General features: G+C 39.4%; 2 protein-coding genes across 2 annotated transcripts; both read left to right on the forward strand.

Annotated features, from left to right (window-relative positions):
• The first annotated feature begins 5699 nt into the window (after window positions 1-5699).
• LOC149248388 (uncharacterized) lies at window positions 5700-6545 on the forward strand. Its single transcript, XM_089449598.1, has one exon. The coding sequence runs from the start codon at window positions 5700-5702 to the stop codon at window positions 6543-6545; it is 846 nt and encodes a 281-aa protein (XP_089305724.1).
• A 4442-nt stretch (window positions 6546-10987) lies between these two features.
• On the forward strand, window positions 10988-112117 carry LOC149248389 (uncharacterized). Its single transcript, XM_089458418.1, has 3 exons — window positions 10988-11756; window positions 29051-29218; window positions 111657-112117. The coding sequence occupies exons 1-3, from the start codon at window positions 11304-11306 to the stop codon at window positions 111858-111860; spliced, it is 825 nt and encodes a 274-aa protein (XP_089314544.1). The 5' UTR covers window positions 10988-11303; the 3' UTR covers window positions 111861-112117.
• Window positions 112118-144179: the final 32062 nt, after the last annotated feature.

The following is a 144179-nucleotide window of genomic DNA, read 5'->3' on the forward strand; positions in this document are numbered from 1 at the left end:
ACTGTACATTTAAAGCCATATAAAAAGCATATAATGGGCCAAAATATCCATGTGCACTAGCAAAAACAGAGAATTCACAAGGCCAACCACCTTTGTAATGGGCCAGAATATCCATGTACACCCAGCAAAAACAAAGAATCGGCAACGCTAACCACCGATCGGACCTGCAAGTCATACCATGGGATAGGTGGATATCTCTAATAATAAAGGAAATAATTGCATGCAGAGATTAAAACAGTAAAACCCAAGGCAAATTTTCAATTAAGTGTTATTAGAGAATATAATTGATCTCCTATTCCATTTACCTTTTTTCTTGCTAGGGTGATGGTTAAAATATTATATAAAAAATAGAAAACTGCGAACATAAAGATGAAGATGTGGAGTTGATGCATACCGCTTTGAGAAACCAAAAGATACTTAACTTGAATACAAAGGAGCACAACTAGTAGATAAAATCAAGACGGTTTAATTTCAAGATCATCTAAATCACCTTGATCTCAATAGGAAAATCAAACTTAGATAAAGAAACCATGAGCATTGAGACTAAGAATAGAGTGCGGCCTTTACATGTGTGGAGCTGCAATATCTACTACCCTCATATGCAGCTAAGACGTGCCTCCATACGGATTTGAAGAAACAACCAACTTTGAAAGAATTCGACATATCCATCAAAATCAAGGCATAGAGGCGAGCATCGCCTTGCGTGTAACTTCTTGCTTCATTCACGACAGAAAACACTTCATTCACGACATAAAACACACTGCCTGCGATTCCAATGAAGGCTACTTTGTAAGAAATAGGTTTTCCAATAGCTCCCCTGGATGGCCAAGAGGATGAGTTATAGCTTGATGAGTTCGTTAACCATGGTAATGGCACAATAAGATGCATGCCCAACATGTACACCAACACCCACACCATTATGTCAAGTTCAGGAAAGACGACAAGGATTTGGCATCTTAAATCATTTTTGGCATGTTAAATCAATTGGGCGAAAGACGACCCGGTTAAATCAACCACGGGAGACATTCCAATCGTTAACAATTTATTTGACGGAGGGGAGATAGGAAGGCAGGGAGGGGAGTTTATCTAAGAGGGGAAGCTTTACAGCGTAATAAACATAATAATGAATATACATGTTTGGTTAGTTTTAATTATTTCATTTTAATGAATAGTTGATATTACAACACCATATGAAGGAGTTGTAAAAATTCTTCACTGTATTTTTAGCCATAAATAAAATATTTCAATATCATATGAAGTAACACAATTTTATAACAAATTAAAAAAATATAAAGTAATTAAACATAAAATAAGAATCTTGTTCAATTTTCATATTTAAAATTATTTCAATGCAAAACTTAAATAAATGATTTAAACATCCATACTAATTAATTTAATTAATATCAATTTAATATATATATATATATATATATATATGTTGACCCTAATAAAATATTTCAATCCCATAAAATAAAAAGTGATTAAAAGTAAAAAAATAATTATTTTTCCATGAGAATAATAATAAAGAGATGTATATTTCATTAATTTTTTTAATATAAATAGATTTGATGCTTTTTCCTGGTAGTTAAAACAAATCTAAACTAGTTTAATTATCAATTATAGTCATAAGTATTTATTTCATTTCAATTTTTTTTTTTTTGCTAAATATGATTAATCTATTATTTACAAAAAGAGAGAATTGTTACATCATTTGAACACAGAGAGCCATCATGCCTGAGAGTTAGGCCGTTTGAGCATGACTGAAACAGAAACTGGGAGTTTGAACATGATATCCCGCGCAGGGGAAACAGAGAGATACAAACAACAGACACTAGACAATAGTCCCGACACAACAGAAACTAGACAATAGACCCGATACAAGAACATAGAGAAAGTTTGACAAACAGAGCCAGAGAGAACCTTTCCTCCTTTCCACTGGGCTTCAAAAAACTGGTGGACAGCTGACACATAAGATTATTCGTCGGGTGGCTCCTCCACTATCCTGCACCATCCCTCTTCCGGTTCCTGCCTGTCCGGCTGAGCGTGAGCAACTGGCACAATGTTGATGGCGCTGGCTGGCTGAGGTGTCCCGTGTTGCATATCAGTAGAAGGCTTCGGAGAGCTGGGATTTTGGATTTCCTCAGTGTGAGGCATAGGGGCACTAGGCTCGCCCTCGTCTTGGGCTTCTTCTAAGAAGAGAACAGAGACATGAGCCGTAATTCGAGGGCGAGTGAGAGAACAGTTGAACGAGAAAATAGCTGAGCCAAAGGACGGCGAATTGGCAGAGTCTGGAGAGTTTGGGTCCAGGTATTGACTTGGACTCAGAATGCTCTCTGTTCCCAGAGGAGGAGGAGCTTGCCCCATGGAGCCAGACCCAGCAGAAGGGCGCAAAGGGTTGCCTCGGCCGGATCCTCTGCGACTAAGCATGCGCTGGCGGGGTCTCGGCATAGCAGATGGAAGAACATGAACAACAGTGATGAAATCTCCTTCAGTGGAAATTCCTCGACCCGTAATGAAAATGCCACGAACACCACAGGGGATGCCGCTAACAGTTGAGGGGAAATTACGCACCTTGAGCTCTGCCTCAGGCGCTATCCGAAGACAGCATCTGGCGCCAGACCCTCCCCAAGCCCAATCTTTCTCAAAACTCCGAATCATTCCAAGCAGAATGAAACACAGTAGCATGTTGCTGGAGCTGAAGCTATTAAATACACAGGTGCCATTCCCTCGATCCTCACCCGCCATTACTATGGCAATCAAGTTCGTTGCAGGTAGAAATCCTCCCGAGCAGGCGTAACTGGATAGCATTTTAATGCCAAGACCGAACAGACGAACACCCATAATGTTAATCACCTGCGCATTGATATCCTCCCACCTGATATTCTGTCCGGCGAGCATGCTGGACAGGTGCCAACCATGCTCCGCCTTCCTCCGTCCCATCATGGTAAATGCATTACAGATCACCCGCATCCGGGGTTCATTTCATTTATTTATATTTTTATATAATTTGATGGAATCAAAAGATTTTAATTAATCATTATAATTATATTATATTATTTTATTAATTTAATTAATTTTTTTGTTTTGTTTTGTTTTGTTGTTGTGTAATTTGATTTTACATAATATAACATGACATGGCATCTTTCTCTTCCATGAACTGTATAGCCTCTCTTGTAGTAATAATGAATCAATTGTAAAATTTTTTCATTAGCTTAAATTAAGTTTTATTATCATGTTAAAACAATATCCGTTTTTAACATTACAAAAATTTATTAACACCATCAATTATGTTATGTATTTACTCTTTCCAAAATTTATGCAATATTCATATTTAACCCCAATCTTTATTACATGCATTGAGATATATGTGTGAATACACACACGCAAGCTACATGGTGAGAGTCAAGTTTTAATGAGAATTATTTGCACTATCAATTTGGTTGATTATCTATTCTGCAAAAACATTACAATGAATTATTAACACAGTCAATTATGTTATGTATTTACTCTTCCCAAAAGTTATGCAATATTCATATTTAACCCCAATCCTTATTACATGTATTGGCATATATGCCTTAATACACACATGATACATGGTGAGAGTCAAATTATAGTGAGAATTATTTGCACTATCAATTTGGCTGATTATCTATTTTGCAAAAACATTCCAAGGAATTATTAACACCATCAATTATGTTATGTATTTACTCTTCCCAAAAGTTACGCAATATTCATATTTAACCCCAATCCTTATTACATGCATTGACATATACGTGTGAATACACACATGCTACATAGTGAGAGTCTAATTATAATGAGAATTATTTGCACTAGCAAAAACATTACAAGGAATTATTAACACCATCAATTATGTTATGTATTTACTCTTTCCAAAAGTTATGTAATATTCATATTTAACCCCAATCCTTATTACATGCATTGACATTATCGATTTGTGAATTCACACATGCTATATGGCGAGAGTCGAATGATAATGAAAATTATTTGGGCTATCAATTTAGTTGATTATCTATTATGTAAAAATTACCTCCTAACAATTATAATATTCATTCACTTTTTAGTAAGACTGTACAAGTTTTTTCTAGATTCTATATTAAAATCATGAATATCTAAAAGTACTAATATGGAAATATAATTCCCCCGACAATGAATATTAATTAATATAATATTATTAACATATTCATTAACAATTATAATATTTAATGAGCTTTACAACCTGAGAAGCCCGCAACCTGCGGGAGCTGAGACTGCGTGCGCAGCCGCTCCCCCCACACCCTGAGACTACGTAGGTGCCCCCGGGTAGATCTGCCTGGAACCTGCGTGGATTCTCACAGAGGTTTCTTTCTGCACCTGCGGGGATCCGCCGAGAGTACTTCTCCAGGCTGCGGCCACCCTCGCTGGTGTTTTTTCTCCATGGAGGAGCCTTCTCCTCCTCCCCCTTCTGCAGCGGAAGCCTTCAAAGCCCTCCTAGCCTCTCTGCCCAAGAAGAAATGCTCGGAAGCCGCGAAATTTGTGAAAAGGTTGGAAGATATCCCGGAGATCGCCCTCTCGCCGGAAGGGCCGATCCAAGTAGCTCTCTCCCTGGCAGATCGGGCACTGGTAGGACAGTTTACAGGACTCTGGCCATCCCCGAAGACGACCGAGAACTGGGTTGCCAGAAACTGGGCACCTCTGATCCAAAACAAGGTAACCTCTTACTTCCTCGGGAGAGGCTACTTCTTGTTTGAATTCTCTGCAAAAGAAGACAAAGACCTAATTTTCAGGAATGGCCCCTACTTCATGGGCCCCCAAGGGCTGTACTTAAATAAATGGACTCCGGACTTCGATCCGGCGGTGGACGTGCCAACAACAGTCCCGGTTTGGGTAAGGCTTCCCAACCTACCAGTTCACTGTTGGAACTGGGATTCGTTGAAGCACATTGGAAATACCCTGGGAAAATTCATAGACAAGGCCAACAACAAGGATCAATACGACTGCACCAGAATCTGTGTAGAGGTAGATCTGGAAGTTGGACTACTGGAAGCCGTCAAAATAGTGGTTGGTCCCTGGATGCATGTACAGAAACTGGATTACAAACAACTACCATTCAAGTGCCGGAAGTGCCACGTCTACGGGCATTTCGCAAGGGACTGCCCGTCCAAAGGAGGGGAAGAAAAAGGAAAGGAAGAGGGATGGAACCAGGCAAAGAGATCCAAAACCTCTCACAGGAAAAACACAAATGGCAGTGCCAAGAACCCGCAAGAGGGTATTGCTCAAAAATCAGCCAGGGAAAACCAAGGTAACAAATTTGAAATCCTTGGATCTGAAGTCATGACCACACAGGAAATAGAAGTGCCAAAGGAGATCTCTGCCTCAAAAGCTTCCCCCTCCATCAAAAGTATACCAGAGGAGAAGGCCTCTGAAGAAGAAGGGGAAACCCAAGAGTCCGAAGATTCAGAGGAAGAAGGGGAAATTGGGGAATCCCAATCCTCTCCCAGAAGATCTACATGAGGGCGCAAGACGGCAAAAGAAAAAAGAGAACAAGAAACTTACAAGGATAAACTCCAGGGTAGCCAACCAACGCTAGAGAAGCTCCTTTCAAAAACCCCGAAGGTGACTAGGATTCAATCACAGGGCTCTGAGGGAGCCCACCAAGGCATAAATAAATAATGAAGTTTGTCTCCTGGAATTGTAGGGGGATGGGCACCTCAGCAAAGGAAGAAGCGATGAGCAGCTTAATAAGACTGGAATCCCCAGATATCCTCCTCATCCAGGAGACCAAGTTGGAGGAATCAGCCTTCCTCCAAGCAAGCAAGAAATGGTGGAAAAAGAATGGAGCGCATGCAGTATCGGCCCGGGGAGCGTCGGGAGGACTTGGGATGCTCTGGAACTCAAACAAGTTTTTACTAATCTCTGAATCCCTAAATACCCATTGGATCTTTTTAAAATTACAGCATCTAGAAACAAAGGAGATTATTTGTATTTTCAATGTGTATGCTCCTAACAATGTAGGTGAGAAAAAGAACTGTTGGGATTCCATCAAAAACCTAGCAGATCTAGAAAATTTGGGAAATATTATCATTGCCGGAGATCTAAATCTCACACTCCGAGCCTCAGAAAAAAGAGGAGGCAGCATAGTCAGGGATCCGGCAAGAGAATGGGCCGAAGATCTCATGCAAGAATGGGATTTGCTAGACATAAAACCAGTCACAGGCACGTTCACCTGGTCAAACAAGAGAGTGGGGCCGGGATACATAGCAGCGCGACTGGATCGTTTTCTGGTCCAAAGCTCCTTCCTTCTCTTGGGGCTGGAGGCTAAAATGTGCATTCTCCAAAGCAGTGTCTCGGATCATAAGCCCATCTGTCTAGAACTGATTCCTTCTAAGGATCTAGGGCCTATACCGTTCAGGTTTAGTTCCCTATGGACCAAAGAGGTAGATTTCATGCAAAAGATTAGAGAATGCTGGAGGGATACGGTCAAGGGATCTCCATTCTTTGTTTGGGAAGAAAAGCTACGCAGGGTAAAAAAGATGCTAAAGGGCTAGATAAAAACCTTACCTAACCCTGCAATGGAAAGGAAAAAAATTCAAAAAGAGCTGGAAACTCAACACCTTCATCTGGAAGTTGCCGACATCACCAAAGAAGAGCTAGACAAGGAATATCAGTTGCAGCAAAAATTCCATAGGGCATGCCTGGCAGAAGAGGAATTTTGGAGGCTCAAGTCAAGGAGCCTATGGCTCAAGGCTGGAGATCGTAATTCCTCCTTTTTCCACAAGCAGGCCCAAGCTAGAAAATGTCGTAACAATATTTCAGAAATAAAAAATGAGGAGAACACCTTAAAAGACTTCGTCAGCGTCAAGAAGGCTGCATCAAAACACTTTGAAAAAATGTATTTTGAAGTTGAGGAGATCACCCAAAACGACAATCTGTTAGACAATGTCCCCAAGCTCATCAACGCAAAGATGAACCAGATGCTAGAAGATAAAATTTCGACAATGGAAGTCAAAGAAGCGCTGTTTGCTATGGAACCCGACAAAGCTCCAGGTCCTGATGGATTTACTCCCAGGTTTCTACAAGTATGCTGGCAGATAGTGGAGAAGGATTTTATGAAAATGATAAATAAATCCCAAGAATGCAAGAAAATTGGGGGCTGTACAAACTCAGCCTTCCTCGCCCTTATACCCAAAGAAAAAGGTGCTAACACCTTCAATAGATTCCGTCCAATATCCCTATGCAATGTTGGATACAAAGTGATCACTAAAGTTATAGCTAACAGATTGAAGAAAATTCTCCCAAAAGTCATCCCGGAGAATCAAGGAGGCTTTATTCAAGGCAGACAGTTGGTAGACAATTTTATCTTGGTCCAAGAGGCGATCCACTCGAGTCAGCGCCGCAAAGAACAAGGTATGGTTATTAAATTCGATCTAGCTAATGCATTTGATCGTGTGAGGCATAAATTTCTGTTTGATGTTATGTGCACATTGGGTTTTGGACAAAATTTCATTAAATGGATCAAAGCTTGTATCTCCGAACCCTGGATTGCCCCTCTTGTGAATGGCAGGGCTGTTGATTTCTTTAAAGCATCTAGAGGGCTGAGGCAGGGGTGCCCCCTGTCACCTCTCCTCTTCGTGCTACAAGCCTCTGCCCTTAGTTTCCACTTAAACGGAAAACAACAAGACCAAGAGATAGCTGGGCTATGCATAGCAAGAGGGACAAAAAGTATCAATCATGCCCTCTTTCATGATGATACGCTGCTCCTGGGGGCTGCTTCTCAACGGGTGGCAAAGAAATTCAAGGATGTTCTGGAAGACTACTGCCAAGCTTTAGGCAGTGAATTAAACAGGGGTAAGTGTCATACTTATTGTTGGAACGTCCCAGCAGTTGTTTTCTAGTGACATAGCCAGATGCCTGGGATTTGCTGCTTCAGCCTCTTGGAATTCTTTCAAATACCTCGGGCTCCCTATCTTTCACAGGAGAGCTACAAGCAAGGACTGGCTCCCTCAAATTGAAAAAATCAGAGCCAAAATGCAGGCATGGGGGTCAACATGGCTCAATTTGGCTGGGAAATCAGTGCTAATTAAATCAGTGTTGAGCAGTTTGCCTCTCTTTCAGTTCTCTGTTCTGTTGGCACCAATGGGCATCATAAAAAGTATAGAGGAGCTAATTAGAAAATTCCTCTGGAAAGGAGGAAAGAATAATGAGAAAAGGCTCTCTTTAGTTAACTGGGAAACAGTCTCAAGGCCGTTACAAGAAGGAGGACTAAATTTTAAGGATCGAAACACTCAAAATTTAGCAATGGGAGCCAAACTAATCTGGAAGATTATAGAGCCAAAGCCTGGTTGGGTTCAGTTGGTGCTGTGGAAGAAATACTTCAGAGGCCAGAGACTAAGGTGTTTAGAACAACAAAAAGAGCACTTCAGAACTCCTCTCAGCAACCTAATCTCCAAAGTCGGGCCTCTTATAAGAGAGAACGCCTATTGGATTCCCAGGAATGGTAAGCACATCAAAATTTGGGAGGATAACATCATGAATAGACCTCCTCTATCAAACTCAAGCCTAAGCAGAGAGCTGAAAACATGGATGGACGAGGCCAACATTAAAACGCTATGGGATATTTCGATCTGGCATGGTGATAGTTGGGCAGGCTGGAAATCAGATGTCCCAGCTACGTGGATGCCAGATTATGCCACGCTGCTTCAGCTACTTCATGGAGCAGCCCCCACGCATGCAAAAAAGAAGGATACGAGAGGATGGGGAGAAAAACAGTTTGGTTATTCGGTTTCGCAAGGCTACATCAAAATCAGGGAGAGACCCCACGTTCCACCAAATCCAACACCTTGGAACAGCATTTGGAATTTCCCCACTATACCAAAGATTGACTTCTTCTGTTGGCTGCTATGCCACCAAAAAATATTAACAGAAGATAGATTACAGAAAAGGGGCTTCCATGGCCCATCAAGATGCGTCCTATGCAAAGAAAATTCCGAAACTGCTGGTCATATTTCTCTGAATTGCAAATTCACAGTCCAAGTCTGGCAGGAGCTCCTCGGATCGTGGAATTCGATGCTCATCCTTCCCCTAGCTGTCCCGAATTTGTTCGAAGGATGGTTGGCAAGATTCCCAGGCTCAAGTCCAAAAAACAAGATTGTCAAACTTGCTTGGACTGCCTTGCCTAAATTTATTAGTTGGCATACCTGGTTGGAGAGGAACAGAAGGATCTTCAGAGGTAAGGATCAGAACTTCAAAGTAGTAGCAAATACAGTTAAGGGGCAGTTAAATGAATGGCTGAGTGATAAAAAGGATGATACAAATCTAAGCCAAGATGACAGAGAATTCGGAGCAGCTCTCAATCTTAGCTTCCAAAAGTCAATGACTCCTCTCAGATGCCTTAAAGACTGGCAAATAAGGAAAAACGGGACAGAGTTTCAAGCTTGGTTATCCAATAAAGACCTTCCCTCTCTGTTCTTTGATGAGGCAGCTAAGGGGAATCCAGGAAGAGCCAGAGCTGGAGGCATAATTATAAACCCAAAAGATTCTTCCACTCACAGATTTGCATGGGGTCTAGGCCACACCACTAGTATCCAAGCGGAAGTCATGGCGCTATTCCAAGGGATCAAAATGCTTAAGGCCCTGGGACACACGGAAGCAATTGTATTGGGAGATTCACAAGTCATTATCAATGCTATGTTGACCAAAACAAATCTGGTAGATCTCCGGCTGGCTAGGTCAATCTCAAGAATTAAAGGTATGATCAAATCCCTAAAGCTGGAATTTTTCCATGTCCTGAGAAACAACAATAAAGAAGCAGATGAAGAAGCAAATTAAGCAGCCCAGTTAGATGCTGGAACCATTCTCAGAGACAGTGAAGTCTCTTGGGACCCAATCCCTTAAAAATCACTATGTTCTATCGCCTTTTGATGAAGCAGTTCGTTTGTATACATAAGCTTGGGAAATCAGCTGGAAAAGATCAAGAAAAAAATTGTAAAAAAATGAGATTCATAAATGAGTGTGCCATGTTCAGCTGGTTGGAGACAATTCAAGAAACCAGTCTTAGCTATTGTAACCGAATCTATGGCATTTGGCCAACTAGTTAATGAAAGACTCATACCCGTTTCTGTTAAAAAAAAACAATTATAATATTTAATATTAATTAATATAATATTATTAACATATTCATTAACCATTATAATATGTTTTGAATTCAAATTTCTGTGATCTATAATGAATTAAGAAAAGTCTTTTTATAGAAATCACATAAGAGAGTTTTTTGACCAATACTTTTGGAACCAACAATTGTGATTCATTACCAAAAACAAATAAACTACACTAATTAGTTTGGTCAACCAAAAATTTATTTTATATAATTTTTACTAATTTTTTTTCCTTATCTATAATATTCATTAACATAAATCCACTAAATAAATTGACACACAAACATATTACCTATTGAAAATGGCTCAGATATCGAAGAAAATTATATAGCATATGGTCTCTGAACACTTCCCTCAATCATCCACATTCATTATTGTTTAAAGAATTTAAGGTGATAAAATGTCATAGAATATTCCCATTCAAATGGCTTGGAGCTCTTTCAATGTCGAATTAATTGATATGTAGCATACTCGATAAGCAAAGATGAGTAAACGGGCGAGGGGAGTAGAAAAAGAATAGACTAACCAACGTCATTTTTGTTTGGAAAATAGTGATGCAGGACTTTTTGGAAATTTAGGTTACAAGTATTAAATTTTAAGAATTAAAAAGAAATAGTGAAATGGAAGAAGTTTTTGGAAAACTAAATATTAAATTTTAAGATTTTTTATATTTAGTTTATGATATTCTTGAATTTGTTTCGATTGTCAAAAAAAATATCCAAATACTTCCACCATAAAATTTATTAAAAATTTTATCGCCCAATTTAACAAAAAAACCAACCAAAAAACTGTTACACAGGCGAAATTGTGACTGCGGTAGACAACGCCTTTGCTTATTGGTCAAAAGCGGGTCTCTTCGCGTACCGTGCGATTTGAATATCAGGTGGTGTCTCTCACGTGGAAACCCGAGAGGATCTGCTTTGACGTTTCGACGAGTTCATTTGTGGATAAAAAAGAATGTCCGGAATCTGAGGGTCCTGAATCACGTCCCGGATAGCACCGGGCGCAATTTTGCCCAATCATCAACAATTCGTCCTCCATCCCCAACACAGCACAAGGAGGTACAAAAACAAGCCCCCTCCCGTACATGGCCAAGGACTTGGCAGTCCCTCCACGATTACAGAAGCTCCAGGTCATGCAAGTAATAATTCCATGGACTGCTCCACTTACATGTTGAAAGTCCGATCCCCATTACAATTCTCGCTATCAAAATCACCCCATCTCATGATCCCCATTTCCCATGCCAATTTGATACACTTCCAAGCATTTCAAGTACCCAAGGGACTCCAGTTTCTGCCCAACAAATTTATCCATGGAAGAAAACCAATCACAGTGTGCAGGGCAGTTGAAAATATCACAGTTGATGCTGATGATAACAGTGAAGAGAGCGAGGAAGAGAATGGCATTGTGGAGGATATCCTTGATTTGAGAATTGAGAAATCTGGGAAGAATTCGAGGAGAATAACTGCAAAAATTGAGGTGGAAGCTCCTCTTGATGCAGTTTGGAATGTGTTGACAGACTATGAGAGATTGGCTGACTTCATACCAGGGTTGGCTGTCTGCCAGTTGCTGGAACGACGAGAGAACGGTGCCAGGCTTCTGCAGGTACATTCATATCTCTTGGTTGCTGAATAGTTTTGTGCCTTTGCAATGACCCCAATTAGAAATTTGCAGTTCAGAGGCAACGTTTGTGGGATGTAAAATTAGGGTTATACTCAGCAATGGAACAGAACATAAGCTCAGAACTGTCAGAGAGAGATGAAGGTGGGTTTGATTACAAAAACTCAGCACAAGAAAATGAAACACAAACACTCAACAATCTACACACATGTTTGTGTTTACTTTTGAACGTCCTTTGAGACCCACCTTGTCTATAGGACTTCTTCTTTTATAACCAAAATTGAAAGATGGATTTCATCAGAGATTTGATCAAGGGTGACTTTTCTCGTAGAATAAAAATGAAATATGAATTTAATCAAAGATTTGATTAAGGGTGTTAGGGTTTTAACTTTTAAGGCCTTGTTGCTGTAGAAAATCCATGAAATTCTGTTCTGCTAATTTGAACCATCCGAAATATAATTTCTTTTCATATAAACACAGAATTTCTCCACTAAACTTTGTAGCGGAATAGGAGCAGAAATAACAGAGTCACACAATATAAAAAACACTATTTTTCTAGGGAACCCAACTGGGAAAACCCTCTCCTTGCTTGAGAATTTTATTGATGAAATTTGAACAATAGATCTCTTACAAATACTACTTATTTCAATCTAAAACAACCTTGTTTTCCTGCTTTGAACCAGGCTTGAAACGCTTGCAAGATTGCTGATCTTTGCCTTCTAAATTTATATGCACAAGCTTCTTTTGGCACACCTTTCTCTCACAAGTTCCATGCATAAACCTGTGCAACCTTCTCACAAACATGTGAGCTCTATTGCCTTGTCTCACCAACTCGTGCTCACAAGACAATGATCAAATCTATGCCTTCGTTCCTCCTCTTAAAGGCAATTCAAATGGCTAAAATTAGCAAGTTGTTATTTCTGGAAACTCAAACTGGTGATTGAGTGGGTTAAGTGAGTCTAACTGACTTATGTAACTCGATCTGCCCAAATTTAGACTTGGAACTCACGCGTGCTGGCTTCCAAAACTAACTTGCACTAGAAAACACTAAACTGAGCCTTCCACTTCAGCCTATTAGTTAACTGCTTCATAACTCGTCCTAACTTTTAGGAACAAATCCTAAATTTTAGGAACTCATCCTAATTTGTAAGGACTCATCCTAAATCTTAGGAATTTATCCTAACTTATAGGAATTGGCTCCTAACTTATAGGAAACTCGAGCATGCTAAGGAGAAACTTGTTGTGGCTCCTTAAATTAAGGCACAAATCAAGGAACCCTTTCTCGCTACTATTTTCAACACTCTCTTTTAGCATGGAAGGTGTTCTTGGAAGAATCTCATCCACCTGGATCTGTCTCCAACACTACCAAGTTCACTGCTATTGCAACTGCTCCCTCTAAACTAGAAGACTTCTCTGCTTTCTTCTGTGGAACCTGCTTTGAAGACCTGTTCTTTCCCACCATGCTCGGTGAGTCCACCACTTCAGTCATAAATGCCATGTACCCTGTGTACCTTTGTGGGTGCTTCTTGATGTTGGGAGACTCAATTCTCTTCTGATCTCCATTAACCAAATCCTCTGCCCACTTGGCTCAAACTCTCCCTATACTCAAAGTCTCTGACTGAGTGGCTGCCTCCACTCGCCTTGGGCTATGCTCCTCACCATCCTGTTGGTCATCCCTGTGAAAATTTCAAATCTGAAATCCTATTGCAACGACTAGAAATTATTCTTCTAATTTTTAATTAGTTTAATAATTTATTTGCTACGACAAATACTGAATAAATCACACTGCAACCTTCACAAACAAAACAATGGAAAATAATAGCGTTGGAAACTGAGAAATGCTAGCACATGCACATAAAATTTGACACAATTATTTTTGGACAAAAGTCCTCGGAAAAACCCAACTTGGGAAAACCGGTGCAACAATTGAGGGCTTTTATTATTAAGCAGTAGTGAAATAATATAAGTACAATTTGGATACTGAACACTCGCAATCCTCTAGAGAAAAATACTGGCAAAAATATGTTGAGGGAAATTACCCTCACTCCGAGAAATCTTGACGCTTGTCTGCCATTGAAAATCAAGCCGTCCACTCACCATGGCACAAGTCTGCTACACGCTCAGCCTGCACTCCCGCTGCCCGCACTTGCTCGGAACAACTAAAAATCAAGCCGTCCTGCCTGCTACTAACTGGGAAAATGCTTCTCTGACCCTCTGGAACCTCTGCCCAACCTTTGGCACTGAAAATGTCTTTTTCCTTTAGCAAATTGAACTGCCCTCTAAAGCTTCTGCGTTACCTCTGCGCAGCTTCCTGGAGAAATTTTGGCCTCTATACAAATGTACTCGCCGAATATAGAAAATCTTCCTCCGACTTCACTGTCCTTGCCCCTCTGACACCTGCGACCCTTTTGGCTCAAACTCTTCTTCCTTGCTCGATCTCTACAACTAGATAGCTTGATCTGCCAAGGAACTTGCACTACTGGTGTGTTTTCCATCTACCAATCGACCTCCTTATAATCTTCTGTTGGACCTCCAACGACTAAGATTAAAACTTAAGCAAGGGCCAAGATCATATCAGAGTCGATCCATGTGAGTTTCTATATGATTCACACCTTATCTTAATTAATTATGATTAATTAACCCCTTTTCCTAAGTTTAGACTTAGGAAATATTTAAAAATAGGCTAATAATCTAATTGAGACACTTCCAAGTGGAATTTCCAGAAACGATTTCTAGGTTATGGAGAACTCCTGTGTTTTAGCCTCTCCACAAGGTCTTGAGACTAGAACACCTCCGATGCTACAAAAACTAACACTCCCTCTTAGCGAGAACAATGTTCTAGTGCTGCACCACTATTGCTACAACACCCTGTCTCTATATCACCCCTCTATCACACTGCTGATGTTTGGCCACCGCGGCTGACTGCCATTGCCCACCAACCACTACGCAACTCTGATGCTGCTGCTGAAACTGTTATAGTGCTGCCAACTCTGCATCTACATTGCAACTCCCTCTCATCTGTTGCTGTTGCAACTGCAACAACTGCAACTAAGAAGCATCCAAAAAACTGAATCAACTGTGTCTGCTGCATCTGTCTCCTGAGTTCTGACTGCTACTCAATGTTTTACAAAACGCCCGAGTCAACCCGGAAACGGCCGGGTCAATCCGGGTCAATCCAAAAAAATGCAACCCGGCCCTATGACTCGGCTCGGTGACCGGGTCAGCAATGACCCGGCCGAGTCAGCCAATGACTCGGCCGGGTCATTGCTGACCCGGTCAACCCGGCCGGGTCACGTAAAAAAACGGCCGTACCGTTTATAAATCCGTGGGCAGCGTTTTAACTTGGAAAATTATAACTTTTTGCTGATTTTTTGCTGATTTGGTTAGGGTTTGTGGACTTGAAAAGGTTTATGTGATTAGTTAAATGCATTTGGGGTCCATTTCCCCCTCCCAAACTCTATTTAAGACAGCCAAATGCTCTCATTTCACTCACAGCAGTCTTATGCATTTGAGTGAGAGTCTTCTTTGAGAGTTAGTGAGCATTTCTTGAGCTTGTTTTGGAGCAGCAGTGAGGAGTCTTGGAGGAGCATTGTAGCTGGAGTGAGGAGCTTCTTGGGCAGCCATTTGGAGCAGCATTGAGGAGCTGATTTTTGGAGCAAGTTTGAGGAGGCAGTTTGTGCCTGGAGGTATTTTTTTCCACCTCTATAAATCTGTTTTTACTTATTAAATTTTAGGTGCATATAAAGATAGCTTAGAGAGTGTTTTTAGTCAAATAAATGAACATTGAATCAATTTTTATTTTATTTTTTCATTTTCAGATTGTTTTCCTAGTCAAAAAATGGCACCTAGAGCAAAAGATGCTGCTTGGGCATATGTTGAAATGGTTGATAATGAGATGTGTTGCAAGTTTTGCCATAGGAAAATTAAGTCAGGTCCTGGGGGGATTCATAGGCTGAAACAACACTTGGCAGGGATTAGAGGCAATATTACTGCATGTCAATCTAAGGAAATTGGGGAGATTAGAAAGACTTTGTTGGAAAGCTTTGAAAAATTTCAAGAACAAAAGACTAGGCAAAAAGAGATACAGGATGAAATTGGGAGAAAGAGGGAGATACAAAGAATGATGGCTGCCAACCCCCACTATGAGTTTGAGGGTTCTTCCTCTATCCCTCAAACTGATGCATCAAACCCTTTCCGTTATGTTCCTCCCTCTTATGCTTCTGGTCAAGATAAGGGAAAGGGTAGAATGAAGGGTGATGGGACTATCAAAAGTTTTTTCACTCACTCAGCCTCCTCTCCATCAGATGCACATGGTCCTGAAGTTAGTAAAGGTCTTTCTCAGCCCACTTTAGATGACCATTGGAAGAAAGAATTGAGGGAGACTGCTTGTGACTACATAGCTAGATGGTGGTATGATGCTGATATCCCCTTTAATGCTGCTCGTTCACCATATTATGAGCCTATGTTAGAGGCCATACATGCTGCTGGAAAAGGCTTCAAAGGCCCTACTATGCAAGAGCTAAGGGGGGTTCGTTTGCAGAAAGAAATTTCATCAATTAATGAGTATTTGCAAGATTTCAAGGAATCATGGGCAAGAACAGGGTGTACCATCATGTCAGATGGATGGACTGATCAAAGAAACCGTACCATCATAAACTTTCTTGCCTTCTGCCCACAGGGAACCATGTTTTTAAAATCAGTTGATGCATCTGATAAGGTAAAAGATGGCCAATTGTTGTTTCAGCTATTGGATGAGGTTATTCAGGAAGTGGGGGTGGCTAATGTTGTTCAAATCATCACAGACAATGCCTCTAACTATGTTCTTGCTGGTAGACTGTTAGAGGAAAAACACAAGACCATCTTTTGGACCCCATGCGCTGCACATTGCATAGACCTCATGCTTGAGGATATTGGGAAATTAGATTGGGTCAGAAACACTGTAGATAATGCCAAAAGCATAACCAAATTTATCTACAATCATACACTGGTTTTGAGTCTCATGAGGAAACACACTGGAGGCAAGGATATTATTAGGCCTGCCATCACTAGATTTGCTACACATTTTTTGACATTGCAATCTATGCTTTCCCAACATAGAAACTTGCAAAAGATGTTTTCCAGTGATGATTGGAATAATAGCAGTTGGTCTAACAAACCAGAAGGCAGAGAATTGAGAAGGAAAGTCCATGATGAAACTTTTTGGAGAAAGGCAACAGAGATTGTGAAGGTTGCTGAGCCACTAGTTAAGGTGTTGCGGTTGGTGGATGGGGAAAGGTTGGCTATGGGCTTCATTTATGAGGCTATGGATCAAGCAAAGGAGCAAATAAAGGCAGCATACAAGGATAGAGTGGCAAAGTATGGGCCCATTTGGGCAATCATTGATGAAAGATGGAACAATCAACTCCATCGCCCTATACATGCAGCTGGGTATTTTTTGAACCCACGGTATCACTATAAAGCTAAGGAGTCAGGAGCTTTGAGGGGGGAGGTCAGAGATGGACTGGTTGATTGCATTGAGCGCATGGTCCTATCGGAGTCTGATCAGCTACTGATACATCAGCAGGTCACATCCTTCACCAATGCAACAGGTACCTTTGGGAAGAACCTAGCAAAGATTGCAAGAGAAGCAGATGAGCCAGGTAAACAAAAATTTCAATTTTCAATTTCTCAATTTCAAGTTAGATATAATTTGTAATTTTTTTGAGCTTCAGCCTTCATCTAACTCATAATTCATTACACTCCTATGTTTTTTGCAGCACAATGGTGGGAGGCCTTTGGTGGCCACTGCCCTGAATTGCAAAGGTTTGCAATTCGTATTTTGAGTCAAACTTGCAGTGCATCTGGGTGTGAGCGCAATTGGTCTGTCTTTGAGAGGATTCACACAAAGAAGAGAAACCGTTTGGAGCAAAAACGGTTGAATGATCTAGTTTTTGTCCAATACAACCTTCGGCTCAGACGGAACCAATTGCTGAACAAAAGACCTGATTCAGATCCCATTGTGTTGGAAGACATTGATCCAACATCAGATTGGGTAGTGGAGAGTCGTCTACCAGAGTTTGATCCTGATGAGGATCTTGATGAAATTGATGTTGGAGATCCACTGCAGCGTGTTCAGTTGAATGCAGATCCCAATCCACCAGCCTCAGTCTCACAGCCAGCTAGTAGGACTAGGACTCCAGTTGTAGGTGCTTCGCCTTCCTCTGCTCAGCCACGACAGAAGCGCAGCCGCATTTGTACTCTATCTCAGCTTGCATCTGCTTCACAGCCTAGTGGTACTGGTACTGGCACCACTTCTACAGTTGCAGTTGGAGACGATGATGATGAGGAGGAGTCATGGGGCCCCTTGTCTGGCTCTGCCTCTGATGATGATGATCCAGAGATTGGTCGAGATGATCTTGGCTCCTCTGGCAGTAGCCAGTAGCTACTAGCCTCCTTGGTTATTTGTATTTTGTTTTGACTCTTGAGTCTTTGATCATGTATGACAGACAGAGACTACAGTTGACTATGTATTTACTATTGCCATTGGGTACACCGTACCATTTTGATATAATGGATTGGTTCATGAGCCTACTTTGATCATATGTTGTCTTCCATGTATATTATAATGTTGTGTGTTTGGAAACTTGAATGAAAATATTTAAAATTATGTTTAAACTATTTAAAATTATGTTTTTTTATAAAAAAAATAAATATTTAATGTATTTTTTACAACGACCGAGTCATTGAAATCGAGCCGGCCGAGTCATTGCCGTTTCCGTTTCCGTTTCCGAGTCGATCCTCGGCCGAGTCCGAATCCGTTTCCGTTTTGTAAAACATTGCTGCTACTAGCTACTGCACTATCACTGAAGAATCTGCGTTGTTGCTGACTTTGCATTGTGCCGCTTTGCATTGCTGCCAACTCTGCGCTGCGCCCGTCAGCACTTGACTGCTACTAGTCTGCAACTGTCACTCGGGAATCTGACTGCATTACTGACACTGATCCATCCTTCTACCGAACACTGTGGGCCCCCGTAGCTAGGTAATGGTCCACAAGGAAGCCTCCTCAATGGACACTGCCCATCTGGCACACTGGAGTATCAATCTCCTCCTCCACCTGGATCTGGCGCACAACTATCTCCTTTCAAGCCTAGTCCTTGGTTGGGACCCTTTTTTTTGCAACTTGCACTGGATAACTCATACTTCCTCCAACACCTATCTTTGACAACTGGAAGTCGATTTGCTGCCGAGATTTGCATTCTGGCTAACTCGCATGGCCTCCTCTGACAGTCTCATATGGCCATCTCTGCAAAGTTGCAAAACTGTGAAACTCAAAAACTAGAAAAAAAGAAATCAGAATCTCCTCATGTTTTCCTACTCGGCTACCTGTTCTAAAACTCGCACTCTCTCTTGGAATGTGCAGAACTACTTTGTCTGCCTTGATTTGCCTTAAGCTGCTTTTTGGGACTACTTTCTCAACCTTTCTTAATGTCCTCCAGAAAACTGGCACACGAACTATAACCCCAACCTCGAACTAGCTGTTTCTAGCAAATTTGCACTGCCTTCTGCAACTAGAAAATTATGGATTTCCTCCAGAAAACTGGAACTGGAAACCCTCTAGGAAAATCTGGAAATTCCTCCCTTTGTGTGTTCTTTTCTCTTCCACCCAACACAAATTCTGCTCTAGCGGACTGTTGCAACACCCTTTGTGCCTAGACAAGAAATATGCTCTGCGAAAATATTGAGCTTGCACTCGCTTTGCCTGCTAGAATCACTGAGTTTGGCAAGCCGAACTTTTCTGCCAACCTGCACTAAAAAAATCAATCTGCCCAGCAATTTGATCTGCCTAGCTTAGGCTTTGCGTAGCCTCCAGAAATTCGTCCCGTTGCTCCCCCTGAACAACAAAATTTTCGCTTTTTCCTTTGAGCTTCCCCGTTTGATCAACCTCCCTCTGATAACATGTGAAAATTTCAAGTCTGAAATCCTATTGCGGCAACTGGAAATTATTCTTCTAGTTGTTAATCAATTTAACAATTGATTTGCTATGGCAAATACTGAATAAATCACACTGTGCAACCTTCACAAACAAAATTGCGGAAAATAATAGTGTTGGAAACTAGGAAATGCTAGCACACACACATAAAATTTGACACAATTATTTTTGGACAAAAGTCCCCGGAAAAACTCGACTTGGGAAAAATGGTGCATCAGCTTAGGGTTTTTATTATTAAGCAGCAGTGAAATAATCTAAGTACAATCTGGATGTCGGATACTGGCAATCTTGCAGAAAAAGATATTGGCAAAAATATCTTGAGGGAAATTACCCTCACTCCGAGCAATCCCGACACTTGACTACCACTGAAAATCAAGTTGTCCACCTAGCCCTGCGCAACCTTTGCGTGACCGTGGCGCAGTCTGCTACACGCTCAACCCGCACTCGCGGTGCCTGCACTTGCTTGGAACAACTGAAAATCAAGCTGTTTTCCCTGCTATTGATTGGGAAAATGCTTTTCCTATCCTCTGGAATCTCTGCCCAACCTCTGGAACTGAAAATGTCTTCTTCTTTCAGCAAATCGAACTGCACTCTGAAGCTTCTGCTGCCTCTGCGCAACTTCGTGGAGAAATTTTGGCCTCTCTACAAATGTACTCACAGGATCTGGAAGGATGCTCCTAAATCAATATATCATATACTGCTACCTGCTAAGCTTGCCATGCAGGCAATCAATGAAAAATCTTTCTCGAATTGGGTAGAAAATGGATCTACCTCCGTTGATGTAGCTACATGATCCTTACTGGACTCCTTCTTCTAATTAGGACACTTAGAAGCATAGTGCCCCAAACTCATGGCAATGGAAGCGCTTGACCTTACTTAGATCCTTCTTCTTGCCCTTCTCACTAGACTTGGCCTCTCCTTTGCACTTCTTGCCCTTGGCCTTACCTGCAAGAGCAAAATTCTCCTCTTCCTTCAACCTTCGACCTCTTGCCACTGCTGATCTCGACAAGACTAAGTCTGAGCTCCTCCTGAGTTAAATCACCCCACAGGCATTCCCAATTTGGCAATTTATCTCGTCTAGTAATCCCATGAATGAAAGTAACCCACTCCTTGGTAACCCTATTTATAGCAACTCACACCAGTTCATTGTCATCTGGTTTCTCTCCTACAACTGCTAGCTCATCACAAACGTTTGAACTCTGGTGAGATAGGAAGTTACGTTCTCACCCTTTTGCATCTTGGTGACCCTCAACTTCTCCCTAAGAATCATTTTACGATTCTTAGATGAATTCTGATATAGCTTCACAACGACACCCCATATTGCCTTCGCGGTATCCTTACCGGAAACATGCGAAACCATATGATTCTAGACTCCATCTAGGATCATCCTCTTGGCTTTAGCCATGTCCCTTTGGAACTGCCGTAACTGGTTTGGATCTGAAGGTTCTGCAACGCCTTTCTCTGCATAATCCTTCAGTCCAAACTCGTCTGACAAGAATGACATCCGGACTTTCCAAACGCTAAAGTTTGAGGCGCCATCAAGTCTATCGTGATCTCTCAACCTTGCTATGGCCATCTCTCAAATCTGAAATCTATGTGCTGGTCGATTCTGTTCACAACTCTGATACCTTGTATAAAATCCATGAAATTTTGATATGCTAATATAAACAATCTGAAATATAATTTCTTTTCATATAAACACAAAATTTCTCTACTAAACTTTGCAGCGAAATCTGAGTAGAAATAACACAGTCACACAATATCAAAAACAATTTTTCTAGGGAACCCAACTGGGAAAAACTCTCTGCTTGCTTGAGAATTTTATTGAAGAAATTTGAGCAATAGATCTCTTACAAATACAACTTGTTTCAATCTGAAAACAACCTTGTTTTCCTGCCTTGAACCAGGATTGAAACCCTTGCAAGATTGTTGATCCTTGCCTCCTAAATTTATGTGCACAAGCTACTCTTGGCACACCTTTCTCTCACAAGATCCACATGTAAACTTGTTCAACCTTCTCACAAACCTGTGAGCTCTATTGCCTTGTCTCACCAACTCGTGCTCACAAGACAATGATCAAATCTATGCCTTCGTTCCTCCTTTCAAAGGCAATTCAAATGGCTGAAATTAGCAAGTTGTTATTCTGGAAAGTCAAACTGGTGATTGAGTAAGTTAAGTGAGTTTAACTGACTCATGTCACTCGATCTGCCCAGATTTAGACTTGGAACTGACGCATGTTGGCTTCCATAGCTAACTCGCACTAGAAAACACTAAAGTGAGCCTTCCACTTCAACCTATTAGTTAACCGCCTCATAACTCGTCCTAACTTCTAGGAACAAATCCTAAATTTTAGGAACTCGTCTTAATTTGTAGGGACTCATCCTAAATCTGAGGAATTCGTCCTAACTTATAGGAATTAGCTCCTACTTATAGGAAACTCGAGCATGCTAAGGAGAAACTTGTGGCTCTTTGAATTAAGGCACAAATCAAGGAACCCTTTCTCGCTACTATTTTCAATAGTTGCTGTGGTTGAACAACTCAGTTCCTAGTTCATTTTGGTTATGTATGCATGTCTGTATATTGTATGTGTGTTTTAAAACAACTTAAGGAAAACAAAACCAAAAAATCGGAGAAAAAGGAAATCCAAGAAACCTGAGTGTTTATAAGAACCAATATAATTTGATACGAAGTTTATAAGAAGGGGTCAATCAGTTAGGTGCCAACTAATGCATAATCACGAAAACATTTAGATAGCGTAGCTACATGTGGACAATTGTTTGTTCTACTGATCAGGTGCTTGATCACATCTAACATCATGTAGGCCGCCATGTCCCCATGCTGGAATCGGATATAAATGGCACGATCTTCTTCAACATAGAAATGACTCTTAGTACTGTAGCTTATCATTTGCAAGGTTGGACACAATATTTCAATAATTGTTCATTTATTTATTTAGTGAAAATTCTTCACAATCGTTTTCTACCAAAAACCATAAAGTCAATGATGCGGTCATACACTATTGGCCTCATGGCAGATCAAAATCCATCATAGGTGGAACAATACATAACTATACATATGTATTGTGCATGTGTGAATGTATGTACTATGAATGTGTGGGCAATTTGAGTGGGCTTAATGGTTAAGAGCATGTGTTTCCTCTTAGCAGGTTACATGTTTAAATCTAGAGGGGGTAGGATATGTAGACTGTTAGGTTTTGTAGCATCGGATGTTTTCTAGCCACGAAATTTGGTGGAGGCTAGAATGCATGAGACCTCCAAAACCCAGAAATCATTTCTGGAAATTCCGCCTAGAAATGACTTAATTAGATTATTAACCAATTTTTAAATATTTCCTGTCTAAACTTAGGGAATATGGTTAATTAATCAGTATTAATTAAGGCAAGGTGAGAGTCATCTAGAAACTCTCATGGACCGATCCACATATGATCCTAGCCATCGATTATGTTTTAATCTTGGCCGCTGGTTCTCCAACAGAGGATTATAAGAGAAGGTCAATGTGGTGATGGAGAGGACACTTGAGCGGTTCGATTTCTTGGCAGATCAATTTCCAGAGTAGTAGCAGTCAATTGTCGGAGAGAGCTAGAGAGCAAAGCAGTAAGTGAGGGGCAGAGACAGTGAGGCTGAAGGAAGTATTTCGAATCCAGTGAGTGCATTTGCAGAGAGGCAGAAGAGCCATAGAGACACTGACGCAGGGGCAGCACAACAACTGCTAGAGGCAAGTCCGATTTGCTGAGAGGGAAAGACGTCTATAATTCCAGAGGCCGGGAAGGAGTCCCAGAGTGTCGGAGAAGCACCTTTCCAGCCAACAAAAGGCAGGACGACTTCATCAGAGACCAGTGATGTGCTTGACATCCAACAGGCTGTGCAAAGGGTTAGAGGGCTGAGTTTCTGAAGGCAAGTTGTGCCGAGAGTTTGCCTGTGGGGTGAGGAAAATTCCTCACTAGATTTCTGCCAGTATTTTTCTCTGTAGGATTTCTAGATTTCGGTGTCCAGTTGTACTCAGAATTTCTCACTGCTGCATAATAATAAAAACCCTCACTGTTGCACCAGTTTTCCCAAGTTGGGTTTTTCCGGGGACATTTGTCCAAAAATAATTGTCTCATATTTTATGTGTGCTAGCATTTCTCAATTTCCAACACATTATTTTTCTGTAGTATTTTATTTGTGAAGGTTGCAGTGTATTTATTTCGATATTTGCCGTAGCAGATAAATTGTTAATTAATTAACAATTAGGAGAAATAATATCAGTTGCTACAATAGGATTCCAGTGTAGGAATTTTCACATGGTATCAGAGCGTAAGTGATTAGCCAGGAAGCGCAGTAGTGAAGAAGAGAATTTCGCTGCTCAGAGGGAGCAGCAGGTCGAAATTCTTGAGGCAGCGCAGTTCCTTGACAGGCAGGTCGAGTTGCTAGGGCAGTAGTTCGATTTTCAGTTGCAGGGTTGCAGAAAAATTGAGTTGCCCGGGTTAGTGATTCCAGCACTTAGAGGGAGCAGGTGTAGCTCAGATTTTCGCTGAGCAGATTTCTGGTTGGCTGTAGAGGGGTTTGCAGTTGCAGAGTTCGCGTCGGGTGGAAAGAGAAAAGCACACACAAGTAGAGGGAAAATTTCTCTCAAGGGATCTCAAGTTTTAGAGATCTAAATTTTTCCAATTGCAGATTGATAGTTGTTGTGAGTAGATTTTCTAACTGCAGAAGAGAGTGCGAGTAGCAGATTCAACAACCAAGTAGAGGGAAAGAGGGAGATTTTCGAGGTTTATTTCTCCAGTTTTGAGTTTCCAGATTTTGCAACTCTGTAGGGATGGCCGTCGAGATTGCTAGAGGAGGGCATGTAAGTTAACCAAAATGCAGATATGGGCAACAAGGAGATCAGTAAGATTAGTTCCATATTGTTGCAGTAGGAACATCACCTTTGCTACAAGAGTCCATAGTATTGTAGTAGCAGATTGCGTGTCAGCAGGAGTTGTCAATCATTTAGATGGCAGTTGCAGATCTAGTTGCAGTCAGTGCCTAGGAGACAGTTGCAGAGCTAGATGTAGTGACACAGGCAGTGGGAATTGCTCAGTTGCAGTATGCAAGTGCAGTTCTAGCTAGGAGATTCCCAACACAGAACTACACAGTCCAGTTTCCAATGTAGGAGGATAATGCGAGTTGCCAGGAGGGAGCAGAGAGATTTCCCATAGGGAAACTAAGACTCGGAGGGAGTGTAGCTTCAGAGGAAGCAACCCTATGGAAGCTAGCACTTTAAGATCCGGGGAGATTAGAATCATTATTGCAGGAGTTCCAGCAGTAGTGCGGAAGCATTAGCAAAGTAGTAGCAATAACAGTATGAGTAGATCAAATATACCTCTAGGAGTGGGGTGGGGTGACTTGGTGCTGTAGCCCTAGAGAGCTACAAAGATTGGGTAGGGTCCTTGAGGAGTCCACCTCATGGGTAATGCCTGGCTACGGGGGCGCACAATATTCAGTAGCAGGATGGATCAATGGCAGTTGATGTAGTTAGTACTAGAGTGACAATTGCAGACTACTAGTAGTCAGATGCTGGGGAGTGCAGTGCAGTGTTGACAATAAAGTAGGTGGCTCAGTGCAGTGTTGACAGCAACGCAGATTCTTTAGTGACGGTGCAGATGCTAGTAGTAGTCAGAGACTCGGAAGCAGATGCATCACGCTGAACACAGTTGATTCAATATTTTGGATGCTTTTTAGTTGCAGATGTTGCAGTTGCAACAACAATAGATGAGAGGGAGTTGCAGTGTTGGCAACAATATGGTAGCGTCAGCAACAACACAGATGCAGTGTATATCAGAGTTGCGCTGTGGTTGGTGGGCAACATGGTCATACATCAACAATGTGATAGGAGATGATGCAGAGACAAGGTGTTGTGGCAAGGAGTGCAGCACTAGAACACATTCCTCGCTAAGAGGGAGTATTAGTTTTTGTAGCATCGGATGTGTTCTAGCCACGAAATTTGGTGGAGAGGCTAGAATACATGAGATCTCCAAAACCCAGAAATCATTTCTGGAAATTCTACCTACAAATGACTTAATTAGATTATTAACCAGTTTTTAAATATTCCTAAGTCTAAACTTAGGGAATATGGTTAACTAATTAGTATTAATTAAGTCAAGGCGAGAATCATCTAGAAACTCCCACAGATCGATCCAAAGATGGTCCTAGCCATCAATTATGTTTTAATCTTGGCCGTTGGTGCTCCAACAGAGGATTATAAGAGAAGGTTGATGTGGTGATGGAGAGGACACTTGAGCAATTCGATTTCTTGGCAGATCGATTTCCAAAGTAGCAGCAGTCAGTTGCCAGAGAGAGCTAGAGATCGAAGCAATAAGTGAGGCGCAGAGACAGTGACGCTGGAGGAATTATTCCAGATCCAGTGAGTGCATTTGCAGAGAGGTAGAAGAGCCATAGAGACGCTAACACAGGGGCAGCACAACAACTTCTAGAGGCAAGTCCGATTTGTTGAGAGGGAAAGATGTCTTTAGTTCCAGAGGCCGGGAAGGAGTCCCAGAGTGCCGGAGAAGCATATTTCTAGCTAGCAAAAGGCAGAACAACTTCATCAGAGACTAGTCAGAGGCTTCACGTCCAGCAGGGAGGCTGACGTAGAGGGTTAGAGGGCCGAGTTTCTGAAGGCAAGTTGTGCCAAGAGTTTGCCTGTGGTGTGAGGAAAATTCCGCACTATATTTCTACCAATATTTTTCTCTGTAGGATTGCTAGATTTCGACATCCAGTTGTACTTAGAATTCCTCACTGCTGCACCGGTTTTCCCAAGTTGTGTTTTTCCGGGGACATTTGTCCAAAAATAATTGTTTCATATTTTATGTGTGTGTGCTAGCATTTCTCAGTTTCCAGCGCATTATTTTTCCACAGTATTTCATTTGTGAAGGTTGCAGTGTATTTCTTTCAATATTTGCCGTAGCAGATAAATTGTTAATTAATTAACAATTAGGAGAAATAATATCATTTGCGCCAATAGGATTCTAGTGTAGGAATTTTCACATAGACCTCTGTAGATTTAGCAATCAAATCACTGTGCAGAGGAGTCCCTTGTTCCACAAACAAGGTCTCATATGCCAATTTGGTGTCTGTCTTGTCTGTGACATTAAATTTTTGTGGAACGAGGGACGCCTTCGCATAGTGATTTGACTGCTAAAATCTGCAGAAGTCTACATACCCTACTCCCTCTAGATTTAAACCTAGAGGTTACAGGCTACATGTTTAAATATAGAGGGGGTAGGGTATATAGACTTGTGCCGATTTTAACAGTCAAATCATTGTGCGAAGGGGTCCTTTTTTCCACAAACAAGGAGGTCTCATATGGCGATTTGGTGTCTGACTTGTCTGTGACATTAAACTTTGATTATATATATATATATATGTGAGACCCCCTTGTTCACGGGACAAGGGACCCCTCCACACTGATTTGACTGCTAAAGATCCTAAGCTAAAGTGACAATTAGGAGGCCTACACATACGCTGCCACAAATCCATTGTTCTGTTAAAGCAAGGCAAGATTAGCACCTGCAACCAGAATCTATTCTTCCATTATTTTTAAGAATAATGAAGAAAGCTATCATATTGAAATTTTTTGGTCCCTCTTGGGACAAAGGACCCCTTCACACAGTGATTTGACTGCTAAAGATCCTAAGCTAAAATTATAATGACAATTAGGAAGCCTAAACATGTGCTGCCACAAATCCATTGTTCTGGTAAAGAAAGGGCAAGGTTAGCACCTGCAACCAGAATCAACTCTTCCATTATTTTTAAAAATCCTGAGGAAAGCTATCATATTGAAACTTTTTGTTACTTTCACAAGCTTCATTCAAAGGAATCAATCTTAATGTTTTAGAAAACTAAATTGTCCTACACAAAATTAAGGCATCAATATGTGTGATGCTCCATCAATTGATGGATCTGTTTGAGCCTTCTGAGCTTGATATACCTGGTTACCTTATATGAGAAGAAAATCAATGATATTTTACGGAACAAGAAATCCATATTGAAGTTTCTTAGTCCGGTAGAGTTTGCCTTGGAGTTGGAGCCTAAAGAGTAATGTGTTGAATGAAGTCACCCTACAACGATTGAATATGTGAATTAAAATTCGAGATTTGAGTACTAAGGAGTTATTCTTGTTAGCCACGAGGAAAAACTATTTTTCCCCGATAATGTTTGCAATAGCTTTAACTATTGGAATTATGGAGGACAACACAAGATGCGAAACTTGACAGTTACAACTATCAGTATACCAGTGTGGAAAAAGTCTGGAAAAAATCCCGAGTTAATCCTAAAAACGCGATTTTTTGAACTAAACGATTTAATCCCCCGACTTTTTGGCGACTTTTTCACAAAGGAAAAAATCCCGATTTTTTCCTTATACTCCCGATTTATTCGGGAGTTGACCCAAAAAGTCTGCCTCCCTTCCCAGGCCGTGGATAAAGAGGCCACAAAGGTGAAAAAACTGTAAATTGAAGCTTCCATCCATGCATTTTCAAGTTATTGCATTGTATTGTTTGTCATACTTCTTGCGAGCATAGCAGTCTCATTTGTAATTTGTTAGTTTTGAGGTTAAGATATGTTTTTGTTTTCCAAGGAAAAACAAATCTTTATACTTCATATTTCTAGTTAGAAAGCAAAGTATACATTGGCTAAGCCTCCAGGCTTTTAGTGAACCAGACTCTAACAGCCACTGCCCCTTCAAAAGATTACAAAAGTACCAAAAGGACAGGCATACAACAGTCTTCCCCGATATCTATTGTCATCTATATCCTTATATAAGGCATATTGGATACTTATGAAAAAGATGGAGCTAGCGTTGTAATTAAATGAAGGGTAACTTATCCGAAAATTAAAGCATGTGAGTCTGAAGAGAATATGCATGTTTGTGAAACAAAACTGTAAGGTAACATTGAATGTGATCATAAAGGAGGAGGACGATGGTGTTTCAAGCTAGGTTTTGAACTTTTGTTATAACTATAGACTGAAGCACACGGCTAATACAAGCATATCTGACTTTTGCAGGGAAAGTCAAATAGTGCTTTATGTTTACCGGTTTAAATGGTTAAAGAAACTTTTGATATTTTGTGATATTTTTTCATATGATAATAAAAATATAAACATTTTAAAACATGTTTTCCACCGAACTGAATTACATATGCCTTGTAAAAATAAGCTGGAGCTAATTGTATCTCTCAATCTCATTGATGTTGCTTCATAATTATTCCCGCTTTTCCTTCCGGTACAGTCTCTTTCATAACATGATGTTTTGTGTCTTTTTTAAGCAGATTGGTGAGCAAAACCTGGCATTTGGTTTAAAATTCAAAGCCAAAGGCATTGTGGATGTCGTTGAGAATGAGCTTGAGATTCTTCCAATTGGGACCCGACGTGATATTGATTTCAAGATGGTCGAAGGTGATTTTGAAGTCTTTGAAGGAAAATGGGGCATAGAACAAGTGAGATTCTTCTTTTCTGGAAAATTTACATTGCTTGTGTTCATCAACTTCTGGAATCTGGAGGGAACTTTTGATTTGTGTTTAATAATTCCTTTGAACTTGTATTTCTGCCTATAATCGGATCCCTGCCAGAAACATCAAATCTGATCCCCTTGACAAAGTTCTTACCTGGGCCTTATGTTCCCATTTCTGCAATGTTGCCGTTTTCTTGGTAGGAAAAACAAAATATTACTGCAGGAACAAAATGAGCTCGAGATTCTTTCAATTGGGATCCAATGTGATATTGATTTCAAGATGGTCAAAGGTGATTTTCAAGTCTTCTAAGGGAAATGGGCATAGAACAAGCGAGACTCTTCTTTTCTAGAAAATGTTACTTGCCTGTGTTCATCAACTTCTGGAATTGGAGGGAACTTTTTATTCATGTTTAAACTTTATATTTCCTTTGAACTTGTATTTCTGCCCATTATCAGTTCTCCACTAGAAACATCAAATTAGATACCCTTGACAAAGTTCTTACTTGGGCCTTTTGTTCCTTTTTCTCAAAATTTTTTTAGGCAATGCAGTCCACCAGGAAATACAATTCATCCCCATTTTTAGCCTGTAAGCGAGGATGAGAGTGCTGGTACCTTTCCATCTCACACTAATATCTGCAAATAACAGCTTTCTCTCATGCACATTACCCTACCCCCCTCTGGAATTGAACACTCGGTTTCTGAGGAGAAAGTCCATGTTCTTAACCATTAGGCCCACTTAGGGTGTGCAATGGGAGTTTTGTTACTATTTCTGAAATGTTGCTATTTTCTTGTTAGGAAAAACAAAATATAACTGTGGGCCATTGTCCAGGAAATTCACACAATTTAAGACTGGTATAGGACTGATCCTTCTTTCCAAATATAAAGTGGACCAGTGTAGTCAAAAGTGAGGAATAGAGCTACATTGAGAGTGCTCTTTTGCTAATTTCATTAGAATATATCCAGTTATGTGCTCTTTTGCTACTTTCATTACATTGTAAAGGATATTGCTCTTATATCCTTTACAGCATAGGGTTCTCCTCAACATAAATTTTATAGTCCTTGAGTTTTATATTTAGCTGTTATGTCTAAAAAGCTGTATCTCATGCATGCATGACTTAGACTATGAATAAACTAAAAAATAGATTGGGGTTTTGGTCTCAGCTAAAATTATAAAGACAACTCAAGATAGAGATTTCACCTACATACACTAGAAGAATTGATCAGGTTCAGAAATTGAGAGAGAGAGAGAGAGAGATCAGGGATTTGGGCAGAGGTGAATCTGGGCAGAAGGCAGTTCCATACAGGTTGTTGTACAATTCTGTATAGCTGTACATAATAGCTCTGCATAGTCATACAGATAAGGCCATACATTCCACATAACAGGCTGTACTCTCAACAGGTCTGTACAGCTCAATTTGAGATGGTTTCCTAGCCATGTAGCTAATGTTTTTTTGGCAGCTTGCGGAGGTTTCCTTGTAAGTTTTTCAAAGGAATGGAAAGTTGATTTTGGAGGAGTAATTAGATGTATGTGTGGAATTGCTTTTATGTTTCCAATATTTAATTTCCAACTATTGTATGATTGATGCTATGGTCTGAATTTAATTTCTGCATTAATTAAATTCAATAATTTACTTGTTTAATTGAGATCATAAGGACGGCAGTCATCTAGGTTTGAAATTTCTACATGGTATGAAAACTAACTTCTTGGATTGAGATTCTCAAGGATTTGCAGTAGTAAATCAATGGTGGAAATAAAGACCAACAATTTGAAGGTTTCAAAGTTTTATTTTTACATTTGGGAGTTTGTGTGGTAGATCTTAGATATGGGATTGAATAATTTTGTATTTGAGGATAGATTGGATGGTGCATTGAATTCTTATCATGGAAGGTGAGGATTATACTTTTACGTAAAGAGAATGATCTCTGGGATATTGTTAAGGACACTATGCGTCCACTTACAGATTCACATCAGTTGGCATCTCACAAGAAGAGAGAAATAAAGGTTAAAAGGATGATCTTGGATGCCATAAAGGATTATTTGATCCTTCATATATCCAAGATGAAAACAATGAAGGAGTTGTTCCATGCCCTGGTTAGTCTATATTAGAGTGAGAACGTAAACAGGAAGATGATATTGTGGTTCAAACTTAGATCTATAGAGATGACTAGATTATACATAGTCACCGGTTACCTTATGAAGGTCACATAGATTCATGATCAACTTGCAGCACTGGGGAGAAGGTTGTAGATGCAGAGTTAGTGAACATGGCATTGAATGGATTTCCAACTTCATGGGAACCATTTATCAAATTGTGCTTGGGAGAACCTTAATAACTTTGAGAGGCTTGGGATGATTGTGTTCAGGAGGAGACCTGGATGGAGTCAAAAGCTAGCAAGAAGGGTGGTGATGAGAACCTAGCTATATTTTGTTAGTTTATAAGCGTGGAGTTGAAGGACCCAACATTGGTAAGGGAAAGGGTGATAGTCAACCTCACAGCCAAGAAAGAAGAGCTTGAGTAAAATCAAGAGCTTCACTTGTCATAAACATAGTCGTTATGCATCATAGGCTCTAAAGAACAAGAAGGTTAAAACACGGTAGTGGCAGAAGTAGGTAGCAGCCTTTGTAGAAACTCAGATGAACGAGTTTGTTGCCAAGTTTGAGAAGGATTTTTCAATGATATCTTGCCTTTCTACCAACATAGTTCCAAGGAATGCATGGTATGTGGACAGTGGGGCATTTTAACATATGGCATCATCTCGACAACTGATTTCTAGTTTGAAGAAGCAGGATTCAAGAGTATAGGTTGAGCTTGGTGATGATGCCAAGTACTCAGTAGCAGGAGTTGGGCACTAATCCCTTCTAGCTCTAGTTAGGTAATTCTTTAGATTTTGACAATGTCTTGTTTGTACTAGGTCTCAGGAAGAACTTGCTTTCAGTTTTGGTTATGGAGGATAAGGGCTTTGTAGTGGAGTTCAAGAACTAGCAAGTCCTCAGCAGACTAGAGGAATCTAGCCCATATACAACTTAGGTAATAGGGGTTAAGGTAATTTGTACAGGTTGTAGAGTGAACTTGTTTGAGCCTCAGTGCATAACAATGATAACTTGTGTGAGTTGTGGCACATGCATCATAGGGAATTGCCTATCCTAAGGGATATAGTCACAACCTACATGTTTTCCAAAGTTTAGTATTGAGTAGCATGGTGTATGTGGAGGGTTCATGTTTGGAAATCATGCGAAGGATGCTTTCTCAAGTAATGAAAATAGGTCAAAAGGGATTCTAGAACTAGTACATTTGGATGTTCGTGGATTGATGTTAGTAGCATCAATTACAGGAAGCATATACTATGTTTGCTTTATTGATGATTTCTCTCACAAGACTTGGATCTACTACTTAAAGACCAAGGATGAGGTCTTTTGCAGGGTTTAGGAATTCAAAGCTCTAGTTGAAAACCATAAAATAAATAAGGTTGAAGTCTTGAGTTTGGATAATGGGGGAGAATATACCTCCAAGGAGTTTGAGGGTTTCTACAAGGAGGCCGAATTCGGCAGGGTACTAATGTTGAAGAATCTAGGGCAATGGGGTATAGTAGGATTCTTCTAGACTTGATAACAATTTGTGAAGCTCTTTTACAATTTATCTTGTTAGCTTAATCTTCTTCTTCTTCTTATTAATGCATGTGTGTTTGCTTCATCAAACTGCTACGAAAACATAAAAACAAGAACACAAGATGTTGGCTCTCTACTAGGGAAAAACCTCTCTCTCTTAGGGAGGAAAACCCTTTCGTAAATTTCTCTTATTGAAGCTTCTTATTGATCAATACCAAACCCTATATCCTTGACAAGAATATTCTCTAAGCACAAATCAAGTCCTTCCTTCTTCTAATTCTTTGTTTCTTGACACTTCGTCCTCCTTCTTCCTTCGACAATTGGTGATAGACCTTGTTTATGCTAGCTCTAGAAGAGATATTTCTCCTTGATCCTTAGTGGATTCTTTCACATATGAGGAGACCTTTCTCTCTTGCCCAACCAAGCTCTTTCTTGAGATATAGTTACAGATTTGTTGTGACAGCAATGCAACCTTATTTCTTTGCACGTGTGAGGGGATTCTTTGTGAGATTGACCTCTTCCTCCTTCGCTTGAGAGAGATCCTTCTTCGCTTGAGTGAGAGGCCTTATAGGCCTAATTATCTAGCCCAACCAACGAGATTATATGACTGTGATAGTAGTGTTGTAATGACCGCAGGAAGAGGCTCCTTTCTTCGCACGTGTGACTGTAATAGGCTTTAAGACAACCCTATTACACTTCGGTCTTCTTCCTCCTTTCTTCGATGCCCTTGGAGACTCTTCTTTCGTCCTTCTATTACCTTCACTACCCTCTATCTTGCCTTCTACCTTCGCTGATTTCAGAGGTTTTTTTGCTTGTTGTTGGAGGAGTGGCCAACCTCTATATATAGAGGACTATCCCTCCTTTAGGCCGACTTGAGGCCGACTTGGCTTCCTTTGCATCATTTTTTCTCCTTTGATAATGTCGTTACATGGAGAAGACTTTGAATTTGCTTGGAGGGATATTCTTTGACTCTTATACAAACATATACATGGTGTAACACGCCCTTAAGGTCTTCAACATTTTCTTTTGACACTTTGACTCACCTATAGCACTTTAACATGTGCTAGACCTATTTCAATGAGCAAGAAACTCATTGATAAATATAACAAAAATAATATTTCTTTTCTTCAATAAATACAAATATCAAAAGTACATTTATGAAGACTGAACCTAGTTACACTTTCTTCAACAAATAATAGTTATGTACAACCCATAGCAAAATGGGGTTGCAAATCAGAATAATCAATCCATCATAGGGGTTGCTAAGGTCATGATACATGACTAGGACTTGCTGATGTTTCTTTTGGCAGAGGCATGGAACACAACAATCTACACCCGGAGTTGGTGTTATCACAAAATCTTGGAGAACAAGACATTAAAGGAGGCATTCAAAAAATCTTGGAGAACAAGACATTAAAGGAGGCATTCACTGTGTGAAGCCAAATATGACTCATTTTTGCATCTTTGGTTGCCTAGTTTATATTTATGTAATGGTAGAGAAGAGGACCAAGTTGAAACCCTCCAATAGGAAGGGTTTATTTGTGGGTTACAAAGAGTCTTCAAAGGCTTACAAGGTTTATAGTCTAGAGCATAGGAAGATAATAATGAGCAAAGGTTTAAGTTTGAGGAAGAATTTGCATGCAGGAAGTCTCATGAGTCTATTCTAGTGACAAAGGATGAGTAGGAAGCTCTAAACCAAAGGTTGACCCATGGTCACCAATGATTTCCATAGTAGTACAACAACTTTTAGGTGAAGGGGGGAAGACAATAGCCCCTTCCACTACTATTAGGAGAACTTGTGATCTAGGTGGATGTTGGTGGCCACCCACCTATCCCACTTGGATCCCCGCAACTGTCTCTTTCAGTTTTCTAGTTTCCTTATTTGTAGCACAATTTACTATTTTTGGCAGTTTTTTGGGACCTGAACTCCCGGAGCCGTTTTGAGGCCCTAAACGACATTTTCTGGGAAAACTGGGAGCAACATGTGTCCGTGGACCGATGTTTCTCATCCCAAAGTTGTAGTCCTCGGATAGATCTTTCTAACGAGGTATTGTGCGTGTCAAACTTAGATCGTATGCCAAAGTTACAACCCCGGAAAGTTGATGTACCAATTTACCCAAAACAGGGCCCATAGTTTGGCGCTTCATCTCCTAGGGTTAGGTTTTTGGATGTTGAAGGTTTTCCATTATTTCTTGACAATAAATAGGCCTTTGAGCCTCATTGTAAGAGAGTTCGGGGGCATGTAGCCACCACATCTCTCCTCAGAGATAAGCTACCATTGCTCGAGCTAGTTTATTTCCATTTTTGTTTATAAGCATATTTCAGTATTTTACATTAATGAAATGAAGTATTATTTCTGCTGCATATCTGTGTTTATGGTTATCTCTGTAATTTGTTGCATTCTTGTTTAAATCTGGATCAATGGTATCAGAGCGGTTTGCTCTTTCTATGTTTTTCTTTGCATGTCCCCAACGAGGTCGTGATATAAGGAGTTAGGGCTTGAACTGGTCGAACCTTTGCAAGACCAGCCTCACAAATCTCGAGACCTCCCATGGCGGATGAAAAGAAAGACGAGGGGGCAGGAGATCCTATCAAAATCTTGCTCGAAGAAGCCCTCGAGCAACAAAGGAACGCGATGATGGAAAACTTTGCCCAGATCCTTCAACGGCTACCCAGGGGCGATGCATCTGCTTTTAACAGCTACTCTAGAAACGCCACACCCTTTAAGTTACAAGTTAACTTTGAAATCCCCATATTCGAGGGTCAGATAGATGCAGATGCCGTAGATAAATGGTTAAATATGCTAGAAGGGTATTTTTTTGTTCATGATTTTTCTAGTCGGGAAAAGATTACTTTCACTCTTCTCAAAGCAGCCCCCCACGTCAAGGATTGGTGGGAAACCTACTGCGAGCAAAAGGATGAAAGTACGAACTCACTGTTTTCAGCCGCATCCACTTGGAATTCATTTCGGGATGCCATTAAGGAGAAGTACTACCCTGTCAAGAGCTATGAGGACAAATACATAAAGTGGACCATGTTGCGGTAGGGAAGGGACCAAGATTTGTTGGAGTTCACAAATATTTTTCATACCCTTCGCACAAAGTTTGGTATTAAGGATTTTGAGCTGCATTTGGTACTCAAATACCGCGGCTGCCTACACAAGTACATCCAGGATGAGATGGAGTTCCTGGACATCTCCTCGCTCGACACGACATACCGATACGCTGTCAAGATCGAGCAGAAGTTTAAACAAAAGAAGTGAGACTTTGGATCTGCGAATCCAAAGAACAAAGGACAAAGCCAAGGCGGGGTGACCCAAGACAACCCGTCGAAGCCGCAAGAAAAGAACAACACCATGAAGTCAAAGAAGGACACAAGAAAGTGGTGTGAGTTCCATAAGAGCCCCACTCACAACACAAGTGAGTGTCGGACCAAGCAGTCGTTGGTGGCCGAGTTGAAGGCTTCAGAATTAGATGCATGTTTTGACCCTGAGTCAGAACCCGACAAGGGGAATGACAAAGGGAAGCAAATCATTGATGCGGAGCCCAGTGCCACTGTTGCCACTGCCAAGGTCCAGAAGAATGAGCTCGAAGATCCAGAGGAGGGGGAGCGTCTTTTCCACTCATAGATGTGGGTGAAGGGTTCGCCACTGCAATTCATTATTGACAGTGGGAGCCAAAAGAACCTCATTTTAGCAGAGGTCGTGAAGTGGCTGGGCCTACCGACCACACCACACCCGCAACCGTACAGCATCAGGTGGCTTCACCAAGGACGAGATCTCCGAGTCCGCCAACAGTTCCGCCTTCCCTACAACATCAAGCCCTTCACAGATGAGGTATTGTGTGATGTTGCACCTCTTGATGTTTGTGATGTATTATTAGGCCAACCATACTTGTGGAGGCGACATGCTGTGTATGAGTCAAGGCCTCGCGTTGTTATTATTTCTTTGGGTAATTCATTATACAGGATACGGAGGTAGCCCCAGCTACCGCCACTTCTTTGATCTCAGCTAAGAAAGGTAGTAAAATCATCTCCCAGACTAGGAAATTTATTTTCTATCTGGTTCGCCCTCAAAGTAAGGGGAAGATTGCAGCCACATCCATGGCCCCCGGGAAGGGTTCCTCCACGCAGCAGAAGCAGGGGGATATGGTCATGAAAGAAGACATGAACATCTTCTCCTCACCCATAGGGGTACCGTTGCACTGTCAGGTCAAGCATTCATTCGATCTGACTCCTAGAGCACCTCTACCCAACGGGTCGATATATCGCCGCTCCATTCTGGAAAATGCCAAGTACAAGCAACGACATGATCAGCATCAGGTACCACACAAGTTACAAGTGGGCGACAAAGTCTAGTTGCATCCGCAGAAAGAACGCCTTACAAGAGCCCATCAGAAGCTCAAAACACTCCGATATGGTCCTTACACCATTACCAAGGCCGGGGGAAACAATGATTTGGAGCACAACATTCCCCCATTCCTTCTCTTGCACCGAGTGTTCAATGTGGACCGCCCTCGACCATGCTTCCCACCATTACTGGACACATCAGAGGTTGTAGAACAACTCACCAGGGACCAAGTTTAGCAGAAGTTTCCTCATCTCATGGAGGAATTCAACGCAAAGGGGACCATCGCTTCCTAAGGGGGGAGGAATGATCCAGGTGGATGTTGGTGGCCACCCACCTATCCCACTTGGACTCCCACAACTGTCTCTTTCAGTTTTTCAGTTTCCTTATTTGTAGCACAATTTACTATTTTTGGCAATTTTTCGGGACCTGAACTTTCGGAGTCGTTTTGAGGCCCTAAACGATGTTTTTTGGGAAAACTGGGAGCAACATGCGTCCATGGACCAATGTTTCTCATCCCAAAGTTGTAGTCCTCGGATAGATCTTTCTAACAAGGTATTGTGTGTCAAACGAAGATCATATGCCAAAGTTACGACCCCGGGAAGTTGATGTACCAATTTACGCAAAACGGGGCCCATAGTTTGGCACTTCATCTCCTAGGGTTAGGTTTTTGGATGTTGAAGGTTTTCCATTGTTTCTCGACAATAAATAAGCCTTTGAGCCTCATTGTAAGAGAGTTCGGGGGCATGTAGCCGCCACATCTCTCCTCAGAGATAAGCTACCATTGCCCGAGCTAATTTATTTCCATTTCTGTTTGTAAGCATATTTCAGTATTTTACATTAATGAAATGAAGTATTATTTCTGCTGCATCTCTGTATTTATGGTTATCTCTGTAATTTGTTGCGTTCCTATTTAAATCCGGATCACCTTGATGGTTCACTGAGAAATTGAGGGATGCTCAGGAGCATGTTGAGGATCCTAGGAGCACATTTAGAGGGAACATACCTCCAAAGAAGTTTCCAAATCATATGGCATTGATGAAAAACATTCTAGATTTGAAACCTTCCAACTTTCAGGAGGCAGTGGACTAGTAGGTATGGCAAGATGCCATGGTGGAGGAATACACCTCCACCATGAAAAATGATGTTTGGGACGTAGTGCCAAGACTAGAGGGGAAGTTAATCGTGAGTTCTAGGTGGCTCTACAAGATCAAGCATTTTGTAGTTGGAAACTTTGAGAAGTTCATAGCGAGGTTTGTGGTGAGAGGGTTTTCCCAGGCAAAGGGAGTAGACTACGAGAAGACATTTGCTTCAATTGCTAGGTACACTTTTATTAGAATTGTTATGTCCTTGGTTTCATTTATGGAATGGAGGATAAAAAAGATGGATATGAAGACAAATTTCCTTAATGGGATCATTGAGGAAGAAGTGTACATAGAGCAACCTCAAGGCTTTGAGGTAAATGGGAAAAAGTCCGAGGTTTGTTTTGTAGTGAACCACTTGAGTCAGTTCATGGTGGAGTTGAGGCAAGAGCATTTTGTAGCAACAAAACATGTGCTCATGTATTTGAGGGGCACAACGGTATGTGGTCTTGAAGGGCACAATAGAGTATGGTTTGTGATATATTGGAGATGGTGAAGTAAAGTTGTAAGGGTACTCATACTTAGATTGGGCAAGTAGTGCAGCAGATAGGAAGAGCACTTTAGGGTGTTGCTTTGGCTTGGGATCAACAATGGTATCATGATTTAGCAAGAAGATGACTTCTATGGGGACTTAACTCACCAGAGGAAACTATAGTCATTTACTGTGATAATTAGAGTTTTATCGAACTCTGAGAATCTAGTGTTCCATGACAGGTCCAAGCACATAGAGATTAAATATCATCTCATACAAGAAAAGGTTTATAAGGGAGTAATGAAGCTCCAATACATTCCTTTGGATTAGTAGGTAGTTGATATTTTGATCAAACCCCAGAAAAGAAGGAAAATTGTGTTAAAATTTGGTAGCTTAGGGCTGAATTTCTGCTAGAAGAAATCATATCTTTCAGTTCTGTTTGAACCACCTATAATAAAATTTCATTTCTAATAATTCTAATATGACTATCCAAAAATAGTAAGGGACATCTCAATTTGGAAGTGAATTTCCAAAAATAGAAAGTCATGTCTAAATGATCAAGGATGATCTCGACATATGGAATCCATTTTAAAATCAAATTAATCAGGATTATACAAGTCAATAATTAATATTTTTATCCTTACTAGTATTATTATACTATTATTTATAAATGTTAAAATTGGCAACTAGGGCCAAACTCCATGTGGGTCATCTTATTAATGGAAGCTGATATTTGTCTTGGATCTCTCTCATCGAGAGGTGTAGGATTGATCTAAAGATCATCCGATTCCGATAAGTATTCAAGGAGATATGAATTTATTTGTGTTATGGAACAATTCGTCAAGGTCGGCCAACAACCAAATAAACCCCACTTGTGCTCAATGTTTTAGTATAAATAGAGGTGGCCTTCAAGTCATTTTCAACACACTTGGGATCTCTTCCTCTCTACTTGTCTTTGGGTATTAGTAGGAGGAGAGATCCTAAGGGATAACGCTGCCCTAATCCAGAGGGTAGAAGCCGGAATTGCTAGGAATAGCCAAAATTGTCGGAATTGCTGGAACTGCTGTGAGCTGCTAGAACTGCGAGGAAAAGCTAGAACTGCCGGGAATAGCCGGAATTGTTGGAACTGTTAGAATTGCCAGAACTGCCGAAATTGCCGGAACTGCTGGAACTACCGAGAACAGCCGGAATTGCTGGAACTGTCAGGAACTGCGGGAATAGCCAGAGCATCTGTCTCCGAAGGAAAGCAGAATGCAAAGGGACAACAAGCATGCTAGGGACAACAAGCAAGCAATGTGCAACGAACACACAGGTCAGTATGGCAACATGGTGCAACAATGGCACATAATGTAGTACAGTGATGGGTACAGTCATGATTAATGAAGCGTGATGAGATGCAACATAGTGATGATGGGTGCAGCATGGTGCAGCGCGGTGAGGTGCATCATGATGACGAAACGCAACACAACGATAGGTGAAGGAGTCACCTTGGAGAATCAGTTGAATCAACATGTTTTCAACTGATCTCATATATCATCTTCTTAGAGATGATCTATGCTCTTATCTAGATAAGTCAAAGTGTTGACTTCTGTTGTAAACGTACTATCTCTCTCTCTCTCTGCTGAGCTATTGAAGAACATATAAGAAGAATTGATTAAGGGTTTCCCACATTGGGGTTTGTCCCTGGCTAGTGCCACATCTTGTGTCCTCTTGTCTTGGCTTGTCTTCTGCGATTTATGTTTATGTTCTACCTGCAGTTTACTTTAATGCTGATGTGATTGCTAATTTGGAAAAGATATTGAGCTAACTGTGAAAATTGAAATAAAGTGCTCTAAGCATAGAACATACCTAAAATTAACATGGTATTAGAGCTAAGGTGAAGACAATACCCAAGCAAGAGTGAAAGAGAAATCATCCGAGAGAGTTGAGAAAGGACAAAAGGATCAGTGGATTCCTCATCCCTCTTCAAATTCACCGAGGGTGAAGTCGAAGCAGAGAATATTATCAGAATAGCGCAACAGAAGTTTTTGATGGCCTACTTGAAGATCACTTCATTGGGAAGTCCGGATCTAAGGGTGGAAGGAAAGGCAGATGCCTTGGTTGCAATAAGTTCGACCATTATGCGAAGGAGTGTTCGGATGGCAAAGACACATCTCTTGATGAAGATAACAATCTTTCCAGGGACATCTTCAATGATCAAAGGAATGATAGGTATGCAGGTCATCAAGGAAATGGCCGACCCTTCAAAGAAAGCAAGGAACCCCACATATGAAGAATCAAATGTTGTTTTTGATAAGATAAAGAAGCGTTATCTTGTATTGGCCTTCAGATTCTTTCGGAATCTGGCTTATTGATTGTAGTGCTTCAAGGCACTTCATCGGATAGTAGGGTGCACTCTCTAATTTGGTAGAGATGGAAATAATCGTGGGATTATACTTGGAGTTGATGCCACCTATCCCGGAAAGGGTGTAGGGAATGTTACCCCTCAATTGAATGAGGGTAACTTTATTCATTTACAAGAATCTCTTTTATGTACCTAATTGCAATAAGAACTTGGTGTCCATGTCGGAAATGGAAGTCAAAGGTTTCAAGGTGGCATTCATCGATGGAAAGGTACGTGTTAGCAAGTAGAATTTTCAAAGATGCTTTTTCTCATGGGTTCAGGGTTGGCAATTTGTATCAAGTTGCAGGATGGTCCATTGGAGATCATGTCAATTGACATATCAAATCTCTAACACCAGAGGTCTACCTATGGGGCCCTACCTGAAGTGGGTCAGATGGTGATAAGGATGCCTGAATTCAAGAAGAGCATGAAGGTACATGTCTGAGATGTACCGAAGGAAAATCTTATAAGGGGACCATTCCCCTCATGCAGCAGGTCCACAGGTTTGGAACAATCCGAGGAGTTTGAGATTCATGATCGGGAATCTCATGTATACAGGTGGAAGAAAGCCCTCTATGGCTTGAAGCAAAACACCCCGGGCGTAGTATGAGAGGATTGATAGCTGTCTGATGAAGTTGAGATTCACTAGGAGTGAAACCGATCCAAACCATTACCCGAAGGTTGTGGATGATAGACCTCTCATACTGGCACCTTATGAGGACGACCTATTTCTGACAGGTGCAGACCCTTTCATTTGCAGAAGTAAGAGGGAGTTGGATTCCGGATGTGGAATGATAAACTACAAGCCTATGACTACCTCGAGGATCTTAACTTTCAGAAGTTATATGGTAGTGATGTCGGACTAGATTTGGGAAATGCCTCTAAGTTTCATAAAATCATTCGTGTTGATGTTCTTGTTGAACTTCCATCTGGACATATGTTTTGCAGTTAGCATGGTGAGCTCATATTTGGTTGATCCTCACTGGATTGGTGCCAAGAATCTTCTGAGATATCTTCGGGGCACAATCTCTCATGGATTGAGATACATTGCCGGAAATATGAAACTGCATGATTATTTAAATGTTGACTGGGCAGGCAGTGTGGAGGATCATTAGAGCACTTCTCAGTGTTGGTTCTCTTTGGATTCTGCTTCGATATCATGGATGAGTAGGAAGCAGAAGTCGGTTGCTATCAACACTGTCGAGACTGAATACATAGCTACGTGTATGATCTTGTGTGAAGCTGCATGGTTGCAGAAGCTCTTAAGTGAGCTGTTTGTACACATGATGAATACCACTGAGATTCTCTGTGACAACCAGAGGGGGGATTTGATTATTGAGGAATCCTGTATTCAATGATTTCTCCAGCAGATAGACATCAGATACTGCCTTATCTGGATATGGTAAGTCGATGAGCGAGGAGGCTCCATCACATTGAGACTGATGTACTGCTTGTAAACATTTTGTCAAAGCCCGGGGAAAGGTCAAATCTGTGACTTTCTCGAACGAGTTGGAGTCATTGAGAGACCTTCTTATAAGGGTCCTGCATGTTGCATGCATTGAGCTTTGGGAGCTCTGGGGGGCTTGGGGTACTTACTGGAGCAACATACGACCACAGGGCAACTCACCCTCCCTTGGTGGTGCACTGTGTACAGGATGACAGGTTCAAACTTCCCTTGTGTTCTCTCGTGGCAACTGTGAAACATGATGATTAGTTCTCTTGTGGGCTGGGATGATTAGTTCTCCCGTGGCAACTGTGAAACAGGATGATTAGTTCTCCTGTGGGCTGGGATGATTAGTTCTCTCGGGGCAACTGTGAAACAGGATGATTAGTTCTCCTGTGGGCCGGGATGATTAGTTCTCCTGTGGGCCGGGATGATTAGTTCTCCTATGGCAACTATGGAACAGGATGATTAGTTCTCCTGTGGGCTGGGATGATTAGTTCTCCTGTGGCAACTGTGAAACAGGATGATTAGTTCTCCTATGGGCCGGGATGATTAGTTCTCCCGTGGCAACTGTGGAACAGGATGATTAGTTCTCCTGTGGGCCGGGATGATTAGTTCTCCCGTGGCAATTGTGAAACAGGATGATTAGTTCCCCTGTGGGCCAGGATGATTAGTTCTCCCGTGGCGACTGTGAAATAGGATGATTAGTTCTCTTGTGGGCCGGGATGATTAGTTCTCCCATGGTGACTATGAAACAGGATGATTAGTTCTCCCGTGGCGACTGTGAAACAAGATGATTAGTTCTCCCGTGGTAATTGTGGAACAGGATGATTAGTTCTCCTGTGGGCCGGCATGATTAGTTCTCCCATGGCAACTGTGAAACAGGATGATTAGTTCTCCTGTGGGCCAGGATGATTAGTTCTCCCGTGGCAACTGTGAAACAGGATGATTAGTTCTCCTGTGGGCCGGGATGATTAGTTCTCCCGTGGCGACTGTGGGGCAGGATGATTCGTTCTCCTGTGGACAGGATGATTAGTTCTCCTGTTGAGGCATCCTACCCATGCAGTCTGGGACTCATGGGAAGTACCTCTCATCTGATCAATGAGCAGGGAAATGGGGTTAGGGACCATAGTAGTACTATCAATGGACGCATCGTTGTATCTACCGTACTCCCTATGCTAGGATGACCTCCATTGATCTGGGATCAATGAAACTAATCTGGGATCAGTATGAGTGGTTTGAGACACTCTCTTGTGATATTGATCTGGGATCAATAAAACTGACTTCGGGTCAGTAAGAGTTATATGACACACTATCTTCAGATGAAACTGACTTTGGGTCAGTAGAGAATGATATGAGACATTCTTGATCAATTCTTCTTCTTCATGGTTCAACAGAGTAGAGCAGAGCTTAGCAGAGCAGAGCAGTGCAGGGCACTGATGGCAGAGATAGTACAGTCGGACATATGGATCAGCGGATGGAGTTCTCCCTAGTTGAGAGGGAGTGTTAAAATTGGCAACTAGGGCCAAACTCCATGTGGGTCATCTTATTAATGGAAGCTGATATTTTTCTTGGATCCCTCTCATCGAGAGGTGTAGGATTGATCTAAAGATCATCCGATTCCGATAAGTATTCATGGAGATATGAATTTATTTGTGTTATGGGACAATTCGTCAAGGTTGGCCAGCAACCAAATAAACCCCACTTGTGCTCAACGTTTTAGTATAAATAGAGGTGGCCTTCAAGTCATTTTCAACACACTTGGGATCTCTTCCTCTCTACTTGTCTTTGGGTTTTAGTAGGAGGAGAGATCCTAAGGGATAACACTGCCCTAATCCAGAGGGTAGAAGCCGAAACTGCCGGGAATAGCCGGAATTGCCAGAATTGCTGGAATTGCCGGAACTGCCGGGAATAGCCGGAATTGCCAGAACTGCAGGAACTGCGGGGAAAAGCTGGAATTGTCGGAACTACTGGGAATAGCTGGAATTGCCGGAACTGCGGGGAAAAGCCGAAACTGTTGGGAATAGCCAGAACTGCCAGAACTGCCGGGAATAGTAGGAATTGCCGGAACTGCCGGGAACAGTCGGAATTGCTGAAACTGCCGGAACTGTCAGAACTACTGGGAACTGTCAGAATAGCCGGGAACAATCGGAATTGCCGGAACTGCCAGAACTGCAGGGAAAAGCTGGAACTGTTGAGAATAGCCGGAACTGTCGGGAATAGCTAGAACTGCCGGAACAACAAGAGCATCTGTCTCTGAAGGAGAGCAGCATGCAAAGGGACAACAAGCATGCTAGGGACAACAAGCAAGAAATGTGCACCCAACATATAGGTCAGTATGGCAACATGGTGCAACAATGGCACACAATGCAGTACAGTGATGGGTATAGTCATGATTAATGAAGCGTGATGAGATGCAGCATAGTGATGATGGGTACAACATGGTGCAGCGCGGTGAGGTGCAACATGATGACGAAATGCAGCACAACGATAGGTGAAGGAGTCACCTTGGAGAATCAGTTGAAGAAACACGTCTTCAACTGATCTCATGTATCATCTTCTTAGAGATGATCTATGCTCTTATCTAGATAAGTCAAAGTGTTGACTTCTGTTGTAAACGTACTCTCTCTCTACTGAACTAATGAAGAACATATAAGAAGAATTGATCAAGGGTTCTCCACATTGGAGTTTGTCTCTGGCTAGCGCCACATCTTGTGTCCTCTTGTCTTGGCTTGTCTTCTGCGATTTATGTTTATGTTCTATCTGCAGTTTACTTTAATGCTGATGTGATTGCTAATTTGGAAAAGATATTGAGTTAATTGTGAAAATTGAAATAAATTGCTCTAAGCATAGAACATACCTAAAATTAACAATAAAATAGTATAAAGTCATTCACCTTTAATGGATTAATAAAAATGAATTCTCTCATGAAATAAGTAAATTAAATTGAGAATCTCTTACTTGGCAAATTGAACCTCTCTCTTGGAATAAAATAGTAACTCCACACTTAAGATAATGTAACTCTCCCTCACTAATTCAATGTATGACAAAAGTTTTACTCCTCATTAAATGCATTTGTAAACCCCTCATTCAATTCGATTTGTAACTCTCACCAAATACTCTCTCATGGCTAAGTGTAACTCTCTCTCTCCATAATTCAAATTGTAACTCCTCAAGACAAATGTATATCTCTCTCTATTCTTGGGATGAGTTACACTTCTCCTCAAGTAACTCCTTCCTCATGGAATTCAATTCTCCTATTATTGGCCCAAGACATGAATTCATTTTGTAACTTTTCCTTTCTTATATATTTAAGTAAGAGCAAGTGAGAGTTGAGAGAAACATATTCATTGTGAAGAAGGAGAGCTCGTGTTGAGTGTGTGCAAGAGAAGTGTGAGAGCAAGTGAAGAGTAAGAGCACGGGTAGAGCTAGAGCAAATGTGAAAGACAAGATTAGATCAAGAGAAGGGGATCTTCAAGCAAAGAGAAAGAACACTTCAACTGCAAGTTGATCAGACATTGGTGACTTTATTCATTGTCATTCTCTCTCTCTCATTGTACTTTGCTGAACAATTGAATAAATCTAATAGAAGAAGAACCATTTGGGTTTTCCCCTTGTGGGTTTTGCCCTAGTCGTTGGACCTAACTCTCAGTATCTTATATTTGTGCTTGACTATCTTCATATGATTCTTAAGTTTATGTTCTATCTACAATTGTTGATCTGAAAACTTTAAAAGAAGAAATCTGCATTCTAAATAATTGCAACAACATAGAACATTTAATTTTCTGCAAAGTACCTTCAGTTTTCTGCAAAGTACATTCAACTTTCTGCAAAGTACATTAAGCTCCATTCAATTTTCTGCAAAGTACATTATGTTTTCTGCAAAATATATTCAACTTTCTGCAAAGTACATCCAGTTTTCTGCATAGAACTTTCAAGTTTCTACATTTTTTTTAAAATTTATGCATAGAACTTTCAGATTTTAACATGGTATTAGAGCCTTGGTGAAGACAAGTCCAAGAAGAATAGAGATCCCTTGAAGAAATCCCACTTGCTGCCAAAGTTTTCTGATCAAGATGACTTTGTCTTACTTCAAGGTAGAGGAGAAGCTAAATGATGCTTTAAACTTTGGTCCGTGGAAAGCAATGCTAGATATCACTCTTGAAGAACACGAAGTTCTGAAATATGTTGAAAGGACAATAGCTGATCCACTAGATAATTCAAGTGCTGCTGTCAAATCCAAACATGAAAAGGGTGAAATCAAAGCTGGGAAAATATTCTTGATTCTCTTAGTGATCATCTCATTACTTATGTTTCTGGTTTGAAGAAAGCTAAAGAAATGTATGACAAACTAATTGGCATGTTTGCAATTAGTAACTTGAACCAGATTATTGCCTTGAAGAATCAGTTGAAGGACATCAAGATGAACAAATGAGAGATGGTTCAAGCATACTTCTTAAGAATGACCAAAATCAGGAATCAACTGTCAACAATTGGTGAAGTTGTACCTGACAAAGAAATGGTGTTGATTGCGCTTGGAGGCCTTTCTCATGTTTGGGAGACTTTTATCACCACCATCAGCAATATCAACACTATTCCCACATTTGATGAGCTCTTGGGAAAGTGTATCCAAGAGGAGGCCAAAATGATCTCTAGAGGGAGAATTTCAAATCATGAAGAAGGAGAACCTATGCATTTTTAGCCTATGACAAGAGAAAAAAATGTAATAAAAATAAAGTTGCTTTCAAATCAAATAAAGAGAATCTAGACATGTCAAAAGTTATATGCTTTAACTATCAAAAGCATGGTCACTTCGTTCGTGATTGTAAACAAAGAAGAAGAGCACCTAGATTCAAAAACAAATCTGATTATAGAAAATATTCTTTTGAAAATCTAAGAAAGGGACATCTTAAGAAAACAAGAAATCCAAGATATAGAAATAATGCAACAAAAACTCAATCAAAATATTTTCTTATTTATGCTATTTCCAGTTCTTCTTTTGCGGATTTATTTGATAGCTGGTTAGTTGATAGTGGTGCTTCCAAACATTTTACTGGTTACAAAGAGGTACTCTCTAATCTAGTTGAGAGGGAGACTAATTTAAATGTTATCCTTGGAGATAATTCTACTCACCAAGTTAAAGGTTATGGTTTAGTTTCATTTCAGTTAAATGCTAACAAATCTATTTTTTTGCAAGAAGTTTTGTATGTGCCTAGTTTGAAAAAGAATCTTATAACCATATTTTCTCTAGAAGATAAATGAATATATATTTTTTCAATTAATAGGAAAGTTTTAATCTGGCCTTTGAACTCAAGTATGAGAAAAGCCTTCACTCTTGGATCAAGATGTGAAGGGATTTACAAAGTCAATGGTAAACCCATTCATGCACTGGTTCATGATACCGATCTTCAGTGTGAGTTATGGCACAAAAGATTTGCTCACCTACACTACAAAGCCTTACCTCATGTAAGAAAGATGGTTTCTGGAATGCTTGAGATCAGAATTGATCATGAAGGAGTTTGCCCAGGTTGTGCAAGTGGAAAACATATAAAGGGACCATTCCCTTCAAGGAGAACAAAATCTAGTCAGGTACTTAAGCTCATACATTCTGATTTATGTGGACCTATGCCTATTACTTCTCTTGGTGGCTACTTGTATTTCATGATTTTTGTTGATGATTTTTCTTGTAAGATATGGATATTCTTTTAGAAAAAGAAAGGGGAAGCATTTGACATGTTCAGAGATTTCAAAGCTCTAATTGAAAATCAAATTGGAAAGATGATCAAAGCTTTTAGATTTGATAATGGGGGAGAGTTCACCTCCAATTATTTTAATGATGTTTGCAAAGATGTTGAAATAAAGAAAGAAACCACTATGCTGTACAATCCACAACAAAATGGTGTGGTTGAGAGGAAGAATAGAACCATTATGGAAGTAGTTAGAGCCATGCTGCATGATCAAAAGCTACCGATGTTTTTGTGGGGAGAAGCTACAAATACCGTTGTTTATGTGCAAAACAGAACTCCTCATCAGGACTTAAATAATAAGGCTCCTAAAGAAGTCTTCACTGGTAAAAGGCTTGAGGTGAGTCATTTGAGAACATTTGGCTGTCTTATATACTTCCATGTGACAAAAGAGAAAAGGAACAAGCTGGAAGCTTCAGGTAAAAAATGTACGTTTGTTGGTTATTGTGATAATTCAAAATATTATAGGTTTTATGTACCTGGTCAATGAACTATAGACTTTAGTAGAGAGGTAACATTTGATGAAGATGCAACTGTTAGAAAAGCAAGAGACTCTCCTCCTCCCACCATTGCTGAAAGACAAGTTGTTAATGAAAAAAATGCTGCATTTGAGTCTGAACCGGATCCTGAGAATGAGCTTGCTGATAATCCAATGGGTTCCATGGATCCTCTAGATCCTCCACCACATGATCCTCCTTCTAGAAAGAGACCACTATGGTTGCGATATATCTTGCAAGATACTGAACAATGTGTTGCCCCAAGAGGAATGTTCAGAGAAAGTAAAAAGCCAAGTCGGTTTCAAGGGTATGTTGCTGCCATGAGCAACATCATTAAGGCATAACCATGCACCTTTGAAGAAGCTGCAAAAGAACAAGTCTGGAAAGATGCCATGACTGAAGAATACGAGTCCATCATCTAGAATGATGTCTAAGAAGTGGTTCCTAGAGCTCAAGGTAAATCTGTTGTCACTTCCAAATGGTTGTTTAAGATTATATATGGTGTAGATGGTAATATTGAAAATATAAGGCTAGATATGTGGCTAGAGGTTTCTCTCAGAAAGAGGGAAAGATTTCAATGAGATTTTTGCACCTGTAGCTCGATATACTGATATTCGATCTGTTGTTGCCTTAACTGCTAGCCAGGGATGGACTCTTTACCAAATGGACGTGAAAACTGCTTTCTTGCATGGCTTTCTCAAGGAAGAGCTATTTGTGGAACAACCACAAGGATTTGAAGAGCCTGACAAGGAAACTCATGTATGCAGACTAAAGAAAGCCTTATATGGGCTGAAGCAAGCTCCAAGAGCTTGGTATGGTCGCATTGATAGCTACTTGATAAATCTTGGTTTCACAAGAAGTAATGCAGACCAAAACCTCTACTTCAAGACAATCCAAGGTATACCTTTGATTTTGGTATTGTATGTTGATGATTTATTTTTAACAGGAGGAGAACCTCTTATCCTCTAGTGTAAGAGGGAGTTAGCTTCTGAATTTGAAATGAAAAACCTTGGTTTGATTCATTACTTTATGGGTCTATAGGTATGGCAAAGACCTAGTGAAATTTATCTTTCTCAAGGAAAATATGTTGTTAAGCTTCTTGAAAGATTTGCTATGGTAGAATGTAAGTCCATGCATACTCCTATGGAAATGAACTTTAAGAAATTATGTGGCAAAGTTGCAGGACCTAGTCTGGCAAATCCCACAGAGTATAGACAACTCATTGGTGCTTTGATGTTTTTGGTAAACACTAGGCCTGACATATGCTTTGTTGTAAACACTTTAAAATAATATATGATTGATCCTTTTCATGCCCACTAGATTGCTGCAAAACATGTAGTCCGATACTTGCATGGAACTATCAATCTAGGATTGAAATACATTGTTAAAAATGTAAGACTTAATGGATACTGATGCTGATTGGGTTGGTAACTTTGCCGATAGAAAGAGCACTTCTGGGTGTTGCTTTAGCTTGGGATCTGCCATGATCTCTTAGATGAGTAGAAAGTAGAAATTTGTTGCACTGAGTATAGCTGAAGCTGAGTACATTGCTGCTAACATGGCTAGCTCTGAAGTAGTTTGGCTGAGAAAGATTTTCGGGGGACTATTTGAGCAAGTTCCAGACATAACAATTATATATTGTGACAAAACTGAGTATAGCTGAAGCTGAGTACATTGCTGCTAACATGGCTAGTTGTGAGGTAGTTTGGTTGAGAAAGCTTTTCGGGAAACTATTTGAGCAAGTTCCAGACATAACAGTTATATATTGTGACAATAAGAGAGGGATTCATCTTGCAGAAAATTGTGTGTTTCATGATAAGTCCAAGCATATTGAGATCAAGTATCACTATATCTGGGATATGGTGCAGAGAGGAGTAGTTGGGTTCCATCACATCTCCCCTGATGAACATATAGCTGACATTTTTACCAAGCCTTTACCGAAAGGAGAGTTCTTGGTTTTTAGAGAGCATCTTGGACTTATGGACGTGACCCTTCCGGGAAGTGGTCACAATTGATTGAGAACACTAAGCTGCCTTTCTCCCTTGTCAGAGCTCACAGGATTAGGGAATGATGTCGGAAAGCTCCTGAGGATGAGGGACCTCTTGTGTAGTATGTGCCACAAGAGTAGGCCTCAGTATGCATCTGACCCATAGTTTGGGACGTGGGAAAAGCCACTTATCTGGCCTGTAGGTGTAGTGAGACTTGTCTAGGATGTAGGTGTTCCACCACTTGACACTTGGTTGTGTTTTATTCTTGTCTATGTGACTTGTTTGAGTCTTGTCTATGTGATGCTTGTGTTCTATCACCTAATTTTTGAGATGAAAATTGGTTGAGTGTAATCCTTGTCTATGTGACATGTGATGATCTTTTCCTTTCCAAATTTGTGTCAAGTGGATGATTCTTCTTTAGATTGTGACTTCATTGTTACAGATGTTATAGAGCAGAGTTGAGCTGAGATGAATGAAAGAGATTAGAGGAAGCAAAGATCTTTGATGCAGAAAGAAATTCCTCCCTAGCTGAGAGGGAGTGTTAAAATTTGGCAGCTTAGGGATGAATTTCTCTTAGAAGAAATCATATCTTTTAGTTCTGTTTGAACCACCTATAATAAAATTTCATTTCTAATAATTCTAATATGACTTTCCAAAAATAGTAAGTCACATCTCAATTTGGAAGTGACTTTCCAAAAATAGAAAGTCATGTCTAAATGATCAAGGATGATCTCGACATATGGAATCCACTTTAAAATCAAATCAATCATGATTATACAAGTCAAGAGTTAATATTTTTATCCCGACTAGTATTATTATTTATAAAATAGTATAAAGTCATTCATTTTTAGTGGATCAATAAAAACGAATTCTCTCATCAATTAAGTAAATTAAATTGAGAATCTTTTACTTGGCAAATTGAACCTCTCTCTTGGAATAAAATAGTAACTCTACATTTAAGAGAATGTAACCCTTCCTCACTAATGTATGACAAAAGTGTAACTCCTTATTAAATGCACTTGTAACTCCCTCATTCAATTCAATTTGTAACTCTCACCAAATATTCTCTCATGTCTAAATGTAACTCTCTCTCTCTCTATAATTTGAATTGTAACTCCTCAAGACAAGTGTATCTCTCTCTCTATTCTTGGGATGAGTTACACTTCTCCTCAAGTAACTCCTCCCTCATGGAATTCAATTCTCCTCATGAATTCATTTTGTAACTCCTCCTTTCTCATCTATTTAAGCAAGAACAAGTGAGAATTGAGAGAAGCATGTTCATTGTGAAGAAGGAGAGCTAGTGTTGAGTGTGTGCAAGAGAAGTGTGAGAGCAAGTGAAGAGTAAGAGCAAGGGAAGAGTTAGAGAATGTGTGAAGGACAAGATCTGATCAAGAGAAGGAGATCTTCAAGCAAAGAGCCATATCACTTCAGCTGCAAGTTGATTAAACATTGGTGACTCTATTCATTCTCATTCTCTCTCTCTGTACTCTGTTGAACAATTGAAGAAATCTAATAAAAGAAGAATCATTTGAGTTTTCCCCTTGTGGGTTTTTCCCTGGTCATTGGACCTAACTCTCAGTGTCTTATATTTGTGCTTGACTGTCTTCATATGATGCTTAAGTTTATGTTCTATCTACAATTGTCAATTTGAAAAGTTTAGAAGAAGAAATTCACATTTTAAATAATTGTAAAAACATAGAACATTTAATTTTCTGCAAAGTACATTCAATTCCATTCAATTTTCTGAAAATTACATTCAGTTTTCTGCAAAGTGCGTTCAACTTTCTGCAAAGTACATTCAGTTCCATTCAATTTTCTGCGAAGTACATTCAATTTTCTGCAAAGTACATTCAGTTTTCTGCAGAGAACTTGTTTCTCCAACGAATTTTTAAATTTCTGGATAGAACTTTCATATTTTAATAGTTTGAAGCCCTCAAAGATACACTTGGATTGGTGCAAAATGCCTTCCTTGCTAAGAGGAAGTGTTGAGAATTATAGCTTGGATTAGAACTTCTGCACAAGTTTAGTGTGAATGTGCATGTGGTTTGAGATATTTTCGAAAGTAATTATATTTTTGAAAATGAATTCTATTTTTCAAAAGTCATTCTATTTGTGTTTCACTTTAGTAAAAAAGTGAAGTGTCTTATATTTCACTGTTAAGTCTAAAAGGTCCATCTCATGTATGCATGACTTCGACTAGGAGTAAACTCAAACTTAGATTAAGGTTTTTTGTCTTAGCTAAAAGTATACATATGGGTCAAGATAGAGAGTTCACACTGTTAGAGCCTAGATTTTCCTCAGGCTGAAAAGGCAAGGTTCTAGGTCCACATCAAACCACGCTCAGTCTGGCAGCTAGCCCTACCAGAACAGGAGAGGGCTCTCTCCGGGTCACGCTCAGTAAAAATAAACAATAGGGTCTGAGATGAATCAAAATGTATGCTGATTTTAGGCTAGTAAATAGATATGAAAAGGTAATTTGTTTGAATGACTGAAATTTTCTGGGCTGTATGGGACAAAGGATAGTATGCGCTGGGAAATTAAGTCAAGATACAAAATATTTCGTGAGGCAAGATAGGCAGGAGGTTTCGCGATCAGATTGAAGTAATATGGAGCAGAAAGACTGTTGAGAGGTTGAAAAGGGCATCACTGATGAATCCTTTTCAAACATAAGAAAAAAACACAAAAGATGAATGCTTTCTAAGGCAGAGCAATAAATTAGATTCTACTGTTCTTACTCGAAAACATTCAACTGGAAATGACTATGAATGAACTGCAAAACATAACGAGACACATATGAAACAGAGAAGAAACATTTTGCTAAACTCGTACCACAGGGATCTCATGAATCAGAGTTGCATCATTATTAATTTTACTGGCCAAAAACTGTGTAGTGAAAAAGCACTGGGCTTTCCTCCACACCTCTCCTAGAAACTCCAACCCTTTACAAATGATTTTCATACAATAAATAAACCCTGCCATGAGGAAATGAATTGACTCAAAACTGAGGGACTGTTTAATCGTTATTAACAATCAGAAGCTGGAAAGCCAATCATCTGTTTCTAAGAAGGAGTCACGTTAAATCTCTGCTCAAATCTGCTGATGAACAACGAGGAGGTACACCTGTAGCATAAATCTGGTAACTGAAGACAAACATAGGCAATCGCATCATATTTTTCTGCCACTGTGGATATCTACGTTTAAATTTAGGCGTTCGGTCTTTGACCATTCGCTTCCCTTTTTGCCATTAGAATAAAAACTAATTTTTTGATAAAAATAGCTTTTAAATAAGATTTTGCCTTTAATAAAGGGGAAAATGTAGTTTTGATGAACGATCCCAGCTGCAATTTCTCCCTTTAATACCAGGGAACACATATCCGACAACATTCGCAACACTCTCCACAAAATTGACAAGCCAAAAGTTAACTGCAACGAGACATTAACATCTTTTACTGGTTTCTGTTGCACTTCCGTCGCATTTAAATCTGAAGTAGTGCTCTTTTTAATGCTTGGTCTGATGATGACTACTAGAAGATTTCCTCTCGCTTTCTCCACAAGCACTTCTCCCATAGCTTTGGTGAATGAATATGTGTTCGGCCATCCACAACTTCTTACCCTTTTCAAACCCAATTCTATGAGATGCTCGGCTTCGGTATCTTTGACAGAACCTTTGCTTTCAGTTGTAGTAGTTGAGGAGTTCATATGTATCTTCGCTACTGTTTTCTCTATTAATCCAAATTCTTCCTCAATATCTAAACGGAGAGGTGTACTGCTTTCGTCCTCAGAGCCATTGTCAGTCGTTACAATTTCTAGAATCTTCACAGGCCTCTCTGTTATTTTTCTACTTCCACGTCCGGCAATGTAAGCGGTGGAGACGTGCAAGAGGATTTGGAGTTTACGGCATCGTTGGGCGAATTCCACAATGTTCTTTGCTCCCTTAGCGTTGTCATTTAGAATAGGATGCTTTCGAATTTGTCACCATATTGCTCCCTCAAAGTCTCGAACAACTCCAATTTCATAACTTTGTTTTTAAAACGGAGTCTCGCAGATGCCACATCTTTCACTCTTAACAAAACAAAAATGCGCTTAATGCCAAGTTGCGTACGTAAGATTTCTCCAGAATTCCCACAATACGATGCCAAAGCTGTAGACATCGGTATTCCTGTTGTGTGGCTTGTGGTTGATTACCTCGGGTGCCATCCGGTGATATATGCCTCGATCCTCCTTCAGATAATCACAGTTTATTTCTTCACAAGCAATACCAAAGTCCACTAGCACTTACTTGGAGCAAACGAGTTTAATCGATTTGATTCTTATTGAAACCGTGATGAATTTTTGTATTGGAGGCCCTGTGCGCCGCGCAGGAGGCCCAATGCGCGTGCCTCCTGGATGCGCCGCGCCTGTGTTAAAATGCACTGCGCGGTTGCGCCCAGTGCGCCGCGCCCTCCCAGTGCGCCGCGACACCCAGCCTATGCGCCGCGCACCAAAATTTACATGCAGTTGGCCTTCTAAACTTACAGCTTCATTCAAACTTCAACTTTGAATCGATCTCTTGGATGCAAATGGTTATTCAAACATTGAAATATCTATAAAAAATCATGGCTTTGATTTTCTCTTGGTAAAGACCCACGTTGTAATGTTTCAGTATTTGACAAGCCATTATCCTCTTCAACTAAACCTGCCATGACCAGAAGTTTCCCATAGATCACAACAAATCCGAATGCTGCCTTAGCAGGACCAGGCATAGGAGGAAGAGTCTGCCATCGGCCATGCAGAGGATTTAGAACCTGGCGGTGGGTTCCTTTATCCTTTGGATCAGTAGCTAGTACATAAAGCCATTCTTCCATTGTACCAACATGTTTTCTTACAACAGTGAACTCTCTGGTTTGAATGAATTTCCTCCATGACTTGCAAACAGAACCCAATGAATGAAAATGCACAGGGGGCACCAGTGCAAGACAATGCTTAGCTACATCATCAGGCAGACCTGGAATAATGGAGCATCCAATTTCAATGCTCTGTGATTCACGTTTTGCTGTTAAAACTTTCTTCTGAATGCAAGATCCCATGTGTATCTTGGTACCATCCGTCCCTTTGCTTTCTTTTACCATAGCCTGGAGCTTTGAAACACTTCTTAACTTGCACACAAGAGACTGTTCTACTTACCTATTGTATTAAGATGATTTTTTTCAATTGAGCAAGGTGATTTGCAAGACTCTGCCATGGTAACACAGGTCATAACAGTTTTCACAAAAACCAGTCTCTTATCTGTCTGCGCACTTGAAAATGGGAAGATTTATCAATCATATCTCTCTACTATTCATAAACTTTCTCTAGTCATGAGAGGTCTTATAGTCATGAGAGTACTGCAGGCCCCTTATTTACAGCATGTTGAAAATTAATAATTTTTCTTGTTGCTACTGAAGGTTTTAACATCTCAAAACCGTTTTGAGACTCAATGCCATGCTAATAAGCATCCTCAAATTTCCCATCAGTTTTCAATGACTCGATTCCAGTACAAGAGCTTGACGGGACTCTACAGCTCCTCCTGATATATGGTAGAAACCTCTGTTGTCCAAGAATTGCACTGAACGCAACCGATCTGCTGCAGGTAAATCGAATACAACTCTGTTTGTCAAACTTTCCTTTCTGGTCTTCTGGGCTTTAAATGTTTCTTCTCTGATTTTATGAGCTTTGAATGATGGCTTCTTGGTTGATTTTTGCAGGGATGGTGGCATTTGGACTTCAGCAAAGGATGACCAGAGTTTGCAAGTGCAGTACTACATGGTGGAAAACTTTACATATTTATTACAAACATTAATTTGACGGTTTCCTCTTCAAAACAGAGTTTTGAAGAGGAATCAACCTTGAGCATTATTGATGATGGCAATATTGAAATGAAAACTTATTGATCCTCCCTCTGGCCTGCTGGCATAATTGGGCACTTTGAAGACACAACTTATGAAACCCTAGACCTATGACTGCCATGATTCTTTGCCTATCAAAAGACCAAATATTGACTGTCATTTAATGAACAAAGATGAACAGACCTGAGCCAGCAGGTACAAAGCATGAGGGGAAATGACTGACAACACCCTTCCGTCAGATTATGGCATGCCCCTAGCGGAATGCAGCTGAGTGAATGGAGCGAGACACCTAAAAATGAAATGCAGAAAGAGTTTTGATCTCTGACAGAGGATTGACAAGACCGACTCTAACACACACATATACACTTGAACTGCTCAGTGGGTTCTACAACTGAGAGAGAGTAAGTAGGGATTCAGAAAAAGGTGAATCTAGGAAATAGGCAGTGCCTTATATCCACCTACATTCTTTGGGTTGATTTTTAGTTGTCACTAGTATTGACATCCTTTATCTTTGAGTAAGAACCCAAGAAATTTTCCCTTAAGAGGTTGATGCAACTAAAAGAAAGATAAAAACATACGTAGTCACAAATGAAAGAAAATGTAAAATGCAAAAGATGGTTGGGACAATTAAAGTGCATGGACAAGAGCCTAGACTGAGCTTGACCCCCTCATTAGCCATCACCTAGTTCCTAGCATATCATGCTCCTTCTAAATAAAAGAAGCATATTAATGTCCCAAACCTGATGAACAATAAAACACTACATCTTTAAGGGGTATTGAAAAGAATCAAGCAAGATGGTAACCGAACCTACATAAGGAGGAAAAGAAAAATCATTAAACTAAAAGACACACCAGAGGGGTGGTAAAAATAGGTCGAGGAAAGGGGTAACTCAGTTGCCCATGATTGCTCCCACTTCACATCATTACACTCATGATGTTGGACCTCATTTAGATGACATCTTCCTTGAAGTCTTTCCCATTTCATATCTACCTTTATCACACAAACCTATGGATTGATGTGTCTTCCTAGGAATTGTCCTTCCCCTTGGGGTTGGAAGCACCTAATAGGGTTATTGAATAGCCATCCCAAACATAGGTGTGGTAACTTGCTTACAAATCATTAGCTAGAAAGACATTTAAAGGCAATGCTTGTGTGAAGTTTTTTGGTGCCCCTAATAATATGGTCCATTATGCTACTTTTATGGTTTTTTTACCTAATGATGTTGATCTCACTTTATCTTGAGGATATGTCTTAGGTGGTTTCTCCTAGATACATTGGATACCCCTTGACGAATGTCTTGTGTTAGAAAATGTAACTAGGTTCGGTCTTCATAATTGCTATTGTACTTATATTATTGTATATTTCATGTAAATATCAAAAGAAGAAAAAAAAATATTATTTTTCAAGCATGGGTTTCATGCTCAAATTATTTGGTCATCTAGGTCAAGCATGTTCTTCATGCTTCTAGGGTTTATTGAGTCAAAAATAACATTTGTCATAAGTCAAATTATTGTTCTTGAGTCAAGACCCATTTGGACTATGAAGAGAAAGTTGAAAAAATAAATTTATTTGAGTCAAAAATGCAATTTTTGTGTCTATAAGACCAAGTCGGCCTTACCTCTTCAAGTCAGCCTGGAAAGATGTAATTCAACCTCCTGGATGTGTATAAAATTTAAATAGAGAGAGCTCGACCTCATTTGAAGCATCACACAAGCAAGTTTGATCTTCAAGACAAGAAGAGCGAAATTCAAGAGAAGAAGCTAGGAAGCAAGAGAAAGAAGGAAGGAAGAAAATCAAAGTTTTTGCCCTAGAATATGCCCTAATATTCTCACACGTGCGAAATTCTGAAGCGACTGCAACGAACGAAGATGCAGGTCCGAAGTTTTGAAGTTGGGATCCGAAATTCTAAAGCCAGGGGCCGAAATTTTGATGTTGGAGCTGTTTTGGAAGGTTTTGCCCTGGCTTGGAGCCTATGTTCATTGTGAATTTGTGATCTTCATAATTTATGGTTTTGGTAATTGTCTGATGAACAAAACATAATGAAGTAATAAGAAAGCCAACATAACTTCACAAGCCATTATCAAGTAAAGAGAAATAACCCTAAGTGCTGCCCCTATAGATTTCTCAACATGGTATTAGAGCAACTCAAAGATAGCTTGGAGCCTATGTTCATTGTCAATTGTAATCTTCATAGTTTATGGTTTTGGTAATTGTTTGATGAAAAAAACATAATAAAGTAATAAGAAAGCCAACATAACTTCACAAGCAATTATCAAGTAAAAAGAAATCACCCTAAGTGATGCCCCTATAGATTTCTCAACATGGTATCAGAGCAACTCAAAGATACCTTGAAAGACATCATTTGTAGGAAGGACACAAGGAAAGACACTAGGAAGGATATAAGGAAGAACATAAGAGAAGGATACAAGGAAGAGGACACAAGAAGGTTCATCTTGAAGGAAGGCTACTACTCCTCCATTGAAGACTTTTTTATCTTGAGGAAGAACATTGATCTCTCTCTCTTGGAAGACTATCATCTTGAAGGTTCTTTGGAAGAAATCTTTATAGGAAGCATCATACAAGGAAGCATCAAGAATCCTGAGAAGATCATCTACACTCTTTGGAGTAACTTGAAGACGCTATTGTCGAAGGCATCCTAGAAGTCATCACTCTAGGACATCTTTGAAGTCTCTTGAAGTCTTGGGAACATCAAGGTATTTGAAGATCTCTTATATCAAGTAAGCACTACATTATTCTCTATGGCTCAATCTTCAAATCAAATGACTTCATTTTGTAAGGAAGGCAATAAGCTTGATGGATCAACAAACTTTCAAGCATGGAAGAAAATAATAGATTTGATACTTGTAGAAAATGAAGTCATGGACCATGTTCAAGGCAAAGTTGCAGAACCAGAGAAAGATAAGTCTCAAGAATGGGCCAAGTACATGAAAGGAGAAGTGAGAGCTCAAAGGATCCTCATTGAATCCATTAAGGATCATCTCATTCCTTTTGTTGCAGATTTGGGCACATCTAAAGCAATGTATGACAAGTTGGTGAAATTGTATTTGGTAAGCACTACAGGTCAGAAGATATCTCTAAGGAATAAGATTTACAAGACAAGGTTGTCAAAGGATGAAGACTTGACCTCATATCTCTTGAAGGTCTCACAATTAAGGGATCAATTACAAGGACTTGGAGAAATTGTGATTGATTCTGAACTAATAACTTGTATACTCAATGCATTACCTCCCAAATGGAGTAGCTTTGTGACAAGCATTTACTCAAGGAAGGACACTCCGAACTTTGATGAAATATGGTCTTTGTGTATGATAGAAGAAACAAGAATAAAAGCAAAAGATGACACCGAACCAAATGAAAGGTCCCAAGCTTTTGCTGCTAAAGTAAAGAAGAAGAAAGGGAAGTTTGGAAAGTTTGAGCCTCGTCAAAGGAACTTCAATCAACCACGAAGAAATCTAGATATGTCCAAGGTGCAATGCTTTGGATGCAATGAATATGGACATTTTAAGAGAGATTGTCCCAAAGACCCACAAAACAAGAAGAACAATAAGAGGAAGGAAAGAAGTGGAGCACATACAACTGAAGAAAATGAAGAACCTGAGAAGAAACCAAAGAATGAAGACACCAAGGATCTATACTATTGAAGGAATGCTCTACTATCGGGTCTGCTTACAATATGTTTTCTTTTTCATTAGAAGATGGCAGTTAGAGTAGCATGTACAGTTACATTTGTAGAAGAAGTTTGTTTTTTAAGCATGACATCATAGAAGAAGCATAAAGCATTGGAAGAATTAGAGTCTACATCATCAAGTTGCATATCTCCAGTAGCAATCATCAAGCAAAGATAGAAGAAGATAGAAGATTTTTGGAGCATCCAACAGAACACCATTCATGCAGTCACTATTTGGCATTCACATTATCATAGAAGTAGTCTACTAACTAGAAAGGATCACAAGGATCCTTGATAGTGGTTATGAAGCTTCCTCACTATGTGAAAGAATCTTTATAACATGTCAGGAGGTATATTTCTACTAAAATTATGAAAGCTAGCATCGAAGAAGCTTGCAGAAATGAAGACAATCGAGTTGCAACATGAAGATACAATTGAGTACTTCTCATCTTGAACATCAATTTAAACATCATCCTCAAGTAAAGATGCATCTCATTCAAAAGGAAGAACACTAGATAGCAAGCATAAAGGAAGAGGTATGCATATCTTTAAGAGCTCCTCATTAGGAAGTATAATTCATGTCTTCAGTGATATTGCAGGAAGAGATTGTTGCAAAAATATGCTTGGTAGCACAAGCATGGTATGTTTTGGATAAGATTGGATTGGACAAAACTCTTCCCTTCAATTACTCGACACATGGAAACATGATGGATAAGAAAGATCTCTTGCATATGCATAAAAGCATGATAGATGAGCATGATGATATGTCTTGGAACTCTTCCATATGATTATCTGGTATATAGAAATATGATGGATAGGCAGAACATATGATGATATTGATCAACATCTGATTTGCTCTTGAAGAATGAAAGATGTACAACTTCAGAGGGAGCTGCATAAACTCTACTAAAACATGATTTTGAAGGTTGATTAGTTCACTCGACAAACACATTGATTGATACTTAAAAGGCAGAAAACATGAAGAAGAATTCTAGTATGAAGATAAACCATACAAGGGGATGTTGATCTTAGAAGGAACTACTAGCAAGATGACATCTTGAAGGCTATCATAACTGGGTAACTCTATTTTTTATTGATTTGTTTGAGATATGACTTAGCTATCTTGAAGGACATATTGCAGAAATATGGATTGATAACAATTGAGACAACATATCTACAACAGTTGGTTTAAGGTCAACTCTAATCACATGAATTGAGTGGACAACATTGATTTTGGCTTAGAAGTATTGATGACAAAATTGTGTACACCATGAAGGAAGAAAAAGGTAGCAAGTCACAAGATAGCATGTTGGTCATGTTGAATCTGATGATATTCACTTTCCGATGAACAAAGGAAGCAATGATTAACTCTACATCGATTGGTTTGGTAAGATACTATTGATGATGAAGATAATGATTGATGGAAAGTGATGTAAAAGGCTGATGGCATGAACTCCGCTTCGAAGGAAGATCGAGAAAGAGTTTGGCTTTACATACATCCAAGAAGGTCGAAGCTCAAATATGATATGATGATAAGAGAAAGGAGCTCTTTGCAGCTACTACTATAATCTCCACAGAAGAACAAGTAGCCGATGAAAGAAACAAAGAATGAAGCATATGATTATGATGAAGTCTCCCTAATTAAGAGAGAACAAGGAATCTTCTTTATAAGGTGTAAGGACCTCCTCCTTGATTGAGGAGTGATGGTGGACTCTATATACTCCATAGGTGTCATGCACTAGGCCAAGACTAACTGCTGTATGTCTAGTGTATCACATTGGGAGGGAGAATGGATGATTGGTTAAGCATATGGGAACTGGTACTCCTTGAGGATTGGAAATCCAAGATAGGAAGTAGTTCCATGTGTTGAAGAATGTAACTAGTGTCGGTCTTCATAATTGTTTTTATTGAAAAGAAAGAAAAATAAATTTATTGTAAAATAAATTGACTTATTAAGACATGGGTTTCATGCTTGGGTCAATGGTTAATAGGTCAAAGCCTCCATTGCAGGATTCTAGGGTTTATGTCAAGAGTCATTGTCCTTGTCATTATGTAATAGACCGTTCTTGGGCTTCTTGAGTAAAGAAAGAAATTTATTTTTGTATAAAATAGGTCATTTAGGCGTCCTCCACCAAGTTGGCCTCAAAGGACAAGTTGGCCTCATCAAGGAATTCAACCTCACACAACCGCTATAAAAGGGCATCAACTCGACTCATATAGAGCACATCCACAAGAAGTTCGATTTGTAGTAGTTGGAGACAGAAAAAGGGTGCGAAATTCAAGGAAGAGGAAGAAAACCCTAGCGAAGGAGAAAGAAGTCTTTGTCAAGAAAAAAGAAGTTGAAATTTTTCTCCCTCTTTGTCTCACGCGCGCGAAGGAGCTGTAGTTGCAGGAGGGCTGAAATTCTGGAGTGTTGCCAGGCTATAGCTATTGGACAAGAAGAGACTATTGAAGTTTGCTGAATCATATTGGAAGGCTGACTTGGTGGAGGAGGAAGGCCTTTGGTTAGGTCTAAGGTCTTAGTCTATCTCAATTTGATTAGTAGAGGAGTTTGACTAGTTTTTGCCTTGGGCTGAGTGCCTACATCTAGTGTCGTTGATCTTCATGTTTTGATTTGATGATTGCTTGATGAAACTAAGATAAAAGAAGAACATAAAGAGAAGATAATAAAACTACAAGAATATCACAAGTAATTATCAACATAAGAAAATCTTTCCGCCTTTCTGATTTTTAAAAGTGGTATTAGAGCTAAGGTAAAGGAGGAAAGAAAAAGGAAACTTGAAGATCTATTGAAAGAAGGGTTAAGAAGGAAGGAACCAAGGAAGATCATTAAGGATAAGGATCATATAAGAAGAGGAAGGTCTACTATAGAAGACATGACAATGAAGTCTGAAAACAATCTAGAAGGAGCCTCCAACTAAAAAGAGGATAAATCTTATTCTCGCTAAGTATAAAGTTTTCGATCCTCCAACTAAAAAGAGGATAAATCTTATTCTCGTTAAGTATAAAGTTTTCGATCTTGTTTAAGGAAAAGTTAAGAAACCAACAGATGATGTAGGAAAAGAAAATTATAGGGAAACTAACATCTTGGCCATGAATATAATTGTAGATGGAGTAAAGGACAATCTAATCTCAGATATATCTAACATAGACTCTGAGCAAGAAATGTATGAAGCCCTCTCCAAGTTGTTTACCATCAAGAACATTGGTCAGATAGCTAGTCTCAAGAATGAACTAAGAATAATGAAGATGACAAAGGATGACACTGTATCATCATATTTTGTAAGGATCTCTAGAATAAGAGATGAACTACAAGTTATTGATGAAGTTGTACCAGAGAAAGAACTTGTGATTGCTGCACTACTAGGTCTACCAAAAGGATACACCAACTTTTGAACAAATGTGGAATGCATGCAGTCAAGAGGAAGCTTGCATCTCATTAGTAAATAACAAGGAGGAGGATGAAGAAGACAACATTTCAAATGCCTACACTGTTCAACACAAGAAGAAGACACATTCAAGAAGCTTAAAGGACCTAGGAAGAAAGTTGACCTATCCAATATTGAATGCTACAATTGTCATAAGATTGGTCATTACAAAAGTCATTGTCCTGAAAATCCAAGGAATGAGAAGAGAGAAAGAGGACACACTAATGTTGCTAATGAAGCTCCACCAAAGAAAAACAAGACAGAAGAATCCGAATTCAAAAAACTATTTGCTAAAGACTCTTAGGGATACTATCCTTTGCATATCCTACTTTAAGTTTTGCAATGTTTTCTTTTATGTTTTGATTTTCATAGTTCATAGATCCAATATATCTTGTTAGAATCTTTTAAGTTGTTTTGATAAGTTGTAGGTATCCCTCAGAAAGATTGGATTAAGAGGGAGCCTTCACCATTTTACCAAAAGATAAGTATATTGTTCTCTGTTTTATCTTTCATGTTTGGTTTCTTCCTCACTTCAAGAATTATTTATATTATATGCTCATAACTTTTTCTTTATATTTTCCTTGGTAGGAAAAGCTTGCATAATACACAAAGGTTATGGATGAGACTTCAAAGTAAAGACCTAAATCATAGAAGTTTTGTTGCAAAGGAAGCCCTTCAATAATTGATGTCCTACAAGGTTTGTTAAAGAACAACTCAAGGTATGTCTTAAACTACAAGTTTTGTTGCCAGGTTCTCTTCATACAAAAAGGTATGATCATTTTTCTTTACACTACTAACGTCTTTATGTCTAGGGTTTTGAATCATACATATTTTTATTAGGGTGATTAATCATTAGATTGAATCTACCCTTAATATATCTCTTGTCATTTGATCATTTTTGTGAAACCCTAACCTTTAGGGTTCACTGTAAAACCATAGCCGCTTGATGCTGAGGGTATATCAAACCCTAGTCTTCTTAGTGTTTGTTGATAAAGTATAGAACATATAATTAAATCCTATTCTTTTGAAGTTTAGGGTTTTGGTAATGTTGTGATAAAACCCTAGTTCTCTAGGGTTTCTTGTTATTGTCTAGGTTATATAATGAAACCCTAGATCTTTAGGTTTTAGTGAATTAGGGTTTATAAGCAAAACCCCTGCGATAGCTGAAATAGGGTCCTAGGAATAGAACCCAAGGTGTATATTCTTCCATATGATCAAAACTCTAGGCTGGTCAAAATTGTTATCTAATTTTGGAATTTGATGTTTGCATCTAGGGTTTACATCATAGAAAGAAATTGATATAAGGAATGAAACCCTAAAGATGAAATGTTAGTATTCTAACTTAATTGTTGATATTCATGTTTTAAAAATCTAGGGTTTGTAACAGAACCTTAGTAGAGATTGATATTCTAGGGCATGATAATGAAACCCTAGAAGTATATTGTTTTTGATTATTGATATGATTTACTTTTGGGTTTGCAACAAACACTAGTAGAGTTTGACATGTAATTCTAAAAGCATGTTAATCAAATCTTAGATGATTGTTATTTGATTGAATTACTGATATCTAAGGCTTTATGTCTCGAAGATGGAGTCTAGGGTTTATTGTGAAACCCTAGCAAGATGTTGAAGTCTAGTATATAAAAGATGTAACCCATGTTTATTATGAACATAAATAGGTTTAGGTATTTGATGTCAAAAGCTTCAATGATATGATGCTTCCATTGTAGTGATGTGATTTTGATATAATTGACTTCATGCTTCTGTATGGTTGTATTTGGTTGTACTTGCTATTAAAGTTTTGCAGGTACATAATCTTCAAGATGTTGAAGATGATAATAATAATGAGCATGATAAAGGAAGCTATAAGAATGATGATGATCAAGATGACCTTGATGCCATAAGAAAGAATGAAGCCTTGAAAGGTTGACGCTTCTCCAACGTTATAAAAGAAAGAATATGTTAAGTTGAGAGGGAGCTTGGATAGAAGAAAAGATATATCTCCCCAATTGAGAGGGAGGGCATATCATGATAGTCATTGTACCTTGAAGAAAGAATGAAACTGAAGAATGAAAGTACTACTTTGAACATGTGTCTCTTGGAATGTGACAATATGCTAGGTTGACAAATATCCTAAAGTGACTGACATTTGGCTTCTTCCTCGTGAATGCCTCCTTAGGTGTCATCTTGCCAAGTGCTCTATGTGGAACCCTGTTTTGTATATAAATTACCATACTGCATGCCTTTTCCCATAGATAGCATGGAAGATCCTGTCATACAACATTGCTCTTGCTGCCTTCGAAATAGAGCGGTTCTTCCTCTCAGCAACCCCATTCTGCTGTGGGTTGTGTTACCCACCACCTATGGGTAGTGTATATAGGAGAATTTTTTTTTCATAGATGGTCCTTAGCTAGCATCCAACAGCCCCTTGCAGCCACTAGATAGCTCGATGTGCCATTTTCTCCACCACCTGAGCCAGCCATGTGGTCCCTCACTCACTTGTTATGATTGTATGTTTGAAGGTGGGCCTCCCGACCCCGAAGGTATGGCCTTTCATTGGGGTTGTTGAGTAAATTTCCTTACTTGTCATGGGCACTTTTGGGCATGGATTGGTGGGGGATTCAGTGGAAAGAGTGGGCTAGGTCTGTACTCTTGTCTCCACTGCCCGATTTCGTGGTTAGCCTTGTATCCTAGTCCCGTGGAATCTCCTTTACTAGCCATTAACTTTAGGGTTGGCACTACATGGGAAATCTCGAATTTTGGTTGCATGGTCCTGCTTCCCGACACCATATACATCACTCCCTTCCACTCATTTTAACCCCATTCATCTCTTTTCCCATCCGAGTCCACATGTGTCCACTGGGTCCACATAGGGTTAGCCTCCCCCTCCCCTTGTCCACACCTTTGGTTGGGCTTCGAATGATGCCCGAAGGTTGATGCAGCCAAAAAGAAAAGAAAAAATATAATTTGGCCACTCTCAATAGGAAAGGCGAGACATACAAATTTAGCATGTGGGAAAAAGCCAAACATGAGCTCTACACCTTTATCCATAGCCATCACCCTAGTTCTTATGGGCCCTAGATGAGCCCTCTTCATCATTAAGGAATCCATGATTGTCCCAACCCCTGGTGGGCGATGAACTGCCCTACCTTAAAGGGGTGTCTATTACTATATATTATACAACATGCTCTCATCCCCTGGAGCCCCGAGTAGTTATGAAGAAAGATCACTCAAAGGCAAAAGGCATATGAAGAAGGGTGGAAAGACAAAGGCCAGGGTAACTCATGTACCACGATTTGCTCCCTCCTACGCTCATATACGCAGGTGTGGGCTTCCCTTGTTATAACTACCCTTGTACCATGACATATTGTTTAGATGATTGCCCTGATCCCCACTCTGTTCCATTACTATATCATTTGCCACCTACCACTTGAGGAATGTACCATGGACATGTCACCCCCTTTAAAGGTTGAAACCACATAATAGGGTCCTTGATTAACCCCCTATTGAGCTTGGAGACACTTGTACATTCCAAAGCCCACTATGGAAGGGCACGCCACCATGAAGTGCCCCATTGATTCCATGACGTGTAAGCTTTTTTACTTGATTATTCTAATGATTTGTTATATTGGAGGGCAAGGGGATGCATTGGATCTTATGCAGGATGCAAGTGGGTCTCCATTTGGGGTTTGGTCTCCCTATATAGGGTCCTAGCCCTCCAGAGGGCCACATTGGCACTTGTAAGGTGAGCGTTGAAAGCCATGGGACTCCACCATAGTAGAGAGTACTTCATGGATCCCCAACACCACTCATTGATTTCTTGTGTTCCACCTTTTTGGATGAGGATGATGCACCTGGTTCACCATGCCTAGCCGACTCCACACTTCCATCATACACTTGGCAGATGATCCAGGGTCCAGATGAGCACCACAGAGGGCTTATGACATCATCCTAGCCCTTACAGATGGTTTACAGGCATTTTCGATCCACTTGGAGACCCATGAGGATGTCCTTGTGCCCCTCACAGCCACTTGGGGGCACCATAGGGATTTGCTTGGAAACAAGGGGCCAACCCCTTGTCCACTATGTTTGAGGTCCATTCTCACATCATGGCACATTCTGGACTTCATTAGGCCTCCTCAAAGGCCCAACGACTCACTTTATTGATCATTCGACCCTCTTGAGAGGCTTATTATTATGTTATTGAGCTATCTTGGTGGGCTTGTCACCAAGGAATGTTATTATTGCATATTATTTTATTATTTGGGGCTCAAATAGGCCTAATTAGGCAAATCAAACTCATTAGTGATTGTATAAATAGAAGTGAAGTGATTTATTTTAATCATCATCACTTGGATTGGATTAGTATCTCTTGAGAGATTTTCACACTTTTTGCTGGGTAAACTTTTTGGAGCTTTCTTGATGCACTATGATGTCCTAGGAGCTTCTTTCTAACGTAGTCCTAGCAGGAAATCCTAGTCCTAAGAGCTTCTTTCTAATGCGAAGTTGATGAATGGATAGACTCTCTCTCTCATGTAAGTTGAATTTTGAGGCTATTCTTGTTATTTTATTGGCTTACTGCATGTTATGATTATCATTATTCTTGTATGGGTTAAAATAAATGCGAAATTCTTCTGGGAACCTTGAATAAGTGATTTAATGCATGCATTGTACTTGAAGAGAGTGGGTGAATGTTCCTAGAGGCACCTCTTAGGTTGAAAGACCTTGAAACTTCATCTTTTTGGTAGATTTGAAGTATAAATCCCTATTGACCTAGTTGCTTCCCTTGAGAGGGATCAGTAGGGGTCCTTAGCACACGAAAATTGTTGATCTTTGTGTATCTTGACTCCATTAAGTCGACGCAATAAGGCACTGAACCTCATATCCTTTTGGTGGTCAATTTTTCCTCTCTTTTCTTCACTTTTCCCAATTCTAGGCCTAACCCTAGAAGGTGTAGGAATTTACAGGGTAAGTTCCTTAGAAAGAATACCAAAAGGACACCGCTCACAACCAGATCTCAAATCAATACACCAGTATTTTTGACGTGGTTAAAACCCTCAGAGTGCAAGGAGGGAAACAGTCCACGGCCTGTCCCAACGTGGGTACAGACAATTTATTAATCAAAGAATGAAAATTTACATAAGCTTCTCTCATGCACGGATTACCCGAACAATGACCCTCCATGCGCTTTAAATAGAACTCATGGACCAATCGGGTGTCAAGCCACGGATCAAGTGTCGGTAATACCGAGGTGAGAGTGAACCGTCAGATCACTACATATCGTGACCGTCGGATTGTAAGTTACAAAATGTACAACGGTAAAGAAACACACTTTACCTAACTCTAACCTAACTCTATGCTAGACCAAGTTGAACTTAACTATATCCTATGTGTCGGAATATCCTAACATCCCCCCTTAAGAACAACTTGGGATAGGATTGAAGGATTTACAAATATGACACAATAGGAGAAGGAAGGAGGCACTAGAGCCTATCCCCCCTTAGTGACAACTTCCTGAACTCCAAGCATATATCGAAGTTTAGTGAACTTCGCCTCTGTGAGAGCCTTTGTGAAGATGTCTGCAACCTGATCATCGTTGGACAATATTGCACTTCAAGAACATGGTCATGAATGAGCTTTCTGATGAAGTGCATGTGTAGTTCAATGTGTTTGCTGCGCTGATGCTGGACTGGATCTTTGCATAGCTGAATGGCACTTTGATTATCACACCAAAGTGTGGTTGGATGCTGCTGCTCAAAGCCAAACTCTGATAGGATCTGACGAAGCCACAAGGCTTCCTTACTAGCTTCCACGGCACCACGATACTCTGCTTCTGCTGACGAAAGAGAAATGGCAGCCTGTTTCTTACAAGCCCATGTAATAGGTCCTGAACCAAGAGTGAAGACATAACCGGCAGTAGACTTCCGATCATCAAGGTCACCAGCCCAATCAGAATCAGTGAAACCAACTAACAGAGGAGCTGCTTTGGCACTGTAATGAATCCCAAACTGTACTGTACCTCGAACATAACGAAGTATTCTTTTAGCTGCTTTCCAATGACTTTCACGGGGGTTTTGCATAAAACGAGCAACAAGGCCAACAGCAAAGGAAAGATCAGGACGAGTATGGGTTAAATACAAGAGTTTTCCGACAAGTTGACGGTATAAGGTAGCATCAACTTCAGGAGAAGTACAAGAGACTGAAAGTTTGACTCCAGACTGAAAGGGAGAAGGGGCTGGCTTACAGTCTTCCATGTGAAAATGACGAAGAATATCACAAGCATACTTGGACTGGGAAAGGAAAATACCTTCTTGGGATTGCAAGACTTGAAGACCGAGAAAATAGTGTAAGTGTCCTAAGTCTGTCATTTCAAATTTCTTTTTAAGGCTGGACTTCACATGGTTTATAAGGTTGGGATCACTACCAGTAAGAATAAGATCATCAACATAAAGAACAAGGATGATAAGAGAGTTGCCCACTTTCTTGGTGTAGACAGTATTGTCAGAATGACACCTAGAAAAGCCAGATTCTAAAAGAAAGCTATCCATTTTGGCATACCAAGCCCGAGGAGCTTGCTTGAGGCCATAAAGGGATTTCTTAAGTCGACAAACGAGGCTGGAGTCTGTTTGTATGAAGCCAATGGGTTGTTCCATATAGATTTCTTCCTGCAAGTCCCCATGCAAGAAGGCAGATTTAACATCCATTTGATGGACTTCCCATTTTAAAGAGGCAGCAAGGGAAAGAACAAGGCGGATAGAGTTCATTTTGGCAACTGGAGAGAAGGTTTCAGTGTAGTCAATGCCTTCAACCTGTGAAAAGCCCTTAGCAACTAGACGAGCTTTATGTTTATCAACTTTCCCATCTGGTCCATACTTGGTTCTGTAAACCCATTTGCATCTAACAAGTTTGCGTCCCTTTGGTAGAGGAACAAGATCCCATGTATCATTTGTCATCAATGAATGATATTCTTCATTCATAGCTGCTTCCCAATGTGGATGGCCTGAAGCTTCTGCAAAAGTGTCAGGATCATGATTTACTGGAGCTTGAGCCAGTAAAGAAGAGGCTCTTTCAAACTGAGAACGTGTACGTCGCTGATCTGTAGGATCACCGGCAAGATCACCTGCTGCATCCCGAGTAGCACGGACCCATCTTGGAAGTTGAGGATCCTGAGAAGGTGGGGGAGGATTATCATCCTCGCTTTCATCATCAGAAGAAGAAATGTTTTCAAAGATAGAAGAGATAGGAAGAGGTGGCACATCCGCCGGACTAGGCTCGCAGGCCGATTTATTTTCATCAAATTTTACATCTCTTCTAATGATAACATTTTTGGACTTAAATGGAATAAGTCTATAACCTTTTACATCTTCAGAATATCCAACAAAAGTACATTTCTCACTCTTAGGTTCTAAAGCTTTATGCTTTTCATCTGGAATATGGGCCCATGCTTCACTTCCAAACACACGAAAGTGACTTACATCTGGTTTAATGGAACTCCAAGCTTCTTCTGGAGTGATATTCTCTAGAACCTTAGTAGGAGTGCGATTGATTATATAATTTGCACAATTAATTGCTTCGGCCCAAAAACTAAGACTGAGTCCTTTAGATTGCAGCATACAATTAGCCATTTCCTTTAAGGTGCGATTTTTCCTTTCAGCTACACCATTTTGTTGTGGAGTGTATGGAACAGTATGTTGCATTTGAATTCCATTTTCGGTGCAAAAGTTGATGAATGTTTTTAACATATTCTCCACCATTATCAGTTCTTAGCTTAAGAATTTGATGTCCAGATTGTTTTTCAACAAATGCTTTGAAGGCCAAAAAAGTGTTAAATACTTCGCTCTTGAGTTTTAAGAAGTATACCCAAGTGCGTCTAGGAGAAATCATCAATGAAAGTTAAGAAGTACTTGCAGCCAGAGAATGAAGCAACAGGAAGAGGACCACATAAATCACTGTGCACAAGCTGTAAAGGGGCTGAGGCGTGCCAAGAGGCACGTTTGTCAAAACTGTCCCGATGATGTTTTCCGAGTACACATCCGGAACAACACCACCTCTGCAAGATACCATAGGAAGACCTGTCACCATATTTTCTTTACATAGATGCTGAAGGGAGCGATAGTTTAAGTGACCAAATCGCTCATGCCAAAGTTTGCTCACTTCATCATTATGAGCAACAAATACTGAGGGAAGATGGGATGACCCAAAGTTGTGAAACTTATACAACCTTTTGGAATCATCAGCAAGACCAGTAGCTAGAATCTGTTTAGGATCTTTTAGATCCTTGATTACAACATCATGAGGTGAAAATTCAACAATTTTACCTTCACCTGAATGAGTTATCTGATAGACAGATAGAAGGTTGCAGGATAAGTTTGGAACACATAATACATCATTGAACTGACCATTGTCTAGATGAACAGTTCCAGTCCCTACAACATTAAGAGATCTATCATCACCAACATATATATTTTTGGTGTTACAATCATTTAAAGAAGAAAACATGGCTTGGTTTTTGGCCATGTGACAAGAGGCTCCAGAATCAATGAGCCACTCATGAGAATGAGAAGAAGAAGAAGATACATTTAATGCATAACCAGACTGAGATGATTGACGATGACATGCAGAAAGTGCCGTTCCGGAAGTTGAAGTTGAAGTAGGCTCCAGATGGATGTTATGTTTCTTCATTGCGGCTTCCAAGGCTTCCATCTTCTTAAAGCATTTAGATTCTAAGTGGCCATCTCGATTACAAAAGTTACAATGTCTGTCAGTCCTCTTCCATTTGTTTTTATTGGTCTTGTCATTTTGCTGAAATGATCTTTCATCTTGAGGCTGAGTTGGTTTAGGACCATTCCTTTGAGGATAAGACTTCTTAGGATTCTTTGAATTTGGTTGCTGCTGGGCGGCTAACGCTTTCGAGGAAGAGTTTCCAAGATTAAGAAGACCAAGGTGTAAGAGTTTTTCTTGTTCTCTTATTAAGGAATCACAAAAGGAGTCAAAGGAAGGGGGTTGTAGTCTTTGCCTTGACAAATGAAAGCTTCCCTTGTAGAATGGAAAGTGGAAACAAATACAGAGTAGGCTGGTCCCAACTTAGTAAGGATGGAATAAATAAGGTTACCATCTTCTTTCTTAACTTTAACACCTTCCAAGAGATATCTAAGGGTCTTGAATTTGGACAAGAAATCTTCAATGCAAGAAAAATTATTAGGATCCAAAGTAAGCAACTCATTCTCAAGTTGATGGGCTCTAATTTCATTTTTAATCCCAAAAACTTTAGCAAGTTTTTCTAATGCTTCATGAGGAGTTTCAATTTCTGCAATGTGGAATCTAAGATCAGGAGAAACAGACATTCCTATCAAACCACGTGCTTGATCTTGTCTATTTTCCCATTTTTCGGCCTTGTCTTCATCTTTGGGTTTCTTCTCTTGGTCTGTGGCTATTCTGAAGAGACCTTTACTTCTAAGTAAATCTCCCATGTAGGCTACCCATTGGAAGTAGTTAGTGCTGTCAAGAATGACTTGGCATGGACTTTCCATTTTTTGAAAAAAAATCCTGAAGCTGAAGATGCTGAAAGTAAGTGGTCCAATGGATAGATCTCGAAAAAATAGGCGGTTTTAAAAAAAAACGGCTCTGAAAAAGGCTTCCGGATGAAGAAGATATGGCTTTTTGAAAAAAAATTGTTGACGTTGCTGGCAAAGTGCGCGAATGTGCGGGAATGAAAAAATCCGCCCCCACAAAATGGAGACTTGAACCCAAGACCTCTACTCTCTTAAAAAGTCTTTGAACCAATTGATCTATACAAAATATTTGAGAGAGAGAGAGAGAGAGAGAGAGAGAGAGAGAGGAGGGGGGGGGGGGGGGCCTCGATTTGCGTGCTTGCCTTGGGAAGGCTCTTTTCCCCTACAAAACACAAAACACAAAACCCAACACGAATATGCAAAGAAAAACGAACCTTACGGCTCAAAGTTAGCTTTAGCCAAAAAACTAGAATTTTTAAAAAAAATCTCAAAGTTAGCTTTTAACCGAAAAACTAAATATTTTTCTCAATGTTTCTGATTTTCCAAGATCACACTAAGGTGCAGGGAAAAGAGCATACGCATGAGAAAAATCCTTTCTTTCTGTTTCTGATTTGCCCAGATCGCACAGAGTCGCAGGGCAAAGAGCATACGCAGAAATGAAAGGTATAGATCCGGGAAAAAAAAAAGGCTAAATAAACCGAAACCGAAATAAGCAGAGAGAAAATGACAGTAAATTGCAAAAAAAAACACTGTATACCTCCCGATCTGAAAAATGACGCAGCTAGGGCTACCGGAAACCTTTTCGCGTGAAACGAAAGGGGTTTCTCACTGAAACAGATGCTCCGAACGCAACAGAGCAGTCCTCTCGGCCCGAAAGCAGTCAGAAACAGCAGATCTAGGAAACGACAGCCGCATGCAGTTCTACCGGCTTCAGATTTGGATCACCAACGGACGCGGCCCTCAAATAGCTCTGATACCATGTAGGAATTTACAGGGTAAGTTCCTCAGAAAGAATACCAAAAGGACACCGCTCACAACCAGATCTCAAATCAATACACCAGTATTTTTGACGTGGTTAAAACCCTCAGAGTGCAAGGAGGGAAACAGTCCACGGCCTGTCCCAACGTGGGTACAGACAATTTATTAATCAAAGAATGAAAATTTACATAAGCTTCTCTCATGCACGGATTACCCGAACAATGACCCTCCATGCGCTTTAAATAGAACTCATGGACCAATCGGGTGTCAAGCCACGGATCAAGTGTCGGTAATACCGAGGTGAGAGTGAACCGTCGGATCACTACATATCGTGACCGTCGGATTGTAAGTTACAAAATGTACAACGGTAAAGAAACACACTTTACCTAACTCTAACCTAACTCTATGCTAGACCAAGTTGAACTTAACTATATCCTATGTGTCGGAATATCCTAACAGAAGGTCTCCTAGGGCATCACACTAAATATTTTGTAGCCATCCAAACACCTTGAAAATTTGTCCACAATTGTGCTAGGGTCTTCTCAAGGGGTCCTCCAAATTTGAGCACAATTCGACGGTGGAATCCCAAGATATCGCAAGCCCTAGCTCAAGGATCATTTCTCTCCCTAGGATGATTTTGGGTTAGTGTCCTCATTTCGATCATTGCATTCACATTTCAAAAAAAATTAGTTCTTTGATCCTATTCTCTTCCCTAATTAGGTCAAGCCTCTCTTTGGTTGATCAACTCCATACCCTTGACCTAGTTTGGGTCCACCTGGGTTCTCTGTGGTCTCGCAACTTTATAAATCAAATTCCACAAGGACTACATAAAATCCATTTCTCCATAAGGATCCTTAAGTCTAGGAAGCGCCTTGTCAAGGCATATCCTCCAACCCTAGGCCAAGGTATCCTCATAGCCCTTCTTAGAGAGCCCATCACCTTGCTTCTCAGGCAAGTAAGCTATTTAATTGAGTCTTTCTTGTGAATATGATTTAAGAATCACTCATCCAATCATTGATCAATTCATCATTGTGATTCTTATTATACTGGGTCTCCTCCCATCAGTGAAAATCCGTAAAGAGCAGGGAGCCTTAGCTGAGGTGACATTGGGCTATCGCTCCATTGTTGCCCCTTGACATAGTAGTTGCTCTATAGGATCCCCTCTTAGGAACCCTGCTAGTTTGAGCAGTAACAGGTTGTATGGAATCGCTCACTCTCTCTTGATTCCTGCCTTGGTACAAAACTCTTGGAATTCCTTATTGGTGTACTCACCTCCATTGTCTGACCGAAGAGTCTGGATCTTTCTACCTGTCACATTCTCCACTGGAGCCTTAAAATTTTGAAAGCAATTGAAGATCTCATCCTTGGTCTTCAAGAAGTAGATCCAGGCCTTCCTGGAGAAATCATTGATAAAAGTCGCAAAGTACTCGTACCCCCTAAGAGATTTTGTAGACATCGACCCACATATATATTTGAATGCACTAAGTCAAGTATCACCTACGATCTGCTGTCACTCCTTGGAAAAGTTGCTTTGTGCTCACCTCTAGAACACTTGTCACTGTCTCATGAAGCAATCTATGTGTTCCATGGTGTATATGGCCCATCCTCCTATGCCAAAGCTCCCCTTGATCCCTCGGATTGTTGCTGCTAACTAGTGCCTTAGGAGTGTCCATTTGCAACTTGTACAACTGGCCACTCCTGACTCCAATAGCTATAAATGACCTCCAATCTTTGTGCTTCAATAACAATAGTGCCCCTCTAAAGAGAACATCATACCCTTTATCCTGAAGGATAGATACAGAGATCAAGTTCATCCCCAAGCCTGGCACATGCAACACGTCATGAATCAGAATCGGCTTGCCATTCTCCCCCTGAAATAGAATAGTCCCTCTTGCAACTAGGTTGCAATAACTTGTTCCCCATTTGAATATGAAATCTGATGTCCTCTTCCTTATAATTGGAGAAGTACTCTGTAACTCCTGTCATGTGGAATGACGCTCCACTGTCTATAGACACCTTATGAAGTTGAGCTAGATAGGCAAGTGATCAATGCAAATTCTTGATCCATCCTGCTGGAGAGCTCATCTACACTAGCTAAAGCTACTGCTTGCTTCTTGCCCTTCTTCTTCCTCTATGGACAATCGTTGACATAGTGGCCAAACTCGTGACAACCATAACACTTGGCCTTTGAAAGGTACTTCTTCTTCTTCTCTTCTTTTCGGCCTGATCCCTTGCTGGATCCCTTCTTCATCTTCCCTTTTCCTGCTAGGACTACGTTTTCCTGTTCCTTCTTAACCTTCAGGGTTTTGCCGCTGCTGCTACTACTACCACTGACCAAGTTGACTCTAAGCTCCTCCTGAGTGAAATCACTCCATACATGATCCCAACTCGGCAATTGGTCTCGTCCATTGATAACTTGGACTAAGACGTCCCATTGCCTAGAGAACCCATTCAAGGCCACTTGCACTAGCTCGACATCACTTGGCTTATCTCCTACTGCAGCCAATTCATCTTTGACAAGTCGAAAATGATTCTCTGGGAATCATTTTCCTATTTTTTGTAGGATTCTAGTACAAATTTACAATTGCATCCCACATCTCCTTCGCTGTGTTCTCTGCGATATGAGGGACTATATGGTCCTTGACTCCATCAAGGATAATCCTCTTGGCTTTGGCATTCTCCTTTTTGTAGGTTGCCAACTATTGTGGATCTGTCGGTATGGCTATAACATTAGTTGCATGCTCCTTTAGTCCAAACTCATCCAATAGAAAAGACATTCTGGCTTTCCAAATGCTAAAGTTGGAGGCTCCATCCAATTTGTCCTGATCTCTCAAACCTGTTGCGACCATTTATGAAAATAGTGAAGCCCAAAATAAATCTGGAGAATATAAACTGGGTTCAAAACCCTCGAACTTTGGCTTCCTGTGCCTACGCAGATCCTCCTTTTTCCCTCATATCTGTGCTTATACCATGTGAAAAGTTTAGGACTCTTGCAGTTAATTGGTTATTATTCACCTATCAATTGATTATTTGTCTTCTGCAATTAATTGTGGAAAATACTAAATAAAACACTATTGCAACTTCACAGAAAATAAATGAATCACAGGAATTGAGAAAATTATTGCACACATACACAAATAATGAACACCAATATTTTTGGACAAATGTCCCTGGAAAAACTCCAGTGTGGGGAAAACCAGTTCTGCAGATGAGTAATTTTATTAATTCTTCAACAAAATTTGTGATGGAGAAATTACAATTGTTTGTTGTAAAACCTTCGGAAAATTAATCCTGTCACTTCTGTAAGTCGATCTATCCTCCTGGAAGCAATTAAGCTTCCCTCTGGCTCCTGAACTGGTCACACATGCAACCCTGGCTCATGCCCTCCTTCGACAAACTCGCACTGTTGAAAAAATGAACTCGGTCACCACTGGATTTCGATCTCAACTGACAAATTTGACTTTTTGTGCAAATGGATCACTCTGGCAATTTGTCTCCTTGCTTCTGCAATTCGTCCTCTCTGGAGCAATGCGCACTCTCTTTTGGAGCAACTCGCACAACTGGAAAATCAACCTCTCTATGTAGAAAATCGATCTCCAAATAACTTGGACATTGTTGTAAAAAATGTCCTTCGACAATCCAATCTCCAAACATTGTTGATGTCCCTACGCTGCCTCGATGCCCTTGCTATCACTGCAATTCTCTCTCTTAATGTGTTCTCCAAATGCCCATTGATTTCCTCTTATAATCTCTCGTTAATGAATCAACGACCATGATTTAATCTCAATCGATGGCTAAGATCATCTTGACCCCATCAAATGACTTTTCTAGAAGTCACTAGAGGAAAATTGATTTACCTCAATTAATTCTGATTAATTAAGCTATTTCCCTAAGTTAGGAAAATTAATAAACTAGCTAATTAATTATAATCAAGGCATTTTCCTTAGAAACATTTTTTGGGTATTGGAGAAAATGTGTTCCTTAGCCTCATAGACACCATCTAAGACTAGAACACTTGTCTGAGCTACCACCCCCCTCCTACAAACCCCCTAAGCAAAGGGGGCGTCCCATGACCCCCTTGTAAGCCACCCAAGCAAGGGGGTCTTCACCCCGCCTACGAGCCCCTACTACACCCAGTACAACGTACAACACATGGGCATAGTTGTGTAAAGAATATATGACATACCCAACATTCTCCCACTTGTTTTTTTCTCCAATAGGGGGTAATAGGAGTACATGATCAATAATCTAGAGCAATAATGCCCATTGTTTCTTTACACCAAGAGAACTTCTTAGTGCACACAAATTTTGTTAATGAATCTACAACAGTCAAAGTGTCCAACTTCATTAGCAACACCTTTTCTTCAATCATATCTCTTACAAAGTGATACTGAACATCAATATGCTTTGTCTTAGAATGTTATGCTAGGTTCTTTGCTAGGAAGATTGCACTTTCACTGTCACAATCTATCCTCACAACTCGCTGTACCAACCTAATACCTAAATTTAAACACAACCTTTGTAACCATACTACCTTGCGTGCATGAGGGGTTGCCATGTATTTAGCTTCTATAGTCGAGAGTGCCACTATAGACCGCCTTTTGTTCATCCAACTGATTTCTCCTCCAAATAGGTTAAACACATACCCACTTGTAGATATTCTGCGAATTAGATCTCCAGACCAATTTGCATCAACAACACTTTGTCCAATCTTGGTCTTCCTTGGTAGCACAATCCATAACTAGTAGGGCCACACAAATATCCGAAAACCCTCTTTACTAGCTGTCCAATGTTCCTACCTTGGTTTTGACATATACTTGCTCAACACTTGCATTGCATGTACAATGTTTGGTTTAGTACAAAATGTTGCCTCAAAATCTAGCAAGTCTTGTGAGAGTGCTCACAACACAAGAGCCAGACGAAGGGACAACACTATGAGGTGGAGGCCCATTGTCACCACAAATCACCACCTTCTACTCTTTAGTGGAGTTTCACCACAAGGAAGGCTTCTTTGTGTTGCGCCAATAGTTATTCAAAGTCTATGGCTTAGAGGTGAAAAAGGAAAGGCGCAGGAATGGCACTCAACTTAAGGACAAGATTCAATTCGACAAAGACAAGGCATAGTGTGTACTCCAAGAGGTGTATCTAGGGCATTTATGACACAGGGTTTAATGAATATGCAAGGACAAAAGATTACCAAGGTGCATAAGGCCAAGAAAAGGGATCCACTCTATGTCAACAACCCCATAGCAGTACACCCCTTTTTCCACAAAAGGGATCCATCATGTTCGAGCTTCTGTGCCATTCAGACTTCATCATCAACTGACAATTTTATGAATATGTCAGCCCATTTTGCATATGTAAAATGTAAATAATCTTAGTATGACCATGTCTGTATGTAACAACCTAGGTAAACCTATGGTTTTGGTGACGATCTCCATTCTAGGAGGTTTTTTGTCTCACTAATTCATCTGTGTCTCTAGACACAAATGATCGATAGAGTTTTTCCCTCCACTCTTACCCCAAAGCTAGAGTGGATTTTGTCGCTAAGATCTTAGGCGAGTCCTAGTGTTTTAGATCGAGTCTATGTAAAAGTGATTTGGGAATAATCCTAGCTAATTGGCTAGATTATTTTATTACAAGTCACTTGGTCTACTGGATTATATTGTCCCAGAAATGGGTATTTATTGAGGGTCTATAACGAACGGGATTTCCCCCTTCATATATTAAAATGTAAAATCTTGATGTAAGAAATATTTTATGCATGGTCCCTCATAATTAGACACTATGGCTAAGTATTAGAGGGTTGGAAAAATAATTAATCCCTTCATAAATCAATTAATTAAATTTTCTGGCCAAATTAAATTAAAAATCCTAAGCCAGAAATTTAATTAATTTTATGTCCTAGGTAAATTTAAATTCTCCAAAGGCAAAATTCGTGGGTCTTAAAAAAATAATTTTTTAAAGGTCTCGGGCTAAGGGAATATTGAAAATTTTAAGAAATCTTGGACCCTTGGACCTTGGTAGTTAAGTCAAAGTCAATTTTTTGAAGCAATTAACTCAACATTATTATTTTTGAGTTAATTAAAAAAAATTAAATGAAAAATTCGAAATTCCTCAAAAAATAAATAATTTTGACGGATGAGATTAAAAGATAATTAAATCTTTTTCAACGGTCGAGATAACTTTGACGGGGATCAAACGAACTAGCTGTTGGAGAATTTATCTATAAATTAGATGTCAGTGTTAGTCTATTTTTCATCCGATCTTTGAATTGTGTACTAAGCTCTCAAACTCTCTTGTATATTTTCTGGAATTAATGCAAAAGCCTTTGGGGTTTCAACTTGCAGTGGTGTTCCTCTTCATGAATCTATGGTAACATCGTTTTAATTTCTGCAAATATTATTTGAAAATCGCAAATCAATATCTTTCTTAGAATAATCTGAATACAGGTACTTTATTCAGTTTGTTGGATCTAGGGTAACGTTTTTAATTTTGATTGAATTAGCAGGTATCTAGGGTAACGTTTTTAATTTTGATTAAATTAGCAGAAGATCTCTAAGGTTTTCATTGAGCATTTGAGGATAGTCCTCGGTTGGACCAGCCAACTCTCAGCATATATTTTTTGAAGAGCCTATCTCATACTAATTTCAAGATTTATCTAAAGATTAAATTTTATGCATGAAGTTTTTGGGCTAGTACCTCTCTAAAAAACCAACATCTTTTAAATATTCTGTGGAAAAATTGATAGATCTGGCTAGTAAGAGCCTTAGATCTTCAAATCTGGGAGCAGAGTTGGATTCATACTCCTCAGATCTGACAGATCTACAACTCTTATGCATAAATCTGTAGATATTTTATATAGATTTAAAAATTTTCTAACTTGGGTTTCTGGGGTTTTGTTTATTTTTTCTATATATTGGATTTGGGTGTTTTTGGTTTTTGTTTTAGAGGTGTAGATCTAAAATAAGAAAAGGATTTGAAGCCAGATCTAGACCCTGGAGGGCAAGATCCGGCCTTCAGCGATTTGTCCAAGGAAGGATCATCTGAAAATTATTCAGAAGGGACATTCAAAATTTTGATTAAAGATCTCCATAAAAATAATTTTTTTTTCGAAAGGTAAAAGAGGTGAAATTTCTGGGTTTTAGGCCTTAGGGGCATCCCTACTTGGTTGCGTCCTCCTTCTTCTAGGCCTTACGGCCTGCGTCCCTCTTCCCCTACCTTTTTCCTCCTTTTTCTTCCTCCCTTCCTTCCCTTTTCTTCCTCTCCTCCCTCCTTCTTTCTTCTCCTCCCCGCTGGCCTTTTCTTCCCTTATCTTTCCTTTTCCCAACAGGCCGCAACCTTTTCCTAAGGCCGCAGGCCTTATTCCCTCAGGTCTTGCCTGCGACAGGCCTTTCCTTGCTTCCCTACACCTCTATCTCTCTCTTAATCCGCTCCAGCTCCTTATCTCCCTAAGCTGCAAACCTTTCCACCTATCCTACAGCCCTACGCTGCCTCTTGACTAGCCTGCTATCCTATTTCCCTAGCCGCTAGCCTAACGCTGCTCCTAAACCTGCTACGCAACCCTTTCCCAAGGCTGCTAACCCTTAACGCAGCCTCTTCTTTTCCTCCCTAACCCTCTGCCCTCACCTACAACAATCTTTATCCCTGTTAGCCCTCTTTCATTCCGCTGCTACAGCAACCTTCTCCTAGCCACCCTTCGCTGCCTTCTGCTGCCTCATCTCCACCAAAGCAGTAATAAAAATTGCAGTTCTTACCTTCCGATTGATAACATTTTCATTTGCTGATGATCTGGAGTATTTGAGGACTATTTCTGGAAGAAATCTGAAAGGGACTCATTGATTTTATTATGATTTGAGGACTGAATTCAGTATATAGACTTGACCTCAAGCTATTAAAGTTTTGATATCATTCCTGCAGTGGTCTGATTTATATTTATGTGTTACAGTGAAAGGGCAAGTACTATTGGTTGCTGCCACCCTTAATTGATATATATTCTACTACATTATTGAATCACTGTTAGCAATCTCGGTCAAAGTTTAGCTGCTTGTATTATATCATCCAAGTGAGAGCATCATCATGAATATAGTTGACTGTAATCAACATTGCATTCAGATTTAAGGTTCATCATAACAATGACTGCATTGTTTATTTGGGCATAAGTTATTAAGCTTGTTTCATGACTGTTGTATCTCTTTTAAGAATCCATTATCTTTAAAAAAACTTTTGAGTGAGTGCTCATCTTGTTCATAAGTATTAAAGCTCGGATCTGATTCCTTAGCAAATTGATCTATTAGCTGTGATGGTTCATTTCATTGACAAAGGCACTTAAAGAACCAGATTGATAATTGTTTGGCTCATTGACTGTGATTTTCTCATATCCATTTGCTAGTTGCATCACACAGCTCATCTTCATCATACTAACATCTCTTCGCAACATTGTTATATTGTAGCTTGACATCATTTGTTAGCAAGTACATCGATTTATCATTGTGTTTTGTTGTCTAAAGGCGTTGGTCTATCATTTCTATCTTGTGGTTTGCCTAATCATGTTTAATTTAATATATCTTAACATTGCTCATATCGTTAATACTTGCCTTAATTAATAATCAAGTTACATCATTAACAAATTTCCTTGCCATAGATCTCCTAGGCCTTGTGGTTCCATAGGTCTCCCATCATCCATCTGCCTACAGGGACTACCCCCCTTGACTTAGCTAGGAGAGAGTCTAAACAGAGTGAGTAGGAATCAGAGTGACAACCCATACTCTGAGCATTGTTACGATTCCTAGACACTTTGTGCGACAACAAGGAGTACAGAAAGGAGATGGCGTAGGAAAAGAGATTCATACTAGATGGTGTCCGGGATCATGTTGTATCATACATAGTGGCCAAGGGAACGACAAAAGAGATGTGGGATACACTTTCCACGTTGTACCAGGGAACTTCTGGGCAGCGAAAAATGTACTTAGAAGAGAAGCTGAGGCTCATCTGGATGCAGAAAGGGGAAGGCATAGACTCCTTCCTCACCAGGATTCAGGAGGTCCAAGACCAGTTGTCAGCTGTTGGGGCTGCGCCTCAACCCACAAAGCTAGTGCGATTGGCACTAAACAGTGTCTCTGAGGAGTGGCAGGTATTCGTCCAAAGTATTTTGCACAGAGATACCTTACCAAGGTGAGATAGGATGTGGGCCAATTTGCAGGAGGAGGAGTTGAGACGAGCTCCATTGAAGAGCTCCCTCAGTGCCAGCAGCAGACAAAAACAAGTGAAGGAGCAGAAGAATGTGGCCCTCGCATCTAAGGGTCTCAGTCAGGGACAAGGGGAGTAGAGGCAGAGGAAAAATGACCTATCTAAGGTCAAGTGCTTCAGGTGTGGCGGGTTTGGCCACTATAGTACCCAGTGTCCTCTTAGGAAGAAGGACAGAGGAGAAGCAGGACGAGACGGCAGCTCATGCCAAGATTGATAGGATGTCCTCTAGGCTGGAGGAAGACTTCGCCATGTTTGCAAACATAACTCTAGGAGTGAGGTGGTAGCTCCAGAGTGCTACAGTTGGGTAGGATCCTTGAGGAGGTCCACCTCATGGATCAATACCTTGCTATGGGGGCCCACAGTATTCAGTAGTAGGATGGATTAGTGGTAGCAGATGCAGTCAGAGGCCAAATGATAGTTGCAGACTAGTAGCAGTCAAATGCTAGGGAGCGCAGTGCAGAGTTGGCACAGTGCATAGTCAATGACAACGCAAAGTCTTCAATAGATAGAGTAGTAGCTAGTAGTAGTCAGGACTCAGGAGACGGATGCATCATGCTGATTACAATTGATTCAGTATTTAGGATGCGTCTCAGTTGCAGTTGTTGCAGTTGCAACATCAACAGATGAGAGGGGGTTGTAGTGCAGATGTAGTGTTGACAGTAGGGTCAACAGCAACACAGATGCAACACATATCAGAGTTGCGCAGTAGTTGGTGGGCAACAATAGTGAGACAGTAGCCAGCGTGACAAGAGATGATGCAAAGATAGGGTGTTGCTACAGGGTGTGCAGTAGAGCACTAGAACACATTCCTCACTAAGAGGGAGTGTTATTTTTTGTAGCATCAAATGTGTTCTAGCCTTGAATTTTGTGGAGAGGATAGAATACAAGAGATCTCCAAAACCCAGAAATCGTTTTTTAAAATTCCGCCTAGAAATGACTTAGTTAGATTATTAGCCAATTTTTAAATATTTCCTAATTCTAAACTTAGGGAATATGGTTAATTAATCAGAATTAATTAAGTCAAGGCGTGAATGATCTAGAAACCCACACGGATTGACTCCAAGTTAATCCTAGCCATCGATTAAGTTTTAATCTTGGTCGTTGGTGCTCCAATAGAGGATTATAAGAAGAAGTCGATGGGCACTTGGAGAAGACACTTGAGCAGTTCGATTTCATGAGCAGATCGATTTCTAGAGTAGCAGCAGTCAGTTGTTGGAGAGAGAGCCAGTGAGATCGAAGTAGTGAGTGAGGTCAGAGACAGTGATTCAGAGGAAAGATTTCCAGATATGGAGAGGCAACAGCAAGAGAGCCGATTTATCCCAAAGAGGCAGCGCAGTTGCTTCAGCAAAGGCAGTTCGATTTGGAGGAAGGAAAGTCATTCTTATTTCCAGAGGCCGGGAAGAATTCCTCTAGGGTCGGAGAGGCAATTTCCTCAACATCCAGAGGCAGAACGACTTCATCAGAGCCCAGTCCGAAGCAAGCCGTCCAACCAGCTACGCAGAGCTCCAAGAGGTCAAGTTTTGGTAGGGAAAGCCGAGTCAGAGATTGCTTGTGGGAGAAGAGTAATTCCCTTCGGTATTTTGCTCAGATTTCCTTGCTGTTTGGATTTCCAGTAGGGCTTCCATAGATGTACTCAGATTTCACTACTGCGTAATAAAATAAAATCCTCACTGCTGCACCGGTTTTCCCAAGTTGGGTTTTTCTGGGGAAATTGGTCAAAAAATAACTGTCATTTTATGTGCGTGTGCTAGAATTTCTTCCTGCATTTATTCTTTCGCAGTTTTATTTTTGTATATTGCAGTGTGAGTTATTCAGTATTTGCTGTAGGAAACAATAAATAAATTGTTAAATTTAATTAACAATTAGGAGAATAATTTCCAATTGCTGCAATGGGATTCCGAGTTTAGGAATTTTCACACTGGTGTCATCTAGGCTACTTGCCAAGACACTAGGTGTAGTCTGGGCTACTTGCCAAGACACCAACCCTAACAGGGTTCTAGGTATCATCTAGGCTACCTGCCAAGATACCAACTCAACAAGGATCCAGGTGTCATCTAGGCTACCTGCCAAGACACCAGGTGTCATCTAGGTTGCCTACCAAGACACCAATAGGGATCTAGGTACCATCTAAGCTCCCTGCCATGGTACCAACCCAACTAGGGATCTAGGTATCATCTAGGCTACTTGCCAAGATACTAACCCTAATAGTATCATCATACGGGTTATTCATCCTAAGGTACAACCACTTGTCACCATGATCTGGTTGGTGCTTCAATCTCATGGTATACAGACTAGTACATATTTTTCATCATTAAGGTCAAACTTTTTTAGATGCTTACTTAATCCTTCAGATCTCATTCTTTCCTCGTGGTCTTCACTGTTGAGAAATCTAGGGCATGAAAAGTTAAAAGATTTCTCTGCTTGATAATTGCTTGTGATATACTTTTACTTCTTAGCTTATAGTATTTTCTTTGTTATGTTATTATTGTGTTCTTTTCATCAAGACAATTACCAATATGTACAATAAAAGACAAGTGGCATAGTATGTAGGCTTGTCAGTCAAGGCCAAAACCTCTCACCCCTTGAGAGGAAAACCCGATCAAAATTCTTCTTCTAGATCTTCAATTGATGAGTACCAAGACCATGACACAGACCCTTGACTTTAGTATCCTCCCAAGAATCTTGTCACTAACCTTGATGCGCTGCCTCTTCCCTTTCTCGCCTTCCTTCTTGATCTCGGACTGCTTTCCTCGGCTCCTTCTAGAGAATCTCGGTCTCTAGTCTCCACACTGCTCTTCTCGGCTATCTCTAGAGAATTTCGGTCTCTAGATCAGAAACCCTAGTCTCTATACTCCTTCTCTTTGATCTTTACTTGATGCCTTCAATCCTTCTTCTTTTGTACCCAAAACAAATACCTTAGAAAAAACCCTCCTTCGCTGATCCCAGAAGAAGTCTCCTTCGCTGCCCCAGAAGAAACTTCTTTTTGCTACTCCAGAAGAAACTTCTCTTATCCCTTTTTGCACTTCACTTGGTAGCCTCTTCTTCGCACTTCTTTTTCAACGAATGCTTGTCGAGTTGCTTGCCTTCAAGTGAGGCTATATATACACTTCATCTCATGTCCTTTAGGCCGACATGATCACAAGATTTAGGCCGACTTCTTCTAGCATGTTCTCTCATCATTGTAGGCCGACGTGAAGAGGACAAGTGACAAGATCTTGGAGGATACTTTACATAGACAAGTTTGACTCTATACAAAGTGTAACATGACTTCATTACATGACAATGACTATCATTGTATGACTAGATGACAAATAATTCCTAAAGACTCTCAATGGGAGTCTTGACTCAAAAATAAAATCTCTTGCTCATGAAACCCATGAAGCAAGCAATACAATAAACTTATTTTTCTTCCTTACATCTCATTACATTAAATCATAATTACATGTCATTATGAAGACCGAACCTAGTTACACTTTTCAACACTTCCTCTTAATTAGGGATGTATTCATAATGGTACTTGGACTTTCTCAATCTGAAGAATTTCTCATAACAAGAATTCAGATTGTTAACTCATTTGTATAGCATCATATCAACCAACATTGTTACATAGCAAGGCCTTGACTAACAACTCCATCTATCCACAAGATCTGAGCTCAATGCTAGCGAGACCAATAATTTATAGACATTCTCATCATTGTCTCTCTTGGAACATCCCCTACCCGGGTACTCAGGGTGTATTCCATGAGGACTATTCTTATCTTGGACTCCCCAGCCCTCGAAGAATATCGGTCCTCCACGACTACTCTTCTATTGGATGCCCTATCTCATCTTCAAAGAGTATTAGATGCCAAATGATTACCCAATCCTCCATTTTGTCTTCCCAGGTGAGTACCATAATGACATGTCTATCTCTCCCTCTCAAATAGGGAGGACATATTCCAATAAAGGAATGTACTCATTCCTACAAAAGGAATGTACCTAATCTCCCTCTTGGCTTAGGAATTTCCAAGTTTCTTCCAAGTAAGAAACTTCTTTTCAGGCTCCCTCTCAACTAGGGACCTATAGCAGCTCCTCATGTGGAGATCATGGAACAACCAACTGCTTGAAGAGATCCTTCCTTCGATGTCATGAATTTATTCTTCGTCATGGAGTCTTCATCTTTTGGTGACTACTTCTTCATAGGGCACATGCCATCCATCACTTTCATCCATGAGTTAGTCATGTCCTCATATTATCAAAAAGTGATCCATCAATTTTCCATCTGGCTTTGCTTCATGTCATTCTGCTTTCATGCCATATTTTCCAGAAGGATCTTACATCCTTCAATATGGTCCTCTTGGAAGTCATCCATAGATCTTCCCTTTGGCAGTCCTACATAAGCCCATCTAGATATTAGTTCAAAAATAAGAGATGAACACTTAAATCAAAATTACCTTTGTGATGGTCTTTCATCATGACATCTTCCTGTAGGTATCAACATCCTGTATGTAGATTGACACATTTCCCAAAGATATCCATTGTCAAGGGTCTCCATCTTTTTCCGACTCCTATTAGAGTCTTCATATCTTTCTGGGAGATATTCTAGTCAACTCTTCTTGGTCTCAGATGTTGAATGCCTTCTACCTTTGTTGCATATTTTCACAATCTCTTCCTTTCTTTTCACACTTCATTCCCAGGAGATTATAATCAGAGTTACTCAATTGTAGTCAGCTTCCTCATGATTCATATGAGAATATATTATGTTGATTTCATCTAGTGTGACTTTATGTTTTTCTGTATTTTTCAGATGAGGAGATCCTTTCTTCTTTTGGTCATATTTCCCAAGATGGAAATAATGATCCATATTATCTGCAACCATATGACATGACTTTTATAATATCCTATGTAAGCATACCTACCTCATCTTTCCTTACGGTCATTTAGACTTCCTGTAGTAGCTTCATTTGAACGAAAGAACTTTATCCTTTAGACTTTCTTTCCTGTTATGTCATCATACCATCATCTCTTAAATCCCACGAGTTGGAATTCCTGATGAAACTCTTTCTTCCTTTCTAGATCGGTGAATCCTTTCTTGAGGATCTTTCATATCCTCACCCAACATATGTTTCCTTATTGACTATTGTATGATGATCCTAGTTGATGATGACCTCTACTTCTTTCTTTAAGTATTACTTGAGGTTTTAATAAGGTTTCCAAGAGATCTTATTCTTTGGAATCAATGGAATTTATTCCAAACATTCTTTCTGCTTCCCATGTCAAGAGCTCTTACTTATAATGCTTCTATCAGAATGCTATTTTCTAATCTGATGCATCCTATCTTATTTACACTGCCTCCTATCTATAAATTACAAGTGGAAAGTACCTTCTAGTGAAGAAGATCATCTCAGTCATAGTAGAGATCTTTTTACTTCTTCCTTCTTAAGATTCTTTGTCTCAGGTTCTTTCACTTCCTCAGTAATATGGGCTTCTTCCCTATCCCTCTTACGTTTAGGACAATCTCTTCTATAGTGCCCAAGTTTCTGACAACCATAGCATCTTTCCTTAGCCATGTTCTTTTTCTTTGGAGGACCAAACTTTCCAAATTTCCCTTTTCTTCTTGTCACTGATTGATCCCTTCTATCTAATCTTTTGTTACTTTCTTTCTTCAACCTGTCTTCTTCTGCCTTGCAGAGAGACCATAATTTGATGAATGGGATAGCTTCCTCTTCCCTAGTAGATATGAGGTTACCTTGTTCATCAGTCAATGCATTTAGAATAATGGAGATCATTTCGTTATCAGATACCATCTCTCCTAGATCATGCAATTGACCTTTTATTTGAGATGCTTTTGAAAGGCATGACAATATCCCTTCATCCTTTGATACCTTCAATTTATATAGATTAGATCTAAGTGATATGATCTTTTCTATCGTGATTTTAGAGAAAAGTTCTACCAACTTATCATATATTTCTTTAGATGTCTCCAGCTCGGCTACATAGGAAATGAGAGGATCTTTAATGGATTCCTTAAGAATCTTTTGAGCCTTGAGATCCCTTTCCATGTATTTAGATAATGCTTGTTCTTTGGATGGCTTGGAGACCTTTCCATGGACATGATCAATGACTTCATTTACTTCGAGGACTATGTCTATCCTTCTTTTCCATGCAAGGAAGTTTGATATCCCAACCAACTTATGGTTCTCCTTGAAACATGAAGTCATTTTTACTAGATTAGATAATAAAAAGGTACTTACTTATGAAGATAGAATCTTCAACTTGATGACGAACTTGTTGCTTCAAAGTTCAGATGATCCTTTTAAGATGGTTCTTACTTCGGTGAGGGAAGAGTGCCTTCTTTAGGATGATCTTTTTCCAAATGAGATCCTTGCTTTAATAGAGAGAAGATTGCCTTTCGATCTAACCTTCCTTAGATTTGAAGAGCTTCCACTTTGGTGATGATCTCTGAAGTGCTTCTAGGGTTTCGGTCTTTCTTCTTGTTTCCTTCTTGAAGATAATTCAAGACTCTTGCTAGAGTATACTACTTCGATCTAGGCTTTTAGTACATCTTGATTTCTTGCTTAGTGATCTTTGACTTGCTTTGATCCTTCTTTGAAGCTCGATTCTTGTGTGTCTACTTGCTTTTGAATGCCCCTTCTTTACTTCGGCACCTAAGCTCCGATACCATGTTGAGAAATCTAGGGCATGAAAAGTTAAAAGATTTCTCTACTTGATTATTGCTTGTGATATACTTTTACTTCTTAGCTTATAGTATTTTCTTTGTTATGTTATTATTGTGTTCTTTTCATCAATACAATTACCAGTATGTACAATAAAAGACAAGTGACACAGTGTGTAGGCTTGTCAGCCAGGGCCAAAACCTCTTGTTGATTTGGGGTAGCATCTGATGTGCTCTAGCCATGAAAATTGGTGGAAAGGCTAAAGCACATGAGATCTCCAAGACCCATAAATGGTTTGGGGAAATTCTACCCAGTGAGAGAGATATTAAAATAATTAATATTTTTAATGGGTTCCTAAGTCTAAACTTAGGAAAATAAAAATATTAATGGGTATTAATATAAAACTGGGTTAGAAGGTTCTAAATGACATGGATCAAGCCAAATCTAATCTTAGCTGTTGATTAGAGATTTAATCTCTGCCGTTGAAGACTCAACATAAAAAGTATAAGAGGAGGCTTGAGGGTCAGTTGGAAATACACCAAGATTGATCAGTCAGTTTGATTTTCTGGAGCAGGGCTTCCTAAGAGAAATCAAACCAGCGATCAGAGTTGCAGCGAGGGGCAGTGAGTGCATAGCAAAGATAGTGCTGGAAGACTAGCGCAGAGGAAGAGAAGGCTACGCAGAGCCAACAGGAGCCATGCAGAGGGCTAGAGTGACTGCACAGAGGGCTAGAGGGCCTGCGTGAGTGATGTAGAGGGCCAGAGAGCTAGCACAGAGCATCTATAGGCTGATGCAGAGGGTTCTAGGATGATGCAAAGCCTCAGAGAGGCGTTGGAGAGAGTTTCGTGGAGCAAACTTGCCGAATATCTGCTTCCGAAGAGAGGTATTACTGCCAGATTGATTTCTCTGTCCCAGTTGTACTCAAGAAAGCCACTTAATTATAAAACCCTCAGAAATGCTGCACCGGCTTTCCCAAGTTGGGTTTTTCGGGGATGATTGTCCAAAAATAACGGTGTCCCTTGTGTGTTTGTCTATTTATTTCAGTTGTTGATCTGTAGATGGTTGAGACTGCATTTGTGTTTATTTCATTATTTATATGGTTAAATAACTTATTCAGTAATTAAACAAGTAGGTGAAATAAACCAGATAGTGCAGGAAAATTTCTAATGGGTTAGGCTTAGAAATTTCAACATGGTATTAGAGCATTGTAGATCACAGGAGAGTTGAAGGCACCAACTAAATCAGAGAATTTACAGCAGAAACAACTCTCCCGAGAGACATAACTATTCCTAAGAAAAAAGCAGCAGAGAAGGAGTGATGTGTTGAAGTTTCTAAGTCTAATAGTTAGAAACCCTCCATGTATTTTCTGATTTATTCCTTCCTATTTGTTTTGATTAATTAACAAGTTATTTACCATGTAAATACTGAAAATAAACACAAGTACATGCTCAACACATTACAGATCATCAACTGAAGGAAACATAAACAAGCACACAAATGACACCGTTATTTTTGGACTAATGTCCCCGGAAAAACCCAATGTGGGAAAACCGGTGCAACTATCTGAGGGTTTGATTTATTAAGCAGTTTCAGAATACAATCTGGGTGCCAAATCCAGCTCACCCAACAGAGAAAAATCTCGGCAGTAGTACCTCTCCTTCGGAGACAGATGCTCCGGCTGAAACCCCGGATAAACACTCCGGCAGCTCCTCAGCTCCAATCTGCCCCACGAAAAACCCCAGTGTCAGCCTCTAGGGACTGTGTCAGCCTCTTCTGCCCTCTGCGTCAGCTTTCCCGGTAGTTTCGGCTTCTGCCCTCTATGTCAGCTTTCCCGATAGTTCCGGCTTCTGCCCTTTGTGTCAGCTTTCTCGGCAGTTCCGGCTTTTGCCCTCTGCGTCAGCTTTCCCGACAGTTCCGGCAGTTCCCAGCAGTTCCGACTTCTGCCCTTTGCGTCAGCTTTCCTGGCAGTTCCCGGCAGTTCCAGCTTCTGCCCTCTGCGTCAGCTTTCCCAGCTGCTGCGCTGATCCTCTCGACACTATCTCTGCCTCTCTGCTTCTGTATTCACTGCCCCTCAGCTGCAACTCCAGATCACTCTCTCAACTTTCTTAGCAAACCTAGCCCCAAAAAGTCGAAATCTTGATTTCTTGGTGTGTTTTCCAAGTGACCCTCAAGCCTCCTCTTATACTTTTCTCGTTGACAAATCAATGATCGAGATTAAGTCCCTAATCAACGGCTAAATTAGATCTGGCTTAATCCATGACTTTTGGACCATTCTAACACAGATTTATATTAATTCACATTAATATTTATTTTCCCTAAGTTTAGACTTAGGGACTCCACTAGGGACTCCACTAAAAATATTAATTATTTTAATATCTCCCAAACTGTTTAGAACCTGCCCAAACCCTTTCTAGGTATTGGAGATCTCATGTGCCTTAGCCTCTCCACCAATTTTCGTGGCTAGAGAACATCCGATGCTACCCAAAATCAACATGATGCAGAGGGCCTGCGTCATCATTTCGAGCCATAGAAAGGGTCAGTGCAGAAGCAATGAGGGGCTCACGAAGAGCCACGTCATCCTACTCAGCCAGGTAGGAGTGATGCAGTTGGTCGAAAGAGCGATTCAGCCACTGCCGGGATTGCACAGAGCCAAGAGGCTCAGTTTCTTCAGTTGTTGGGGCATAGGACGTTGTGGGCAGATTGTGGATTGTGAAGCTGGTGGGGTGCTGTTGCTGTCGAAACAAAACAATACCTAACGGGACAGAACCAAGGTAGAGGGAGTCGCTACCTAGGCGGATTTCTAGCCAAGAAATCCAGATCAGTATTGCAGGAGCAAAGGGATCGGAGAGGAGCGGTTCGTCAGTTGGTAGAAGAACTTCCAGGAGGGAAGTGGAGACTCAGAGGGAGTCAAGGAGAGAACTTCCAGGAGGGAAGTAGAGACTCAGAGGGAGTCGAAAAGAAGAGTAGAGATGGAAATGAACAAATTGAGGGATCAGGACAGGTTGGACAAAGCATCCAACTTTGTCATCTGGAAGGCCAGGATATTGTCTGTTCTGGATAGACATCACATCAAGGCCTTCACCTTGAGAACCGTGGCTATCCCAGTCGACCCAACTAAAAACGAAAGGTATGAGGATGCAATGGCCAAGGCAAAGTGCATAATCCTTGATGGAGTCAAGGATCATGTAGTTCAACATATTGCCGAGAAGAATACGGCAAAGGAGATGTGGGATACCTTAACGACATTGTATCAAGGCACTTCCATGCAGAGGAATATGCAACTGGAGAATCAACTGCGGTCGTATCAGATGCAGAAGGGGGACCAGATAGATCTATTCCTCAGCAGGTTGCAGGAGATTCAATACCAACTTACTTCCATAGGGGCCACACCGGATTTGGAGTTAATGGTGAGGACTGCCCTGAACACAGTCTTCGAGGAGTGGGAGACATTCGTCCAAAGAATTTTGGGCAGAGCGACTCTTCCAGGATGGGAAGAATTGTGGGCATCTCTTTGCCAAGAAGAGATCAAACGACTAACCAAGGCGGGAAGTAGCAGCAAAGGAGGTTGAATCAAGAAAGAGGAGGAAGATGATGTGACTCTGGCATCTGCGGGGTAGAAAGGGAAGAGGAAGAAGAAGGACATCTCCAAGATAAAATGCTTCAACTGTGGGGAGCTGGGCCATTATGCAACCTAGTGTCCCAGAAAGAAGAATAAGGGAGAGGCTTTTGACTCCAAGGCAGCGTCAGCTAAGGCAGAGAAGGAGGTAGAGGATGATGACGACTGTACCATGAGTGCTCATGTACCTCTAGAGAAGGGTGGGGAGACATCGAGCTGTGGTCAGAAGGACTATAAGAGATGAGGGGTAGGATCCTTGAGGTACCCAAACTCTTGGATCATATCCAGCTACGGGAGCCCCGAGTGACAGTAGTAGGATGGCGGATGTCGGTAGAAGCGGATGCGGATGGAGTAGCAGAGAGTGCTAGAGTGTAGGGATCTGTAGCAGTGTAGTGGGGGTTACAGCAGTGCGAGAGGCACAAAGGAGGTTGCAACAGTGTAGGAAGGCACATAGGGGTTTGCAGCGGTGTGAGAGGCACAAAGTTGTTGCAGCAGCGTAAAGGCAGTAGAGGGAGCATAGGGTAGCAACAGAGAGAGCTTCAACATCTGGAGGGTTTCGAGCTTGACAAGGATGTCAGTAGTTGGGTAGATCAGTTACCATCGTCTCAGTAACTGAGTTGTAGTGTAGCAGTAGCAGTGGTAGTGCTATAAGCAGCATGATGCAACATGACGAGAAAGGGCTGCAGTGCAGATGCAGTGTCGGGAGAAACGACCAGCAGCAACACAGATGCAGAGGGAGTTGCAATACAGATGTAGCAGTGGAAGTGGTAGAGCCATGGGAAACAGTACAGGAGGCAGCAGTGCAGAGGATGTTGGGCAGTAGGCCAAACGTTAGCACAGGTACCGGTGCTGGATGATCAGGGTGATGTTCAGTTGTGGAGCATTACTAGAGCACATTCCTTGCTAAGAGGAAGTGTTTGGGATAGCATCGAATGTGCTCTAGCCATGAAAATTGGTGGAGAGGCTAAAGCACATGAGATCTCCAAGACCCAAAAATGGTTTGGGAAAATTTTACCCGGTGAGAGAGATGTTAAAATAATTAATATTTTTAATGGGTTCCTAAGTCTAAACTTAGGAAGATAAAAATATTAATGGGTATTAATATAAAACTGGGTTAGAAGGTTCTAAATGACATGGATCAAGCCAAATCTAATCTTAGCCGTTGATTAGAGATTTAATCTTGGCCATTGAAGACTCAAAAGAAAAAGTATAAGAGGAGGCTTGAGGGTCAGTTGGAGATACACCAAGATTGATTAGTCAGTTCGATTTTCTGGAACAGGGTTTGCTGAGAGAAATCGAACCAGTGATCAGAGTTGCAGCAAGGGGAAGTGAGTGCATAGCAGAGAGGCAGAGATAGTGCCGAAAGACCAACGCAGAGGCAGAGAAGGCTATGCAGAGCCAACGGGAGCCACGCAGAGGGCCAAAGTGACTGCGCAGAGGGCCTGCGTGAGTGACGCAAAGGGCCAGAGAGCTAGCGCAGAGCATCTGTAGGCTGACGTAGAGCGTCAAAGAGGCGTTGGAGAGAGTTTCTTGGAGCAGACTAGCCGAATATCTGCTTCCCAAGAGAGGTATTACGGCCAAATTGATTTCTTTGATGGGTGAGCCAGTTTGGCACCCAGTTGTACTCAAGAAAGCTGCTTAATAATAAAACCCTCAGAACTGCTGCACCGATTTTCTCAAGTTGGGTTTTTCCGGGGACGATTATCCAAAAATAACGGCGTCCTTTGTGTCTTTGTCTATTTCTTTCAGTTGTTGATTTGTAGATGGTTGAGACTTCATTTGTGTTTATTTCAATATTTATATGGTTAAATAACCAATGTTGTGAAAAGCGCGAGCGGGATTAAATCGGCGCGGGGAACGAATCGGAAAAAATCGGAAAAATCGGGAAAAAAGTGGAAAAAAGCGGGAAAAAATCGTTTGGTACAAAAATATTCATTTTTTTCAATTTTTTTAATATCTAGATTCTAAACCATCTACAACATAAAATAAATACATTGACACATAAATATGATAGAAGAACTAATATATAAGATGTTTAATATCATTTATAGCGCTAAAATCACACATAACATTGAATCATGTCCTGAATAGTAAGTCCTGATTCTTGAGTCCCAACTCAGCCTCAAAATATCAACAAAAAATATGATAATGTATCTCATCATGTCATAATGTCATATACAATAAAATGAGGTCTAATCCTATTGATTTCCTCTGCCCCTCTTGCGAGAAAATGCCACAGCTTTCCCTTTCCCTCTAGATGTAGATGCTGGTGCCTGTGCTGGTGGAGATGGCAGTGGAGTCTGATGTGCTCTAGAAGCTGAAGAACTAGAAGTAGGAGCTATAGGAGGTAGACCACGTCCTCTACTGGTGGCAGGGGTAGCCCGAGCAGGTGGTGTCACCTGGAAACATTACAATCTCCCAATCCTGAAATCCTGAAAAACTGATAAGTCTGTTGGATTTTGAATGAAATCTAAAATTCTACTTTCTCCATATGAAATCCAATGAGGCTGGAACCACTCTCAAACATCCTGAGTCATTTCATGGTAATGTTAAAAATTTAAGTAAAAGGATGAAAATGAAGATTAAGGAGAATGTCACTTTTACTTTAAGAATTTAACATTACCATGAATAGCATATCCATACTAGGGCCTAGACTTGATCATTAAGCTGCCCCACTAAAAAATTATTTGTTTCTTTCAAAACAAATTGCATGAAAAAACCCAAATGACCAAATGAAAAACCAAAAAAAAATTTATAAAATCGTGCTGTCCCAGCAACCCCGAGCTTTTTTCGGAAAAAAGCGGCAAAAAAAGATAGCCGATTTTTTCGTGTAAAAAGCACGATTAAATCGGCGCGGGGAAAAAAGCGCGATTTAATCGTGCTTTTCACAACACTGTAAATAACTTGTTCAGTGATTAAACAAGTAGGTGAAATAAACCAGATAGTGTAGGAAAGTTTATAACGAGTTTGACTTAGAAATTTCAACACCTCTCATCTCCTGAGAGGAAAACCCGATCGAAATTCTTCTTCTAGATCTTCAATTGATGAGTACCAAGACCATGACACAGACCCTTGACTCTAGTTTCCTCCCAAGAACCTTGTCACTAACCTTGATGCTCCGCCTCTTCCCTTTCTCATCTTTCTTCTTGATCTCGAACTGCTTTCGTCGACTCCTAGAGAAACTCAGTCTCTATACTTCCCACTGCTTCTTTTCGGCTCACCCTAGAGAATCTTGGTCTCTGGTCTCCACACTACTCTTCTCGGCTATCTCTAGAGAATCTCGATCTCTAGATCAGAAACCCTAGTCTCTATACTACTTCTCTTCGATCTTTACTTGATGCCTTCGATCCTTCTTCTTTTGTACCCAAAACAAATACCCCAGAAGAAACCTTCCTTTGTTGATCCTAGAAGAATCTCTCCTTCGCACTACCTAGAAGAGTCTCTCCTTCGCACTACCTAGACGAAACCTCCTTCACTGCCCTAGAAGAAACTTCTTTTTGCTGCTCCAGAAGAAACTTCTCTTATCCCTTTTCGCACTTCACTTGGTAGCCTCTTCTTCGAACTTCTTCTTCAACGAATGCTTGTTGAGTTGCTTGCCTTCCAGTGAGGCTGAGTGAGGCCCTAGTCTCTATACTGCTTCTCTACGATCTTTACTTGATGCCTTCGATCCTTCTTCTTTTGTACCCAAAACAAATACCCCAAAAGAAACCTTCCTTTGCTGATCCCACAAGAATCTCTCCTTCGCACTACCTAGAAGAGTTTCTCCTTCGCACTACCTAGATGAAACCTCCTTCACTGCCCTAGAAGAAACTTCTTTTTGCTGCTCTAGAAGAAACTTCTTTTATCCCTTTTTGCACTTCACTTGGTAGCCTCTTCTTCGAACTGCTTCTTCAACAAATGCTTGTTGAGTTGCTTGCCTTCAAGTGAGGCCGAGTGAGGCTATATACACACTTCATCCCATGTCATTTAGGCCAACATGATCATAAGATTTAGGCCGACTTTTTCTAGCATGTTTTCTCATCGTTGTAGGCCGACTTGAAGAGGATAAGTGACAAGGTCTTGGAGGATACTTTACATAGACAAGTTTGACTCTATACAAAGTGTAACATGACTTCATTACATGACAATGACTCTATCATTTTTTGACCAGATGACAAATAATTCCTAAAGAATCTCAATGGGAGTCTTGACTCAAAAATAAAATCTCTTGCTCATGAAACCCATGACGCAAGCAATACAATAAACTTATTTTTCTTCTTTACATCTCATTACATAAAATCATAATTACATGTCATTATGAAGACCAAACCTAGTTACACTTTTCAACATTCACTAGACGTACGACTATTAGTCCTGGCCTAGTGCATGACACATGAAGTATGTCCATTATCATTCTCTCTCAATTAGGAAGGATCTATACAAAAGAGAATATATTCAAGCTCCCTCTCAACTAGGGAGATGTGTCCAACATCAACTACTTTGTTCTTTCAATGGAGATCATAGTAGTAGTAGCTACATAGGCTCCTTCTTTAGCATCATCATGTCATTGGAGAACTTCGACCTTCCTGAACATCATGGAGCCATCCTTTAACACTTGTGACAGGGTTCATGTCATCAATCTTGCACATCACTTTCGTCTTGTCATCATCAATGAAGGCATTACATTGATCCTTTTCAAACTTCAAGTTGATCATAGCTTCCTTATGAAAGTGATCTCCTTGTTGTTGTACTAACTTGACCTTCATGTTATCTTCTCGCACTGCTACCTTTTAATCCCAGGATGAACATATCTTGTCTTCATAGTTTGCCAAATATGTTTAGCTTGCCTCAACATTCATCTCATATTCCTCATCACGATGACCTTCTTATCAAATCATCAACATCTTCATGGTCCACCTTCCAAAATAAAAAAGCCCAAGGATTGAACTTGACTACCAAGTTACAATTTTTCTTCCGGAGACTATACTTGATGTTGATCAACATTACTAAATGCCATGTAATTAAGTGAGAGAGCCTTGATCTCTATGCTTTCATCTAGTCATCCTGAGATTGCATCTTATACCTGTCAAAAAATAACTCTCTTTTAATCATCAAAGTATCTCAGGAATATTGAATCTTCAATATCATCTGGGTTCCCGCAGCTCTCTCTTTCCATCATGCTCATCAATATCACAAGTTCATCATCAAGCACGAGATTTGATTTTTGTTCATCTAGTTTTCACAATTTTGAAAAACATCTTCATGTACTTGTAATTTTCATCAACAAATACAACCAAGCAAAATATACACATACAAGAGCATGATGTTAATTCTGTCAATCTAGGGTTATCATGACTTCAAAAGTGTGCATCTAGGGTTTTGGTTACAAACCTTAGATATCCCAAGACCTAATACTTATTAGGGGTTTTATCACATACCCTAGATTCTATCTGCAAACCGTAGAAATCAAGAGCTAGGGCTTCAAGAGGGAACAAATAATAAGGGTTATAGATTTCACTATTCTAGGGTTTTTCTAATTCAAGTCCCATCTAGGTTTTATGAACCCTAGATACCAAAAATCTAAAAAAATGTGAAGTCTACAAACCCTAGATTCCAATCAAGCAAAATATGCCACTTTCAAACCCTAACATTTTCACTGTCTTTTAGACCTGTCATAAAGAAACTGCAAAACCCTAACATAACTCACATGCAAAGACTATGCATTATGGTCGTATCTCCTTTTTTTTTTTATATTCGGTTTGTTACTTTAAGATTGAACTGCTCCCTCTGAATCAAAGCTTCTTTTACATTCAAAGTTCTTCCAAGATTTAAATCTCCCTTCGAGGCTCCCTCTGAATCTAGCTACAAGCTATTGACTTCGTATTTGACAGATAGTCTTTAGAATATACCTGCAATCCTCTTTCAGGAAGATCATAAAAAGAAAAGCTATAATTAAATAATAAAATAAAGTTAGACATGGAATCAATAACAATATAATGAGGGAAAGGAAATAGAGTACTTATCTTTTGTGAAATAGAAGCAACTCCCTCTTGATCTAGCTTAGATCTAGACATCATCTTCTTTTGAAATTCTAGGTTGGCTTTATCATAGACTTTCATCCAAATGACAATGTTTTCAAGATCCTTTGTAGGCTAGCTTCAATCTGGTCCTAAGATGCTTGATGTTTCAAGAACCTCTTCCAAAGTCTTCAAGAGTGGTACTCTTATTATGCGAAGTCAAGATTCTTAATACAACTATGAATGTTTTACAAAACTGTTGCTTCTCTTTGACTTCTGGTTAGGAATCCTGTAGGTGTTGCTACAGGTCTTCAAAATGCACTATTATTACTGCTTCTTGCTTCAAATAAACCTTGAATGGGCTATCAAGGACTTCTCCTCACTTCGCTGTTCCAGACTTTAGATCTGGTAAGTTTCCTGGGTTCTGAGATTCCTGTAGCTTTTTATTGCAAATTTGGCCCTCAAACTAGGGCTTCCAATAAGCACAAAAATGATCTCTTAAAATAGGTCTAATACTCCTCCAAAAGATGCGGACTAGGGTTCTCTTCAAAGTGCCACAACTCGATGGTTTGGAAGGCTACTTCTTAGCCTTGGATTCCTTTTAAAGCTGAATTAAATAGATCTTAGACTTTTTGATGGTAAATTCGGCCCTATGGTTATGGTTAGCAAAGTCACTGTAAAAGCCTTGAAACTAGGCCTAAAATTCCTTCAAATATTTTGGTCCAGGTTCCTTTATAGGGAGGCTTCTTCACTGCCTATTAGGACTGCTTTTAGCCCACAAGAGATGCTTCCAACAAGTGATTGCAGTATTAGGTCACTCTTCCAATCATATATGGAACCCTCGGCCTGGTCTAGGCCTCTCGTATCTCTGAAAGGATGATGTTCAGTGCTTCTATAGACACTTCAGATCTAAGGCTCAAGATTTCAAACTTTTGAAGTAACAATATGGATGCCTGGAAAGTGCTTCTCGGCCTCTCCTAAGCCCTCGACCTTCTAGCACAAAACTTGATTTTGGATGCCTTCTTGATACCCTTAAAAACTTCAGATCTCCTTCAGGTCTTCGATCTTCTATTACAGGACTGTGGCTTAACCACAAAGATCTAGCCTTACTGTTGCACGCACGAGAATAGTCTAGAAAATATGCTTTCTAACTCAGATCTGTTCTTCAACTAATTTAGTCTCCAAAACAAGTATGCACAGTCAATACAAACCACTTTAAGTGATCTTCAAGTTGCCTATTTCACTGACCTTAGCTCTGATACCATGTTGAGAAATCCATTTAGGGCAGCTATTAGGGTTTTATTATCTGATTTCTCTATTACTTGACAATTATTTGTGATGTTATTATCTTCTTCTTCTTATGTTCTTATCATCAAATAAATGCCAATACAATGAAGATCACAAACACATAGAAAGAACACCAGAGATAGGCTCCAAGCTAAGGAAAAACCCCTCTCCTAGGGGAAAACCCAGAAAATTCTCTTCTTCTAGAATCAACTTCAAAGGAGACTTCCAAGACCAAGACAAGATCCCTGCTTCCACCATGATCCAAGCCAACCAACCTTTCTTCAATCTACTATGCAAGATAAGACTTCCAAAGAGCAGCGAGGTAATGTTCTTCCAAGACAAAGGACCTTCAAACTTCAAGAACGAACTACTTCTCTATCTGAGATTCTTGGTCCTGAGGTAACCCTAGCAGCCTCTGATTTTTCACATGAGTGAGCTGTAAGAGACAAATTTCAGATCTTCGAGTTCTTCAAGAGACTCTCCCTTCCTCTGCTAGACTTATCCTTGCTCTCTAGAGCCTTTGCACTACCTTTCCAACTGCAGATTAGATCATGATGTGTATGCTTTTTGTGGGTGCTTATTATTTCTTCAAATGGAGGTTGATGTCCTTTATGTATATCCTTTCTCATGGCTCTTCAAGCCTACATTAGGCTGATTAACTTGGTCTTGGGAGCAAATAGACATTTCTAGAATACATGATAAATATTTTCTTGTTGATACAAATGCCCAAAAGGGTCTTTTACATAATGACATGGACCATGACTCATGACAAAAACCTAGAAGCACTCAATGGGTGCTTTGACCTAGTAATCAATAACTTGAGCATGAAACCCATGCTATAAAATAATTTTTCTTTTGATCTTTACAATATTTTCTTTTCTTCTTTTGACAAGTACATAAGAATTACATAATGTCATGAGCCAAACAACAATTATGAAGACCGATACTAGTTACATTTTCAACACTCTTCACCTTAGCTCTGATACCATGTTGAGAAACCAATAGGGGCAATAGTTAGGGTGATTTCTCTTTACTTGATAATTGCTTGTGAAATTATGTTTGCTTCTTATTTTTACTATGTTCTATTCATCGATCAATTACCAAAACCATAAACCATGAAGATCACAAATAGACAATGAACACAAGATATAGACTCCAAGCCTGGGCAAAACCCCTCCTAGGGAAAAACCCAAAAAAATCTTCTCTTCTTATAGAATCAGATCAAATGAGAAATCCAAGACCCAAAAAAAAAGACCAAGACCTCCAACAAGACCCAAGTCAACCCTCCTTCTAAGCTCTTCCAACAAGTCAAAGTCAACTCAAGTCAAAACCTTCCAAATCAGCTCCAACTTAAGATTTTCGGCCCCCAGCAATGGAATTTCGGACTTGCACTAGATCTGCAACTTTGGCCCCTCCAGTAGCTCCAAAAACTTGCATGTGAGAGATTTGGGGCGGATTTTAGGTCTGAAACTTCAATTTTTCTTCCGCCTTGTTCTTCACTCTCTCTCCCATGACTTCTTGCTTTTCTTTGCTTGTACTTCTGTTAAGTTATGGTATGTTCTATGCTTAGTGCAACATACTTCAATTTCTTCTTTATTAGCCCAATGTCAGTTACACTATTTAGCAATCACATTGACATAAAGTAAAATGCTAATAGAACATAAATAGATCGACAAAAAACAAGCCAAGACAAGAGACACCAGATGTGGCGGCTAGCTAGGGACAAACCCCAATGTGGGGAAACCCTTTGATCAATTCTTCTATAATCTTCAATAGTTCAGCAGAGAGAGAAATAGTACAAATATACAAATATGTAATTTTATGACAGCAGCAGCAAACCCTAACCAAAAAAGTCAAAGCTGGTCAAACAAGATAGAATTGACCTCCAATCAGCTTGGTCAATATCCCAGTCAACTCGGCCTCCAACAGCAAGAAGAGGCAACCCAAAAACAGTCTGAAAAACTCAGTCAAATGAAGTCAACAGAAGTCAACCTGCTACCAGCAATTAGGGCAGTCAACTCTGGTCAAACCTGAGGTCAGATTGCCCTGGTTTGCGTGCCAAAATCTGCGGCCTGCCTAGGAGAGACAACCACACCAAAACTGCAGTCCAAGAAGGTCCACATTGGTCAACGTTGGTCAAAGAGACCTTCTGCAGCCCTGGTCAAACTCGGTCAACGCAGTCAAACAGTTTTGCGTCCTCCTTCCTGTGTCCTTCTGTGTCCTCCTTCCCACATGAGAGCTGCTCCTTGTGTGTACCCAATCAACTAAGGAGAGAGAGAAGAATGTGAGAGATGAGATGAGTGAATAATGCCTCAAGGTAACTTGTATTTATATGAATCGTTGAGGATGTGTGCCACACATTTAGTTGCTGGCCAACCTTGACAAATTGTCAAGTAAATACAAATAAATTCATATCTCCATAAATACATGTCGGAATCGGATGATCATTAGATCAATCCTACACCTCTCGACGAGAGGAATCCAAGAAAAATATCAGCTGCCATAAATAAGATGACCCACATGGAGTTTGGCCCTAGTTTCCAATTTTAACACTCCCTCTCAACTAGGGAGAACTCCATCTGCTAATCCATCTGATCGTCGGTACTATCTTTGCCATCAAATGCACTGCCCTGCACTGCTCGGCTTTGCTCTGCTCTGCTGAACTATGAAGAAGAAGAAATGATCGAGGATGTATCATACCATCCTCTACTGACCCGAAGTCAGTCCCAAAGAGTGTGTCATACCACTCTTATTGATCCCATATCATTGGCAAAAGAGAGTGAGCTATATCACTCTTACTGACTTGAAGTCAATTCCAATTGATCCCAGATCAAATTAGGTCATCCTAGCATAGGGAGTACAGTAGATACAACGATGCATCCATCGATAGTAATACTATGGTCCCTAACCCCATTTCCCTACTCATTGGCCGAATGAGAGGTACTTCCCATGAGTCCCAGACTACATGGGTAGGATGCCTTGACAATAGAACCACTCATCCTGTCCATAAGTCACCACGGGGTATCATAGGGGAAGGTTGAACCATTCACCCTGTACACAACACACCATTAGGGGAGGGTTAGTCGCCCTATGGTCGCTTATCGCTCCAAGAAGTACCCTAAGCCCCCCGGAGCTCCCAAAACTCAATGCATGAATCATACGGGACCCTCATAAGAGGGTCCCTCAACGACTTCAAGTCATTCTCGGAAAGTCAAGACTTTGACCTTTCCCAGGGGCTTCGTTAGAATGTCAGCGACCTGATCATCTGTATTGATATGATGAAGCCTTATTGCTCCTCGCTGTACCATATCCTGGATAAAGTGGTACCTGATATTGATATGTTTGGAGCGATCATGAAATACAGGATTCTCTGATAAACGAATCCCACTCTGGTTGTCACACAGGATCACGGTAGTATCCAATGTATATCCAAACAACTCACTGAAGAGCTTTCGCAACCAGACAGCCTCACAAGAGGCCATACTCGCAGCAATGTACTCTGCCTCAGCGGTGCTCAAAGCCACCGACTTCTGCTTCCTGCTCATCCAGGATATCGAGGCAGATCCCAAAGAGAAATAACACTCGAAAGTGCTCTTTCGGCCCACCACACTGCCTACCCAATCAGCATCGGTATATACATATAGTCTCACATCTCCGGCAGTGTATCTCAACCCATGAGTGATTGTGCCACGAAGATATCTCAACAGATTCTTGGCACCAATCCAATGTGAGTGGTGAGGCTCAACCATATGTTGACTCAACGTGTTGACTGCAAAACATATATTTGGACGGGAGTTCACCAAGAACATCAATGCTCCTATGAGTTGACGATACTCGGTAGCATTTTCCAAAGCAGGTCCAGCAACACTACCGCTTAACTTCTTGAAGTCAAGCTCCATCGGGGTAGTCACGGACTTGTAGTCCACCATACCGAATCTCTCCAATATTTTCACCACATATTTTCCTTGAGATAGGAAAATCTCCCCTGGCTTTTACCGGACTTCTAGCCCTAGGAAATAGTGCATCAATCCTAGGTCCTTCATCTCAAACTTGGAAGCCAACTCCCTCTTACATTTGTGAATGAGAGGGTCTGCACCTGTCAGAAAGAGGTCGTCAATGTACAACACCAGTATGAGAGGCTTATCATCTTCAACCTTAAAGTAAAGGTTTGGGTCGGCTTCACTCCTAGTGAATCCCAACTTCATCAAGTAGCTATCGATCCTCTCATACCAAGCTCGGGGTGCTTGCTTCAGCCCATAGAGGGCTTTCTTCAACCTGCACACGTGAGATTCCCGATCATGAATCTCAAATCCTTCGGGTTGTTCCACATAGACTTCCTCTTTGATTGAACCATGTAAGAACGCGGTCTTGACATCCATTTGATGTAGGTTCCATCCTTGCGAAGCAGCAAGGGCTATGATCGAGCGGATGGTGGTGTATCGGGCAACAGGTGCAAATATCTCGTCATAATCTATACCTTCCTTTTGAGAGAAACCACGAGCGACAAAACGAGTCTTATACTTTTCAGCACTTCCATTAGCTCCATGCTTTATCTTGTAAAGCCATTCCGAAGTGACAATTGTTTTGTCCTAGGGTTTGGGGACCACATCCCAGACATCGTTCTTCATGATGGACTCGTATTCCTCAGTCATAGAATCCTTCCATACTTGATGCTTCACGGCTTCTGCGAACGATGAAGGCTCATTTTGAATGATCGTGCTCATAATGGTCAAGTATCCTTGATACCTGGCCAACTTCTTACTTTCACGGAAAGTCCCTATGGGTGCAATGTGTCCTTCGACATCATCAAGTGTCCCCCTAAGCCATGAAGGCCTCTTCCTAGAAGAGGAAGGCTCTTGTCGAGGGGGATCAATAGGATCCATAGGTTCTTCCACATCGGGCATCGTCTCCTCTTCCTTTTCCTCTTGTTTCCTGGTGTCAGCTTCTTTAGTTTTCCTTAGTATAGGAAGATTGTCAACTTTGCTAAGAGCCATATCTTTGTCAAAGGTGACATCATGGCTAATCTCGACTTCCCTTTGACCGGCCACATAGATTCTATAGCCCTTAGTATTTTTGCTATAGCCCAAGAAGATTCCCTTCTTTCCAGATGCACCTAGTTTATTCCTTTTCTCTTTCGACACATGAAAATATACAGGACTTCCAAAAATTATAAAATGAGATACATTAGGTTTCTTACCAGTGAACATCTCTTCGAGAGTCTTGGAACCCAATGCTTGATGAGGGCATCGGTTTTGAACATATACAACGGTATTCGCAGCTTCAGCCCATAGAAACTTCAGAGGCCTTTGATCATGGAGCATAGCATGGACAACTTCCACAATCATACGATTCTTCCTTTCCGCCACACCATTTTGCTCAAGAGTATATGGTGTTGTGGTCTCCCTCTTAATGCCAACCTCTTTGCAAAAGTCATGGAACTCATTGGATTCATACTCAGTCCCATTGTCAGTCCTTAAAATCTTGATCTTCTTTTCGGTTTGATTCTCGATCAAGGCTTTGAAGTGTCGGAACTAGGAGAACACTTCATCCTTCTTTTTCAAGAAGTATATCCATGTCTTGCGAGAATAATCATTTGTAAAAGTGAGATAATATAAATAACCTCCTAAAGAGTTCACGGGCATCATACCAGATATGTCAGAGTGAACCAACTGCAAAATATCGGAGGTCTTGCTATGGCTTGAGGGGAATGGTCCCACTTTGAGCTTTCCTTCGGCACATCCCGGACATACACCTTCTTGCTCTATTTTGAACTCGGGCATCCTTGTTACCATTTGTCTCACATCGGGTAGAGCCTTATAATGAAGGTGGGAAAACCTCCAGTGTCATAGTTCGGACTGAAGAGATGTGTCACAGGACATGAATCCCAACGCACTTCCTTAGACTTGATATAGAGAGTCAACTCGAAACCCAAGAGTGAAAGCATATTTAAAATTCTTTTTCCATACACGTACCTTGCCATCGATGAAGGCCACCTTGTAGCCTTTGTCTTCCATTGCCGAAATGGACACCAGGTTCTTCTTGAGATCAGGTACATATAGGACTTGCAAATGAATTGTGTTACCCTGATTCAATTGAAGGGTAACATTTCCTACACCCTTCACGGGATAGGTGGAGTTGTCTCCAAGCATTATTTCCAGGTTGGTCTCCTTCTCTATCAGATTAGAGAGAGCTTATTTGTAACTAGTGAAGTGCCTTGAGGCACCACTATCAATAAGCCAATTGCCCAACGAGTCTGGAGGAGAAGTAGTAGAGAGGGACAATATCAAATAATATTCATCTTGCTTATTGTTAACAACATTAGATTCATACCTGGAGTTTCTTGCCTTCTTGGAGGGTTGACCACTTCCTTGATTTTCGACATTCCTCTTTGGTTGTGGTTGGAATTGCCTTGGGAGTGATTTTGATCATCGTCATGAGATGTGTCCTTTCTATTAGGACACTCCCTCACATAGTGGCCAATTTTGTTGCAAACAAAACATCTACCCTTCCTTCCACCTTTCGATCCGGCCTTTCCTTTAGATTTAGACCCGGAATTATTTCTCCTTTTAGCATGAGAGGAGAAAGCAGTGGGGTTGCCTTTAAATGCAGGCATTTCCTGTTCTTCCATCCTTGTCTCTTCTTGAATGCATCTTGCTATCGATTCCTCAAATCCCGAAATACATTATTGTTGAGAAGAGTGGTTCTAAACACATACCATTTGGATGGGAGCCCTCCAAGAGTTGTGATAGTCAGTTCCCTGTTAGGAATGACTTCCCCAATCGCTAGGAGATCATTCTTGATCTCGGTGATCCTTAAGAAGTAAGATTGCATATTCTCATCTTTACCTTTCGTAATTTCCTTGAGCTTATTTTTGAGGAAAAAAACCTGATTTGCATCACTAACTTTAAACAAGCTTACCAGTCTATCGTAGATTTCCTTGGAGGTGTTCAGCTCAGAAACATAGGCCACTAGGCGCTTGTCGATAGAGTCTCAGATGATCTTCTTTGCTTTGACTTCGCCCTTACTCCACTTGTTCCTTGTAGCAACTGGTGCATTTGATGGAGGCTCAATAATTCTACCTCTCACATAGTCCAACACTTCCTGCTCTGCCAATGTCAGATCGAGAGACATCTTCCATCCGTGAGAGTCAGACTTCTCACGGAGCTTGTCTTCAGCACGAAAGTGTGATAAGGAACCCATGAAGTCTAAAGACTTTTTCCAACAGGCTTCTGTGATTGCTCTTGCTCTTGCTTTTGCTTGGGCTTTGTCTTCACCTCAGGTCTGATACCATGTTAAGTTATGGTATGTTCTATGCTTAGTGCAATTTACTTCAATTTCTTCTTTATTAGCCCAATGTCAGTTTCATTGTTTACCAATCACATTAACATAAAGTAAAACGCTGATAGAACATCAATAGATCGACAGAAAACAAGCCAAGACAAGAGACACCAGATGTGGTGACTAGACAGGGACAAACCCCAATGTGGGGAAACCCTTTGATCAATTCTTCTATAATCTTCAATAGTTCAGCAGAGAGAGAAATAGTACAAATATACAAATCTGTAATTTTATGACAGCAACAACAAACCTAACCAGCAAAGTCAAAGCTGGTCAAACAAGATAGAATTGACCTCCAATCAGCTTGGTCAATATCCCAGTCAACTCGGCCTCCAAAAGCAAGAAGAGGCAGCCCAAAAACAGTCCGAAAAACTCAGTCAAATGAAGTCAACAGAAGTCAACCTGCTGCCAACAATTAGGGCAGTCAACTCTGGTCAAACCTGAGGTCAGATTGCCTCGGTTTGCATGCCAAAATCTGCGGCCTCCCTAGGAGAGACAGCCACACCAAAACCGCAGTCCAAGAAGGTCCACGCTGGTCAAAGAAACCTTCTGCAGCCCTGGTCAAACTCAGTCAATGCAGTCAAATAGTTCTGCGTCCTCCTTCCTGCGTCCTTCTACGTCCTCCTTCTTCCCACGTGAGAGCTGCTCCTTGTGTTTACCCAATCAACTAAGGAGAGAGAAGAATGTGAGAGATGAGATGAGTGAATAATGCCTCAAGGTAACTTGTATTTATATGAATCGTTGAGGATGTGTGCCACACATTTAGTTGCTGGCCGACCTTGACAAATTGTCAAGTAAATACAAATAAATTCATATCTCCATAAATACATGTCGGAATCGGATGATCGTTAGATCAATCCTAAGTTCCTAACCTCTCGACGAGAGGAATCCAAGAAAAATATCAGCTGCCATAAATAAGATGACCCACATGTAGTTTGGCCCTAGTTGCCAATTTTAACAACTTCTCTTCTTGGCACAGTGATCGAATCTTGCTTAAGATGCTTCAAATGAGTTTGAACTGTCTTTATTTATACACATCTAGGAGGTCGAATTACCTCTTCTAGGGCCGACCTGATGAGGCAGGGCCGACTTGGTCTTGTGGGTACAAAAATTACATTTTTGACTTAAATGAAATTCTTTTTCCGTTTTCTTTTCAAAGTCCAAATAGGACTTGACTCTAGAACAATAATTTGACTTATGATAGATATTCTTTTTGACTCAATAAACCCTAGAAGCATGAAGAACATGCTTGATCTAGATAGATTGCCTTGAATTTGAGATCCTAAGTTGTTGATTGAGTTCAAGACATCAGTTGACAATTGCCAACAGTTTATAAATAAATTTCAAATACTGAATCTTAGTTTCAAGCCACCTTGACTGGTTCTGCACTGAAAGATAAGATTTTAGATAGTGCCTTGTCACTAACTGCTGTCCGACATAGAAAAATTGGATTGTTAATACCTCACATCATTGGCAATGAAGATGGACATGGTTATATTGTTGGAGAAATTTAGTCATTCTACTTATGTGTGTCGATCAGCTGTTGAAGTTGCCTACTGCATTGACATCAACATCCAATCAACTAGCACAGCTTTCACTTTGAGCTTTTGTGCAGATTAACAGTCACGGATGTGTATCCAGATTCCAATCTATTTTGTTGGCATTGCAAAATGATTTCGAGGAGCAGACTTTGTTGCTTTTTGAGGAACACTTAAATTTGGGGGGTCACTCAAGTTTTCATACTCAAGATATAAACTTACTATTCTTTTAGTCTAATTTTGTAAAGATGTTAGCATATGTATTTGTAAACTTTTGAGTGTGTGTGTGAGATGATTATTTACAAGACTTTAGGGTGAGGGAAGACGTTAGGGGGACAATTAATCAGTTGATGTCAGGTAGAAGGTAAACTGCTGGGTTGACACAGTCTTTCACATTGGACCACAAGTCAACTAAGTAGGTTGAGTCAGCTAGTTGCTTCATATAGCGAGTTGACCTAGCCAAGTCAGTTATGTATTAATTTTGTCATCTACTTCAAGTTGCAATTGTTAGTCAATATTTATAAACATGGATGTAACGGAGAAATCTTGAGCAGTGTTGATAAAATTGTGGATTTTTTTCCTTTGACCATTCTTTTCCCTTTTTTGGGTTGAATTTTGCCGATTTGTTTCTGATTTAAAAAAAAAGTGAAGATATTTTCTATTTTTTTAATATGTGCCGTGGTTTGCCTATTTTTTTGCCAATGTTTCCAAGATGTTTTCTGGACCCTTGCCGATGTCAATGTTGATTTTTCACACTGATCTTGAGAGTTAGTTCTCTTGGTGTTGGAGCCTGACATAGAACCTCTGAGAGGTCGGGAGGTCGCGGGTTTGAGTCTTTTCTTTTCCCTTGGGTTAGGCATCATAATCGACACCAACAATTTTCCCTGTTTACAATCCTGGGATAAAGGAGAAGTATTTGAAAGGTTTTCCTTTGGAAAAAAAAATGAATGTAATGTAGAAGTGAAAACCTTCCATGTGTATCTACACACTTATTTATTATGTAAAACTTCATGTTTTCTGATCTATGAGATGAATGTATGATCTTGATAGTATGACTATATGTGACTTTAGAGACAACAACAATCAACTTTGCAAGCATATTATGGATGGAAAACGGTGATAGTATGACGATATGTGACTTTAGAGACAACAATAATCAAATTTGCAAGCATATTATGGAGGGAAAATGGTATAGTGAATTAGGTTAGTTGGCACTTTATCCAGAACATATCATAGTAATTTAAAAGAAACATTGACCTAGTTCCTGCGAAAGTATGAAATTTTGTTGGTTGAAATTAAATTTCTTGCCTGGCATAGTATTTGGCCTCGAGACATATCTCAGCAGTTCAAATTTTTTTATGCATCATCGCAGAAAATATATGGTAATATAGTGCTAAAGCATTGGTTTAATTTCTTCAAAAATAAGAAATCTTGGTTGGGTAAAGATTGAATTCCTTTTTATCAGAAATGTTTTGGTATCAAATGCTATTTGCAATGCATTTCAAAAGTTAAGAGTTGTGGATTTAACATAAAATATAAAGCAGAAATATTTCTTATTTTTCTTTCCATAGGATGTCAAATGCAAACATTCATTCGGATATGGATTCTTAATATTTGGGTTGCTTACCAGTTAACCTTCACTGCCTTGTAGTTTGAGGGCGGTACAGGAAACCAAAATTTTTCAATCAAAAAGGACTTTCGGACCGTGCTTTCATACATTGTGGATGTACAGCCTAAGAAATGGTTACCTGTAGCACTTGTTGAAGGAAGACTTAGCAGGGAAATACAAATAAATATCACTTGTGTTCGTAGTCAAGCATTGCGCACAGCATATGATGCTGTGTCTTTATTCTGAACATAATGAACAAGAATTGTCTGGATAATATCTTAAAGACACTAGTAAAGCCAGGCATCAGTGGGTTGGAATTTAATTGTATTCTTGTGTAAAATACAATGTAATTCGATTTTGTCTCCCTAGTAGTGAGGCAAGAGATCAACTTTATATATTTAAAGCTTTATGCTTTACAGGTTTCACGGGTAAAATAATCTCAGATCTATATTTATTTCCGTTTTGTTAATTCTATATTACTCAATGAGTTGTGTGCCTTTGCACATTAATTTGTTCAATGAACTTCACTAAAACTAGTAATTATCATGATTTGGTTTTAATGAACTTCACTAAAACTAGTAATTATCATGATTTGACTTTCCATTTGGATTCCAATTAAGAAAACCAAAGGCTGAACTTCTGACAGTATTTTTTTTTCCTACAATGGACTTTCCAGAAATCTCTCTATATGGTTGCATTTAATCTCAGGAGTTTTTCCTGATAAATTTGTTTCAAATATAACGCAATGTGAATCTGGTAGATTATTTTTAACACGTATGAATGAATAATTCAACCACCTATATGTGATTTCCAACTGCTTGATCAAATGCAAAGATACATGAACTATAAGTTTCCTCCTGTAATATAACATGTTCATTATTTCCTCCCTGGCATAAAATATGTTGGATGACATCTTATCAACAATACATTTGGACTTCAAATTTACAGTTAAAACAATATTTACCTCCACTACGTTGGCAAAGAATATGCCCAACGAGCTCATTTGATTCTAGTTATTGGTTATATTCATGATACTTCATTGGCTTCACAGGGACATGCTCTGTCCAGTACACCATTTTGTGTCCAATTGCTCCCAAACAGGGTCGTGGATGAAAAGTTTGGGCATTGCTTCAACTAAAGTTGTATTCTTCTCGTATACGTGGTTAGGAAAGTTGTACCTGTTTATTGCAATGGGACAGTTAATACTTTGAGTTTATTGATGAGTGATGTTGATATTCTATCCCAATTACAGAGAAAAAGAGAAGATGGTGACTCGTGAGGACTAATGGGGCAAAATATCCAACAAATCTTTGTATGAACTTGTACGAGATGGCGTACATCCCTTGTTGAAGCTTATGGTAGCTTTGGAAGGTCTTTTGCAAGACTGGTGTCTTAGCACGTAGAAAATGATTTATTGTCTCTTTAGATGCTTGCTTGATGTAGTAAGTGATTTGTGTCTTCTTTCCTAAGTTTAACTTAGGAAAATTACAATAATTAAAGTCAATTAATTATTGTGGACTATTAAGTTAATTTCTAAGGATAAATAATTAAAATACGTAAATGGCTTAGAAATGTTCTCAACCGTTGGTCTCCTAAATCTCCTAAATCTTCTAAAAGGGAGTTTAGGGTTAGGGATTTGGGCTTGATGAAGATTATAAATGCAAGCCTAAGGGAGAAGTGAAGACATAACAACAAAAGAGGGACAAATATTGCAATTTTGGGAAAACGATTTTCTAAAAAAGGGAGAGTGATTTCTCTAGTGCGAGTGGTTCATCTACATTGAGGAGAAAGAGAAAGATTGCAGGTTAATTCGGGAGCATTTTTAGAGGCTGAATTGTTGGAGATTGCAGGTCCAAATTGTCGAAGCGAGAAGGAAGTCAAATTGCTAGAGAGGCGGATTTTCCAACGCTGAATTTCTTGAGGCTTAGAGGATGTTCAAAGGGAAGGCACAGGGCTGACTTGCTGGTGAAAGATGGGCCAAAATACTCTAGGCCAAATTTCTTCATAGGCTAATTCCTAGTGGGCTGAAATTCATAGGGCTGAATTCTTTTAGTGGGGCTGAGTTACAGGGTCCAATCAATGCATATTTCCTTGTAAATATTCTGTGGGGCGAAACTTTGATTTTCTTCAGATTAATTAATGAAGGAGAATTGTTGTGGGTATTTATCTGTTGTAATGTGTGATTGATCTCTCAGATTTTATTTCCAATGCATATAAATTTTTATAAGGTCAAATAATGATAATTTTGTTTTTCAATAATTTAGAATTTATTTAGATAGTAAAATAAATATCCAAAATAAATAATTGTTGGGAGAAAATAAATAAGTGTTATGAAGAATTTTGTTGTTTATGATATTATTTATGACTCAAAGTGTCCATTTTCCAATCTTTGGTTGAAATCCATCCACGGTATAATCGACAAATTAACATCTTAAACAACTATCTTGTATTCCGATGACATGATGCCTTGGGATGATTGTCAAACTAGAGCGAGTTTGGAATATGCTTTATTCCCAATGAATTACCAAAAAAAACAGTCCATTGTTAATAACCTTCCTTTTCAGATAATTTTCACCTGCTCTCCACTACTGGTTAATATTATTTTTGTCTTTGCTGCTATGATTGAGAGTGCCATAACACAATAAAACGCACAACGCAACATGGATGGGAAAAATAAAATACATTCCTAATATGAGAGTTTTCAAAGTTAATGATATATTGAAAATACATGGCTTCGTCATCTTATAATTTAATTATTTCTTAGAAATTATCATCAAAATAAAAAAATATAAAAAAATTATAAACTATAGAAAGTAAATTTATATTAAAGAAAATAGTTATTTAAATTATAAAGTAAATTAAATAAAAAAATAAAGTTATTCTAAATTATTAAAAATATTTTTTATTAAAAAACTTAAACTTATTAAATTATATATATATTAAAAAATGATTTTAAGTTATGGAAATTGATTTTGGAGGAAAGGAACTACTTTTTCTTTATGCATCCTCTGCACCACATGAAATGGTTAATTTGACTATCTATCCACATAAGAGTTCTCTAGATTCAACTTGTGATGCCATATTTTCTGCATTACATTAATATAATTTTATTTGACTTTAGAAAATATGAATTTTACAAAGAGGGCACTATTTTATTGTTGAACTTATATGTAGTATAGTAGATACTCATGTTAACTAGGAAAATTTTGAAGTTTTTCTAATTAGAGGAGTTTTTTGATCTTTTATGCAGATGATTTATAATTTAATTTTATAAATAAATAATTGTGGATGTTGAAATATAGAATATGTTAGTGTTTTATTGATTTATAAATAATAAGGTCATATTTTTGTCGAAAAATAGTAGTAATTCTAGTAAGATTTTGATAAAAATCTGGTAGGAATTTTGGGAAATCTGAGTTACAACTATCAAGCTTCAGGATTTTGGGTGTCTCGGGGTTTTTGATGGTGCTGAATTTCCACCATCAAAAAATAACTTAAACACTCATATGGTTAGATTTTTTGAAAAAAAAATGGTGAGATAGATTCCAACGAGAATTTGCTTTCACGACAAAATTGTAGCCTCGGTAAACAACACCTTTACAAAACACACATTGGACATTATAATAATTCAATCATCATAACAACTTTTAATATTGTCATTGCAAATGCAACAAGACTATTTGTTGTTGTGTAGTTGTTCTAAGAAGATTCACCAATCAATTCAATTAGATTCGAAAGTCATACTGAGGTCTAAGCCTATCAAAAAATGAGCATATTGTCATCTGCAATTAAAAAAGGGATCAACAAATTGAAAAACTTGAATTTTTTTTATTGGTTCATCCACTAGGTTTATTTGCCACGTGCCCTTGTTTGGGTTACCATTATAAAACTACAATTGTGGTGTAATACATGTCTTTTGAGGGTTGATTGGGAGAGAATGAAAAGTACATCATTTCACCTCTTTACATCAAATACTTTTCAATTAAATCCAAACCCAATCAAATGCTTTCAAATGATCATAAGAATTGGGGAAACATAGAGGAATTTAGATTAAAAAAATATAATGTTTATAGCTTTACTTTATATGTAAATACTCTTTTCCAACATTTTGACTTGAACATGGTTTCCAATCAAATAGGTATTGAACGGAGTTCTCACCTTTTAGAGGTAGCAAAAAATTATCTGATTTTGAAAAGTGTTAATTTAGAATACACATTTTTTTGGAACATAGTTGTGAAACTTTAAATTTTCTTATGTATTAAGCATGCACATTTTTGTAAATATTAGTGATTTTTATGCCAATTTGAATACTGTTGATGCAATATCAACACATTTTTTTGGGCTTATTTTTAACACTATAATTTTTTTTGATGTTTTGGATAATTATTTCAAAATGTTGGTGATTTTCATGTGGATTTTGATAAACATCAATTTTTTTTCCAAGGCATACTTTTAATTTTAAATTTTTTATGTCCCAAGTTTGCACTTTTTTTTTTTTTAAATGTTGATTATTTAACCATTTTTCAAGTTGTCTTATTCCTCCTCCTCTTTTTTGTCGTAAAATTTTATTTTTTAAGGGTTTTCCAAACTTTTGTTTTTTGTTTTTCTTTGCAATGTTTGTGTTTTTTATTTTTCTTTGCAATGTTTTTCTGTAATGAACTTTTTAATTTTTTTGGAAAATTAAAATTAATAATAAAATTAATATTTTGACGTTGGGACTTTTTATATATTTATATATCGTTAATTAATACTTCAACATATATAAAATAATTGTCACTAAAAAATAATAATTTTAAACACACAAAAAATACACCTTTTGCATTAGATATAATTAAAAAAAAAAAAACGTATTTTCATTAAAAATAATATGTTAAATAAAATATTTTTATGAAAATTTTGAATAATTTTTTTTTTGGAAAAATAACAAATTTTATAATTCTATATCAAAAAATGATGACATTTGAAGTGTTTTTTTCCCCAAAAATGATTCAAATAAAATTTTAAGTAAAAATAACAAAAACAAAAAAATATTTAAAAAACCATACAATTTAAAAAAACCAATAATTTTATTTATTTTTTAAAATTAAAAATAAAAAAGCATAACAAATAAAAAATATAATAAAATTAAAAAAAACACATAAAAAATAAATAAAAAACATAAAATCTAAAAAAACATTTAAAAAGAATTAAAATAAAATACATTAAAAAGAAGTAAAAACATTCAAAAAAAAATAAAAAACCATTAAAAAATTAATATTCAAAAATTGAAAAAAATAATTATGTGTAGCCGGTCGAGGGCCGGAGAGTCGACCCAGGGTAGCATATAATTAATGTTTTTTTATTTTTTCTTAATGTTTTTTTTTGTGTTTAGTTATCCAATTTGGTTTTATTTATTTGTTTTTTATTGTTTTGCTTTTTTGGTTTTAATTTTTTATTTCAAATTATATTTTTTTGAAAATATTTTCTTGTTTTTTCTTTCATATATACATATATATATATTATTTTTCGTTTAAATTTTTATCTTTTTTTTTTGAGAATGGGACGGATAGTTTGTTTTCAAAATCTGGATTACACTACCAAAACCGTTTTTACATCACTATAACAAAATTGACTTCAGTCTGTGCAATTGCTTCCATATCCTAGTACAACCATAAGTCTATTTTCTCCCCCCTACGAAGCCTATAAATTATAACAAAACACTGATATCTACCATATACCCAAAAGAACAGATATAAGATCAACACATATCAACAATACATTAAAAAACATTAGCCAAGATTCGACTTCCCCGCGTCCTCACTAACTTCTTTGTCTTGATCAAGCTCTTGTAGCGCCTTCGCCCCCATCATTCTGCAATTGGGCAATGACCGTCTCAAGTAGCCCCGCTATGATCTCCTTCACCTCTTGGAATACACTATCACTGATCAAGTCCAAGTTGGAAGTGAGCAGGTTAGTCTCCATCTTGACTATCTTCCATTCTAGGGACACCTCGACACTCTCAAATTTAACGTTAATACACTCAAGGTTGGAAGGACGGTCTTTCTCCAGCATCTCTATTCGACGTGTAATGAGGTCCAACCTTCCCATTAGCAATTTAGACAAAGATTTCAGCGACCCTTTTCCAGTGAGCCAAATCTCCCTCAGAGAAATTCCTTTCTTGGCCTTCACGCAAAGCCATACTAGAAGCCCTCCAAGCTGCACAATTATTAAACCTGTGCTCCAAGCTTGAAACAAAGGATAATTCAGAGGTGGAATGTGTATCCTTAAATAGGTGGCTTTCTTTCTCTGCACATTTTCCTACTTCTTGCGCCATTATTGCATGTAGATCCTCGATCTTCATAACCATTAAATAAACATCCTGTTTGAGGGATCTGCCAATCCAACCCTACAACCAGTTCGCTGAGGCACAAGACGAATCCTTGCCCCATCCCCTCGTCATTAATTCTCCACTACAATATGTAGACCTCCCAAACCACTGAAATGACAACTCCTCTACAATTACCTTGAGCTGAGTTAATACCCTCCTCATGTCATGCAACTTGTTGCCCTGGGATTCCAAAGAAACACCAAGCATTGCTTGTGCTCTAACCTTCCCCCACCTGTCTCACTTTCCCAAAACACCTCCATGTATCATCCTTCTATCGCTACCATCAATGATGGTCTTTAATACTGCCCCAACCAACATTCTATTATGGAATGGGGAGATGGCTCAAATATTTTCCATTAAACTCATATTTACCTGCCCCCAAAAGTGCTCTGTTCGCCAACTCATTGGCATCCTTGTTGAGGTGGCGAAGAACATGAAAGAGTGAGAGTGCTTCGAATTTTTGAAAAATATAGCTTATCTTTTAATAAGAGAGGAGTTGTTGGCATCAAATTGATGATTTGGAGATGTGAACATTCTTATAACCATCAGGGAATCCCCTACTACATTTTTATTTTTTATTTTTATTTATTTTTTTCCGAGAGTTAGAGCAAGATCCAATCCTTTCCACAAAGCAAGCAACTCCGCCTTATTATTGGTGGCCGCTACTAAACCCCATGCATATTTTATCTCAGTTTGTTCGTTGGGGAAAATTATCACCCCTCCCACTCTCGCCGCCCCTTTAAGTTTTTATATTTTATGAGTTAATTTTGTTTTTTTACATTTTTTATGTTTTTTTGTTTTTGTTTATATATATATATATATATATATATATATATATATAATTTTGTTTTGTCATGTTTTAATATATATTTTTATTTACTTCTTATTATTATTTAAAACCTTTTGTTTTTTGTTTTGTTTTGTATTTTTACTTTTTATTTATTATTATTATTATTATTGTCTTATTTATTTTTATTTTTATTTTATTTTATTATTTATTTTATTTCATTTTTATTTTTTTTATTTTTTATTTTATTTTATTTTTTATTTTTTATTTTATCTTTTTGTTTTTTGTTTTTATTTTTTTGTTTTTTGTTTTTTTGTTTTTGTTTGTTTGTTTGTTTTTCGTTTGTTTGTTTGTGTGTTTTTTGTTTTTGTATTTTTAATTTTATTTATTTATTTTTTTTTTTTTTTTTGTAGAGTTCGTGTCGATCCTTGACTAGCAAGCCGACCCCATTATGTGTCAATTTGATAGTTGATTTTAAAGTTTTTTTTGTTTTTTTGTTTTTTTTTTTTAATAATGGATCAAGTTCTCATGCACAGTGTGTCTATTTCATGGTTGATTTTTAAGTTTTCAATGTAATAGGTCGAGTTCGCCCGCACTAAGTGTCAATTTGATGGTTGATTTTTAAATTTTTGTTGCTATGTGTCAAGTTGTCTTAGGCTAAGATTTTAAAATATTTATACTTTTAGCATTTAAAAAAGAAATCACTCTCAGTATAATGACTCTTTCATTCAAGAGTTCATTTTTAAAGTTTTTTTAGTCATATAATTTTTCCATAATACCATGGTTGAAATATGTTGAAAACTTAAGGTTTTTTGTAGTCATGGTATTTGGTTTTAATTCCATAATTGAAAAATTATCACAATTTTAAGGTTTTTCCAAGTCATGATATTGTATTGTTAATGCTATGGTTGCAAACAATTATAAGTATTTTATCTTTAACACCATGGTTGAAAATTGTTGGAATTTTAAGGCTTTTCAGAGATATTTTATCTTTAATGCCAAGTTTGAAAATTGTTGGAATCTTAAGGTTTTTCGGAGTCATGATATTTTATATTTAAATTCCATTACTAAAAAATGTTGAAAATTTATCCCCCAAAAAAAGTGTCGATGTAGTATCAACACTTTTCATTTTCAGGTTGTTTTTTCATGTTTTTTTGGGGTTTTTTGGTTAGAGTTCTCAGTTTGAGGAAATAGTTCTCGTTTGATTGGAAACTATGTTCTTGACCCTTCATTATCTAATAGTTCAAAGTAAGGCTCATCTGGACATGCAAAGATTCTCCCCCCCTGAGAATTTCACCACTATTTACCTACAACGTCACTTTCTATTTTCTCTTCTTGCTTAAGAAATGACCTTCTTTTATAGGATTCTTAAGGAGATATGATGTATTTTGACACCTAGGACTAAGAGAAGTTAGCTTAAGACATTGATTATTAGACCCTTTACAAGTCACCACCCTCCAGGTCGAATTAATCACCTTGGAAACAACATTTTTCTAGAAGATTGACCTTTCATTGCTATGTTGTAGAGCATCTAGAGCGATGGAGAGGGATTCATTTTTCATTGCACACTATCTTAGAGTCATGCATCGCTCTCTTGCAAGTAAGTTAGAGCAATGAATAACTAAATATAACACTCCTAAGGTTTAGAGAAAGGTATCTCAACCTTCCAACACAGACAAGTTGGAGTCGGGTTTCTCCTCCATCCTAAGGGTGTCAAACAAGGTTATAATAGATTCCCTCTAATGTGTGAGTTTAGAAGAGAAAATGATATCCAAAATGCATTATAATACGATGAATATTAGTAAGTGGTGCACATAAGGGTTTTTGGTCGAAGGAACTGGTTAAGATCTGCAAGCTATCCAAGTTCACAAAAAAATACAATGTTGATCTATGTCAAAATATACATCAGTAAGACATCTAACACAAGGAAAAGTTCACTTTAATGGTCTTCGAAGTACATAACATTGCAAAATACTTCATTGCAACTTGTGAGGAGTTGCATGTATGAGTGAGATGCCCCGAAGGCTACCTTGAAGCCCAAGGTATTCATTCCAACCTTGATGGTATGATGCTACATCACACAAGTAAATGAGCTTGATGTTGAGCATGGTAGAAACTGCTTTATTATTGATCATTTCCATATATCAGTAACACATATGAGTGGACCCAATGTTGATGAAGATGGACCCCAAGGTACCTAACACAATCCATTGAGTATTAATAGGTAAGGTGATGTCAAAAACTCATGGAATTGATCGATCAAGGATCAATGATGAAAACCCATTGTTGATCACAAGGGAAATTTCCACTGAGGACTATAAGCTCCAAGGTACGATCGGTTTCTAGATCCCTCTCCTAGATAATGAGTTGAAGTCGATAGGAGGAGATTCATCGAAGGAGGACCTTGATGTATGCCCCATAAATTGACACAATAAACTAAGAGATTTTGTGAATAGATGAAGTCACCATGTATAACTGACATAAGGATGACTAACATAAAAGGTCAAGAAGACTGCAGATGGAAGACTGAGATTGAAATCTCCCTTGAACATACTTGGCACGACACAAGAGTGAAATCGAAATATTGAATTATGAGCACAACGTGATATCATTGAACAACACAAGTGACACTGCAACATGTTGCATAATGATTGGGAGAGCAACCAACTGAAGGAGTATATGATTCATATGTATGGTATGACTCCTAAGAAAGCTATAGCCCAACTATAAGATAATGACACAAATGATTTCTATGTTCAAGGGTGATGCAATTGATGATGCCACTTCTTCATATGGACTCCAATAAATCCCCTTCCCCCCTGCTTCTTTTTTTCTTCTTCAATATCTCATTTATAGATTAAAAGGCATGAAAGAGAAGACAAGTAAGCTCAATAATGTCTTTTTTGTTCACTTTTAATGAGCTCACAAAAGAGATAAAATGATGTTTGGTATCCTTCTCATTGTTTTAATGAGCAAGAGGAATGGAGAAGAGTAAGTTCGTCATATTTCATTATTTAATGAGCATGAGAATAATGCAAAGGAATCCCATTACAAAAAAATGAATACTATAAATGTGTAGCAACTAGTTTTACGTTGGTGGAACTACCCTAAGCGAGATTAAATAGAGAGGTTAGTAAGGTAAATACACTCATTGTAGTGGTCTCTCTAGGAAGGGTAAAGTCACCAAACAAAAGAAATCATGATGCAAATGGAAAGAGGACAAATGTGACTATAGGGGAACTAACCCAGTGAGGGTAAATGATAATGTAGCAGTAGGCCTTAGGACATTAGTAGCAATAAGAATCAATTTCCATAAGGAAATCATAAAAATCATTGGGATCCTCCTCGAATTATGGCCATGATATAAAATAGAGAAATGAGGCTCAATTTCATGTTATAATGGGTCTATAGAAGGATTCTTGGGCATACAAAATGTTGCAACGTGGATAAAAAAATTTCATGTAGGTGTTGTTCTAAGGCATCAATGAAGGGTAAGCTCTACCACTCAAGTCATGACATGAAAATAAAGAGAGGCTAGTGTTGCAACTTGGTGGAATCAGACCTAAGGCACAAGAAGATGACACAGATGGTAAATAATGCAAATAAGATGCAGGGGAGGACCAATCACTATATGCAAAAATCAAGAAGAAGGCACCTAAAGTCCAGTGGATGTTGCTTCACATCAGAGGTTGCAGAACATATTTCTTTTCCACATATTAACCAGTTCTCCAAAAATTGTCAGTGTCCATATAAATCCACAAAAATAAGGCATCAAACCATAAAAAATTACATGAGTGGGGTATGAGTATTATACCTTAGGAAATAAATGCATTTTTGACTGTCATACACATGGTAAAAACGACTCACCAAGGTAAAAAGGGGGTAATTTTTACATGCAAATTTGGAGGTTTTGACCAAGCTTGGAGAAAACCCCCTTCTCACTCAATATTTTAACATATATCGTGGGATATCCATGCCATATTTCATCATGCCATCACTTCCAGGTTAGTCCCTTTGTCCTCCCCTTTCTTTTCATCTCTTTTTTCCTGATTTTCATATAGTATTGAGCATGGGGGAACCCCTTTTAGGGCTCGACCATTTCATTGCTCCAGATTTGGGTCTTTGGAGGAATGAAACTCCCTCTATCACTTTTTCCATGAATATATGGAGTGATGGTTTCTCCTGCATGTGGAAACCAAAGTGACGAAGGGTCCTTATCCTTGGATTTAGTCTAGAAACCCTCATTTTTCAAATATTTTTCACATGGGATGCTAGTACTAATGTTATTCTCTATGTTTGTTAGGGTTTCATCCATAATGATTGAATGGAGCGAATGAGAACACAAGGAGGATGACATAAGATCCCCTCTGTGAATCAACCTTCAGCCCCTACATGTATACAACCCCCAAAATTTTTTATAAACTCAATGTATGAATGGGTGGCCTTGTTTCAGCGGCTTATTGGGATCTGGGATCCCAAAAATCTATGGTTCAATGTACGTGGTCAAAACTTGACCTTAGAGGTTGAAGACATCTACCTCCTTACTAGATTATTGAGGTGAGGAGTCTTAGTTGTGGTCTTAGGTGGAAGGGGCACATGTGAAGAAAATGTGAAGGATTACATAACTAGGTATTGTCAAATGAGAGATCACAAATTGAGTGGAAAGCTCTGTATTAAAGAAGTAACTTTGTATACAACCAAAGTATTCTTTTTCTTGTAGAATTTTTGTAAAATAATTGTTTGTTTGTTTGTCAAGTTATCTGTGATCCTCCAGGCTTGACTCGTGGATTGAGAAGCCGCGACCCAAGGGCATCTAAGCCGTTAAAGTCACCTAGGGATCGCACCCATCTCGGGCCATACCAACCCTTAGCTGACTGGATGTTTTAGCATGTCTCCTCCCCCCATCACATGGCACAACCACCCCCTGTGAGGTTTATCCTGGGTCACCTTGCTGACGAGGCCCATCCTCAACCAGTTGTGCTAGTGGGACTTGACAACAATTTGTATGAAATTAAAGAAGAAACATTTTTTTGATTCCACTTGTAACATACTAACTAAAATATTCCACTTAGTCATGCAACTTTTGATTTTTGTCTTTGACTTATTTTATCAAATAGTTTGTAAGCAAATTGTAATAAAGCACCTTTAACACATTTCTTCAAATTATTTGCATGCAAATACACATAGATCAATTACAATAGTACTATCATACATCAATATTATCCCCATCCACAAAGAAAAATTTTCATTGGGGCATTTCATCAAACAATTAATATGCAATGAATCATTAAACCATTTCGGCATTTTTTCAAACATTTTGCATAAAAATAATATAACAAATTCATTAAGGAATATCTCCTAAATTATAGTAGTCCAACTTCTGGAAAACTAAACCAAATTATTAGTGGGAGTTCCCCTCACTATCTTCCAAGTTTGAGCCTCTAGAACCTCCTAAATGAAAAGTTAAAGCATAAATGCTAATATGACTTGTTTGATGCATGATTTTAGGAGCATCTAGGAAACTCAAATTCCTATGATCATATCTCCTAAAATATCACGATCTCAGATCTGAAAGTTGGACCAAGTGATCAATGATATTTTCCCTTACTATGGTCCAAGTTTCAACTTCTAAAACCTCCCAAAAGAAAAGTTATAGCAGAAATTCCAATGTGACCTGTTTGATGCATGATTTTAGGAGCATCTAGGAAGCTCAAATTCCTTTGATTATATCTCCTAAAATATTGCGATCCAAGATCTAAATTTGGATCATATGATCAACAAGATTTAATCTCACTATGGTCAAAGCTTTAGCTTGTGGAACCTCCCAAAAGAAAAGTTGACCCATTTAAAGATGCATTTAGGAATGCCAACTTCCTCTGATCATATTTCTTAAACTATCGTGACCCAAGATCTAAAAATTGGACCAAAGGATTACCAATATTTCCCCTCACTATAGTCCAAGTTTCAGCTTCTAAAACCTTTCAGGAAAAAGTTATAGCATAAATGCCAATATGACTCATTTAAATAAGAATTTAGGAAGTCTATCTTCCTCAACCAATGTTGTTACAAAATTTAATAGATATAAAAATATGCAACCAAATAGTATAACAAATATAGTCATGATAAATTTGTTGAAGGTTAAATGCATGTACATAAAAAATGTTGAAAAGAGAAATTAAATAAAAATGCATAATTGATACTTATCTTGAGTAAATATTTTGCAATATGGAAATAAAGAAGGATGAACCACTCTCCACACAACCATAGGCTCAACTATGCTACATTATTTTTCTTAGCTGGCCGCCCTTGAGCTAGATTTTGATGCCATGAGGGAAAAAATAAACTCAAGGGTTTAACACACAATTTTTAGACTAGATTTAACACAAAAAGTGAAGGCCACTCTCCTCCACAAACATGAAATAATCTTAGTGTTTAGCCTTTCCATTCCTTGACCAGGCCCATAGACATTCACAAATGACAATGTAGGTTTGCACAACACAAGGGAGTCCTCCTTTGATATTTGTAGTCCCTCTGCCCTCCCTTCTTCAGTGCTATTTGTGCCACATACAATCAAAACAACTCCCAATCCTTAGAGCCATCTAGTCCAAGGAAAAAATAATACAACACATTCAATTCATGTTACACAAGTTGTCACCAATTCTCATGTCAATTCAAATTTCTGAGTGAGAGAGGGAAAAATGAGTATATGAGAAGAATAATGGAGTAATGTTCATAACAAAAATGAAAAAAGAGAAATATCCTCAATGGATTTTCTCTTTCATTTTTATAAACACGCCTTGACCATTCATCTTCCAACCATCACATTAATGGAATTATTAATTCAAGGTTTGGATTTTTCCCTCAAGTCAATTTTCCCCCTCGTCAAGGCATCATAATCTATTGGCTTTCACCTTTATTCAACTCTAGCATTTTTGTTAATAAAAATAAACTCTATATCATATAATAGAGTTTTATGTCATAGCATCAATGCTGACACCCCACATTATATATATTCTTAATCATATTACAAAATTTGGGGAAATGAGAGGAGTGTCACAATCCCCTCCCCCTTTAAGGAACATTGTTCTCGGTGTTTTACTATATGTAGAACGATTCTACATAGAAGAAGGGATATGCCGTTTTCATATCAACAACATTTTCCATGTCCTTAGTTTCCACTTCGAGCAATGTCATTCATTGTTCATAGTCTAGTTACCTGCAGACCTCTTGGCATTCAACACATTCCTACATGGTTGTCAGTTGCTTTATAGGGCTTCCACAGGGAACAAGTTTAGCTCATTTTTTTCTTGGAAACTCACAATGCATTCCTGATCCCAATGAGTATGTACATAAATCTTTGAAAACCAACTTATTTAAGTCTCCCCTTCCTTGCAATCACACACCTTCCAAGTTCAAGCATCCCTTTCTCTGCCTCCCCAATCCCTTGGGAAATCCATTTCTTGGCAAGGCTTCCTCACATAGGAAGGGTCTCGAGACTTATGGAGTCTCACATCCAAGACACCCCTCTAGCTTTCTCTAAAAAATACACCACATTTTTCATAACATAACTCATGATGATCAATGTATGTCATAGGGTTCTAGTGTCACCACAATGACCTTGTCCCTAGGATTTTTAACTTCACAACCATCATCTATCCTTCTTGGATAAATCATCATCTCATCTGTATCATAAACATACAATTTCCATGAGATTAATCATAATAATTTAAATCAAATATTCTTCCTTTTTCTTTTCTTTTCCAAACATGCTTCATACATGAATCATATTTCATAAATATGAGATTATTCTCCTCATGTTTGACTCTTGCATATGGTAGTACTCAACTGTCATTATCATAACCAAAGCCATTTCAACTGCAAATATATACTTTAAATTAGCCAAACAATGGTAAGTGTTCATGCATAAAATCTTCTCATTGCGAGAATTATAGCATCCTCTGAAGTGATCTCAAAATTATTATACACAAAAATTCAATCACTTTCAATTGAATTAAAAATAAATTGAAATGAAGCTATAATTTCATTATTTATTTACACCACAATCATTCCAAGCATTCCATAACGCACTCAAACATTTGTCCCAACAACCAAAGGGTCAAAAATAAAAGATACACATCTCTAAATTCGTGAGTAATTAGCTTTCATTTTTCTTTGCAAGATGAGGGATTCATGCCACTCATTCCACTACTTCAACAATTCCTCAAAATTATTAGAAGCTATTTATTTTCATGACATTTAATCATGCAATTGATTGTCTCATACAAGTATCCATGCACTCAATCCACCAAGCATTTGTACCATCATGATTTATAATATGAGTGCCATGTCCAAATAATGCTATAGTAACTCATGGATGCATAAAAAAGATTCTAACATTCTTTACACACTAAAGGCTTCTTGCCTTTGTCATAACCCACTAGGTATTAGTGACAAGCTTTAATATATCAACAATTCCATACAATTTTCACATTAACTAGGAAAAACCAATCCTTCAATTACATGTTCCTTACTAACAAACTAAACATTATATGATAGAATCAATTGTCTTAAGCTTAGAAGATATTGGGCCAATACTCATGCATTCAAGAACAAAATTGCAATTCTTACATTTGCTTCATATCCACATTTTCATGTATTTTTTCAATGTATTCCTAAACATATTTTATCTCATGAGTTTATTATTCATTCATTTAATCTTTGTTCAACATGGCAGCTCAATGCATGAACACATTATTAAGGTTTTAGTAATCTTTTTGCGCTAACAATTTTGTGCCTTCACCATACCCCTTCTTGGGAATCCATGCAATACATGCATTATTTTGAAAAAAAACATATTAAATTTAGCTAAAATAAATTCTTTACCTAATTCCTTTACCTTTTACCTTTGCTTGCTACTTTCCATACTTACTTGGCTACCATCACTTGTATTTTCAACTAAGATATTTATAAGGAGTTTAGCTGGCTTCTTCGCACATTTGATGTTGCAACATTCAACAACCCTTGAAATTATCTCAACCTCACATATTAATCACATCTCTATTGTTTCATTTGCTTACACACAAGTTTCAATGAATATTCATAAAGGGAATTTGCACTATGTATCCAATTTACACATTCAAACAATGCCTTCAATCATGCACCCAAACATGTGCATATACATCTTGTCATGCATGTGCCATACTTGCACATATTCCATGTTATTCATACACATTTATTTTTAAATTTATTTTTTAGCCTCTCTTGTTTTCAATTATTCACATGAAAAGTCTCATAAGCATAAACATACTACTTTCTTTCATGTGGTAGTTAAAAACAAGAGATCACTCTTGCACACTTTCCATATGAACATTCCATGTGACATGGAATTCATTAGGTAACCTTATTGTATTACCCAAAACATAACAAGTACCAATTTCTATTTTCTTACCATTCACACATTCATATTATTTTCATAAATAAAATATATCATCCAAGCACAATTTTTAGTTAAGGGAAACTCCCTTCTTAAGCCATTTTCACAACTATGACTTCATTGTCCATCTGGTTCATATTGACCTAGTCAAGCCCTCCTTGAATGATCCTTTATCCACATATGCCCTCTAATGAAACTTTGTAAGGTAGTATTCCAAGCTCATTAGGAATTTCATCACATGAATAAACATAGCAATTTTATTAAACAAATAAATATTTTTTCTCAAATTCTGCAGCAGGCTCACAACCCAAATTTCTTCTTTGTAACAACTATGGAGTCCCTTCCCCTTATGCTCCTATGTATATAAGTTGTCTCAACACAAATTATATTAGTTCAATTGTTTTAGAACATGATCTTTCCTTCATGTAACCTCACAAGCATATACTCATATCTTCACTTATTTAGAGATTTAAACAATGCTTTAAGTGTGGATAAAATTCAAGAGTCATAATAAATAATTCTTAGAACACTTATCTGAATAAAACCACTGACTGGTAGTAAAATCCTTATTTTCTCTTAGCCATAGGTTTTGTTGTTCCTTTTTTTTCAACAATGGATCATTCTTTGCTAGTCCTTGACTGCACAAAGACATTGGCGTACTGTTATCATGAGAAAATTGTACACTCATCTGTATGCATTAGAAGACACTCAAAGCCAGTGATCATCGCACACAAAAGTGACATTTTCAGCTGGAAGCACCATGAAGACCAAAAATTAAAATCTTTCATAAGGTTCAAGTTAAAAAATTAAACCGCGCGGGGCCACAATTATTAGAAATTAACAACCACACGACTATTTCTTCGACGTCAGTGTAGTCGCAAAAAATCTAGTCAGCAACTCGGGCCGCAAAATTGCTTGAGCAACACTCCAAATCTTGACATTATGGGCTAAAAATTTGAGCCTTGAGACCCAAGAAGCCTTAAAGGTAAGAAAATGGTAGCTCTCATCTCATTTATGAGGTGAACAACCACATTGATGAGCCAGGGGGAGTAGGAGGAGTGTCTAAGAAATTCTATAAATACAAGTTCAAGGAAAGCTAAAAATCAAGAAGAAGTAAAGCATTGTTATGCTGCCAAAATTGCTCTCTAGAAATCAAGCATTTCATTGAGAAGAGGATTTCATGATTGAGAGAGTCTTCAAAACTTCTTTGAGAGAGAGAGGTAACTTGCAAGGAGATTGATAAAGGAAATTCCTTGTTGAGGGTTTTTGAGCATCATTGATAAATTTTTTTTCACCAAGTGTCTTTTATTCAGCTATTGTATCTCTTCTACATTTAGTAGTCAATAAAGGGACCCCTTTTCCATTACTTTGTTAATGTGTTTGCTTCATTAAACATTGCTGATGTTTTATCTAGTGTAGATTTTAGTTTATGTTTATGTATGCATTGTTTCCATTACTTTCAATGCTTTATTTATCTATGTTTGTCCATTAGCAACAACCAATTACTTATATGTTCCTTGTAGGCAACAACCAACTCCAAGGAATGTGTCTTTGGTACTCCATAGCAATAAAAACACCATAACAAGATGGAGACTCCATTAGTTTCCTTTCTTTGATCTAACAATTGTTTTTGCAGGACCTTTCTCTTTGCATTTCTAGTCCATTATGCATTAGTTAGTTCTCTGGAATTTTTGTAGGCCCCCTTGGACCTGTTTTTGACCGAGAAAGTCAATTTCTTAATTTATTCTACTGGTTGCGTGACTTTTATCGTTGACAGATGTGTCGTTCGCACGCTTGTGCAGAGGATAACCGCACGGGTTACAAAGATCTCAAAAATCACAATAATTTTTTTTCCTAGGTGAGAGACAACCTTTAGTTTTTTTCCTTCACCTTTGCAATTTTTTTCCAGTTAGTTTAGATCATTTAATTACTTTACTAATCACTATTAGTAGGTTAGTTACTTAGTCTTTACTTTAAAAATTTGCATTTCACACATAACTTAATTAAGGGGAAGAGTAAGTGGCCATAATCAACACATCTTTTTCAAGTTGTTTTGATATATTTTCACAAGTCACGTAGCTTAATTAACAAAGGATTAAGTGGCCTATAATCCACACATCTTTTTTACTGACCAAATAATTTTTTACTTCATTAGTATTGGGACTAGGATCAAGTGTTATTAAAGAAAGGGAGTAGCCCTTGCGTCTTTCATACAATCTTGGGCTTACATCAGAAAGCTTTCTTAAAGCACTTGGTTTTTCCATCTCCTTGTTAGGCACACATAATGTAATAAGGAGGAAGTAAGTGGCCCACTATCCACATATTATTTCTTTTCATGCAAGGAAAAATAACAACTTAGTGTAAGTAGGGTATTTTATAAAATATCATCGCATATCCACATATTTACACACTTTGTATGTTCACTTTCTCACTTTCAAACACATTGCACTTCACACACTAAGCTACTCTAATATTTGTACAAAGGGCATCCAATTTTAGGAGCTTTTGTACTTAGTTTATTTTAGCTTACATTATCACACCATAAGTGAAGAAAGACTCCTAAAAAGCAATCATAACTTGAACAAACTAAATTTCCCCACAAGAGCCATGGTCATGTTACATTTTTGAAACATAGAAGTTGACTTTTAGGGTTTTCAAATCCTTCATCATCCCACATAAAAGACTACTTGGGCATGTCAGAGACCTGATTTAGAGGGGGTTCAACTTAGGTTCCAATGTGTGTGGTACTATATGAGGCTACTTGACCTTTATAGTGATTGATATTGGTGACTAATTACTAAGAAGCTAAAGACTCAAATGCCCCTGTGGGACAGCCAAATTTAGGGCATATTTCCCTATAGGTGGAGGTGCAGGAAGCACTAAAGCTTAATTCGTTACCTTGTTTGATTCTTTTGGCTACTGGAAGCATCAATAGTTCTTTCAGCACATAGCCCCAGTACCCATAAAAAAAGATATCTGCATAATGCCCAGTTACTTTGAGAGTGGAAAGGATGAAGAGTTCTTTGTAGGATCTTTTATGATACACAAAACAAACAAAAACCCTTTTTCTCTTTTGATTGATCACATAACATAACTTAAAGGGAAAGTGACCATTTATTTTTCGCTTTGTTTTATGTATGTGATTTACTTGCTTTGATACATATTGCCCCCCACCATATAAGTAACACACACTCCATTTGACACCATAGGGGACCCCACGATACCTCGTCACTTTAGGCCTTTTCGAAACCTCCCCCCATTACTGGGTGATCTAGGTGGATATCTAAAAAGTGCCAGTGGCATGGTAAAAGGCTCAAAGAATAAAACTGGCAGAATCTAGATAAACTTAGCATCGGATCGAAGTGCGCGTCATCTTGATTCCAATGATGTGAACGACACTCGAATCTGAGCTCATATGAAGAAGTTAGAGCAAGTCAAAGTTCAGGTTTGACTTGGACAGGTGGCAGGAGAAGGTGACGTGGCAGAATTCTTTGGCGAATGGGGAAGCGCCAAGTGGTAGGCCACCATTGGTCCCACATTTCACAATTGTAGATCGGAAGAGGTTGGCGATAAAGAATCGGCCTCGACAAAGTCATGCTGTGAAGTGATAATCGGCCTGGCAGGTGCGATGCGATGATTGGCCCCAACAGATGTCAGGTTGCGATGTGATGATTGCACATCGCAAAGGGATGATGTTTTACAGAATCGGCCCCCGGTAGGGTTAGGGTTGCAATTGAGATATCGCAATCACATGTCACACAACGCATGTCCATAAACAAAAAGACCCACTGGTTCCACCGATTGTGATACGCCGATGTTCCCACATGCGATATGGTATAGGGTGTGGTTTTGAATACTCGTCAGGTCCACCAGTTTGCACATCACACATCACACAGTGCAGTGACTCGTATGAGGAATCACGCTTGGCTCCAACCGATTGAGATTTGTGATGGGTTATCGGCGCCGATAGACTATGGCCACCGATGAGAAAGCCGCTGGTTTAGGAAAACGTTGATTCATCTACCTTTATCGCCTTTCACTCATCGCTTGATGTAAAGGCACATGTCTGTCCGCCGATTAAAACATTGATTCTCTGTGCTAAAGCTGCCAGGTTAAGGTAATGCATGGTTAAGAGGTTATGAAGGTTTTCTATGTTTAAATAGGTCATTACCTGCATACTATTCCAGGCCCGAGATCCTTGGTGTAGGAACTGCCGCCTACTAAACTTGTAGTTTGTTAAGAACTGCTCGGGGATTGAGGAGTTAGCCACCTGATTATATAATGGACTATCCACATTGGAAAAAAGGGATACTGGCACGATAGTTCAGAACACGGTGCGTACAACAGTAACTTGACCTAGTAGCAAGCCAGGACCTCACGTTATGCAGCAGGAAGTTTCCGAGAGGGTGCAGAGAGCTCAATTATCTGAATTGGGTGTTTGGATAGGCAATTCTCCACGATTTTTCACCAGGATTTTAGTGGTACTTTCTGTCTCTGAAGCTAGGCTCTCCATTCTTCATCCATCTTCCAGCTTGACGATATAAGGATTGTAAAGGAATGTTGCTTGTACTGTTATCTCTTTTTATGCCACTTAATGAATGAAGGCCTCCCCACTATTAAGCAGGGCCCAGAGACGTAGTCCAAATTGGACGAACTCCATAATCAAATATTTTTGTCATGGTTTCATGCTTACTTTGTTATTTCCGCATTGTTTTATATGCTTTTAAGTTCCATGGTTAATAAGCTCTGTTTCATGTAATTATGATGCATCTATAAGTAAAATATCTTGGATTACCGGGAGGTGTGCCAGGTCTCTCGCCATTCAGGTGTAGAAGACATCACATAGCAGCTGTGATTGGATCATCCTTTATTGGTGCCACTTTGATTGGGATCCATCCCCCTAAAATTACTCCTTTTACCACCTCTCAAGGGAGTCCGCATGCTACCCCTCAAGGGAGTACACATAGTACCCACCAGGGTAATCCATCTCACACTTCCCCATAAGGGAATCCTTTGCACATTTCTATTCAAAATCGTTTTTCGGTGGAAAACAACACCAAAATCCTGTTTCTAGCTTCTTTAAATCTCCCAGATTTAAGCAAGTTAATGAATGACCCCATTGCACATGGTTAGAAATGGCCACCTATGCTAACCAAGTTACCTTTAGATATATTGAAATTTGAAGGGAAACAAGGGGAAGATTTGGGAAACCACATAATGACCTTTCACCTTTGGTGCTCATCCAACATCATCATAAATGACTCTGTTCACCTACGATTGTTTCAACGCACTCTCATAGGGTCTGCAAAAAAATGGTACATAAGTGAGGCCTCTAGTTCCCATGGGACCTTTGACTCTCTAGCCAGGTCATTTCTCACATTCTTCCAACTCCCAATCTACCAAGACTCGGGATTGGAGCTACTCACCCATTTCCGAAAAATGTTGGCCACACATATCTCAGACCATGTCCATGAATGACAGAAACGTCGTAGCCTGTGAAAGGTACACATAGATGCAGACCTTGTGCTCGACTTATTTTTTAGATCCCTTACCTCATAAATCTCAAAATATTTGGCTTTCGCATTCTCGCAAGCCGAGGAAGAGATTATCAACAAAGCTCAACAATTTGAGCTCATATATACATAGTTCGAATACCTCTACCATGTTCTTTGAGATGCACCTTGCCTACAATATTTCAGACCGGAGCTACTAGAAGCATCGAGTATTGCATATAGGTTGATTGGAAAAATAGCTCAAAATCAACCTGGAAACACTTTTCAACAACCTGGAAATGTGTACAATGGCCCAACCACTTACTAGCCATATGGTACCACAACCGCAATTCAACCACCATCCAGCACATGATATTATCCCAATCAACCTACACCCATGTAGAACCTTGCTAAGCAAGGCAACCAATACCCTCATATGCAAGGTGGTCAATACCCTCCCATGCAAGGAGGTCATTACACCCCTAGGGCCACAGAGGTGGTTTCCACCTCCCAAAGCACTTACGCCAACCCAAGACAAGGGAATCCTTACTTCCATTTTACAACACCCCAACAAAATAACCCACCAACACAACCTAAAGTTGGGGTTAATTTCGTCCAACCCTCTTTCCTGTAACAATAACAATCATTTGAAAAATTGAATACGACTAATGCAACAAATTCCATTAAGAAGAAAGGAAAGAACAAGAAGAAAGGGGAACCTGGACAAGGGGGGAAACAACCAACAACAACCTTTGCGGGCACTGGCTAGGGGCAATCCTCCTAACCAGAACCAAAAGCAGGGTCATAACAATAACAACCCACAAAAGTAGAATAAAAACCCTAGTCTAAGGAATAATCATGCTTGTGCTATTTGTGGGGAATATGGCCATTACACCCATCATTTCTCCCAACTCCCCGAGTTCAAGAGGATGAAAGATACCAAGCAGCAGTGGAGGAAAAACCAACAACATGCAGTAAAGAATCCCTTCCCCCACCAATGAGTGGTGAATACTAAGCACGAACCCTCCTAGTAACAATATCAGAATCCTCCTAGAGGAAGTTCCTAAAATACCACCAATCATGACATTTTTATGACAGAGGAAGATGTTCTCCTGCAAATGCGAAACTAGGATTACAGAACCTCGCCAAAAACCAACCCTTCCATCAAAACCATCCTGACAACTGCAACACCTTTGACGATGCCTCGACCCTTGGTGAATGGTAAAAGGGACACTACGTCGAGCAAGACATAACTCAAAGGCTGCTCATAGCTACAACATTGTGGATGATGTAGCTCAATCCCCATCAAATATGTCATCATTGGAAGTATTACAAACATGCCCAAATCAATGGAAATACCTAATTTTTTCATTAGGCTCAATCGAACCAACTGATTCTCATTTGGTGGCTTTTGATTTGGATAACACTACTTCATGCCTTCCATCAATAATCACCTTCCAAATTTTGGTCACCTTTCAGAACATCAACATCCACCATTGTATAGTTGATGAGGGAGAATCCACATGTATCATGTCTAAAACAATTTGGCAGAAACTAGGATCCCCTGAGCTCAAAGCATTACGCATCACCCTTAGAGTGTATGATGGATGCCCCTTGGCCCCCATAGGCCTTTTCCAGGATGTTCCCGCAAAGCTCGTTGGAAAAACTATTCTCATAGACATAGAAGTACTGGATGCCCAAATGGATTACAATATCCTTCTTGGTCGTAGCTACATGTATGCGATGACTATAGTAGCATCTTCAGTACTTTGTATCATGATGTCCCCCCCATGAGGGGAAAATCATTACGATTGATAAACTCAAGTACTATGAGAAAAAGATGTCCACCACCCTAGGTGGTGTATTACATTTCGTAGGATCCCACACTAAGATGATCATGTCTTTTACTGAAGTAGGTCCAGAGATTTTCAAGGCATCATCACTCCTTGGTACATACCTTGGAGGCCTACCTTTGATAGAGGCAACCTTGACAAACCCAATGTGCATGATGAGTTCATCAAACACTCCTAAACCTTAGGAACTAGTTCTAGAAACCCCCAGTGCTGCGATTACTGACTCAATGTTACTACCCTACACTATCACTCATACGCCCTTCTTATATCCCCCACTTGGTTTTGTCTTGCACCAAGTAATGATAACACTTACATTGTCAAATATGGCTCTCAAGATACCTGTTTGGTATCTCGCCCCACAGGCCATTTCAAAAAACTCATGTATTACCTTGATGGGCATCATTCTTGTAGCCACCCCTCAGGAAACCACCCAAAAACGAACTATGCCTGCGTGCCAACAAGAGGGATAAACAAAAAGGGAAGAATATGGAAGCCTCAAAGACTTTCTCATCTAGGGTACCACCACCCTGTGCATTATGTGAAGTATTAGGGCACCCTACCAACTTGTGCCACATATTAGAGGAGTTAAAATCTATTCTTCATGCCCCAAAATGCTAGTAACCTGACTTCCACCTTCAGGAGAAAATGCCACACCAACAAATAATAAGGTGTTATGCACCAACCATGCATGCACTATATGCGTGAAGTACAAACATTACAATCATCACTCTCTCAAAATACCTCATTATCAAGATGCATTGGGAGCCCTCACTCAAGCTAATACCGTGACAACACCACTTCCTGCCATTCTAGTGGTAGATGATGGATCCAAAACCATTTATTGTGTATTTGAGGCAGAAGCACCGCGTTATTTTCATCCATGTGCTCATTATCATTCTACCTCTCACCCGCGGTTAGTATCCAAAAGAATGGCAAGTCGGCCTAAGGTAGTATTTCAAAAATCTTCTCACTCCTATGCCCTATGTGACAGACCTGACCACTTAATTATCAATGATGAGAATTGAGCAAAATCTTAGATGTGTTTCTCTTGTTGGTCCACATTCCCTAACCTAGTTGCTCAAACCAGTCTAGCCGCACGTGCAATCATTGTCGCATTTGTTCCCAAGTGCATCATACATGGAATTGATAATACTTGTCGCAATTTCGAGCAACAAGAGAAACCCTATGTCAAAATGACATCAGGGACACAAATCCTTCTACCATCGCCGATATTAAGATCTAGAGGTGGCTCTCACCCTTGAATGCCCCACCTCATGGCATCAACCACACGTCATCATCTTGAGCTATTGGAAATGATGATACTCACACCATTTATTACAATAGCACAGATCCTGCACCATCTGCAGTATATCTGTGCAATATCTGTACCAACAACTTTCATAGTTCTGAGACATGTCCTATGTTATGAACATTTGAACAACTTAGAATACGACACCACCTAATTCATCAAATCCTTGAACACTATCCTCTCATAGAGGAAGATGCCTTGGCTCCTAGGATGCCAACGTTATCTCGGGAACCTTCTCCCACTCATCATCAAGCCACCATTATGGATATTCTCCCACGACCTAGTGTTGATGACATGTAACATCACATACGATTCATTTCCTCGATTGTAGGAACCTTGAATTGCGCCATCTGCTCAACATTTCTTGGTGTCGAGACTACTACACTCACCACAAAGGTGGTACAACCATCGATTGTGCAGACTCATCCAATCTTCACATTGTCAACATCTCTGGGTTCTATGGAAACAACTACTGAATCATTCTCTTGTTTTTCACTCAACACTGGTAGGTCCTAATCCCATCCTCACAACCTCGCACAACCTATATCACCATTAAATAATATTTTTCACTCAGATGAAGATATTTTAGATGCCATGATGGAACCATAATGTCCTTGGGATACCATGCATCACTGTTCTTTCTTTCTACCCAAGAAATCATTCTCACCTATTGATGCAACAAGCCACAATATTTGCACAATAGAAACAAAGGAATTCCTACCACCAATACAGGTAGATTGGTTAAAAAATCCCATCCTTACACAAGATGAATTTGAGGAAGGGAATATGTCTAATGTCTCACCCACAATTGCGTGCATTGCACGACTGTTTCACCCTTACCTGCACACCATCGCACAAATGTTTCTCAATTTCCCGCGTAGGTTGTGACTTTTTCCTTAAAAAAGGCTTGTACAGGCCATCCTGTATGGCCTATCTACCCTAACCTACCAAAATCACAAATCTAGGGTTGTGACCTCTTACCTAGCTCTCCTCGCGCATTACCTGGGTGGTTTGGTTGACCACTTTAGAAGAAAATAGCTCGTGGATCCTTCTATGGAGTCCACATCAACAAGTACAAATGATGTGGCATATGACCCATTTCCCCCTATATATCACCCCCTTTGTCACCTTCCAGAGGCCTATTTAGGAGCTCAGGACCTCCTTTCAAAAAACCATCAATAACGTTGGGATCATGATGATGTCATCTACATCATGGTACCCTCCATTCCATTTCAAAAACATACTAATTTTTGGGCCCATTTCACTGTTCAGAGTACCCATCAGGTGTGCCTTTCCATGTTTTTTGATTCATCTTGTTTAGCACATTTCAACTTACACATGATTTCATCAAGATATTTTCACTTGAGTTATTGGTTGTCGAAGTTATATGCCCCCCCGTAGTTTCTCAGCAGAATCAGTCCCCCAATGACAATTGACAGTTAAGGTATCATTCTTCACTCAACATGATAGGTTTCTTTGAAATATTTGCATATCTTGACATCATTTATCTGAAAGTAACCATACGGTCCATCATCTCAACCACATTTACCACCACCTTCCACCTGTACTTTGTAAACATCCATGTCGGTCAATAGTACCTCCCATATGTAGATCACCTCATACTTAGATCCATAACCATTATCTCAAGCTCGGCAGCCATATCATTCGCATATCTTGAAGATCAACCTCATTCTCCTCTTCTTTAATCATTTCTTACCCACCCCTCTCCTAGGCCACCATTATTATTCATTATCAGATTGAATTGAGTGCACAACCACATTCTACATTGGGCCTATCATCCCTCCATCTAGCAGTAGGCCATCTACATCATTTCATCCACCTGATCACCCTCACACCAAGACCAACCAATGGCCCCCCTGCCTGCAACAAAAAACCCCACCTGCATAATTATGCAGGCTACCATTTTCTTGGGGCACCCGTCTCCGTCTTTGTACATCTCAAATCACTTTTACATTCTTTTGGCAAGTGTACAAATATTTTTAGGAAAATTATTCCCATCCATATTTTTATGTCAGTTACCTAACGATAGTCCCTAGTCACCCTTGGTTGGAGCTCATTTTTTACCACCACACCATGATCCATATTCATCCATTATTTACCACAATAGTCATAACATGCTCATACCCACCCTGGATGTCCTACCGACTCCAGGGGAATTTCCCCTAGAAGAATTGTTTTGACTGTCACCCCTCGCATTACAACTCCAACCTTGGGGTATTTTTCTGTATCTACCCATATTTTCAGCTTTTGTTATCATGCCTCTATGAACCACTCCATTACAACCATATTTATTCCTTCACAATGATTCCCTGGATCAACACTTCGAGCAGTTGACACTTCTTTCCTGTCGACTTCAACACACATCTTCTAGGATCGAAGTAGTACCTTGGTTGCCTCCCCCTTTATGAGACAACCTCGGGTGGTACAGTGGGAATCACTATTTCCCATTGATGTCATCGATCTACCTGATATTCGACACTAGAAAATATTTTCATGTTAGGGTAGTATCATACTTTTTGATCGTTCCAGTTCCCTCATTTAGTTGAAGACCCATGCATCCCTTATCACCTCATTCAACAATGCTTACATTTCAATGCACGGGAGATACCCAGAGTCGAATACCCATGCATCCCTGAGCACATCATTCAATAGTGCTTCGCATTTGATGCATGGGGGCACCTAGTTCAGTCTATTTTTCAGAGGCACCATTGAGGGCATAAGAAGTTATCGTCATCACAACATGTCATGCACATCAACACTGACTTAACAGGACCATTTCCTATGTGATTGTAATACTTAGTCGTAACCATCATAACAAGCATGCGATATGCCCACCTCGTATAAACACTTTTATTTCAATATTTCTTCAGATTATGGTTCTCTTTAGTTCTCAATCAAGGATTGTCCCTAATCATGTCCAAAGTAAGTTTCTATATCTCTTAAGAAGTTAGTAAGACTCTCAGTCAAATCACCAAAAACGTGATGCATTTTGATTATACGCTTTCTCTAACCTCATACATCAGGGGGGGACTTTTATCATGAGAAAAGCATACACTCATATGTATGCATTAGAAGACACTCAAAGTCAGTGATCAACACACACAAAAGTAACATTTTTAGCTGGAATCACCATGAAGACCAAAAATTAAAATATTTCATAAGGTATAAGTTAAAAAATTGAATTGCGCGGGGGAACCATTACTAGAAATTGACAACTGCGCGACTATTTATTTGATAGTCGTGTGGTCGTGAAAATTCTAGTCAGCACTTCGTGCTACGAAATTTCTTGAGAAACACTCCAAATCTTGACATGAAGGGCTGACAAATTCGAGCCTTAAGCCCTAAGAAGCCTTAAAGGCAAGGAAATGGTAGCTCTCATATCATTTATGAGGTGAACCACCATAATGATGAGCCAAAGGGATGAGGAGTATCCAAGCAACTCTATAAATACAAGTTCAAGGAGAGCTAAAAAACAAGAAGAGGTAAAACATTTTTATGCTACCAAAATTCCTCCCTAGCAATCAATAATTTCATTAAGAAGAGGATTTCATCATTGAGAGAGTACTGAACACTTCTTCTTCTTCGAGAGGAAGCTTGCAAGGAGATTAAGAAAGGAAATTACTTGTTGAGGATTTTTGAGCACCATTTCTCAAACAATTCTCTCCAAGTGTCTTTTATTCATATATTGTATCTCTTATACGTTCAACAATCAATAAACATAACCCTTTTCCATTACTTTTTTGATGTGTTTGCTTCAATAAGCATTGTTGATGTGTTATCTAATGTAGTTTTTTAGTTTATGTTTATGTATGCAATGTTTCCATTACTTTCAATGCTTTGTTTATCTATGTTTTTCCACTAACAACAACCAATTACTTGTATGTTATTTGTAAGTAACAACCAACTCCAAGGAAGGTGTATTTGGTACTCCATAGAAACAAAAAAACCATAACACTTGCCAAGATCCAAGTATGATACATAACCAATATTGAACACAAACAAGGTCAAGGTATCAACCTTGAAAGCCTTCAGCCAATAGTCTCACATTCCCCCCATTAGCCCACTTGACCCAAGTTAGTGCACCCCCCTTCTTTGATCATAACAGTCCCTCAACCTATGCCACTATGATTCCAGGGTATCTAACTTGGGTTGGAAAAGGATGTCTCAGAGACCTGTGGCTTATGGGATTTTTATCTGCATTTGAGGCTCCTGGTACTTGCCATATCCTGCACAGAAACACTTGTCCCTACTCTCATCTCTCTAGGGCTCTATTGACGGTGATGGATCTGTGAACATTTAGGGATCCCCCTGATATGAGGTCCCAATTAGACCTCACACTGTTTGGTATATGAATCCCATCTAGTATGATGGCTTGGTTGCTATATACTTAGAGGTTTGCCTTGACACTTACTGTTCAACACATGAGAGTGTTACACTGGTACCTTCGAAAAGAAAGGTGAGTGTGCCTGGTGAGTGCACAACGTAACTATGTCTAGGTTCTCTTACTGCAAAAGGGTGAAAAGTGAGCCTCTAAGCGAGAGATAATAGTACCACCCAGGAAACCCATGAAGAGACACACATGAACCAGGAAGGTCTATCCAACATCCAGCGGAATAGTCCACAATAGATGTGGCAGTCGTTAAAATCAAAGTACAGGGATACAGGGAAAGATATGTCCACCATCCAACAGAATAGTCCAAAATGGGCGTGATGATCATTATAACCAATGAGAGAGAAAGGTATGTCTAGTATCTCGTAGAGTAGTCCACAAGGATGAGACAACCGTGATAACCAATACAACACATTCCCAACAAGGTAAGCACTAAAACAACTGAAATAGTTCAACTATCTTAGTACATGTGAAACAAACATGAATTACAAATGCTCAAAGAATAGTCTTACAAACATCCACAAGTCATGCATGGAAACATGCTGGCCTGAACAAGCTTCTGTATTAAGCAAAAGTTCCAAGACACATATTTATATCATACATCACTAGCCCCAGTAGTGGGACATTGGAGCCACTCCTCGCTCCTCAAAGAACTGACTCGAAATCTCTACGCTTTGTGGGAGGAGCCAAGGTGAAAAGTCCTTTGCTCATACAATGAGGGGGGTATATATAACCAAGGGGTGATTCTTGACCCTTGTGACTCTTTGAATTCTCTCATGACTTTTCAACTTCATATGAATTTTCAACTGACATGACCCTTCATATTCATTGTGTCCATTGGACTTCTGCTTTACATTATATTTGATATACAATATACATGGATCATAATAGTGATGTGGCCTTTGACAAATCATGACATGACTTGACATGACACTGCTGACATGGACTGGATTGCTGAGGTGGAAATTTCAATCTGCTGTTGCTGCTAAGTGATATATGTGTTCTTGAATGTTCTTTCTCTTCTCCTTCGCATAGCTTGGTGGTGCAGGGTATTCAATGATGTTTGGTATTGAGAGGTAGTTACATACATGTGTTCGCTTGGCTTGTTCTTGATAGGCTCATTTTCTCATCTAGAGAAAGGTCAGTCTCTAGGCATGCTTCCCTCCTACTTTTCTTCTTCATCATATCGCCATGACTTGAGAGTGTACCTATGCTTGCAATTCATTCATGACAGGATAACATCAATCTGAAAACTCCCTACTCTAAGATGGTGCATTATAATCCATGTACTGAGCTTGGGACAAGTCACAAGCTGGGAGACAGGGCTTAGTAACTGTGCATTGCGTAGTTCCAGTTGGTAGGGAGAGAGCTTGATCACTGAGATTGTGTAGAGTGCAGCTCAGGCTCGACCCTGGAAATTTTGAGCATAGTACTCATTGAGGAGAAAAATTGTGCAGTTTCCATTGGTAGACAGGATTGTGTAGTTCAAGTCAGTAGTGGCTGGTTTAAGGTGAGGCCAAGGAAGGTCAACATTTTTCAGAGGCAAGGAGAATTGGGAAGCAAGGAGGCATGGAGGCCAAAACTGCACAGTTCTAGAGGACAGCGACCTCCAGTTGAGGGAGGAAAATGGGGGACACCTCTGTGAAGTTATGGAGGCAAATGGAGGTTGGGATATTTGCACACTACGAATTCCAACAGGTAAGGGAAAATATTGAGGAGTGAAAGTGCGAAATGCATAGTTCAAGCCAGACTGGAAGGAAATGCTGTGCAATTATGGGATTCAAGGAAGGTTGTTGATCTATGAAATTGTAAAGTACAACTACCCTGGAGGAAAGTGACTGCACATTGTGCAGTTCCATTCAGTAAGGTCACATCATTGAGGGCTAAGACTACACATCACATGTCAGTCGGGGCACGATGAAGCTGAGTTGCCAAGTTGGGAAGATTTCAGAAAATGGCTAAGTGTGAGTCAGAAGATGGACTTGTGTTAAATGTAAATTGTAATCACACACTTAGCATACTTCGACGACATGGCAACCACAGACCATTGGAACAACAAGAAAAGCATTATCCTCTAAGTGACTGTCTCACAGTAAGAAATGACAAGTGTGACACTTGGGATAGACTTTTAGGATGATCATGGCGACACTTGTGCGATAGTGCTCAAGAATTTGTGTATGAGTGCGACAGGTGTTTATATGTCTAAGAATACTCGTATACACAAAGACCAACCTTTGAGAGCACCAAACAAAGGTTTGAAAACATGACATAATGGTCAAACATGCCAAAAGATGACAATTGATCTAACAAGCGAAAGGGAGCAAGACACTTAGAGGAAACTCATGGAATGAATTTCAATGCTTGCAACCATGCATGTCATAGAAGACATAATGATACGAAAATGATAAGCAATCCTTCATGCTACACTAAGAGGTGTATTTAAAAATATGTACTTTGTTTTCCATACCTACCCTCCAAAGGGTTATGCATCAGATGGAGTCTTCATGCAATCCCGATCTTCTATCATACCCTGGGTTCCTTGGTATTATTATCTGATAACTATATTTCCTGCTCATCTCCTTGAGTGTCATCTAACATGTCCTCCCTCTTTATCACCTTATTCATCATCTTGTCATAGCCTAGTAGAAATCCTGTATCTATGATCCACTTGTGACAAGACGACATCAGTTTGATAAACCCCTAGTCTAAGATGTTTCACTTGGGTTCATAAAATGGGTTGGGACTGAATGATAGGCCAAGGGAGAAGGCCCAGTGACTGTATAATTACACAGTTCAAGTAGCCAAGGTTCAAGCTTGATCACTGAGACTGCGTAGTGCGTAGCTCAGGCCAGACTGAGGGAAATTTCTGTACAGTTCTCACTGAGGGAAAGAATTGCGCAGTGGCCAATAAGA

The sequence above is a fragment of the Pinus tabuliformis genome, chromosome 7, assembly GCF_031772625.1.
Source record: "Pinus tabuliformis cultivar Carrire ecotype Pingquan chromosome 7, CPIR1, whole genome shotgun sequence".
In the NCBI taxonomy this organism is placed as follows: Eukaryota; Viridiplantae; Streptophyta; class Pinopsida; order Pinales; family Pinaceae; genus Pinus; species Pinus tabuliformis.

What these genes read in the sequence shown, in the direction of transcription:
- LOC149248388 (XM_089449598.1), top strand. Translation starts at nt 5,700, where the DNA reads ATGGGCACCTCAGCAAAGGAAGAAGCGATGAGCAGCTTAATAAGACTG.
- LOC149248389 (XM_089458418.1), top strand. Translation starts at nt 11,304, where the DNA reads ATGGACTGCTCCACTTACATGTTGAAAGTCCGATCCCCATTACAATTC. An exon ending in ACGGTGCCAGGCTTCTGCAG is followed by an intron (nt 11,757 to 29,050) that starts GTACATTCATAT and finishes TTTTTTAAGCAG; the next exon opens with ATTGGTGAGCAAAACCTGGC. An exon ending in GAAAATGGGGCATAGAACAA is followed by an intron (nt 29,219 to 111,656) that starts GTGAGATTCTTC and finishes ACTGCCTTGTAG; the next exon opens with TTTGAGGGCGGTACAGGAAA.